The 144,179-nt window shown below is 32.8% G+C and overlaps 7 protein-coding genes and 1 pseudogene across 8 annotated transcripts; 7 read left to right on the top strand and 1 right to left on the bottom strand.

Moving 5' to 3' along the window:
• Positions 1-333: 333 nt before the first annotated feature.
• On the top strand, positions 334-2,074 carry LOC120150945 (GDSL esterase/lipase CPRD49-like). Its single transcript, XM_039163523.1, has 3 exons — positions 334-414; positions 1,608-1,807; positions 1,888-2,074. The coding sequence occupies exons 1-3, from the start codon at positions 334-336 to the stop codon at positions 2,069-2,071; spliced, it is 465 nt and encodes a 154-aa protein (XP_039019454.1). The 3' UTR covers positions 2,072-2,074.
• Positions 2,075-3,081: 1,007 nt separating this feature from the next.
• LOC120150855 (probable envelope ADP,ATP carrier protein, chloroplastic) lies at positions 3,082-6,412 on the top strand. Its single transcript, XM_039163467.1, has 10 exons — positions 3,082-3,597; positions 3,872-3,928; positions 4,030-4,092; positions 4,359-4,415; positions 4,523-4,606; positions 4,811-4,879; positions 4,961-5,073; positions 5,159-5,328; positions 5,593-5,671; positions 6,133-6,412. The coding sequence occupies exons 1-10, from the start codon at positions 3,241-3,243 to the stop codon at positions 6,263-6,265; spliced, it is 1,182 nt and encodes a 393-aa protein (XP_039019398.1). The 5' UTR covers positions 3,082-3,240; the 3' UTR covers positions 6,266-6,412.
• A 29,608-nt stretch (positions 6,413-36,020) lies between these two features.
• On the top strand, positions 36,021-60,389 carry LOC120151001 (E3 ubiquitin-protein ligase AIRP2-like). Of its 2 annotated transcripts, XM_039163562.1 has the most exons (7): positions 36,021-36,355; positions 37,395-37,545; positions 37,648-37,714; positions 37,829-38,063; positions 38,297-38,531; positions 49,682-49,688; positions 60,379-60,389. In XM_039163562.1, the coding sequence occupies exons 1-5, from the start codon at positions 36,291-36,293 to the stop codon at positions 38,511-38,513; spliced, it is 735 nt and encodes a 244-aa protein (XP_039019493.1). In that variant the 5' UTR covers positions 36,021-36,290; the 3' UTR covers positions 38,514-38,531; positions 49,682-49,688; positions 60,379-60,389. The 2 variants fall into 2 exon arrangements, with proteins under 2 accessions (XP_039019493.1, XP_039019492.1); XM_039163561.1 differs by lacking the exons at positions 49,682-49,688; positions 60,379-60,389 and having other exon boundaries at positions 38,297-38,538.
• A 3,706-nt stretch (positions 60,390-64,095) lies between these two features.
• On the top strand, positions 64,096-67,457 carry LOC120151140 (mucin-5AC-like). The gene is made up of 5 exons (XM_039163687.1): positions 64,096-64,501; positions 64,637-64,772; positions 65,489-65,603; positions 65,830-66,882; positions 67,009-67,457. Exons 1-5 carry the CDS (start codon positions 64,375-64,377, stop codon positions 67,267-67,269), a joined length of 1,692 nt encoding a protein of 563 aa, XP_039019618.1. The 5' UTR covers positions 64,096-64,374; the 3' UTR covers positions 67,270-67,457.
• An 8,770-nt stretch (positions 67,458-76,227) lies between these two features.
• On the top strand, positions 76,228-77,529 carry LOC120151050 (lactosylceramide 4-alpha-galactosyltransferase-like). The gene has a single exon (XM_039163602.1). The coding sequence runs from the start codon at positions 76,240-76,242 to the stop codon at positions 77,512-77,514; it is 1,275 nt and encodes a 424-aa protein (XP_039019533.1). The 5' UTR covers positions 76,228-76,239; the 3' UTR covers positions 77,515-77,529.
• A 430-nt stretch (positions 77,530-77,959) lies between these two features.
• On the top strand, positions 77,960-78,841 carry LOC120150946. The gene is made up of 2 exons (XM_039163524.1): positions 77,960-78,446; positions 78,546-78,841. Exons 1-2 carry the CDS (start codon positions 77,960-77,962, stop codon positions 78,839-78,841), a joined length of 783 nt encoding a protein of 260 aa, XP_039019455.1.
• A 21,967-nt stretch (positions 78,842-100,808) lies between these two features.
• Positions 100,809-104,022, bottom strand: LOC120151129 (auxin transporter-like protein 4). Its single transcript, XM_039163677.1, has 9 exons — positions 103,832-104,022; positions 103,546-103,746; positions 103,280-103,465; positions 103,079-103,191; positions 102,795-102,978; positions 102,511-102,608; positions 102,091-102,298; positions 101,744-102,001; positions 100,809-101,239 (listed from the first exon to the last, which is right to left on the bottom strand). The coding sequence occupies exons 2-9, from the start codon at positions 103,726-103,728 to the stop codon at positions 101,015-101,017; spliced, it is 1,455 nt and encodes a 484-aa protein (XP_039019608.1). The 5' UTR covers positions 103,729-103,746; positions 103,832-104,022; the 3' UTR covers positions 100,809-101,014.
• Positions 104,023-137,211: 33,189 nt separating this feature from the next.
• Positions 137,212-144,179, top strand: part of LOC120151004 — a 7,823-nt pseudogene continuing 855 nt past the window's right edge.

Genomic DNA, 144,179 nt, shown 5'->3' on the forward strand with positions numbered 1-144,179 from the left:
TGTCTCAGCCAAAAAGACCTATGAAAAAGAATAGAGATAATCGGATGTCTTATTCGATCATCAAGGTATTTTAAATTAAAAGTTTATTATCACATAAATAAATCATTAATTATTAGTATTTAAAATTATTGACATTTGATGGAGAACTATTGCCATTACTTTTTTATTTTAATCTTTATATAAAGAAGTGACTGCTGCCTATGAACCATCCAAATAAAATACACTCGATTCCTACCTCCACCACAATCCATTAAACTCTCAAGAATCAAACCAAAAAAACACGAGACAAATACAAGTGACTTAAACTTTTGTCTGAAACAAAAACACAGCAACATGTTGGGTCCAGGAAGACCTGTCTTCGTTGTCTTTGGATCTTCCATCGTTCAGTTCAGCTTCAGAAACCACGAGGACTTTGTAACTTATGAGTTGATCTTCAGAGCCTATCGGAGAAGACTAGAGCGATGTTTCTTATGTGACGTTTGGTTGGCATGAATCCACCAATTCTACTACTTTTCCATGTTTGGTTCAAGTTTTCCAAGGGAATTGGAATCTCTCATGGTTTCAACTTTCCATCAAATGAGGGAAAGTGAATTCCATCCATTCTATGATGGAATTCAATTCCCTTATTGGAGAGAATTGAAATTTGATCATACTACCCTCATCAATTTTTTGACAACTTATTTATATTGAATAAAATTACAATAATACCCCCTCTATATATAATTTTTTTCAATTAAGTCACTGTTTTTATTGAATAAAAATATTTTTTTTATTATTTCAGGTCGGGTTCGGGTTTAGGGTGAAAAATACCTGATCCGACCCGACCCAAAAAATATATAATTTTACCTTATATATTTAGGAATAATTACAATAATACCCCTCTACATATATATTTTTTCCAATTAAGTCACTATTTTTATTGAATAAAAATAATTTTTTTATTATTTCGGGTCGGGTTTCTAATTCATATATTCGGTTCAGTTTGGGTCGGGTGAAACTTTATTTTGGTCGGGTCGGGTCTCGGATGAAGGTTCCCTTATCTCGGGTCGGGTCGAGTGAATAAAAATAATTTTTTATTTTTTTTCGGTCATATATTCGTTTCTTCAATTCATATATTCGGTTCAGTTTGGGTCGGGTGAAACTTTATTTTGGTCGGGTCGGGTCTCGGATGAAGGTTCCCTTATTCTCGGGTCGGGTCGAGTGGACCAAAAACCCGACCCAACCCGACCCATAGCCATCCCTAATTGGGATGATTTTAACTTATGATGTTTATTAGCATTATTTTTATAATTTATTGAAATGAATAATCAATCAATAAAATTAATTTTTTTTTAAAAAAAATTTATAGTATATTGCTACATGTAATTTATAAAACAAACTAAAATTAAGCAAAACAACAAGAAGGACAATCCTGTCATTTTACATTAATGAAATCAAATTCATCTGACATGTCTGCGAACCAAACAGAATATGGAATTGAATTCCAATTCAATTTCCTACCAACCAAACAGAATATGGAATCCATTAGATTCTAATTCCTGACAGATTCCAATTCCTGACATATTCCAATTCCTTCACAGATTCCAATTCTCTCAGAAACATTCCAGCGAACCAAACGTCACCTTAGTACTCCACCGGTGAACGTGGAACAAATACATAAAATTCTCGGTATTACGAGTCGAACCAACGAAGGCAGCCAGGTTTATTCCGAAGCTTGTATAAAGCTATGCCAAGAACTAGGTATACAATGTGTTTATCTATGGACTGCATTCCGGCAAAGAGATGACTGGATGACTACTTGCTTCACGTAAGTTTCTTTTCTTATTGTTTCGCGATCGATTACTCGTCATTATTAGTAACAATAAAAATCGGTTCATGTGACACTAGAGACGGCATCCATTTCTCCTCCGAGGGGAGCAAGTTGGTGGCTAAAGAGATCTTGAAAGCCATGGAAGAGGCTGATTGGGAACCGAGTTTGTGCTGCAACTCATTGCCAACTGAGTTCGACCAAGACTCGGTCTATGATCTCGTAGGTCGAGATGGCAAGTCCATAAACGTTTCAGACCCTTAATTCCACCAACTGGCAAATTATTGAACAACGACATATGTAATTTGTAGAGGATGAGACAAGATTTTTGAAAAAATATTTTGTTTCACCTTTTAATTTTTTTTAAAGTTAAACTAAAATATATCATTATTACACAAATCATAATTATTTATATTATATTAGTATTGATTGAATTCATTGATAAGTATTATTTCGACCTTTGAATCAATATCAACCAGTAAAAGTTTTGTTTTAGTTAAAAAATTTATAAGTTTCGTTTAAGGTATAATTTTCGATGTCGTGAAATGTTTTAATATTTCTCATATGTAATCAACTATAAAATTTAATTTTATTAAAGGTTTAAATGTGAACCTTTAAAATTATTTTTTTCTCAAGAAACATTTTCAAAATCTTTTTAAAAGTAACAATTTTATAAATATTTAATCATATTTAATGTCTAACTTGAAATGATCGATGACGGTTCTTCTTCAAACATGTACATATTCTTAAGAAAATAATTATCATCAACCTAAAACTGGTCTTGACAATAAATTTTTTGGTAATAAAGAATTCTTTTCTTACAATTAGGTATCTAATTTTTTATGGTATCTAACTTTATATTTATATATAATGTAATTTTTTTACAATTAGGTATCTAATTTTTTTATGGTACATCGAACTTGTTTTTGGTACAACTAGGTATCTAATTTTTATTTTTATTTTTGGGAAAATTATATACATAATATTTTTTTTAAAATTATAATGCCATACATAGAAATTTTATACTAATTTTTGAATATGCAATGCATATTATTTTTTTAATTAAATAATATTAAAATTATAACTATGACTCAATCAGAATTAAAAAGTTAAAACTAAGATAAATACTAAATGCCTAATTGCACAAAAGAATTAAGTACCTAATTGCATCATTAAAAAATTAAAAAAACAAAGAAAAATTAAATATCATAATGCATATAAATTCCAAAATTAAATAATTAAAATTTTCAATTCAAGCAACCTTTTTAGTTGAAAAAAGGCAAACTTTTTCTTGGAGGCGTTTGCTCACTAATTGCTTTGCTGTCTCTGCTTCCCACTTTCAAATGTTACGCAGTGAGCTCTACACGGTTGATAGTTCATTTTGCCTTAATCTCTTCTCTGCCCTTTAATTCTTAAAGAGCTTGCGATCTGCCATGGGAGAAACCAAAATCAAAAGCAAAGCCATTTTACGTTTCCAAAGCATTCAGGGTCTCGCTCCCTCGGAAACTACGACGCTCGATGAGCCTCTCTACCGTGCTGTCCGCCTCCGTTACGATTCCAACGGCGGTCTTGGCGGTGGTTCTCCTAATTTCGCCTGTCTTTCGATTTCGGAGAAGAGAGAACAGCGGCAACGAGGTTTCAAGCCCGCCCCGGGTCAACTCCTCAACCACCCTTTGGCTGCTTTATCTTACGTCCCCAGAGACGCTGCCATTTTCGCTGCTGGCGCCGTCGCCGGAGCCGTTGCTAAAACCGTCACGGCTCCCCTCGATCGCATTAAGCTTCTTATGCAGGTTCTTTAATTGGCCTTTCGTTCTCTCCGCCAGCTATGGCGGACACAGTACAGGATACACACTTATGACTTACCTACTACATTTCCCCCCTTTTTGACCACGTTTTTCTCTTGCGTTTTTTATTTGGTTAGTTAGTAATAACGAAACAATAATGCAGCAATAGATTACAATAATTATAAACATTTTAGCAATTCAATTTCGGTTGAAGATTCGATTGTTTTATCGAATTCAGAACTGTATTCATTCCCCAGAATTCAATCTTTCTTTTTTACAGACTCATGGGGTGAGAGCTGGGCAAGAGAGTGCAAAAAAGGCTATTGGTTTCGTTGAGGTTGTTTCCTGCAATTGATAAGTATTAATTTCAGCTGATTAATGTAGTTGGATTAGATTAAAATTTAAAACTTGGTTACCCTTTTTGGGGATAAATTGCAGGCAATTGTAGTGATTGGGAAGGAGGAAGGAATTAAAGGGTACTGGAAGGGCAACCTTCCTCAGGTTTGTCACAATTCTTACTTATTGAGTTGCATTTGTTATTGTCCAAAAAATATTAAAACTTTAAGGTCTCCTCGACTAATTTGGGTTTCCTTTTTAGAAGTCGCCACCAATTTTTTTTAAAATGATTAAAACATAAAATTCAAATTCAAATTTAATCGACGAAAATGAGTGTCTATGGCTATCTCATAATTTATTTGGAGCGTGTAATTGGTATGAATCATTGAGCTGGGGTTATTCTGATATGGATTTAGTATTAATTGTTTCAGGTGATAAGAATCATACCTTACAGTGCTGTCCAACTCTTTGCTTATGAAACTTACAAGGTAATAAAATAACATGCATAAGCTAGTGTTAGCTAGTACTTGCTCTGAATCCCTTGAGGAAAATCGGAAATAGACCATTTGATTTTTCATTTCCTATTGAATTCTAGAAACTTTTCAAGAGAAACGACGGTGAGTTATCAGTTGTCGGAAGACTTGCTGCTGGAGCTTGTGCTGGCATGACATCTACTTTTGTAAGTGATACAATCATTGAGCCTTCTTATATTTTACTTTTGTTGGGTTCTGCCTGTTATGCTTCATATGAGACATGCGATTCTCTATATGACAACTAAACTTTGGTTGTTGGATTTCTTCATTTTTGTCGCTTGAATCTCGATTTTTTTTCTCGTTTTGATTACTCTCTATATCGTTATTTTCAGTTGTTTATTTTCATATAGATAACATATCCGTTAGATGTCCTCAGACTACGTTTAGCAGTGGAACCAGGGTACCGGAAAATGTCTGAGGTATGCTTAACTCTTTCATTGTTTACTAACATGAAGATGACTATTGTACTGGAAGATGGAACTTTAATTTGATGCTTCCAGATTGCCTTGACCATGTTGCGAGAGGAAGGTTTTGCATCCTTTTATTATGGTCTAGGACCTTCTCTCATTGGCATAGCTCCTTATATTGCTGTGAACTTTTGCATATTTGACCTGTGAGTCCAAAAGACACAGCTGTTTGTGATATCATATGAGATCTCAATCTTAAATCCAGCTTACAAATTCTTATTCCGATAACAGCTTCAAGAGGGCCTTGCCAGAAAAATATCGCCAGAAGACTCAAGCATCTCTACTAACAGCTATAGTGTCAGCCACTGCTGCTACCATCACTTGCTATCCTTTAGACACTGTGAGAAGACAAATGCAGATGAGAGGTTCACCGTACAAATCGGTTTTGGAAGCCATTCCAGGTATGTCAAAATAAAAATTACAATAATCATATCAGTATTTGGCATTTTTGACCAGTCTTGCATGCTTTTTCTCCCTGAGCACAAAGTTGGAACTGCATTCACTTCTGGTTATGTTCCAACAATCAGTATTTTTTATGGTCCAAAATTCCGTATTTCACTATCGAATTATTCGTTGTTTCATTTGTTTTGTTACCATTTCTTCATGGAAAATTCAAACTTGAGACTTAATGGTTTCACTGACCACGGTTTATTCCTACTGTATAGGTATCATCGAACGCAATGGAATTATTGGCTTGTACAGAGGTTTTCTCCCCAATGCATTGAAAAACCTACCAAATAGCAGGTTCACTTCCATTCCTTTCCATCCATTTTTCACTTCTTCCTTGAAAGTATTGTTTGGTTTGGAGCTAGATTATCCTGACGCCTTGGTCATATTATTAGTTCTAATTCTGATACTGCCATGACTGAAATCCGAAAAAACTTTTCACGTCGACGTAGTTTTCTAAGATCGATGTAAAGTAAGGAATAGAACCAAAGTACAGGATAACACACATTTGGATACCCCCATGGTGTTTCAACCATCCTATGATAATTCTGCAACTATTCTTTTACACCATTTTTAAAATATAGCTCTTGCGTACAATTGTTTCAGTGACTTCATAGTCAATGTCATCATCATTTCTTATAGATCAACGTCCATTTTGACCATCCAATTATCTCTGGAGTGGATGCTAAATATTCTTGCTGCACAACTGAAACAGTTTGTGATTTCAGTGACATTTAACACTCTCATTTAATCTGCAGCATTAGGCTTACCACCTTCGACATCGTCAAACGTCTACTTTCGGCTAGTGAGAAAGAGTTTCAGAAAATCGTGGATGAAAATCGCCGGAAAGATAAGGATGAAACCGGTGTTGGTGAATCCCGATCCTTGTGATTTTCCAAGTCAGTTTTTACAGTGCAGTTGCTGTCGAGCTTTTCTTTTGGAACTCATGAATTTCTCGCTTATATTTGTGCTTGGATGGTTCTCTAGATTGCCAAAGGTTGTGCAATAGTCGGGTGTTTTGGCATATCTTTATTTTATTAGGAAACCTTAATAAAATTCGAAAAATATGGTGTAATTGTGGTTTTAGTACCTTTATTATGCTGGAATTTAAGATTTAATCATTTTACTTATTTTGACATAATTTATCTCTCTATTTTATAATGATAACCTCGTTCTTGATTGTTATTCAATTATATAGTTAGAGCCATACGAAAATAGAACCATAAATTTACATGGTAATCGAATGTTTAAAATTGTGTTTTAATGCAACAACAAAAGTTATTATTAATTTGCATTTACTAAAGAAATTATAAAAAATAAAAGAGATCGAATTATAAATTAAAGTAGATGGAATAAACTTTGAATTTTAGCATAATAAAGGGACTAAAACCAAATTAGATCTTAAAAATTAATCTAGTAAACAAATACTGAGTTAATTCCATCAGATATACCTAAACTATTACTCTTATTCTGAATTGATCCCTAAACTTTAAAATATTCTATTTACATCCCTAAACTATTGGTAATCAATTAGATCCTTCCGTTAAAAAGTCTTAATAAAATTGTTAAATGCAAGGGTATCGTTATTAATGTAGAAAGCAGAGTTTTGTGCGGTAAGTTTTCTGTTGACGAGTTATTTGTCTTTATTCGAAGAGATGGTTTCCTTAAACAGCAACATGAAACTGAAGGAGATAAATAGCAGATTCTACTTCTTCATCTTCGCATAAGAGAAAAGCTTAGCAAAGATTAACATTTTTTTCTGACAATACTTATTAATTTTTAGTGTTAATTACCCCATTCATACATGAAGTATATCCAATCCTTAGTTTCATACATAATATTTAAAAATTCTCAATTTCATACAATATGATTTCTACTGTTAACGGGTTCACCCATTTCCGTCATGGAATGCGATGTGACACTTAAAAAATATTTTTAATTAAAAACTAAAAAAATTAAAGTGTTGCATGCCATTTTATCAGGATTCTATGTCACCTTCCGTGACGTAGATGGATGAACCCGTTAACGGTAGAAAACACCCTGTATGAAATTGAAAATTTTTAAACATTATATATGAAATTGAGAATTGGGTATACTTCATGTATGAATGAGGTAATTAACCCTAATTTTTATTACAATTCTTTATCTACCGAGGAGCTCGCCGTTACAGTATTTGGAAAGAAAAAAAATAACTTTTTCCAGTATAAGAAATTTTTACTATTGTGATTCAAAATTAATTTTGTCACTATTAATAGTTTTTTGGTGACAAAATAAATAATCGTTAGATTGAAAAATATATATATATATATATAATTATGACAAAAGTTAAAATCGTCATAATAATTTGTCACAATTAACAAATATGTGTAATATATAGTGACAAAATAAATTTTATTACGAATTTTTGTCACAAATGTTTCCTTCCAATTTTTTGGCGTCAAATTAAAGACATATAGTGACAAATTTTGTTACTAAAAGTTTTAGTAAATATGATAGAAAAAAGTGTCACAACAAATAATGAGATTTAGATTTGTTGTGACAAAATTTATGTGATTATATATTTTAATTATAGTGACAAAATGTATAGTCACAAATGATTATCTCCAATTTTTTATATAAAAAACAAAATCATATAGTGACATGATTTGTAACTATAAGCTATAATTATTGTTATAAAAAAAGTTGTCACAACAAATAATGATATGCAAGTTTTTAGCAAAAAAACAATGTTTGTCATTATATGTATTAATTACAGTGACAAAATATATTGTCACAAAGATTTCCTTCCATATTTTTTTGCGTCAAGAAGTCATACATTAACAAATTTTGCAACTATAAGTGTTAATAATTATTACAAAAAACATTGCCACAAAAAATAATGATATTCACGTTTTTGTGATAAATTATATTTGTAGTTATAAATTTTAGCTATAGTGATAGCATATATTGTCATAACTATTTTTATCCATTTTTTTTTCAAAAGTTATATTGACAAATTTTATAATTATAATTTATAATTATTATTTTAGAAAAAATTATCACATCAAATAATAAAATTTAAGTTTTTTTGTAATTAATTATTTTTATACTTATATATTTTAATCATTATAAAAAATTATACTATCAGAACCATTTCTCTCTATTTTTATTGTCAAAAATATTATATACTAACAAAATATATTGTCATAAAGATTTTCCTCCATATTTGTTTTTTGTCAAAAAAATCATATATTAACAATTTTTGTAACTATAAGTGTTTATAATTATTACAAAAAATATTGTCACAAAAAATAATGATATTTATATTTCTGTGACAAATTATACTTGTAATTATAAATTTTAATTATAGTGATAACATATATTGTGATAAATATTTTTCTCCAATTTTTTTTGTTTCAAAAAGTTATATTGATAGGTTTTGTAATTATAATTTATAGTTACTGTTATAAAAAATTTATCACATCATATAATAAAATTCAAATTTTTTGTAATCAATTATTTTTGTAGTTACATATTTTAATCATTATAAAAAATTATACTATCAGAAATATTTTTGCCTATTTTTTTTGTGCCAAAAATGTTATATAATAAACGTTTTATATTTATTGTTATAGAAAAATTATAACAACAAAAAAGTTATTTTTAATTGATAAATGATTTTAGTTTTTATGAAAAAATATTTTTGTAGTTATACATTTTGATTATAATGATAAAATATAATTATTACTGTTAAGTCAATTGAAAAGATGAAATAAAGGTACTAAACATAGTAAATTTAGTCAAAATAAAAATTTATGCTAAATTTATCTATTAGTAAACTAGTAATTTTTTAATGAAATAATTTTTTAAAATAACTATTAAAAAATTATTAAAAAAAATTAATGAGCTGCTCGTAAACTTATGAATCGAGTTAGAGTTTGTTCAACTCAGCTCATTAAGATCTCGAGTATAGTTAACCCGAGTCAAACTTTTACCGAATTTTGATCAAATCGAATTCAAACTGCTCAGACTCATTAAACACCCCTACTCTCTTCCATTAGATTTTTCATCTTCTGAAGTTTCGTTTTAAGGATTTCTCTTGTTTCTATTATCTTTTGCAAAGCTGGACTTGTCATGTTCAACCATTTAACCATAAAACCCAAACAAAACGGAGGAGAATATCAACCCAATTGACCCATTAAAATACTGAAAAATAGGGTTACATTTATAAAGTCTTTCACTTTCGCTGAACTCTTTTTCATTCCTCCGTCAACGGCTGCTGCAGACTCTCTCTCCAGGATTTGCCGCTTTTCATGTTATTTTTTTTTTACTTTTGCTTTGCTTTCAGTGTTAATTCAGCTCAAAAAAATGTCAGGGTAAGTGAAAATCTATTCCTTTCTAAAGTATCAAGGCGCTTTGTGCCGATCACAATATTAAATTGCTACATGTCCCGAGTTCTAAAACTCTCGAAGCTTGTGTCGATGTAAGTGACATTTTATTGCTTATTCACGTTCGAATTATTTTGAGCGTTTTGAGCGGCAAATCGAAAGTGACCCTATTTGTTGATGTCGATGATAATGTCATTTTATTATTTAAAAAATAAAAATATAATATCAATAATTATATTAATTTATTAATGATAAATAATTAAAAGATAACATGACATATAATTTTAAAAAAGAATTGAGTGATTAAAGTAAAATTACATTAATAATAAAGTACAACGCATACTATATACTACAGCCCCATTGTAATTATCAAATAATATTGTTTTCCTTTTCCCTTATTTTTTTATCTCTCAAATTTCTAATACCCCTACGCACAGCAGATACCCGCATGGAGCGTCCACCTCTCCATCGTAGAAATATGATCTCAAACGCCTCTCTCTAAATATTATTGGATCTAGGGTTCTGGGTTTTCTTTTTCCACTCTAGTCAATTTGTCATCAAATCTAGTGGTTGTGGCTGCTCCACCGTTTCCTTCAATCCGATCTCTTTTAACGCCAATGCCTCCTCGCGCATCTAAGCGAAAATCTGCCCCACCTAATTCCTCATCCGTCACATCATCCGACTGTCGTTCTGGTAAGTCTCCCTTCGCCGTTTCTTTCTATGGGAGAATAAAAATTGATGGTGCTATTCTAATGTTTGCTACACGAGAAAGCGCGGGAACCAAAAAGATTAAATGATTTTTTTTTTGGAAAAAAAGACTTTGAATTGTACAGGCCCAACAAGCCCCGATAATTATTTACAACAATTGCCGTTTTTTTCTTTTGGGTTGTTGCTGTGTGAATGAAGGTTATTATATTCTGATTGGTTTCTCAGAAACTGCGGGAAAAAGTGAATATATTAAATTGAAGCATCGTGCGCTTACTAATAAAAATATCCCTATAACTAACATCGGTTAAATCATTTCTATTATAGGTTTTCTGGTTGAATGATTATTTTGCAACTTATGTCTACATCCCGCTCAAATTTTGTAATATCCCCTTGATTGAATTAATGTTATAATATTACAGGGTCATTTTTTCCCCACAGCAAATTAGAGAAAATAGCAAGTAGGGGAGACTTGCATAAAAAATAGGGTCTTTTCTAGCATTATACCTTAAGATAATGCCATGAGTAAGGAGATCAACCTTTTGAAAGGAATTTGCTTAACATCTTTGCCGCTCAAAAATAGGGTTGTGAATGTTGATTATGCTTCATCTTTGCATACAATTATGTAAGATAGACTCTCAAGGGAAGGCATGGAAGGTTGTTGGTTGGTCCTGCGTAGTTATGAATGTATGCATATATACATCGAAGTACAATATAGTTTACTTAAAAATGTATTTGTGTAACCCCCAGACCCAGTCTGTAAGTTAGACCCAAACCTAAGTAGTCACATATTCCATTCAGATTTTTTTTTAAATAACTTATAATACATTAGATATAATATAGAACAAAATATTAATAATACAGATATATCCAAAACAATAGCAAATACATGTCACCAAACATAACCGAAAAACATATAGAGATATACGTTCGTACAAAATAAGTAGTTGATCTCCCCTGATGCCAAATATATTAGCTTACGGTCTGTTGTTATCTGAAAAAGGGTAAAAACTACTGAATAAGCTAAAAAGTCCAGTGTGCTCTAAACAGTGTATAAAAACATACAAATAAAATATTCCAGTAAAATCAGTTATCAAACATGTTTTAAAAATATAAACACTACCCCCATCTGTCAAGTCCAAAATGTGTAAGTTCCCCAGAACCATACACCCACCGTCAAGTCCAGTAAGACCCTGAGCACACAGCCGAGGAGCCTCCAGGTATACTTCCTCCAACATTATTCCCCCCAAATAAAAACATGTTCCGCTCGTAACGGATACATATATAAAAAATTAAAACATATTTAAGGTCAAATAGCATATCAGAATCCATGTCAAGTATCATATAAAAATCCAGGTCAAGTATCATATCAAAATCCAGGTCAAGTATTATATTATAATTCAGGTCAAATATCATACCAAAATCCAGGTTAAAAATCAAATAAACTATTTATGCGATAGTTTAAAACAGTAAGATAACACCGTCAGGAAACACATCTGTAACAGTATGAGAATTCAGATATGGAAGCCTATTATTGGGTTTGTCGATCACGCTCTGCTGCAGCGCAAGATCCTACGAATTGAAAAATCCATATTGGAATCCTAATATAAATAATCTTAATCTTTATTTAAATAATATACGGAAACATACGGGTAATTCTTGTAGTACGCAGTTCGGGCTGATCTGTCGAACGGATAACTCCGAGCCTAACTGATCCTCTCTCAGGTGAAACACGAGTACCTTCAAAAATATTTTATTGAATCAATTCCTTAACCAAAACTCAAATAAATAATAAAAAATGCTAAATTACTAAGCCTTTTGGGTTCACAAGCTCGATTCGGGAATTTCGGGTCAGAATTTGGCAAAACGGACTTCAGAATAAGATTCAGGACGTCGAAAAACATAAAGTATGACCTTCCAGAAATTTGAATTTTTGGTCAAAATCAAAGTCAACGGGTTTGACTGACGATTTGGAGACTTTTGGGTTTCGAGTTTGGTGAAACGGACCCCAAAAACGGATTCAGAACATCGAAAAATGTCAGGATATGTATATTCGGAAAAGACCGGTCAAAGTTATGGTCAAGATATGATCAACCATTTTACACATTTATCACCCTTTTTAAAAAATTTTACAAAATATCACCCTTTTCAAAATAATTACTAAAATATCACTTTTTAAAAAAATTATGAAATTATCATTTTTTTAAAAAATTACAAAAATAGCACATTTTCAAAAATAATTACCAAAATATCATCATTTTCAAAATAATTACTAAAATATCACCCGGTCAACGATCAACGGTCAACCGATCGGTTTGGGTCAACAGGTCGGGTCGGATCGGAACTGGTCAAACCGGTTATTTTCACTTTCCCCACGTGCAGTGGCGGCTTGTGGGGGTGCGTGGGACCCATTCCGGCAAAGTATAATTCACAGAAAAATTCCTAAACATTATTTTGAGCGATTTCAAGGTACTTACAAAGCTCGATTCAAATTTTTGAACGGTGGAGAGCTCGATTTCAACAAATCGGAAACTTTGACCGTCTCACCTCCTCACGCACCGCCGTCTACAGAGACCAAGGATGACACCGGCAAACTCGGAACGACACAAGGAACACGATGGTGCGGGAGGTGTCGAAAACCGAGCGATGATCGGTGATGAATTTAATATTTTCTCGGCGATGATGCTAAAAAAACGTCGAGACTTTGACTTGAAAATCACGGTGTTTTTCATTGTTTCACTTCAATTAATTTAAGGGATTTGTTCCTTGTTCGATGATGAACACGATGGTGATGATCGAAGGTCGGATGGTGTCGGAATAGTGGTTGAAAGTTGGGGTGCGGGAGGAGGAAAACTAAGCAAATTGATTCTGGTATGAAACCAGAATCATACGCATTTAAACAAATATCTGTCGACACTCCTTGGGTAAATTCAGGGATTGATCCCTAAATTTCCTTTAACTCTAAAATAGGCTACAAGTTTTAAAAACTTTTAATTTAATCCTCAAATTTTGCCAAATTACTTAATTAAATCCTCAAATTTCAATTATATATATATATATATTTCAAAAATCCAGGTTGTTACAATTCTCCCCCTGTAACACCCTTAACCCGTACCCAACCCAGATACGAGTCCGAGGTGTCACATTGACTTTTCAAACTTTGACTCTTGACAAAATTCAAAGAAAATGTAAAGCTTTCATTAAAGTAAAAGCAGTTTAGTTACATAATTTGACCACAATAACCAAAATCGATCAGAGCATATTTAACTCAATCAATTAGTACATGGCAACTATATTCAAAACAACAAAAATCATTTAACTCATCAATTTTCTGATCTAAAATCTTGTAAGGGAGATGCTGACCTGTATTGCTCCTCACAGCTTCTATATTCACTTTCTGTAACCTGTGTGTGAAACACTCACACGCTAAGTCGATGACTTAGTGAGGCATAAAGAAAAACACATCTAATGGAATTCATACCAACTAATCATGCATGACTGTTTTATGCTATCAAATTATACAACTCATTTACATATACATCAACATATATTCATTTATATTATGTAACAGATACCATAACCCCTATCACACATATATCATATCATGCAATTCATATCACACATCATATACATATATCACAAACATTGTTCTCATATCACCAACCTGTTTATCCTTACTAATTCCCTTGTCATTACTTCAATTCTGTCATATGAGCATATAATGAATATAAACATATTATATATATTTTAATATGCCACAATACATTACTAATTTCTATAATCATATAATACATAAACACATAGCATCTCATATCACCATGACATATATGCACTTCTACCATGTCATGAGAAATACACATATCATTATATCAAATTATGTTCTCTTTTCAAAGTCCATGTACACATGTGAGAACTATAGATATGTGAGCCTATAGAGGTTGTGCACTCTGCTGTCACCACAGCTCGTATAATTGCACCGAAGTGCCACGTAGAATTGCACCGGAGTGCCACGTAGAATTGCACCGTAGTTCCATATAATAATGTCCATAAGGACCACATATCATTCCTTAAGAATCATATACATATACTAGGGATCAAGTATGTGTCTCACCAGACTTCACACATGTTCCAAAGAATACATATATGTCCCGAAGGACCACATATCATTCCTTAAGAATCATATACATATGCCAAGGATCAAGTATGTGTCTCACCAGACTTCACACATATTCCAAAGAATACATATATGTCCCGAAGGACTACATAGACCCTCGACTCTTGGCATGCCAACTATACCCCTAGCTCTCATGACACATAACATGGGCCTTAATATTTATGTTAACATACATTCACATATACACATAGTCATATAGTTCTTTCACATAGCTCATCGTCATATAAATCACATATCCCATATACATATAAACACATGGTTCACTTACGCGTAGAACATTTCCATATAATCGCATAGTCATATAATATTTCATATATCATATATTTTCTCTTTCATATATATCATATCATGTATCATATCTTGTGATCATATAATCATGTTACTTATAATCACATAACTTCTACTCATAGGGTTCAACATCATTAAACTTAGTTCTCTTTTTCATATCATTATACATTTATATATTCTTATATGTCCTATCAATAACCTATAAACTTACTCATATTCTCATATATCATATTTTAATATAATTTGTATAGTAATACTCTATAATTGTATCATATAATGATTTTACCCAAGTACTCCTTTATAAAGTTTATATTACAGGTTCAATTAGTCTCATTCTATCTTATAAATAATTTCCACTTATTTTATATCATTTTCCTTTTCCACTCACATAAACCATCTATTTATTTAGTTCAATTTCTCATGACTTCCACAATACTCTTTAATAAAACTTTGTAGCTCTTCACTTTAATACATAAACCATAGTTTCCTTTAATTTATTAATCTTCCCTATATAACTTATGTATCCTTATTTATGCCCTCGAATTTATACTATTCTCTTAGAGTCTCCTAACATTTCTCGTATAACCACTTATACCATATCATATGACTTATACTTGATTATCTTATTATCTCATGTTCATTTCATTTCTTATGACTCTATCATATAACTTATTCCATGTTTTTCCATTATTACATAATAAAGTTTTACATAAATCATATAGCATATACAAAGCATATCATTATCTTTAGTCATGCATACATACAATCAATGTAATACAGATAATCACATATAATTATAACAACACATAATCATGTCCATGACTTCATGCATATTACTCTAGGAAATAGACTCATCGCAAGTCTTATTTCCATTAAACACTACATATCACTAGTATGCACTCATCTTGGCCTCACTAGTCAATTCCAATCTCTTATCTTTCCCTTGATCGATCTTACTTGCCAAATGTTCCGGAATTGCTTTACGTGCAGAATCTACATAAATGTACATTTTGAGGCAATCATTAGATACCTACACCTTGCAATTGGATACTAGCAACTTAAACAAACTTATTAAACCAATATTCACATTTTTCCTTTAGGGGGAATCGATTCCCTCCTGTGGGGGAATCGGTTCCCCTATGAGATTCTGGAATTTCTGGTTTGCTTGAGGGGTATCGATTCCCCATTGAATGGGTACCGATTCCCCTTGCCCAGAAATCATATTTTCAGCACGAAATTTACTTCATTTCATCTTAAACACTTCATATTTCAACCTCTTCTATATACTAAACTCAAACACACATACTTAAGCCCATTTGTACTCATTTAATCCATATTAATTCTCAAAATCCTCTCCTCTTAATGAAATTCAAGAATTATACTCAATTTTCAACATGTTCTAAATTCCTTTCTATAACTTTAAATCTCTTAATTCAACTATTGACAAGTCAAATTCAACTTATCAACTTTATTTCAAGATTTCATTCAAAAACTCAAAATCTTTAATCTCTCCTATACCTTTCATCTTGTTGTTTTAAAACCAATTAAGCTTTCCTTAAGCTTAATTACCATCCAATGATCAAAATCCAACCTTTAGTTGAACAAATAATCAACTAATGAAGAAACTTACCTTTGCCCTTGAGCTCTTACGGGAGGAGAAAGAAGAAAGGAAGAAGAGTTGAAATGTTTTCATCTTCCACGTTTCAATCTCCTATTAAAGGGGATAAAAATATCTTTATTGTCAAATGACCATTTTGCCCTTTACTACTTTGGATAATTACTAAAACTTCCAGGGATTATCTCCACATAAATCATTGAACTTTTCAACTTTAATCACCAAATTCTAAAATTTTACAATTTAGTCACTAACCCATAATTTGGGATGTTACAAATCTCCCCTCCTTTAAAGAAAATTCGTCCTCGAATTTTCACTGTACACATTGATAAGAACATGTCTGTTAATGTTCTCATGTTGTTTCCTTTACTTAATCTTTCTTTCCCTTAGTTCTTCAACTACCCTTTTTTTTCTTTATACATCCTTATCATGTCACTTATCATATAACCAATAGCATCAGTTCTTATCACTCAAAATCATTAATCAATGAAATTCCTTATCAATCTTTAATTACCTTACAATAATAACCAACCTTTATTCCATCATCGCTTAATTACTTCTTAAACTTCCTTAATACATATAAATTATTCTTTATTCCTCTGACTAAATCTACTTGACCAAGAAACATAACCTTTATTTATTCAAAATCAAAATCTCCTTATACATAAATCATATATTTTCTTTCATGCTCACATACTCTCTTCCTCTCACTTGTGCTCATCTCGGATTACTAATCTTTATCATCTCTTCATCATATTGATAATCAACACTCCTTGCACATACCTTATTCTTCGTAAAGTCCTTATTCAAATCATAATACACATATACTTGACTTTCTTCAAACATATTAATCCTTTACTCTTTCAAGTCGAAACTAACTCAACATTAATTTATTTTACTCATTCAAATCACATTCTTACTCATTCACAATGCAATTTTCCTGGGTTCATCCTCAGGCATTACAATTTCCTTTATCTTATAAATCAATCATCAATGCACCTATTCTTAAACCCTAGCAAAATAGTACCTATATCACTTGATCCTTTTAAAATAATTTTGCTTTACCTATTTTCTAGCAGAACTTTTAAGCAAATCTATTACTTTCCCTTCTAACTTAACTTCATATTCATTCTTAACTCCTTATTTAATCTTCCAGTACCAGACTCTACTATTCAAGCGTATCTGTCTTTCATCAAGTTTTGATCATTTGCTATGGAATACAACTAATTCAAATCGAGTCTGTAATTGACAATCATAATCTATGTCTCTCTTCGATAATGTCGATTTTTATGAAATACGAATTCTCTTAATTCTTCTGAGATCTCTCTAGATCTTTAATACAATTCATCACTTCTTGAAAAGAACAATTTTTAACATCAATAATATTCTTTTCGTCTAGGTACAAACCCTCCATACCTCACTTACATACATCATTTTTCCTTCAAATAACTTAACAACAATTTCTTCGACTTATCAAACTATATTCATATCCCTACACGTTATGATTCCTCTGTTTTCAAAATCAAGCATTCTAACTTTCTCTGTCTTATAAACTGATTGTTGATATATTGATTCTTAAACTTTTCTATTACTTTATAACTTTCCTTAACCATATGAATCCTTATCTCCTTCACTACATCACATTTACATGGTCGAGATATACAACTATATCCATATTCGTTTCATATTCGGTTAACTTATCCTAATAATATCTTCAAATCCTTTAATCTCAATACACTTTTCGTCACATAAACTGGCTAGCCAACGCTAACTCTTTTCATCTAGAATGCAAACCCTTATAATAACCACATTTTGCTTATACACAGTACTATCTCTTTGTTTCAAATTCATCACACTGATTGCATTTATCTTATAAACTGGTCACTGATTCACTTATTCTTGAACTCTTCTACAATTCTAGCCACATCCTCAGATCTTTTAACTTTCTTATGGTGACACTTGTTCACCATATTCAATCATATCCATGAAATAATAAGAATACTTCATATCACTTTTTCGATTCAGACATGTGAAAACTTTCTATCACTATTCTAATATGATTTTAACTTTCTGAAATCAGTCTTTGATCTTATGAGGCATTTCCTGAGGTGTCCGCTCTTCATCCTGCCTGGCCAGGGCAGGTGAATAGCTATCACAGTCAGGAATATCACCTTCACTTACTTCGAAATTATCACGATCGAATTTCTACTATATTAAACTATTCTTATTCTATTAGCAAGACAACATACTTCTTACACTATCAGATCAGAAAATTTTCACCTTAGTTGACATGTACATATTTTATGACACTTTGAACTTCGGTTTATGCCGAGAATCGGCTAAACCTTATCTCTGATACCATTAAATGTAACACCCCTAACCCGTACCCGACCCGGATACGAGTCCGAGGTGTCACATTGACTTTTCAAACTTTGACACTTGACAAAATTCAAAGAAAATTTAAAGCTTTCATTAAAGTAAAAGCAGTTTAGTTACATAATTTGACCACAATAACCAAAATCGATCAGAGCATATTTAACTCAATCAATTAGTACATGCCAACTATATTCAAAACAACAAAAATCATTTAACTCATCTATTTTCTGATCTGAAATCTTGTAAGGGAGATGTTGACCTGTATTGCTCCTCGCAGCTTCTATATTCACTTTCTGTAACCTGCGTGTGAAACACTCACACGCTAAGTCGATGACTTAGTGAGGCATAAAGAAAAACACATCTAATGGAATTCATACCCACTAATCATGCATGACTATTTTATGCTATCAAATTATACAACTCATTTACATATACATCAACATATATTCATGTATATTATGTAATAGATACCATAACCCCTATCACACATATATCATATCATGCAATTCATATCACACATCGTATACATATATCACATACATTGTTCTCATATCACCAACCTGTTTATCCTTACTAATTCCCTTGTCATTACTTCAATTCCGTCATATGAGCATATAGTGAATATAAACATATTATATATATTTTAATATGCCACAATACATTACTAATTTCTATAATCATATAATACATAAACGCATAGCATCTCATATCACCATGACATATATGCACTTCTACCATGTCATGAGAAATACACATATCATTATATCAAATTATGTTCTCTTTTCAAAGCCCATGTACACATGTGAGAACTATATATATGTGAGTCTATAGAGGTTGTGCACTATGTTGTCACCACAGCTCGTATAATTGCACCGAAGTGCCACGTAGAATTGCACCGGAGTACCGCGTAGAATTACACCGTAGTGCCATATAATAATGTCCATAAGGACCATATATCATTCCTTAAGAATCATATACATATACTAGGGATCAAGTATGTGTCTCACCAGACTTCACACATGTTCCAAAGAATACATATATGTCCCGAAGGACCACATATCATTCCTTAAGAATCATATACATATGCCAAGGATCAAGTATGTGTCTCACCAGACTTCACACATGTTCCAAAGAATACATATATGTCCCGAAGGACCACATAGACCCTCGACTCTTGGCATACCAACTATACCCCTAGCTCTCATGACACATAACATGGGCCTTAATATTTATGTTAACATACATTCACATATACACATAGTCATGTAGTTCTTTCTCATAGCTCATCGTCATATAAATCACATATCCCATATACATATAAACACATGGTTCACTTACGCGTAGAACATTTCCATATAATCGCATAGTCATATAATATTTCATATATCGTATATTTTCTCTTTCATATATCTCATATCATGTATCATATCTTGTGATCATATAATCATGTTACTTATAATCACATAACTTCTACTCATAGGGTTCAACATCATTAAACTTAGTTTTTTTTCATATCATCATACATTTATATATTCTTATATGTCCTATCAATAACCTATAAACTTACTCATATTCTCATATATCATATTTTAATATAATTTGTATAGTAATACTCTATAATTGTATCATATAATGATTTTACCCAATTACTCCTTTATAAAGTTTATATTATAGGTTCAATTAGTCTCATTCTATCTTATAAATAATTTCCACTTATTTTATATCATTTTCCTTTTCCACTCACATAAACCATCTATTTATTTAGTTCAATTTCTCATGACTTCCACAATACTCTTTAATAAAACTTTGTAGCTCTTCACTTTAATACATAAATCATAGTTTCCTTTAATTTATCAATCTTCCCTATATAACTTATGTATCCTTATTTATGCCCTCGAATTTATACTATTCTCTTAGAGTCTCCTAACATTTCTCGTATAACCACTTATACCATATCATATGACTTATACTTGATTATCTTATTCTCTCATGTTCATTTCATTTCTTATGACTCTATCATATAACTTATTTCATGTTTTTCCATTATTACATAATAAAGTTTTACATAAATCATATAGCATATACAAAGCATATCATTATCTTTAGTCATGCATACATAAAATCAATGTAATACAGATAATCACATATAATTATAACAACACATAATCATGTCCATGACTTCATGCATATTACTCTAGGAAATAGACTCATCGCAAGTCTTATTTCCATTAAACACTACATATCACTAGTATGCACTCACCTTGGCCTCACTAGTCAATTACAATCTCTTATCTTTCCCTTGATCGATCTTACTTACCAAATGTTCCGGAATTGCTTTACGCGCAGAATCTACATAAATGTACATTTTGAGGCAATAATTAGATACCTACACCTTGCAATTGGATACTAGCAACTTAAACGAACTTATTAAACCAATATTCACATTTTTCCTTTAGGGGGAATCGATTCCCTCATGTGGGGGAATCGGTTCCCCTATGAGATTCTGGAATTTCTGGTTCGCTTGAGGGGTATCGATTCCCCATTGAATGGGTACCGATTCCCTTGAATGGGTATCGATTCCCCTTGACCAGAAATCATATTTTCAGCACGAAATTTACTTCATTTCATCTTAAACACTTCATATTTCAACCTCTTCTATATACTAAACTCAAACACACATACTTAAGCCCATTTGTACTCATTTAATCCATCTTAATTCTCAAAATCCTCTCATCTTAATGAAATTCAAGAATTATACTCAATTTTCAACATGTTCTAAATTCCTTTCTATAACTTTAAATCTCTTAATTCAACTATTGACAAGTCAAATTCAACTTATCAACTTTATTTCAAGATTTCATTCAAAAACTCAAAATCTTTAATCTCTCCTATATCTTTCATCTTGTTGTTTTAGAACCAATTAAGCTTTCCTTAAGCTTAATTACCATCCAATGATCAAAACTCAATCTTTAGTTGAACAAATAATTAACTAATGAAGAAACTTACCTTTACCCTTGAGCTCTTACGGGAGGAGAAAGAAGAAAGGAAGAAGAGATGAAATGTTTTCATCTTCCACGTTTCAATCTCCTATTAAAGGGGATAAAAAATATCTTTATTGTCAAATGACCATTTTACCCTTTACTACTTTGGATAATTACTAAAAACTTCCAGGGATTATCTCCACATAAATCATTGAACTTTTCAAGTTTTCCACTTTAATCACCAAATTCTAAAATTTTACAATTTAGTCACTAACCAATAATTTGGGATGTTACACCCCTCTACAAGAAATTTCGTCCTCGAAATTTACCTTATGAAAATAGATGAGGAAATTGAGTCTCCATTGACTCCAATGTCTCCCAAGTAGCTTCTGAGGGGCTATGATTACTCCACTGAACTTTGATAATTGGAATACACCTATTCCGAAGAACTCGCTCATCTCTCTCTAAAACCTGAACATACTCCTCCTCATATGAAAAATCAGGTCTCAGCCCTACCTCATCAACCTGGATGATGTGATCCGGATCTGGACGGTATTGCCTCAACATAGACACACGAAAAACATCATGAATACGACTGAGCTGGGGAGGCAACTCAAGTTGATAAGCAACAGGTCCAACTTTCTTCAAAATACGATACGACCCAATAAATCGTGGACTCAGTTTACCCTTACGTCCAAATTTTAATACCTTCTTCCATGGAGATACCTTGAGAAAAACCTAATCTCTAACCTCAAACTCGATATCCTTACGTCGATTATCTGCGTATGATTTATGCCTATCAAATGCATCTTTTAAGCGATCACGGATCAATCTGACAGTATCTTCAGTCTCTCGAACCAAGTCTGGACCCAAAGTTTTTCTATCATGCAACTCTGTCCAACATATAGGAGTACGACATCTACGTCCATACAGAGCCTCGTACGATGCCATGCGAATACTTGCATGGTAACTATTATTGTAAGCAAACTCAGCTAATGATAAGAAATCTTCCCAAATACCACAGAAATCAATCACCCAACCCCTTAACATATCCTCCAACACCTGAATAACTCGCTCAGGCTATCCATCAGTTTGAGGATGAAAAATTGTACTGAAATTCAAACGAGTACCCAGAGCCTCGTGCAAAGCCTTCCAGAACCTGGAAGTAAACCTCGGATCTCGGTCAGATATGATAGAAAACGGTACACCATTAAGTCTAACGATCTCAGAAATATACAACTTAGCCAGTTTGTCCAGAGAATAATTAATCCAGATAGAAATAAAGTGTGCTGACTTGGTGAGTCGATCAACAATCACCCAAATAGAATCCTTTTTGGAATGAGTCAGAGGAAGACCAGTAACGAAGTCCATCGTAATGCGCTCCCATTTCCACTCAGAAATCTTAATTGACTGTAACAATTCAGATGGATGCTGGTGTTCTGCCTTAACCTGCTGACAAATCAAACACCTCGTCACAAAATCTGAAATATTCTTTTTCATACCAGTCCAAAAGTAGCGCTCCTTGAGATTATTGTACATTTTTGTCCCCGCCAGGATGCATAGCATAAGGACTACTATGAGCCTCCTGAAGAATAACCCGTCTTAACTCATCATCTTTAGGGACACAGTAACGACCGTGAAAACACAGAATACCATCCTCATCCACAATATACTCTGAACTCAATCCCTGCTTAACTTGTTCAATAATGGGAAGCAATGAGCTATCCAGAAGTTGTTTGGCTTTCATCTCCTCGGCCAAAGTGGGTTTAACCTGTAACTCTGCTAACAAACTGTTATTATCAAATAAACTCAAGTTGGCGAATAAAGCTCTAAAATCTGATATCACCTTACGGCTCAAGGCGTCTGCCACTACATTAGCCTTCCCTGGATGATATTCTATCTCTAAATCATAGTCCTTTAGAAGCTCCAACCAGCGACGCTGTCTCAAATTCAATTCTTTCTGAGTAAGCAGATACTTCAGACTCTTATGATCAATATAAATATAACATTTTTCTCCATATAGGTAGTGTCTCCAGATCTTTAAAGCAAAAACCATGGCAGCTAACTCCAGATCATGAATAGGATAGTTACGCTCATACGGCTTTAACTGACACGAAGCATAAGCGACAACCTTCCCATTTTGCATCAAAACACATCCTAATCCATAGTAAGAAGCATCATTGTAGACAGAAAAATCCTTCCCAGATTCAGGCCGAATCAGTACTAGGGCTTGAGTTAGAACAGTCTTCAATTTCTCAAAGCTAGCTTGTTGATTCTCAGACAAATGAAACATCTTTCCTCAATAGTTTCATCAGAGGAGTTGCAATAAGGGAGAACCCCTCAACGAAATAACGGTAGTAACCAGCTAAGCCCAAGAAACTACGGATTTCAGAAACGTTCCTGGGTTGCTTTCAGTTCAAAATAACCTCAACTTTGCTTGGATCCACCCGAATACCGTCAGCAGAAACGATATGTCCAAGAAAGGTCACTTTGCCGAGTCAGAACTCACACTTGCTCAACTTAGCGTATAACTTATTCTCCCTTAAAGTCTGTAGAACAATCCTTAAATGTTCCTAATGTTCTGCTTCACTTCTAGAATACACCAGTATGTCATCAATGAACACAACTACAAACTGGTCCAAATAAGGTCGAAACACCCTATGCATCAGATCCATAAAAGCAGCAGGGTCATTTGTTAACCCGAATGACATCACTAAAAACTCATAATGCCCATACCGAGTACAGAAAGCAGTCTTCGGAATATCTGAATCTTTCACTTTGAGTTGATAATAACCAGATCTCAAGTCTATCTTAGAAAAGATAGAAGCCCCTCGAAATTGGTCAAATAGATCATCGATCCTGGGCAGAGGATATTTGTTTTTAACCTTGAGCTTATTCAGTTTCCTATAATCAATACAGAGTCTCAATGTCCCATCTTTCTTCTTGACAAAGGGAACTGGGGCTCCCCACGGTGATACACTGGGTCGGATAAATCCCCTGTTCAACAACTACTGGAGTTAGACTTTCAGTTCCTTAAGCTCCTTTGGGGCCATACGATAAGGAGCCATTGAAACCGGATTGGGACCAGAATAGACTTCAATTTCAAACTCAACCTCTCTATCCGACGGTAATCCAGGCAACTCCTCAGGAAAAACATCGGGAAATTCCTTGACAATCTGGATGCCTTCAATATCAGATTGAGAACTCCTAGTATCCAATATATAAGCAAGAAATGCCTCAGAACCTTTTCTAATCATCTTCTCAGCCACCAAAGCAGATACAATATTCGTCAGAAATCCACGGCGTTCCCCGATCATTACAATCTTTCGATTATCTCGGGTCTTCAGAACAGCTCTCTTGGTCTCAAAATCAATATTTACTCGATTTTTGTCCAACCAATCTACACCGAGAATCAAATCAAACTCTTCCAAAGGTAACTCCATCAGGTCGGCCATAAAAATCTCCCCATTGATCTCTATAGGACACTTTCTAAAAATACGATCCAACACAATGTACTTGCCTAAGGGACTTTGAACTATCACCGAATGCTCAGTATTCTCAACAGGAATATTTAGACCCTCAGAAACGGAATGCGATACATAGGAATTGGTGGAACCACTAGCAAACAATGCAAAGTAGGGAACTGAATGAATAGTAACAGTAGCTGAAATCACATTAGGCCCATCACGATCCTGTCGAAGTCTAGCAGTGTAAACCAATGCAGGCTGTCTGGCCTCAGATCTGTCTGGACCCCTACTCTAAGATGCTCGGCCTCTACTAGCCGATCCTGGTACCCTACCCTGATTACGACTCACTGCTGGAGTCTGAATAATACTCTGAGTATGTACGGGAATACGAGCTGGCGTCTGAAATGAACGATTTCGCTCTGGACAGTCCTTCAAAAAATGATCACCAGAACCACATTTATAACATGTGCCCAATTTCATCATGCATTCTCCAAGATGTTGTTTTCCACAGAAATCACATGTCTTCAAATGTTGTAACCCAGAAGATCCACCATGTCTAGAAGAATGTACAGCTGAAGAACCGGATACCACAAGCCTGACACTCGCACCACCTCTATGAAACGATTCACCCCTACCTCTCTTACTGGGGTGTGTAGAAGAATCAACAAAACCAGAAGGCCTCCTGAATCGGGTTTGAGCTCGATCACTATCTCTCTTATGCTCTATACATAGTCGCTCTATTTCCTCAGCAGTCTTGGCTATCTCAACCAAGGCATCAAAATTCCTCTCCCAGTGAGTAGCAACTCGGCTCCTGATTTCATACCGGAGTTCATTCTCGAACCTCAAGTATTTATCTATATCTGTCTCAACAAGTCCAGGAGCATAACGGCTCAATCGGATAAACTCAACCTCGTAATCCATTACAGACATACTAACCTACTCCAGATTCTGAAACTCCTGACGTCGCTCCTGCATGTATCTCTCTCCGATGTAGCGACTCCGGAAACGCGTCTTAAAAAGATCCCATGTTAACTGGTTTCTCAGAATACTACCAGAAATTAATTGCCACCATCTGAAGCTCTCTTTATTCAACATAGTTAGGGACCCCTTCAAATTTTGCTCAAGTCTGAGGTCAATCTCATCCATAATCCTCTCAATGTCTTTCAGCCAATACTCAGCGTCTGTCAGATGTCCACCAGTAATACCCTCGAATGGAACTACACCAGCAACGACCAAAGAATTTGAAATCTCAACCGCAGTCATATTACTAGGGGCTCTGGCAGCTCTCTGAAACATGCGGAATATAGCTCTATTAATGACATCTTCGTTCATGTCAGTATCCTCATCTCCAGTTATGGGAGGGTCTCTCACAGGAGTAAACTGGTCATCATGAGAAAGGGTCGGATCTACTTGAAGAACAGGAGGATCACGTGGAGACATCAGATCATCGATCGTAACATAAGGTCGAACGACTCACCCTCGACTACGGCCACGTCCTGTCCTACGACCTCTAGCAGCACTCATCGTTGGATCTATAAGGCTCTACAGCAAGAATTTGAAATATATTTCAGATTAGCATCAGAGATCTCGAGAGAACTTTAAATCATAAAATAAGGCGACACGTTTTTTTTCTTCAAAATTTCTTAAAAATCCAAGTTTAGGACCCATATACAGTCCGAGTGTTTAAAACCGAAAGCTCTGATACCACCAAATGTAACCCCCAGACCCGGTCTGTAAGTTAGACCCAAACTTAAGTGGTCACATATCTCATTCAGAGGTTTTTTTTAAATAACTTATAATACAATAGATATAATATAGAACAAAATATTAATAATACAGATATATCCAAAACGATAGCAAATACATGTCACCAAACATAACCGAAAAACATATAGATATATACATTCGTACAAAATAAGTAGTTGATCTCCCCTGATGCCAAATATGTTAGCTTACGGTCTGTTGTTATCTGAAAAAGGGTAAAAACTACATAATGAGCTAAAAAGCCCAGTGTGCTCCAAACAGTGTATAAAAACATATAAATAAAATATTCCAGTAAAATCAGTTATCAAACATGTTTTAAAAATATAAACACTACTCCCATCCGTCAAGTCCAAAATGTGTAGGTTCCCCAGAACTATACACCCACCGTCAAGTCCAGTAAGGCCCTGAGCACACAGCCGAGGAGTCTCCAAGTATACTTCCTCCAACATTATTCCCCCCAAATAAAACATGTTCCGTTTGTAACGGATATATATATATATAATTTAAACATATTTTAGGTCAACTAGTAGATCAAAATTCATGTCAAGTATTATATAAAAATCCAGGTCAAGTATCATATCAAAATTCAGGTCAAGTATCATATTAAAATCCAGGTCAAATATCATATCAAAATTCAGGTTAAAAATCAGATAAACTATTTATGTGATAGTTTAAAACAGTAAGATAACACCGTCAGGAAACACATCTGTAACAGTCTGAGAATTCAGATAGGGAAGCATATTACTGGGTTTGTCGATCACGCTCTACTGCAGCGCTAGATCCTACGAATTGGAAAATCCATATTGGAATCCTAATATAAATAATCTTAATCTTTATTTAAATAATATACAGAAACCTACGAGTAATTCTTGTAGTATGCAGTTCGGGCTGATCTTTAGAACGAACAACTCCGGGCCTAACTGATCCTCTCTCAGGTGAAACACGAGTACATTCATAAAATATTTTATTGAATCAAATTTTTAACCAAAACTCAAATAAATAATCAAAAGTGCTAAAATACTAAGCCTTTTGGGTTCACAAGCTCGATTCGGGAATTTCGGGTCAGAATTTGGCAAAACGGACTTCGGAATAAGATTCAGGAAGTCGAAAAACATAAAGTATGACCTTCCGGAAATTTGAATTCTTGGTCAAAATCAAAGTCAACGGGTTTGACTGACAATTTGGAGATTTTTGGGTTCGAGTTTGGTGAAACGGACCCCAAAAACGAATTCGATACGTCAAAAAATGTTAGGATTGGTATACTCAAAAAAGATTAACGGCCGATCAAAGTTCTAGTCAAGATATGATCAACCATTTTACACATTTATCACCCTCTTTTAAAAAAAAATTACAAAAATATAACCCTTTTCAAAATAATTACTAAAATATCATTTTTTAAAAAATTACGAAATTATCATTTTTTTTAAATTACGAAAATAGCACCATTTTCAAAATAATTACCAAAATATCACCATTTTCAAAATAATTACTAAAATATCACCCGATCAACGGTCAACCGGTCGGGTCGGGTCAACGGGTCGGGTCAGGTTGGAACCGATTAATCTGGTCATTTTCACCTTCCCCACGCGCAGTGGCGGGGTGTGGGGGCGCGTAGGACCCCTTCCGGCAGCGTATAATTCACGGAAAAATTCTTAAAAATTATTTTGAGCGATTTCGAGGTACTTACAAAGCTCGGTTCAAATTTTTGAACAGCGGAGAGCTCGATTTCAACAAATCAAAAACTTTGACCGTCTCAACTCCTCACGCGCCGTCGTCTACGGAGACCAAAGATGACACCGACGAACTCGGAACGACACAAGAAACACGATGGTGCGGGAGGTGTCGAAAACCGAGCGACAATCGGTGATGAATTTATGATTTTCTCGGCGATGGTGCTAAAAAAAGTCGAGACTTTGACTTGAAATTCACGGTGTTTGGCAGCGTTTCACTTCAATTAATTTAAGGGATTTGTTCCTCGCTCGATGATGAACACGATGATGTTTTCAAAACGATGATTGGAGGTCGGACGGTATCGGAATCGTGGTTGAAAGTTGGGGTACGGGAGGTGGAAAACTAAGCAAATTGATTCTGGAATGAAACCAGAATCATACGCATTTAAACAAATATCTGTACACACTCTTTGGGTAAATTTAGGGTTTAGTCCCTAAATTTCTTTTAACTCTAAAACATATTACAAGTTTTAAAAAATTTCAATTTAATCCTCAAATTTTACCAAATTACTTAATTAAATCCTCAAATTTCAATTAAATATATATACATATATATATTTTTTCAAAAATCCGGGTTGTTACAATTTGTTTCTTCGATTTAGATCAATTTAGATAATGTACAATGTATGCTCTTCGCTTAAGAGTTTGGGGATTTTATTGTTCTTTTTTCCTGTAGGATTACGGTGAACACCATGAGGCAGTTGAAGTTGTTCAACATCACAAGGATTAAGTGATCATAGGACAGTTTCTTTGGTAAAATCGTAGTATTTTTCTGGATCATCTATGATTTTAGGTAGTAAACAATAAATTAATATGCCTGAGAATTTTCTATTTTTGAAGTCATTGTAATGTTGAACTGCTTGGTGTTTCATATGCATGCAACTATAATGCTACTACCTTTATTTATTTATCTTTCTCGATATAGTAAAACATTCGTTTGAGTTTGCCATTATAAAAAATTTGGGAATGAAATTCAATCTCGTTTTTAAAACTTGAGTTTGATTTTATTCGATTTCAAGTAAGGTTGATAAATATTTATTGGATTTGCGAATTATTTTAGTAAACATGATTATGAAATGGTTTTTGTGTTTGATTATAAATTAGGCTAACCTCATTCACACCTACATACAAAGATACTCGTCTGTAGATACTTGAACTCAGATAACCTAAGAAGAATTGCATATCATTTACCTATTTTCATTAGTTAGATCAGAATTATGTCTTTTAAAATGTTATGGATATATCATAGGCCCATGCTCATACACGGGGCAATGTAACTGTTCGAGCTTTTTGGTGTGAATTTACACTGTAGAAAGATTTAGGGGAAACTATTTTGTTGTTACTCACCTATTATTTAGTTTTTATTTTGGGCACTAAATTATTATTTTCAATAATAAATTACGTGTTTAGTACCTAAACTAAATATTTTTTATTGTAACTAAATAGAGGTTCTTTTTGTCACAATAACATAGTAAATTTAGTCAAAATAAAAATTTATGCCAAATTTATTTTGTCACAATATTTTGTCAAAATAAAAATTTTTGATAAATTTATTTAATCAAAATAATATTTTATAACAAATATTAATTTCTCATCATAAAAATTGTGATAAGTAATATTCTTTTCACAATAATAAATCGTAAAAAAATGATTAGTTACAATTACACATTAAATTTAGTCAAAGTAAAAAGTTATGTAAAATTTATTTCGTCCTAGTATTTTTTCAAAATAAAAAATTGTGACAAATTTATTTAATCAAAATAACAATTTATAACAAATATTAATTTCTCATTATAAAAAATTGGGACAAATGATATTCTTTCACAATAAAAAATTGTAAAAAAATTATTTAGTCACAATAAAAAGTTATAAAAAATATTTAGTAACGAAATAAAAGTAATGAGAAAATAAATTTTGTTGTAATATGTAATTTTGCCACGAAAACCCTTTGTTTGATGTTATAATTTAATTTAATTGTGACGAAATTTACTTTTTGTGATAAAATAATTATTTTATTTTAACAAATATTTTATCTCTGTATATTATATTTAGTGACGAAATAGCAACTGCGACAAAATAATTTTTGTTGCCTTATGTATTTTTGACGCAAAAATCCTCTATATTTGATGTTTAAATATAAGTTATTTATGACAAAATGTACTTCTTGTAATAAAACAGTTAATTGATTGTGACATATATTTTATTGTAATAAGTTAATTATATTAACAAAATTTCATTGTTACAATAAATACTATATAATGATAACGAATATAATTTTATCATAATATACTTTACATGACAAAGTTATTCTAACAAACATGACAATAAATAAAATTAATCAGAATAAATATATCGTGATAAATTTAGTAATTTTAGTGATAAAAAAATTTATTGTTGAAATAATCAAAATTTTGTTTACTTTTAGCTATTTTAAGTTTGGGGTATGGTAATTAATGGTGAAAAAGGTGACACCTTTATACGTATTAGGTTTCTAGCCAAAGTTATTTGTAGCCATAGGTTTCAGAACCGATTAACGAATCGGCTGTACTATCGGTTCACTGGTTTAATCAGTTGAATTGGTCAGATCGATCGGAAGAACCGAACGATGTTATAATTAATTATTTATTTAAAAAATTAAATAAAAATATAAAAAATCATTTAATAAAAAATAATTTTTTATATCACAAGTCATATTCAAAACAAGTTATAATATGTATAAGTTAAAAACCATAAAATCAAGTGAAACAAAATGATTCAAATCAACTACAACATAATATTTAAGGTAAAACATATTAAATAATAAATATAATTATATAATTATAATAAAAAAATAAAATTTGGGCTAAAAAAATCATAACAAACGATGTCGTTTGGTTTAATTTAAAAAAAAAATCCCACATGACTAAGAAACATAGAAGAGCATCACAAAAGTCTAAAGAGTAAAAATATGAAAACAAAACAATCCCACATGACTAAGAAACATAGAAGAGCATCCCAACTGACTTCTATAAATAATAGAGATAATTTGACATTCAAAATCATGGAGCCTTTTGGTGAGCACAGAGCGAACTATTCTTTCGCTTCAATCGAGTTCGAATTTCAGGCTTCAATCGAGCTTCTAATTTTTTTTTTTGAGTTTGAGCCTTTTTGAGTTCAAGTTTCAATATTATATTTCAAGTTCGAGTTGAACTTGATAATTTTTAGCTCGTGAGTTTTTGAGTCGAGTTGAGCTTACTTTTAAAGATTTCGAGTTCGACTCGGCTCGTTTAACAAACGACGCCGTTTGATTTAATTTTTTTTTTAAAAACAAAACCTGTTTTCAACCGGTTCACGGTCCGGTCCGATTCAACGGTTCACAACCGATTCAACAATTCCTTCCGGTTCATTAGTAGTGGTTTAACCGGTGTAGAATGAATTGGACCAAGCAGTGGTTCCCGGTTGAACTGACCGATCCGATCCGATTTTCAAAACAGTGTTTGTAGCTGACCGATAAGATTTCATCAAATTCCCTGGAAAATTTCCACACTTTCCTTTTTTGATGCTACTATGTTCTAAGCCATCTTTCTAACACTGTTGTTTCTTGTTAATGCTAAGAATTAAAGTAATTTTAATGTTATTTAGTTTTGTTTTAAATAATATTTTAATATTGTTAGATTGAATGACGTTTTATCCTCACTAATTAGCTTATAGATAGTGGCACAATTCTTCTCAGGTTATTTAAGTAAAATCATTTGCTTTAAAACACCGTTATTCCTTATATTGTTTTTCATATTCTTTCCGAGTTTTGATTTTGAGGGGAGAATAGTACCATCAAATTCTACTTCATTTTTTGGTTATACAAAATTCAGAAAATCGTATTAATCTTAAAGAGTCATTTATTTATTGTGACGATTACACGCATGAAGATGAATTCATTTTTAAAACAGTAGATTATGACGATACGATTATTATACCGTTTAATCAATGCTAACATCTGATTTTGTAATAATTTTATCAACATTGTTGAACAATATGGTAAATGTTAGTAACAATGAGTTGTGATGTACATACTTGTCGATATGATATGACTTAAAGTTGGGTTTTAATTAGAGTTAATCCAAATAGTAGTAGCAACCCCAGTTGATACATGCATGCAAATGCTCTTGCGTGTTCAACTTTGATAAGAAACTGCGGATTTAGCAGTCAGCCAAGATGTCTCTTTCCAGTTGAAGATCCAATCTATTATACTTCTGGGTACATGAATTATCATGATTCGCCCCTGCATGCGGACACTTCCATTTTGCGGCTCAAACCAATAATAACGTCACACATTCTTGCAGCCGCTCAAATTTGATATGTTTAAAGATAAATCTCTCTTTTGTTATCGAGACCGATCAATATATTCATTTATATTTTCTAATAAATTTTATATTTAAGTATTATTTTTGAACTTTTACACAAATAATAAAATAATTTACATTAATAAAAAAAATAAGCAACATTAATTTAATAAATTTATTATTATTTTTTCAGTTGATTCGTATTGATAAAAGTTTAAAGTTAAAATAGATAAAAAATATTTTGTTGAAAAATCAAAAGTTAGAATTATCCTCTACCCTATAAGACTATATATATATATTATATAATCTGAAATGATTATAAAATATTATATGTTTATAATATTTTTTAATTATTGATAATTTATACCATACAGATACAATTACTTAAATTTAAATTTTTAAAAAAAATAATATTCTTTTTAATAATTAAGATTACATGATCGGTTTACAAGATTACAATTATGACAATGCACCAAACATAGTTTAGAACCGGTTTTTATTTTTTGTCTACTCTCCTTACAAATTGGTCATACCATTTAACTTCTTTTTTGTCTTTCTTTTCCTTTTCATTTGAACCCATAAATATTTTATATTATCTTCATGTCAATTTCGTCACGGAGTGTTAACTTACCTTTTTAACATATTATTTTCGGTATTTATTTAACTATTACTTTCTACGTACACAAATAGAGTTTAAAATAAATATAATACTAAAATTAACTCACAATGTTTATTGAATGATTATTTTAGTCCTTACTTTTTTAGAGTATTTAATTTTTTAGTGTTTCCATTTTGTTAGAATATTATGTTAAATGAAATTCATTAATTGATTAAAGATTAATATACATTATTGATATGATATTTTTACATAAGTTAAATTATCACGTCATCTAAAATTATAAAATAATATATATTACGACACTCAAAATATTGGTATGATATGCAAGGGCGAAAGGCCCCACCAATTATTTTTGTAATTATTATTTAATATTAAAAATATATATATTTAAAGAAAAATTTATTAGATCCCTTCATTGAGTTTATGGAAAATAAAAAATACTTTAACTCCTGCTATAATAAATTCTTAATTCTACCTCTAAAGATATATGACACGTTAACAATTAAACACATATCATGTCATCAATATCTTTTGACGGTCAATAAATAGTTTTCAATCAACAAAGATTATTTTGATGAAAAAATTAAAATGTTATAAACTCAAATAATCTAAAAAATAAAGAATAAAATAACTATTATAGGTAAATATCGACAACTAATTTTAATATTATGTCTTTAAATATGTTGATATTTATTTAAGGTTATAAAATATAAAGAAATTAGATATTTATTATTATTTTAATACTGTTTGGGGAAACTTTTCTTTGCCGTGTGAGATTTGTATTAGCACCTAATTAATTAACTTTGTAGCGACAAACTGTAGCTTTTGCTTGCTTTTTGTTCTAAACTTTTCCTTTATGTTTTTTCTTCTTGAGCTGAAATTATTGTGGCAAATACCTAATAAAGGGACAAACTGTGCCGGCGAAATCATGGTCACTCTCTTCTTTTCTAGGTACCTGTACCTATTAATATTCCAATTCTTATGTTTAAAGCATCGTTGTAGTTGGTTTAGATAGACAAGTACAATTTCGATTTTCAATTAATATTAAATAATTTAAATCTTATTTTCAAATTTTAATTTTTAAAATATTGTATTATTTTACCCTCTATTAAATTAAACATATAATTTAATAGATTGTACGAAAGCAATGATATTAAGTTTATTATGTTTTGATCGAATAATATTAATCAATTTTAATTGATGCAATTATGTACTTAATCAAATTAAATATTTAATTAACCATATAAACATTAATAGCAAAAATTATGTTATATACTTTTTAGGCTTAAAGTAAAAATAAGTGTACAAATTATACCTAAAGAATTTTTCATTAAAAATAAGTGTTTAATGTTTTCAACGTTATATTTTTAGGTGTCTATACTATTAACACCGTTAAATTTAACCGTTAAATGACACATGTCATACATATAAAATTTCAAATTTTTTAAATAAAATTTGTATAAACCTGACATACGTCAATTAATGATCAATTTTAACCGTATGCATATAAAAGTGTAATCTTTAAAAATATTAAACAATTAATTTTAACGAAAAAAAAATTAGATATCTAAAATTACTTTTAGATATAACTTAAACGTTTATTTTTATATTAAACCCCAATTTTATAATTTTTATGTTTTCATTAACTACATTGAAAAAGCTGTATGAAAAGTGAACAGGTTTGTTTGCGGTGGGGATCCATGCTTTCACCAATCAAAGACACGTGGCACCCGATCATCATACCACACATCATGAGAACCGTTTATCACATCATGCATGTTTCCACGTGTCGTTCTTTTGCTTTCCTCCTCCCTTTAGTTTTATCTAGTACATAAACTACAACTACAACTTTATTTTCACTCGTAAGTGCACACAATCCTCCGTACACCCAAAACTAAGTAGCGTAGTTTGGCAGTGACAAGAAACTGGAAAATATAAATATTTATAAAATGAGTAAAATGCATAAATACGTCACTAAATTATATTAAAATAATAATTGTAGCTACTAAACTTTTAAAAATTACAAAATAATTATTAAATTTATCAAATAATTATAAACCTATAATTTTATCAAATCAGTATCAAATATTCATTAAAATATATTATATTAAAAAAAGTATCACTATTTTACAACAATTTAATAAATGTAATAAGAATTTAATAGCTACAAAATCATTTCAACATAATTTAGTCGGCCATTCATGAATTTCACCCCAAAAAATTATAGCTGCCTGCTGAGAGATTTACGTGTGCTCGAAGCGAAAGCTCAGCAGATTATTTTTTTTTCTTCCATTTCTCACGCTCTTCAGCTTCTTCTAAATTTTAAATTTGGTTTCGTTATACAGAGAGTAAAGAGTAATCTAAGCTAATTACTGGGTCTGCCTTCTTTTTTAAATGGTGATGTGCGGAATAGTTGTTTGAGGTAAATGGGTTGTTGGGGTTTTGGATTTTGAGCTGTGAATCAGTTATAGGTTTTTTAGCAAAAAGAGAACAGAATACAGAGGCTGGGAAATGAGGAAATCGTTCAAGGATTCTCTCAAGGCTCTTGAAGCTGATATCCAGTTCGCCAATACCCTGTAATTTATTCTTCCTTCTTTGATATTCTGTAGATGAGCAGTGATTCACCATAATTTTCTCTCTTTTCTTACACTAAAGCTTGTTTGAGTCTTTAATTATGTAGAGGTTTTTTTTTAAAAAAAAAATCTTTCAAGTATCCAGTGTGTGATATTGTTCGTTGTATTATCTTATAGCGTAGTATTTGAACTCTTGTAATTTGATTAGTTAACATATTTGTTACTTTGGGAGGACTTCAAATTTTCAGATTGATGACTTTTATCATGGCCATGGTTCTATATTGATTGCTTTTGCTTAATTGGAATTGTTCTTGGTAATTCTTTTGCTGTTTTATTGAATATTCATTGCTTAATTAGATAACTCCTACAGTAATGAAAAAGTAAGTAGTTGTTCGTTTTCATCGTCAAGCTTTAAGATATTTGGGATATGGTTTTAGAATTTCAAGTTTGAAAATAGAATTTTTACTACAAAAGTCGTGCTGAATCAGTTGGGGATTTAAATAGCGGTTGCCTTGCGATTATCGCTATTGCGAACATAGCTGGTGCTATTGTAGTCATTGCATGTATCATGGTCATGTAATAATGGTTTCAGACAGTACCGTTACCGCTATATAACAACTGCTATTTAAATCCCTGGAATCAGTGGCATCCCTTGCCAGAAAAGAGTAAAACAGAGTAGGAACATGTAAAACTGGAACCGTTGCTAGTGTCGAATATGTGTATGGTTTGGTTTTTCTTAAAAGTTTTTCGTGTATCTGAGGATTCTTGGAGGTCTATCGTCATACATCCGAGTCATTAATGTTCAAGACGAGTGTCCAACACGGGTACTTCATGAAAAATGAAGAGTCTGTTCGTCATAGTCTCATGTCCGTTCTACATGTACATCTACGTTGATTAGTATAATAGGGGACCACATTATACTATCATGTTCTTGTTGAATCTTGAATGCAACCACTGCTGAGATATCCAAGTAATGTGACCCATTCTAATTTTTGTTCGCCTTTTGTTTTCTCTGATGCGTGTAATTTCTTTGAATGATCAGGGCTTCTGATTATCCAAGAGAATATGATGGTTCTTGCCTTCAGATGCGATTATCTTACAGTCCAGCTGCTCATTTCTTCCTTTTCCTCGTCCAGTGGACTGATTGTCATCTTGCCGGTGCCTTGGGATTTCTCAGAATCCTTATATACAAGGTAATTTGCAAGTGCTTGTGTAACAAATCCGTTAATGTTTCCGGTCAAGTTTTAAACGATATCATTTCAGGGACATTAATTTGTAATGTTCTTTCTCTGAAGGCATACACTGATGGTAAAACCACCATGTCTATCCATGAAAGGAAAGCTAGCATAAGAGAATTCTATGGTGTGTAAGAGAGTATCCTTTGTTGTTGCGCATGAGTCCAATTCATAACTATCTTAACTTCTGATAAAATCTTAACACTATTTGTGTTGTTTGGTCTTTGGATCATCGTGACAGGGGTGATCTTTCCATCATTGTTGCAACTATCTCGAGGAATTACGGATGTGGATGAGAGGAAACAGAAAGAAATTTGTGCTGCAAAGTTCAAGAAAAGGGATGAAATGAATAAAGGAAAGATATCAGAAATCGATTTAGAGAGAGAAGAAGAATGCGGGATTTGCATGGAGATGCACAGCAAGATCGTGTTGCCTCATTGCAACCATTCCATGTGTATGAAATGCTATCAAACTTGGTAAGCTGTCCTACTGTGCACTCTTTATCAAACCTGCTCATTTTCTACTTTTGCTTCTTGATTATCAAGTAATTAGCCTGAAGTTATGCATGATCAATATTAGCTAGACATCAAGAGCTTAGGAGCTCAATTTTCAAGCTCTTCTCTTGGCAAATAATCCTAGCACTAGCCTTTTTCGACGGACTATCTCGACTACCAAAGATAATATACACATGCTCTCATGGTGTTTTTAGGCGAATAAAATCTCAGTCGTGCCCCTTCTGTCGGGACAGCCTGAAAAGAGTAGATTCTGGTGATCTTTGGATATACACAAGCAATAATGACATTGTCGATTTATCCTTGATCTCGAGGGAGAACATGAAGCGTCTTTTCATATATATCGAGAAGCTGCCACTCGTCGTCCCGGATCCGAAGATTGTTTCTTATGATCTGCGGCACCAAAGTTGGTGACTTGTATCATTTGCATTGGTTTTTACAAAATGTAAAGAACAGAAGCTTCTTTGTAGATAAACTTGTTATGTTCTTTTTCTTCATTAGTTCACTCGTAGGAAGTGTAGAAGCTCTAGGGGAAAAGGAAAAAGGAAACATTCTTTGGTATTAAGGTATGCATGTTTTATGTGGTACTCATTGTGTATGTAGAACACGAAAGCATTCTTTGGTATTAAGATATTCTTTTAATGTGATCCATGTTAGTACGTGGACAACGATCCATCAATCTAGCCCATATACTTAACTAGAAACCAAGTTGAAGACTTTTTGAAGCATCTAAACTGTACAAGAAAAGCTTCATCCAGGGTATAATGTTGGAAATTAGAGACAATTTTGATCATAAGATTCTAGCAGAACTGATTTTCTTTAGAGCTTAAATTTTTGATTAGTTTGAACACTCCTGGAGTTGATCTTTGATTAGTTTGAACAACATAAAAATAGAAATTATCTTTTTTTTTAAAAGTAAAAATATAAAAAGCATATTTAACTATAAAATATTAAAAGGATGATTTTTCAAAATAAAAAATAAATAAAAAATCGAAAAAAAACTTTTAGCATTTTTATTGCAATTATTTCAGAAATATAAAAAGATATAAGATTTTAGTTTTTAACTCAATATACACGATTTCAATTTTTTTCTAACAACAATTCAAGCATAAGGCAGAAGTAGGACAAGCAAATTGCATACTCAGTACTGTTGATGTTGATTTCAATTTTATTTTTAAATTTAATTGTAAATATTACAATATTATGAAATCATTTTATTCTTATTTAAATGATATTTTATAATCATACACAATATATATATATTCATATGTGATTTACATATATCATACAAAGTCGATGGACTTGACTCAAACTTGAAAATTAATATACTAATTACTAAAAATTTTGAGTTATTTGAGTTGTATTTTACAATTCGTTTTGAACTTGAAAATTTTTCGAGTCGAGTTTATGAAATAACAACTTGAAGTCAATTCGAGTAGAGTTTTTTCAAGTCGAGTTGAGTCGAAAAAATCGATTTTTCAAGTTTTACCCGTATTTTGTTCCGTAAATGTTTCATACGTATTTTGTTCTGTAAATGTTATATTTTGGTGACATGTGTTTTGCTACTGTCTTGATATATTTGTATTACCAATATTTTGTTCTATAAATGTTTCATACAGTTTTTTGATATATATATATATATATATGTTTATCGTATGAATCCTTATTATGGATATATTTCATATTATATTGTTATATGAATTTTAAGGTTGTTTTAAATACGAAAAGAGTTTCTGAATACGATATGTGACCACCTAAGTTTGGGCATAACATCTAGGCCGAGTCTAGTAGTTACAATAAATATAACTGATAAATAAATAATAAGTTGCATAAAATTCAAATTTTAAGGTAGATATTTATTTACCTTAAACTCAATGTTCATCCGCCACTTATTTAACCAAATGTTCTCATAATACATTATTAGCATGTGCTTGTTGGCCTCTTGAATGTGGAAAAAATCTGTCATAGAACTTTCTTTGTAGACAGTCCTAGAATGAGACCATTTCTCTAAGTCCATGGTGTTTGTTATGTTAGTTGATAAAATCTTCATGCAATCTTTTGCACATTTTCACATGGGGATGACGTATATGTTTGAGGGAATATAAAATATAATTTGTTCAGATTTTTTATATGTCATTATATAATTATTTGAATCTAAAATATTTAAAAAATAATATTTTCTTTTATTATTGATTGGTTGTTGAGTTCACGTCAACCAGAACTTCTATTACTTGATTTATGCTTCCCGCTGGTCCAATAATAGTCTTGAGCTACGGAACCTAAAGCATCCAAATTCCAAATAAATAGAAATAGCAACCTGTAGGAAAATAGAATGCAGGCAGTAAAAGATCAAATTCAATGAGTTAAATGAATTAAGTGTTGGGTTCATAATCAATGTCTCTTTAATCGCAATCAAGAAGATCTTAATATATATAATGATATGGTAAGATTCGAGACATCTCTTCGGCTAGAATATCATCAGTAACTTTTTGAAAAGAAAATTGATTTAACTATTAGTATATTATCTATTAATCGATTATTTTAAATCAGATTTTGTAGAAAAACATTATGAGTTAGGATTTGAAGTAAGAACATGATTGTGATAAAATATTCGAAGGTTTTATGAATGTTGTCACGTGGTTTGGATTTGTAAACATCCTTCTCCCATGGGTATAACCTTCTGACACCGGCCATTCAACATGGAAAACTCTAGATTCGAATATAATTAGAAAAAGACTGAATGGCCGTCACATGAACCATGTGCAGGTGAGCCCCAATCTTTTGAATAAATTTCTAGGTGTCATTGCAATTTTTACCCTAACTGTGTATCTATTTTTCAATATTGTTCTCAAGTTTTTTCCCCTCCAAATGCACCTTACGACTCGCCAAAGAGAATTTAAAACCTTGAATCGATATCATGAATAGTCATATCTTGCCAGAATGCATACAATTGTTCTTTTGTTATCTCATTTTTTGTTATTTCTATAACCACATGTATCTGATCTATTGATTAATTAACCCGGATCGAACATTACAGAGGTAAGAGCGACTCTCTCAATCCAATTTGCCCCATTTACAAACATCAAGATTCAAACGTTGCTTAAGGAATTTAATGCCCCATCCACTGGAATAATTGATTGTTGGTGGGTTCAAACCTTTATGAATAACTAAGCTAATGCATCAAATAACATATATGTCGGCCTTTACGCTTATAAAGCGATCAAGGAGTTGAATTATGAAGCTGTGTAGCTGGTGTCTAAAATGGCAAGGGGAAACACATGCGTGGGACTCAAAGGATTGGATCCAAAGATTTTGCGTCAACTCAAATCCAAAATAATTTAAATCCGAATCATCCAAAGACTTTTCATGCACCACGAAATTTGTATACATATTACTTGATTGTGACATGAACAACGTTTTACATTTGCAAATTGCAACCACAAAAGAGTATGCTTTGCCTTGATAGAAAAAAATTATAAATAAAATAGAGTTGAGATTTTTTATACTTTATCATAGATGATAACTTGACCTGAATTTAATATTTTTAAATTTGATTCGATAAGATTGATTTTTAATATAAACAATAAGTTCAGATTGAATCAATTTTTTTGAAAGAGGGTACTTTGTATATTAAGAAATAAATAAAGTACACCACCTCAAGGACCTCATTAAAACCCCTCTAATTTTAAATGGAGGAAAAAAAGTTAACCAAGAGGTGGAAAGGATCGAATACAAGTATAGCACAAACTACAAACAAGGCATACCCCAAACCACAACCCAACACAAACTGGCGCCAATACACATCAAGCAGCAGTAGGAACTTATAACAAAAATGGAACGCGAAAGCTTATTAAAACGAACACGCATCAAAGAGAAGCATCCAAACAGAAGCCGAACCCAATTTCACCAAACCACGAATCGCTACCTTGAAATGCTACAAAGAAACTGGAACTACCAACCTTGTTGCTCCTCCACTTTGGATGTATCAAAACAGAAACTAAGGATATGCTTGTTTCACTGAAAACATTTTACGGAAAATGAAACCTGGATGTAAAACATTTTCCAGAAAACATTTTCCAGTACTTGGATGGTTTATTGTAAAATGTTTTACACTGTTTGGGTAATTTTCCTAAAAACTATTTTCAGAATCTTTTTTTAATGAAGAAGTTGTACATATTGAATATGTTTTATTATTTATTATTTTTAAAGGTTATTTTTTTATATATAATTATATTTTATAAAAATATGTATTTTAGATAATATTAATAGTTGATTAAAAATATATTATAAAAGTTTATAAATCCTAAGAATGTTTAATTAATAGTACACCAAATTAAAACAACAATAGTACATAACATTGTACTAATAATAATATTGTCAAATTAAAACAACAATAATATACAACCGTAATAATACATAATCTAATTCATAATTAGTGCTACAACACTTCAATCCAACAATACAAATATTGAAGTCTATACTACAACACATTATAGTTAAAATGTTGTCCAAGTCATAAATTATTATACACCACATTTAAAGTTCACATCTTAACCTTGGGTAAACTTCTGAAGCCAAATTTTCCTATGCTTTGTTTTTTTAGCCAAGAAAGCTTTAGCCTCAAGCTCATTCTTGGCTAGAAAATCGAAGACCTCACAAAGAAAGTCGTCATCAAATCCTTCTTTCTCCATTGACATAACTTCTTTGTAAAGATCCTCGGTAAATATTTTGAGTGCTTCAGCAATCTCACCAAGTTTTTCACGTACAAACTGAATATGATCACCAGAGATGTTTTCTTGGACATTCTTCCTTTTACGTTTTGATGTACCAGATGAAGATACGTTTGTTACTTCCTCATCGACCTGTTGAGTGTCAAAATTTAATGGCATTGATCCTTCATTAATATCATCCAAGTCTATATCAGCAAAAGTTCTAGCAAAACTCCCTGTTGACATATCTTGACCGACAACAAGAGTCATCTCATCATAAGAATCAATTTTTTTTGTTCAAAAATTGACCATATTTCGGGTGTGCCTGTTAAATATTATACACAATTAGAATAACAAGTAAAAGTTAACTTTCAAGTAAAAATAGTATATAGAAATTACCGTCACTATAGCGTCATGTGTCACTCCGTCACATGTTATCATTTTCATATTGTCGTCCCATCCTAATCCACTATTTTCACTAATCGTACATATAGTTTTCCATGTGTTTTTTACAGTCCTCAAATGATTTTCCACGTGTTTAGCGTCACATTGGACTCCAATTTTTTCGGAAATAGCTGTTGCAACTCGCTTTATAGAAATTGATTTGAAGGTATTAGATGACTTATTACCTTTTTGCGCCTCTTCTGCAAGTATTTCCAGGAAATGATGTTCCATTGGTTTTGTCCACCTAAAATTTTTTTATGTGCTCATTGCTAATAATCATATAAATAGAAAGCAATTAGACGATGGAACACAAAATTTTAAAACTTACAATAATAATGATTAAATTTCAAACATAACTAGAAACATAACATTATCTATTTCATAGTATAACAAACTCAAACATAACTTCAATGTTATACGAACTAAAAATAATTAGCACATTCTAATATAAGAAAAAAATGATATCAAAAGGTAAATAAGTATTGTTCAACTCCCTCCTCCACACTGCCTTTGCCCAAAAGTGTTATATACAAGTACAAAATCTAACCCAATAAATACAGTTATATATGCTATGTCTTTGGATATTTATGATTGATACAACATGAGTGACACAGTTAATTTACAACACTCCAGTATGTAATCCTTGCACAAATTTTAGGCTCTTTTATGATAAATTATTATTTTAAGAGCACAAGGCAAAAGCAACAACACTGCTTCTAATACAAAACAACATGTCAACTTAAACAACATGAGTAGTTCAATAGTTTGTTCTAAAAGCCAAGATATCACATAGCTTGATCTAATTTTGGGAATGCTCAAAAGCATGTTTTATATAGAAATCGAATGCATAAAAAACCAGAGCATCAACAATGGCGACCGAGCATAGCCTTTTAATTATAGGCCATTAAAAATGTTAAATGTATCTCTCATATCACCAAATGTTAACCAGAAGTCGCATACATGCATATACAAATACTTGGAATAATTATCAACTAATTACATATTTCTATTTATATAATCAATCCACATAGCTTCTGCAATTTCATCCCTTTTACTAGCCCATTCTCTAGCTTTTTCTCGTTCTTCTCGTTGTGTAAGCATTGATGTTATCGAATAAGGCTCATGTTCCTCATACATTCCTTCATTAATTATATCATTAGGATCAACTCCCATTATATGGTTATGAATGATAGTACAAGCCAAGACTACATCTATCACACGAAAACGTTTCTTTAAAATTTCAAACACTCGCTCAACAGTTGTTCGCAATGATGAATGACGAAGATTAAAAAGTTCCTTTGCATTTTCTAGACGATGATTACTGAACTCTTTTAAATGATATCGAACACCACGATATGGTGAGATAATTTCATTTCGGATGCCATATCCAGCATCAGCAAGATAATATTTACCTATAATTTAACAAACTATTATTATTACTTAATATATTATGCGTTGAAATTAATTAATTTATATTATTAAAGCTAATTATTACCTTCTGGAATACTAAATCCTCTTGGGCGTGTAAGTGCATCAGTTAAAATACAAGAATCATGCGCACTGCCTTCCCAACCAGCTAGAACATACGAAAATTTCAGGTCAAACTTAATGGCAGCTAATACATTCTATGTTGTTCCCCCTTTACGACTATGAAACCTTCATTGAATGTTAGGTGGAACAGATGTACGAATATGAGTTCCATCTAATACTCCCACACAATCTTTAAAATATAGGTAAAACCTTGAATTGTTTATTATTTCAGGAGGAGTTGACTCATCGGGTAACCTAATAGCTAATTTATATAACTTCAGAATAGCCCTCAGCACAATCCTAAAGTAATGGTGAATTGTCTCAATTGATCTATAATATCTTGATCCAATCACTCGAAATATTATATTATGACCAATAATATGTAAAAATATGATAACTTGCTCCTTAACATTCACCGATCTTGTCGACTGTAAAAAATTGTTCATACTAAGGATGCCACACAATTAAAGAACGCAAGCGGTCACATTCGTATTATGTCGATACAATTCTAATCACCTGTATATAAAATACTATTGATGTAATTTTCTCTTTCGTCATCTCGATTCAGCTGACATTGATGACTTATTTGCTTTCTAGATTTAATTATGTGAATCCAAAGAGCCCCAAAAGCCAATGCTGAAGCAGCAACTCCAACTATTGTTTTATGAATAGAATTATGTTCCATCTACAAAGAAATTATCGTAATAATTTATGAATACTTGAACTGTAAAATAAATACTTAAGGTAGTTATGGAAAGATTATTTCACATTATTCTTGAGGTAATTGATAATGGTGATTAGAAAGTTTTAAATTTATCTAGAAGAGGCACTAATGTTAGTCATCTATTTTTTTTTGGAGATAGCCTTCTTTTATTCATGGAGGATAATGCAATGCAAGTTAGCAAAGCCAAGGAATGCGTAATTGTTGAAAACATTTTGATGTTTTGATATAACAAATTAAGTTTAAATGAATTTTAAGATTTTACAAATGATTTTCTAAGTGTATTCGATTTAATTAATCGAATATCAAATTATTACTCCAAGTCTTTTAAGATCAATTTCAAACCTTACTAAATGTGTAAAATTGTGTTTTATACTTAATATATTTTTTGAAACAATTTTCACAAAGTATTTTGAACCAAAATCAAGCCTAAAATCAATTTTTCAAAGGGATGCACCGATGCACCAATCCATGCATCGATGCACCATTGAATATATTGAACATCGAATGCATTTTATGCATCGATGCACTCTTAGTGCACCGATGCACTAAGGGTCCAACGATCAAAATATTTGAATTTTACACTTGATGCACCGATGCACCTTGTGTATGCATCGATGCATTGACGCTACCAACTGATTTAATTAATTTTTTTTCACACTTAAATGTCTCTATTGGCTCCACTAATCATCCCCAACATTCAGAATCAATTGAAGGAGTATTTAAACAAGTTCTGAAGCCATTGATCAACAAGAGACAACAAGAAATCATTGAGAAACAACAGAGAAATAATCAAACACCAAGTTTGTGCAAATCAAGCCAATTTTCCTTTCAATATTCATTTTGCTTTCAAGAACACAATTTGTGCTCATTTGTAATCGTCTTTAAGTGTTCTTATCTTGTTCTAGAATTGTGCAAACATATTGCCTTGTGAGGTTTTCCTTGTAAGTTTGCAAATTTGTGCATTTCTCTTTGAAAAAGAGTGTGCTCAAGAATTGGGGTATAATTCTTGAGGGAGTTGTAAGGTTACTCTTTGACCTAAAAAAAAAGAACAAATTAGTGAATTTATTGGAAAATCCTTAGTGTGGATAGCTAAGGTAGTGGACGTAACCTTTGGTTGAGAAAGTCAAACCACTCTAAATTGTTGTGCAATTACTTTCAATTTTCTACAAAAGCTTCCACCAAATTTTTAATTGCCAATTCACCCCCTCTTGGCCGATTTCGTCGATCGATTAACTCAACAATTGGTATCAGAGCCTCACTCATTTGAAGGTTTAATCGCCTCTTGAGTCGATTTGGGAATAGTTACATCGATTTTCAAAGTCATCAATGGTCGGCACTTTAAACTCCGACTTCGGTCTCGATTCATTGCCCGTCAACAAGCCTAATTTCTTCAATGGAGCTAATTATGCTTATTGGAAGAATATGATGATGTATTTCATTCAAGCAAGTGACATGGAGCATGAAATATCATAGAAGATGGATACATCAAACCTTCTACTCATCCAAGATTGTGGAGTGAATGAGAGACAAGAATGTTCCAGCTCAACTCCAAAGCTATCCATATTATCTATTGTGCTCTTGGACCGGATGAATACGGGAGAGTTTCATCTTGCACAACAGCCAAGGAGATATGTGAAAAACTACAAGTCACTCATGAAGGCACAAACGAGGTAAAAGAATCTAAAATTAGTCTTCTAACTCATAGCTATGAAAATTTCAGGATGAAACCGGATGAAGATGTCAAAGCTATGACGGATAGATTCTCCACAATTGTTAATAGTCTCAAATCATATGGAGAAATCATTCCAAATGACAAGCTTGTAAGGAAGTTAGTTTACTCTCTTTTAAAAGCTTGGCAATCAAAGAAGACGGCGATCATCGAGGCTAAGAACTTAAAATCTTTGACCATCAATGAACTTATTGACTCTCTCCTCATGCATGAAATGATACTTAAAGAAGAGGAAGACCTTGAGAAAAGAGACGAGCCAAAGAAGGAGACGGAGAAGAAGAAGAACGTGGGAGTTGCTCTCAAGTGACTCAGATGAAGATGACGATGACGAGGAAATGTCATTGTTTCTCAAACGGTTCAGAAAAATGATGAGGCCTAACCGAGGAAGAAAATTCAAACGAAATGAGGTTTCAAAAATGAACCAAAAGAGAAGGACCCGATCATTTGCTATGAATGCAAAAAATTGGGGCATGTCAAATATGATTACCATAATTAAAGAAAAAGGGTCAATCAAATAATAAGCACAAGGCTCATGTGGCTACATGGAGCGATGAAGAAGGTTCCGATGAAGAGGAACAAGAAGTAGCAAACTTATGCTTGATGGCATTCGGGGAAGATTCTAAGTTAACCTCTAACTCATTTGATTTAGATGATTTATCTTATGATGAGTTATTAGAGGAATATAATGGGTTGGCTTCGGATTATGAGAAATTGATTTTTAAAATATAAAAATGATATTTCAAAATTGAAAAATGAAAATAAACTCATATCCAAAACCAACAACGATCTTGAAAGTAAAATCAAAGATTTGCGAATCAAACTTGAAAAGTTTGAAAAGAAAAATTTGGATTTACAAAATTTACTTTCAAAGGTCAATGATGATCATCAAAACAAAATTGATGATCTTAAAACTTCTTTTGATAAAGTTGGAACAAAACATTTTGAAAATGGAGAAAATTCAAAATCCAACTTTGTTAGAAAAAGTTTAAAAAACTACAATCATAGAGGTCCCCAAAGAACCTCTAATGGAAAAATCATTAGAAGTATATGGGTTCCTAAATGACTCATTGCTACTAAATATAAGGATATCTTAAACAAATGAATATCTAAGGGGACTAGGATTTTGGAAACTAATGAATATAGACCCAAAAGAATTTGGGTACCAAAAATTAGAAATTAATCTATGTTTGTAGGAAAAGGAGCATTGCTACAAGGCACGGGAAACAAATTCAAACTCATGGTACCTTGATAGTGGATGCCCAAGACACATGACCGGAGACAAAAGTCGGTTAATAGAGCTTAATGCCTAAAATAGAGGAGAAGTGACTTTTGGTGATAATTCAAAAGGTCATATTGAAGGTATAGGTACAATAGGTAATACATCTTCCATACAAATTAAAAATGTTTTATATGTGAATGGATTAAAGCATAATCTTTTGAGTATTAGTCAATTATGTGATAAGGGATTCAATGTCATGTTTGAAACTAATGGTTGTAAAGTTATTGACATTGCATCTAATCGGATTATGCTTGTTGGTCATAGAATAGGAAATATTTATATGGTGCATTTAGATTCCATAGATATGACTAATTTATGCCTAGTTGCTAAGGATGATCATGATAGTTGGTTATGGCATAGGAGACTAGGACATGCTAGTATGATAGTTTTGCAATAGCTAATTCAAGGAGACTTAGTAAGAGGGTTGCCTAAACTAAAATTTGATAATGATAAAATCTGTGATGCTTGTGCTAAAAGAAAAAAAACGAGTTTCTTTTAAATCCATTAATGATATATCAACTAGTAGAGTATTACAATTAATCCATTTAGATCTTTTTGGGCCATCTAGAACTACTAGCTTGGGAGGAAAACAATATTCATTTGTTTTGGTAGATGACCATTCTAGATATACTTGGGTTCTATTCTTAAGTACTAAAGATGAAGCATTAGAAAAATTCATCACATTTTCAAAAGTAATCCAAAACGAAAAAGGTTACTCTATAACTAGTGTTAGGAGTGATCATGGAACTGGATTTGAAAATCTTGGATTTACTGAATTTTGTAATTCTAATGGTATTAGCCATAATTTTTCAGCACCTAGAACCCCTCAACAAAATGGAGTTGTTGAGAGGAAAATTGAACTTTAGAAGAAATGGCTATAACCATGCTTTGTGAAAACAATTTGCCAAAATATTTTTGGGCGGAAGCCACAAATACCACTTGTTATGTTATTAATTGAGTAATGATTAGGCCTATTTTGAAGAAAACTCCATATGAACTTTTTAAAAATAAAAAGCCTAACATTAGCTATTTTCATCCTTTTGGATGTAAATGTTTTGTTTTAAACAACGATAAAGACAATCTTGGCAAATTTGATGCTAAAAGTGAGGAAGGAATTTTTATGGGTTATTCCTTAAATTCTAAAGCTTATCGAGTATTTAATAAAAGAACTTTAGTTGTAGAAGAGTCTATACATGTTGTTTTCGATGATAATCTCCTTCCGAGGAAGGATTCTTGTGTGAATGATGATGTATGTGTTATAAATACAAATGACGTTAGACATGACGTTGGAGAACCATCATCAAATGAAGAAACGAAAGATGAGGAAACTCATGATCCTCTCGAGAATCCAACCATTGAAGAAAGAGAAGTATCGTACCCAAGAGAGTACAACTATGTCAAGGATGGTGAGATTATAGGTGATCTATCCAAAGGGGTAACAACTCGATCTTCTCTTAGAAATATTTGTAATTATGTTACATTTATCTCATGCATGAGCATAAGAATATTAAAGAAGCATTAAATGATGAACATTGGATTATGGCTATGCAAGAAGAGTTAAATCAATTTGAGAGGAGTAAAGTATGGACATTAGTTGAAAGGCCTAGTAATAAATCTACTGTAGGTACTAGATGAGTATTTAGGAATAAGCTTGATGAAAGTGATAATATAGTGAGAAACAAGGCTAGACTTGTTGCTCAAGGGTACACTCAAGAAGAGGGCATAGACTATGATGAAACATACACTCCCGTAGCTAGGATGGAAGCAATTAGAATGTTATTAGCATTTGCATGTTTTCATGAATTTAAATTATATCAAATGGATGTTAAAAGTGCATTTTTAAATGGGTTTATAAAAGAAGAAGTGTATGTGGAACAACCTCTTGGTTTTGAAGATTTAAAATTTCCAAATCATGTTCTTAAATTGACAAAAGCGCTTTATGGTTTAAAACAATATCCTAGAGCTTGGTATGAAAGATTGTCAAACTTTTTAATTGAAAAAGGTTTTTCCAAAGGGAAGGTTGACACTACATTGTTTTTAAAGCATAAAGGTAAAGATTTATTAGTAGTTCAAATTTATGTTGATGATATAATATTTGGTTCTACTAATGATGTTCTTTGCCAAGAATTTTCTAAGTTAATGCAAAGTGAATTTGAGATGAGCATGATGGGGGAACTTTCATTTTTCTTAGAACTCCAAATCAAGCAAAGAAAAGATGGCATCTTCATCAATCAAGCTAAGTACGTCAAAGATATGCTCAAAAAGTTTGAACTGGAAAATAGGAAACCTTATGACACTCCAATGAGTTCATCAACAAAGCTTGACATAGATGAAGGAGGTAAATGTGTGGATGTTAAATTATATAGATCAATGATTGGTTCTTTGCTTTATCTAACTGCAAGTAGACCAGACATTATGTTTAGTGTTTGCTTATATGCTAGATTTTAATCATGCCCTAAGGAATCGCATTTACTAGCTGTTAAGAGAATCTTTAGATACCTTAAGGACACTCTTAGTTTAGGACTTTGGTATCCTAGAGACTCTAGTTTTAGCTTGCATGCCTTCTCTGATGCGGATTATGGAGGTTGCAAATTAGATAGGAAAAGAACCTCCGGTACTTACCAATTCCTTGGAAATATGCTGATTTCTTGGTTTTCAAAGAAACAAAATTGTGTTGCATTATCTACCACTGAAGCGGAATACATTTCAGCCGGCAGTTGTTGTGCACAAGTTTTATGGATGAAACAACAACTTTTTGATTATGGAATTGAAGTAGGTACCATTTCTATCAAGTGTGACAATACTAGTGCTATTTGTCTTACTAAAAATCTCATCCAACACTCTAGAACTAAGCATATTGAAATAAGACATCACTTCATTAGAGACCATGTCGCTAAGGAAGATGTAGTTCTAGAATTTGTTGATACTTTGCACCAATTAGCAGATATCTTTACAAAACCTTTAGACAAAGAAATATTTTGGACACTTAGGAGAGAATTAGGTTTAACTAACCTATCTTCACTTAGTGTTTAAAATATTTTTAGCACTTTTAAGAATAAATGAAAAATGTTTATAATAATAATTTTTGGTTGCATTCTTTGCTATTAGTTAGGGGGAGTTTATGTTCTTTAGTGAAAATTAACTTTATGTTCAAATGTAGTTTAAGGATTAATTTGATTGATTGAACATGATTAATTTTCAATATATGAGTTTCCAATACCACTAGAGCTAAATAATTTAGAATTTTTGAGTGTTTAAAACGGAATTTTGACATTTTTGTGCTTAATGCATCGATGCATCCCTTTGAATGTGCATCGATACACCATGAAGGTGCAGCGATGCACGCCTTGAATGTGCATCGATGCACAAGGCCATGCATCGATGCATTTGTCAGGTTTTGAGGTTTAAAAGACTTATTTTCTTATTTGTTTCAAACCCTAAAACTAAACTCTCATCCACCGTACACCTCTCTCCCTCTCTAAATTCTCTTCTTGCTCAAAATCAACGAAATTTTGTCGAAATCATCAAGCTTTTCATCTCTTTATCCTGCTACTATCATTAAATCATGAAAAACAACATCACATTCCTCTCAAATCCGAAATTTTCAAGGTTTCATTCCTTATTTTGATTCCTTAACCATGTTCAACCCTAAACATCATAGGACTTCATCGAGTCATTCAAACCGTCCTCCTAATCTCGTTCCTCCTCTACCTAATAGTCTTATAGGACTCTATTTTAATATGCCTGAACATCGTAGAGACGACTTGTACCATAGATATATAAATTCTTTCTAATCTTATAGAATCCGGGAAGAGCGTATTCCTTCTCTTCAAGCTATGATTGATATTGACTTCGAATACCTTCTGATTCTCAAAACATGGAAGTTTGATAAAATGTTTCACCTCAAACCTATCGTCTATCATCAGTTAGTCCAAATTTTTTACTCTAATGTGGTATGTATTCAAAACCAAACTCAATGTGGGACTATAGAAATTAGATCCTATCTTTTAGGCCAATATATTAATATTGACCCCGAGACTATAGCTTTCCGTTTTGGGCTAGATGATGATGGGTTATATAATGAGAATGAAACTGTGGAATATTCCTATGTTCGAAATGCTAGTGTTAGTACTCTACGATCTCATCACGATCGTTTTCTTCATTTGATGATCTCTTGGTGGTTTAGACCATCCGGAGGTAGGTACTCCACTCTTCGTACTAGGGATTTATGTTGGATGCACTGTATCAAGAATAAGAACAAAATAAATCTGCCCCACATTATATATAGTCAACTAGTGGATATCATAAATATTGTTCCTTCAAAACATGTCGAAACATTAGTTTATGGATGTCTTATTAGTAACCTTTTTATCAAACTCGGTCTAAATGTCTTTCTTGACAATCCAATTCCTCTTCAAATCCAATCAATCTCATCTCGTTGAAGAAAGCCGATTGGAAATAGGACGAGGTAACTGGTCAATGGGTCTTTCGACCCTCTAAGCAAACTCTGGGAGCTAGTTCTTCACGAGCTGCTCCTAGCTCTTCTCGTGCTCCTCCGGCACCAGCTGTTGACGATGATCCCTCGACGATCACGTACCAGACGATGACCTGCACCAGAACCAGCTCGACAAGAAGATCAAACGCCACTATATTTTTGATCTTTCTTAGAGTCATTTGATATGAGGTTTACTTCCATAGAGTCTCAGATTATTGAGTTTCAGTGGGAGATGCGTGAACGTATAGACGCTCTCACTCTTGAAGTACGAGCTCATTATCCTCCTCCTCTCGATCCTCTGATGGAGTAGATTTGTTTCCTTGTTATGCTTTCTTGGTTTTTAAAACTTGTATTGATTTTGATGTTTCTGGATTGTTTGTTTTGGATGTTTGAATTTATTGGTTGTTGGATATTTGAACATATTTCATCTTTATAGATTTTAAGCTTAATGTTTATTAATTTTTGCATCATTTACATATTAGTTGCATTATGACCAATTATACCATTTCACATTTGATATGAATATTGATTATGAAACTAATGGCTAACATCTCTCTTGATCTTCGATCTTAGTAGCTTAAGTTATATTTACTTATAATCAATTGGCTTTGTTTTTCAAAACCTTGTTTAAATCATTTTTAGAGTCTTTTTGATTTAACAAAAAGGGGAAGAAGTGTAAAAGTGTTAAAGGGGAGAAGTGTTAGAGTAAGGGGGAGTAATTTCAAACTTAATTTTTCAAACTTGATTTCAAAATTTATTTTCAAAGAAAATCTTAAAATTACAAAAATATTTTGTTATATCAAAAAGGGGGAGATTGTTGAAAACATTTTGATGTTTCGATATAACAAATTAAGTTTAAATGAATTTTAAGATTTTACAAATTATTTTCTAAGTGTATTCAATTTAATTAATCGAATATCAAATTATTACTCCAAGTCTTTTAAGATCAATTTCAAACCTTACTAAAATTGTAAAATTGTGTTTTATACTTAATATATTTTTGAAACAATTTTCACAAAGTATTTTGAACCAAAATCAAGCCTAAAATCAATTTTTTAAAGGGATGCACCGATGCACCAATCCATGCATCGATGCACCATTGAATATATTGAACATCAAATGCATTTTATGCATTGATGCACTCAGTGCATTTGATGCATCGATGCACAAGCCATGCATCTATGCACTTTGGCTATTTTGAAACATCGAATGCATTTTATGCATCGATGCACTCTTAGTGCACCGATGCACTAAGGGTCCAACGGTCAAAATATTTGAATTTTACACTTGATGCACCGATGCACCTTGTGTATGCATCGATGCACTGACGCTCCCAATTGATTTAATTAATTATTTTCACACTTAAACAGCTCTATTGACTCCACTAATCATCCCCAACGTTCAAAATTAATTGAAGGAGTATTTAAACAAGTTCTGAAGCCATTGATCAACAAGAGACAACAAGAAATCATTGAGAAACAAGAGAGAAAGCATCAAACAACAAGTTTGTGCAAATCAAGCCAATTTTCCTTTCAATATTCATTTTTCTTTCAAGAACACAATTTGTGCTCATTTGTAACCATCTTTAAGTGTTCTTATCTTGTTCTAGAATTGTGCAAACATATTGCCTTGTGAGGCTTTCCTTGTAAGTTTGCAAATTTGTGTATTTCTCTTTGAAAAAGAGTGTGCTCAAGAATTGGGGTATAATTCTTGAGGGAATTATAAGGTTACTCTTTGACCTCAAAAGAAAGAACAAATTAGTGAATTTGTTGGAAAATCCTTAGTGTGGATAGCTAAGGTAGTGGACGTAGACTTTGGTTGAGAAAGTCGAACCACTCTAAATCGCTGTGCAATTACTTTCAATTTTCTGCAAAAGCTTCCACCAACTTTTTAATTACCAATTCACCCCCCTCTTGGCCGATTTCGTCGATCGATTAACTCAACACTAAACATATTCAGCAAAGATTCAGGTCTTTCGATTAACCTACAAAAGTTAAGATATTTATCTCCCCTAATATAAATCAAGACACAACAGATTACTTGAGCTTTTTGAGTGGAATTCCTCTAACTACCGACCTTGGAACGTACTTAAGAGTGCCAATTATTCATAACAATCACAGCTCAAATGCCTATATTCATTTATTGGAAAAATTTTGTGTTAAAACTGTTGTTAAACATGCTTTCAAGAACATCGTGAACAAAAGTGAGGAAAAATGAAGCGACCTTCAAAGATAAAATCAAGAACCCAAACCATATTTTTCAATATGGCCGCAATCAAATGCTTCTGACTGAATGCAATTTTCTTCATTGTTCAAGTTTTGGCATGCTACGCAACACAATTAATTAAATTATACTGAGGAATAAATGATCAACAGAATGCATAAACTAGTTTATCACACTTACAAAATATTCTAATCTGGTTAAGCACAAGAGAAAGAACGAATAACATGAACGGGTAAAAAACCAGACCTTCTTATAGTTAAAACAGAACATACCCAAAGCTTAAAGAACAATGATAACAGAAAAGGTAACCAAAAACTATTTTGCTTCTTCTCCTAAACCCCCCACCACCTAACTTATTAGGAATCAAAGGCAATAACCATTTGCAAGGAAAAACATAAACTTTGAAGAACCGAAAAAACCCGAGAAGAAATGTAAATCTAGGTTACAGATCTATCTCAAAGAAGAATAACCGAGAAGATGAAAATAGAGATTTACCTGAGGAGATGACGATCCGCCTGAGTTAGTTTCGTCGGTGAGAAAGAGGCCATGTGATTGCGAGCGTGGAGAGAGGGACGAGAAAATATGAATGAGCGTTTGGAAAATGACTTACCCTTTTTTCAAAGGGTAAGTTGTTTTACGGGATTTGGGGCTATTTTTTCCTTTGATCGTAAAATAATTTCCGTTGACTCCCTCTTTTCCTTGAACCAAACATAGGAAAACGGGGAAAACATTTTCTATAAAATGTTTTCTCCCAAACAAACAGAGCCTAAAATGACATCTAAACATGCCCTTAAAACAAACATCGTTTTGTACTTAAACAAACACTGCTATAAAAAGCAAAACAATGCTCGGATCCCCTTTGATAAGCCAATAAGACCGAACATATGCCTCCAGAAGCCTCCTGCAATAGTATAATTTTCTTCTACATGTTCAGAGATAATTGCTATAATATATATCTCTATATATTTTTAAGATAAATTCATATTTTATCGAATAAAAATAAGAAAAATACTATATTTTTTTGGTTGTTTAAGACCTTCCGAACCTTGAGTCAGATCAATTTCGAAAGGAGGAAATATACTTCTCGAATCTGATCTGATTAGTTAAAATTCTCAAACCAGTCGGCATCCCTATTTATTAGTGAAATACTTTAATTATAAAACCAATGTTTAAATATTATCACATCTTAAACCCTATTTTTGGAACAATTCCTATTTAGGAGAGGAGGAATGAAAATTTTGCTCATAGTAGATATTGAACTCACAACTTAAAAAAATCAACTAAAAACTTTTAATCACATACTTTAAATATTATTAACTTTAGTCTCTATACTTTAAATTCTAAATCATATAACTCTAAACTCAAATTGCATAAATTTTAAATTCTAAAACCTAAATTATAACCGTGTAATATCATATATCATCCATTTAACGTTGTTTATAGAATTTGCCTGTTACTGATATAATATTCTTTTTCGTAAAACAATTATTAAAATAAAAATCTTGTCAATCATTTAAAGTTTAGGGACCGGCAACCAATTAAATGCAAAAGCTGAACAAGATCTTTCAATTTTGAAAACATTAGGAATTGGAATTGGTCCAAATATCCAGAAAACGGGGCATCAAATACAAATTTGACTGGGTTTTGCTCGCTTCACGAGGCTCATTGTCCTGCGTTTTCCCCTAGTTTAAATCGTCGCCGTCCAATCGGCCATCTTTTGTTTTTCTCGAGATTGCCCCGAGTTTTAATTAATCTCACATCATCTTTTGAATGCCCTTCCGATATTTTGAATTTCAACTTCGTAGGAAGCATCCGCTGCCTCGCGGCGGTTTTTTTTTAAATAAATTTTTTTCAGTCAATCTTTCGCCACGTGTTTTGCTGCTTCAAGAATGTTTTCAAATTATTTATAAACAGGCATGTTTTCATAACATTATTACTCAATTGCCACTCATTGGAATTACGTGATAATAGTAAATCTAAATCCAATCTCAGAAAATATCCCTTAGTAGTTATTTAAAGGAAGTATTGATTTACCTTATTTCAAATTCGAGCAATTACATGTCACATGTGTAAGATATATATGCATGTATAAGATATGTACATTGTCCATAACCATGTGTAAGGTGTATGAACTATTATAAAAATATAAAGATGAAAATGATAATTTTTATTAAAATAAATTTAGATAAACTTCACATATAATTGAATTTAAATGAACATAAATTTTATTTGAGTTCGTCATCAGAAACTTAAAATTACATAATTAATTCTATTATAAGCGAGTTATTTTTTAATAAAAGTTGTAATTTAATCTCTCGATTAAAATATTATTACTAACAATTTATTCTATTGTTAAATTTGAAGCATATGCTCAACATAACATTGTAATTTACTTTCTAAAATTTATATATTCATCAATAGTGTCATATTTCAAAATAACTTAAATTTAATTATGTGTTTCCGAGATTTTGCTAAGATTAGTGCTTAATGATTATAATTTGGTGAAGTCCATATTGATGGATACTTTGAATTAAGTATTGAATGTGTTAAAATTTCATGTTAAGTGATAAGCTATATGCTCAAGTTTGTTTATTTTCTCATGACTATTGGTTGAATGAATTTCATGTGTAGAAGAGTATGATGATCTATTTGTGACCATCGAGTTTGATTTTACCTTAGGCTTGTTTCAATTGTCCTTATAATAAATGATTTTAAAATAATTATCTCTTAAACTGAAGTAAATTTTGGTACGAAATATACTAGGGTAATTTACACATTTAGTACCTATACTATTACTTTTGTCCCATTTTAGTACATAAATTTTATTTTTATCAAAATTATACTTAACGTTTAGTTTATGTTTTAATTTGGTACCCCACCATTAAAAAATTAACAGACTGACATTTTTTTCAATGATGACATGAAATTATCTTAAGGTGACACGTCAACATCATTGTTAAGTTTTTAATGGTATGATACCAAAATTAAACCTAAAATAAATGTTAGGTATTGTAACATCCCAAACTACGAGTTAGTGACTAAATTGAAAAAAAATCAGAATTTAGTGATTACAGTAGAATTTATTGAAAAGTTCATGCATTATTATATGGAAATTCTGGTGTAGGATTAAATTACAAAGAAAGAAGAATGGAAGGGCAAAATGGTCATTTAACCTAGAAATGAATTAAAATGTAATAGGGAGAAGATATATACACGTTGGGATAAGCTTAAGGAGAGATTTCTCCAGAAAACTCTCCCTTCTCATTCTTCCTCCTCTCAACGTAGACTCCATAGCAAAGATATCGAGCATAAGTAAGTTCCGGAACAATCGAAGAAATAGATTCGATTCGAATCAAGTGAGAATAAGGTGAGTGCATCTTAGTTAGTGTATGATGTTTAATGGAAGTAAGACTTGCAATAAGTTTATTTCCTATATTAAAATGCATAAACTCATGAACATAAGCATGTGTTTAATATGAATATATGTGATATATGTTATCATGCATGTTATGTGACTATGTTAAGCTATGTGAAAGTGATTTATGAGATCATATGCCTATGTGATATGGAAATGTCCCAAGTGTAAGTGAAATACATGCTTATATGAATATGTAAAATGACATAAATGATAATGCCCATGTTATGTGATATGAGAGCTATGGGTATAGTTGGCATGCCAAGAGTCGAGGGTTCTATGTGGTCCTTCTAGATATATATGTAATCCTTTGGAACATATATGTGGTTCTTCATGACACATATTTGGTCCTTTGGAATATATATGTGATCCTTAAGGAGTGGTCTTTCGGGAAATAGTGGTCCTTCGGAACATAGTGTTCAGTGCCCCTAGTGGGAATTTATACGAGTTGTAGTGACAACATATGTGCACAACCTCAATGTACTCACATACCTCGAGTTCTCAATAATGTACATGGGCTTATAAAGATATCAAAAGTGTTTACATGGTTATATGCTATCAGGTAATTATTATTTACACTGCGTAATATGATTGTATTTGGAATAATTAGGTTGCATAGTCATATTTATATGAAATGCATTATCATATTATTATGCCTCACTAAGTCTATGACTTAGCATGTAAGTGATTTACACATAGGTACAAAGAAGCAAGAAGACCAGAATTAGAAGTTGCTCGGACAACATACCTTATTAGAAGATCAGATCAGAAGTAATTAACAAAGTATGTATTTTGTTGCATATAGTGGGTTGGCATGCAATAAGTTGTTAAGTACGAATGCTCTGATAGATTTTGTATTATTTTGGTAAACTTATGTAAGTTAACAAATTTTATTTTAATGAAAGTTTAAAATTTCCTTGATTTTCTTTAAGAGTCAAAGTTTGAAAAATCAATGTGACACCTCGAACTTGTATCCAGGTCGGGTACGGGTTGGGGGTGTTACATGTATGATTTTTTTAAAAAAAGTTTAGGTACCAGAACGGAATAAAAGTAATAGTTTAGGTATTAAACGTGTGATTTACCCTATATAATAAGGTGTACGAGCATTAAAGGTGTTATTTTTTTTATGATATGCCTAAAGTGTAAATTTCAAGTGTAAGAAAATGACTAGTGATTTCTATATTAATTGAAGTGTAATGACATGAGATAATGCTATGATGATTGTGTCATTTATATATTGTACATATGTTTATCTTATTGTTATTCTCTCTTTTATTGCAAATGTATATTTTGACCCCTTTATGAAATTTCTACTAAGTGACACACACAAGTGTCTTATTTTGTTTAATTGCAGTTCTTAGTGATGATGTGTCATCGTTGGCTTTGATTTATTTGATTATGATCTATAACTATTTAGATATGTTGTATGGTTCGTAATTAAGTTTTAACTTATCATGGTTTATGATCTCTTAGTGAAGTATGCATAGTTGATTGATAAAGTGATTACATAATATCTATTATTATGTTAGTAAGGAGTTAATCAAGCGTGATCTTAGGTAGGGATTGGCAGTAGGGTTTAAGTGAGATAATGGTTCATCTTAAAAATTTAAATTATCATATAGATATTTTCGATTTTTTGTTTTTGTTGTAAAATGAGTACTTTGAATTAAACGTTCCAAAGTATACCACCCCAAGGGCCTCGTTAAAAAATCTTCATAAACTTAAGTAGAGGAAAAAGAGGTGGAAAGAAAGACAAATGAAACAGACCCGAAAATTACGCCACTAGTACAACACATAACCAGCTACAAGAGTATAGCAACGAACTACACCTAAGAGGGAAACTACACACGATACCAGAGGGAAAACTGACAAAGGAGACTAAACATATCCGCACAGACCACACAACCCATACAAAGCGTAGCCCCAGCTTGAACAGAAGCACTACAATCGACAACAAAAATCTGTGCAAAGTGGAGCCAACATCAAATAAGAGAGCACCCGAACCGAGCAGTCGTCATAAGGACCAACGAGAAACAGCTGAATCACTGGTACAATAAAACAGTGCAAAAAACCTTCAAAGGCAGGAGTAGTACAGAAAGCCTGATAAGGATTCAAGACCTAGCAGCAAAGAACGAGGATCCCGAAACAGAAACGCAAACCGGACTGGCTGAAGCTAATAACTCCATTAACATACACCACGAATGATAGCATCTGGATTACGGATAAAGTCAGACACCACCGGTAATAACATCGGCCACAAGTAATTCGCCCATATCCCAATCTGTAGTAAAGCTTTGAGGAAAATCTGTTATGCCGTAAAAACAACAAAGTTAAATCTGGAATTATTACGACAATTCCAGATTACCCAGATCAACCCAAAGAAGCCGATACGCCAAAGCAGCTTGACTCTCCTCCTAACACGTTGCGAAAACCAAATCACAATCAATTGATAAACATTCTTAGGAAACACTAAGTTTACATTCCATATGAAACACCATCTTTGCCAAGCTTCCCAAACAACAGAGCAATGACATAAAGCATGATTAATCGCTTCCGGTTCAATATTGCAAAATAAACAACGAACCTGATCGGAGCAAATAACACCCCTTTTAACCAGCTCAACCATTACCGGCAGTCTAAGATGAACTGCTTTCCACACAAAAGCAGACACTTTAGGAGGGGCAAGATTGGACCAAACGAGTCTCCACACAGGATCTTCTAATTTACCTTCACAAGCCACCTTGGAACAGAATACTTTAGGATTGTAATTGCCATCCCGCGATCCCGTCCAAAAGACCCTGTCAATACCTTCATTAACACTAACCGCTCTGTTTAAAACCTGCAAAAATTCTGTCCAAATAGGCTTTTCCCATTCAAAGAAAGCCCTTCTCAAATCCATCCTCCATTCCCAACTACCGAACACCCAATATCCGAAATCTTTGATCTTGCCACGCTTTTTAGTAGCTAGACTAAAAATCCTTGGAAAAGAGGATTGTAAAGAGTTTTTTTCTGTCCAAAAATCAGTCCAGAAGTCAATGTTATTACCATTACCCATGACACACCTCAAATCAGCAAGAAATTCAGGGGCAGTGTTATTACCATTACCCATAACACACCTCAAATCTATTTTTATCCATTCTAAAATTTTATAAGTTTTTCACTCTTAAAATTTAGAATTTTACCCTATAACATAAAATTCTATGGTTGTCCTTGAAATTAGGATGTACATTTTGGTGTATGTCATGCGAGGATGAAGCTATGCTTCATCCAGGGGACACTGCCCCCTAAAATTTTTTTATAATTAAAAATTATATAGGGTAAATACCTACTTAAATCTTATATTTTAATTTATTTTGATTTTGTCCTCTATTTTTATTATTAATTACACTTTATCATCTTAAGTTGATATATCGACTCGATGTCATGTGATGTCTATGTTTATCAGGGGCAAATGATGAACTTTGAAGTGTTGGTATGCTTAAACTAGTAATTATCTGCTTTTGAATAAATGAACATGCTAAATTTAGATTCAATGATGGTGTAAAATGCATTTCTTGATTTTTTTTTCTTCATGATTTAAATATACTCAAGTTGGATCTATGGTGTAGTTCCAGCGACCTGGGTTCGACTCCCGGTAGGACCTATTTTAATACTATTTATCCAAAAAATAGCATGCTTATATTAACATCTTAAGAATATTCTTAAATTTATCGACACTTTTAACAAAAGAAACAATATTTTTTATAATTGAATTAATGCTGGTTTTATTTTATGAATTTTGAAAACATCAAATCTAAAAATTGTATCAATATTTGAATTTAACGTCAATACATATGATCAGAGTATTGATACTCTAGACATAATATAAATGCTTGGTTGTATATTACTTAAAATTTGTATATAAAACATTAAGAAATGGTTCAACTGGTTCTATATCTCATAACTCCTATGATTCTTTTAATACGGTCCTTAAACGTGTCAATATGATTTAAGTTTTGGTCAATTATCTTGATTTCACCTATGATGCCTATAGTTATTATACGTATACGTATACATGTATATGTATGTTATAAGTAGTTTTTTCTGGTATGCATTGATAATTAAAGTTTAATTATATTACAAATTAGTCCTTATTTGTTTGGTTGGTTTGATATAGTCGTAAAAAAATTCAATTTGATCTAGATTTCACTGTCTATTGCGTATTATGTATTTTGTCTGAGTTAATTGTGGATCAAGTAGAGGAAGTTGGGGGAAGTCTCACATGCGACAGCTTAATATACGGTTAAGGAAAGTCGTTACCGGTTTTGTTATTATTTTTTTAATAAAACCGGTAAAAAATTTCTGGAAACATTATTATTTATACCGGTTTTGTTATTATTGGGAGCTTTACTAGGTTTGGTAATATATCCGGTAGAAAAAACTAATATTTTAGGTAGCGCTTTACCGGATATATTACCAAGCTCGGTAAAGCGCCCAATAATAAAAAAACCGGTAGAAATATTAATGTCTTAGGTAATTTTTACCGATTTTATTAAAAAAAATAATAACAAAACCGATAGCACATTTCTTTAACTGTATATTAAGGTTGTCATACGGTAGAACTTCCCACGAAGTTTCACCTTTGAGCTTGACAAGTATTGTCAAATTAGTAAACTTTTTATAACAACTTATCAAGTTTAAGGGATAATTTGACTAAACAAATTTAAGGGCTAATATGACCAAACTTATCAAGATCAAGTGCCAATTTGAGCCTCAAAAAATTTACGTGCCAATTTGATTAAACTTATCAAATTTAAGGAATAATTTGACGAAAAGCGTTTACTAGGGGCCATTTTGTGTTTTAAGCCAAATTTAAATTTAAAGCTTAGGAGGTAGGTGTGAAAACTTGATTCAACTCGAAAAGTCGATTTTTTTTACTTGAAAAAACTTGACTCAAATTGACTTCTAGTTGTAATTTCATAAACTCAACTCGGTTCGAAAAAATTTCAAATTTAAATCGAGTTATAAAATAGAACTCGAATTTTTTAATAATTAGTAGATTGATTTTCAAGTTAGAGTCAATGAACTCGACTCTGTATGATATATGTATATCATATATGAAAAAAATATGAAGACATATATATGTATTATAAATAGTTATAAAAATCATTTATATTAGAATAAAATAATATAATAATATTATAAATATTTACAATTAAATTTAAAGAGAAACTCAAAAATTTGACTTGAAAAAATTTGAAGTTAAATTCAAATTATAAAATATGACTCGTTAACTCTAATAACTCAATTTTTTTAATCGACTCATTCTAACGCTTACCCCTATTCAATGTTAAAAAAGAAAAAAAAACTAATTACAAGGAAAATGACATTTTAGTGATTTTCTTAATAATGATGAGTTATTTATATATACATCTGCAATATCAATCACCCTCCTTCAAATTTTCAAATTTCCTCAGAGCTGAAAACTTAGACAATCACCTGTTCGTTGTCAGATCAATTCCAAAAATAAGAATAAAGAATCATTTTTTCTTTTAAAATTAAACATTTCCCTCTTTCACACGGAAATGACGTTGTAATACTAATAAGTTATTTGCTTCGTTGAACCAACTTTTCTTTTTTTTTTTTTTCTATTTTTTTAGTTTCATTTTTTTGAATTTAAAGTTCAGGTTTGGATCTAAATGCAGAGGATTTGCTGGCTTTGATAAGTTTTTATAGATCCAAAAAACTATGGTGATGAAAGAGAGAGACGAAGAGCTAGCTTTGTTCCTGGAAATGAGGAGACGAGAGAAGGAGAAAGAGAAGAACAATCTTCTCTCGCTCAATAACTCTGAAGAACAGCTCAATCTTCCTTTAGGTACAAGAAAAAAAGAACAAAATGATCGCGATGCCATTTTGAGGATCTTCCTTGTGGAAGATGAAAAGTTATTTTTGAACTGATTTTTTGTTTGTTGACTGTTGACTAAAGTGATGTTTGGTTGGATTTGTATAGGATCTAACGTCAACGGAAACAACGGCGGCGGCGGCGGAGGTTCTCCGGTAGCAAAGATTGTCTCGGCGCTGCCTGTACGAAAGACTGCGGCGGAGAATTTTTTGAATTCGGAGAATGAAAAGTCTGATTATGATTGGTAAATGCTAAAGATATATGATATCTCTCTAGCTGATTTGGTTGATCTTTTACTGTATTCAGCGATCCTGCTTGTTTTGAACTGAAAATTTACGATCTATCTTTGTTTGGAGCAGTATGTTGCTTATCAAGGAGCTCTAGGTTTTTGGATAATTGAATCTACGTGCCCAGTAAATCTCCTTTTCTCGCTTTTTCTAAACCAAAAGAAGGATAATGAAGTTTGTGTGAGCAATAATTTGATTTTATCTTAAAGCTTCCTTTTAAGGGGGAAAGGTGTGGGTACCAATTAAGCCATAAAGAGGAGTACTTCACATCATTCTATATCTTTACAAGATAACCTCCATTTGCCTTTTGTAAAATTTGGATTTTGACATTAAATGTTTTTCTTTTCTCTTTTCTATTGCAGAATTAAAATTTTAAATCTGTTGCTTCTGCAATGTTGACAATTCTAATGGCATCCATGATCCATTCTCTCTTTCAGATTTGCTGTTACCTTAAGCGATATAATTTGCTAAAGATACTATTGTCAAAAATAGAAATTTGTATTTCAAAATTTAGTAATTATGTTTCAATGTTTCTATAGTGAAGCAAAGTTTATGGACATTTCCTTATGGTTGCACCTTAAATTCATATAAATGATGATGATGTGATTCAATATTGAATTGTTTCTTTTTCTGTGTAGTCTGTACTAATATGGGAGATATGTTCTGTCTTCAGGCTTCTTACTCCGCCTGGTACACCACTATTTCCCTCTTTGGAAATGGAATCACAGAAGACTCTAATGAGCCAGCTTGGGATGTCTAATGCTCGTCCGGTCGCATTGAAAACGAGGGTAAGAACACTTATGTGATTTGAGTTCCAGATTGACAGAATTAATAGGGGTTTGAGTTTGAATCATGTCATACTGGGAGCATTAAATCTTGTTGGCTTGTGTTATTTCATCGTTATCGGGTTAAGTTATGATAGTTTGCTGGCCTTAGTTGCTTTGTGGTTGTTAGAGATTTTGTTACTTCCCTATTGTCGTTATCCAGCAAATTTATCTTGCCTTGGGGTTTCAGCTGGCAAATCTCCCAGAGGAACCTGCTTCGAAGAGCACTCTTGCGTTAAAGCAACAAAATCCATCAGCTGGAGTAAACTCTTCCAACACAACTAAAAGGCCATCCTCTTCAGGGGGTCCGAAATCTGCTATTAGACCTGCAACACCTACTGGCCGGTCAACACTTCCCACAGCAACCAAGCCTTCAAGGTCTTCTACACCTACATCACGAGCCAACCTGCCTTCCGTAAATCCTGCTGCGTCTACAGTGAGGTCCTCAACTCCGACAAGATCCACTGCACGTTCTTTGACACCAACTGCTAGACCCTCATTGCCTGCTTCCATGTCAACATCAAGATCATCTACGCCAACACGTCGACCAGCTTCCTCGTCTGGCGCACTTACTGCAACTGCACCTTCCGGTCGATCGTCTTCTGTAACGAGATCTGCTCATACCACATCTTCAGTACCAAAATCAGCTTCACTCACTTCACTTATGAAATCAGCTCCTGCTTCAACTGTTACAAAATCAGTGCCTACCGCATCATCCATAACAAAACCAGCTTCCACTACAACAAAAAGTTCAGTACCATCACGGGGCACATCGCCAACCGTAAAGTCTAGGCCTTGGAAACCATCTGAGATGCCTGGATTTTCACTTGAAACACCGCCAAATTTAAGGACTTCGTTGCCAGAAAGACCATCATCTACCTCACGGGGGAGGCCAGGAGCTCCCGGTGCTAGATCATCTTCTGTTGAGGCCAATTCTAATGGAAGACCAAGACGCCAGTCCTGCTCACCTGCTAGAAGTAGGGCATCAAGCGGCAGTATCGGTAATGTGAGCTCCATTCGTTCTTTGCGTAGAGCAGATCCTAATGGTAGTGACAGTGAGAGTCCAGTAGTGATCGGAACAAAGATGGTTGAGAGAGTGGTAAATATGAGGAAGCTGGCACCCCCTAAACAAGACGACTATCATCGTAATAACCCTACTGCAAAATTATCTACATCCCTCGACAGCTCAGGATTTGGAAGAACACTCTCCAAAAAGTCTCTAGATATGGCTATGAGGCACATGGTATATCTTCTGCTTTACATCAACACATTCTGTTAACTTGACGAATCATAATTTGATGCGTGTTGATAGTAAGGTCTTCCTTCGGGATTTGATTCTCATTAACATATCTCATCATTTCTTGTACAGGATATCAGGCGAACTATTTCAGGTAATCAGCGTCCGCTTATGACAAATGTTCCAGCTTCCTCTATATATAGTGTGAGATCAGGATCCACAAGGAGCAGGACTGTAAGTGTTTCTGATTCTCCACTTGCCACGAGCAGCACTGCCAGCTCCGAGCCAAGTGTAAACAACAATTCCTTCTTTATCGACGGGAGTGAAATAGACGACAATGATATCAGTAGCGAGAGAGGAATCTCGTCCCCAACCAGCCAGCGTGCCGGCTGACAGAGGGAAACAATTTCGTCCGAATGTATATCGATTTTACGGGAAAGCTCAGTCAGAATGACGATGAAGAAACAACCTGTTTCTTAAAGAAGCTGATATTTAAGGGAGCATTTCAAATGGCTGTAATCTGTAGTACCTGTAGGTAAGTACTTCAGTGCATTAATGTAAGAATGAGATTAGATTTTGAGAAGAAGAAAAAAGGATAACTATTATATTGTTGAACTTTGATATCTGGTCCTGGAAATGTTCCTGCCTTTCTCAAACTATAAAAAAAAATGGTTGATTATGTGCACTCACGATTCATTGCTTTTTTTAACTGGGTATTTTGGTTAAAATTAGTAGTTATATTTTTTTGGGTAAAGTACACAAATGGTCCATTAACTATAGGATAATATTTTGTTGAGTCTCTCGACTATTAAAATTTATAAAATGATCCCCCGATTGTAGGATATTATTTTGTTGAGTCTCTTGACTATTAAAAGTTATAAAATTGTTATCTGACTATTTATGTAACAAACTAGTCATTTCAGTTGGACGTTACTTTACTTATTGAGATATTATATTTTAATCTTGTTAAATGACATTATTGTTACTTTTAGGCATTTGTTCGACAACATAATGTAAACGGAGACTAAATTTATAAAATAAATCTCAAATGATTTTGAGATCGTATTTTATCATATTTCAGTTAATAGATTAATATCTAGATCAAAAGACCGTTGATTTTTCTAATAGAAAAGAACGAATTTGGAATATATTAATAGTTAAATGATCATTTTATAATTTTTAATAATTAAAAGACTTAACAAAGTAATATTCTATAATCAAAGAATCATTTATGTACTTTATCCTATTTCTTCTAGTTCAAATTGACCAACTTGACTTTGTTGTACATTTTGATGATTAGTTCGGGATAAAAAATATGACAAAAAGCACAAATTTAGAAAAGAATATTAGTTTAAATCATAGAATTAAATTATTTTTTAAACGGATAGTTTGGGTCTGATTCTTAAGCAGTGACAACAGCCTTTAGAATAGGATTCTAAACAAATGAGTCGAATTTGAGTATTATTGAGTTTGATTCTATTTAAAAACTTTAAAATGAAGCTCGATTCTTTTTGAAAATTCGCGAGTCTAAAATTTTCAAGTTCGAATTGAACTCGAAACAATGAATTGAAATTCGAAAAAACTTGAAAAGGCTCGAAATAAAAATAATCTTAAACTTAACTCAGTTGAAGCTCAAACTCAAATTCAAACCTAAACCTTATACTATATATATATATATATTAAAATTCAACACATAAATATTAATATTATTAATAATTTATTTTTTAAAAAAATAAAAGTTTAATATATTATTTTTTCGAGTTATTCACGAATTTTTTGAGTTAAATATCAAATAATTCATTTTAACTTGTTAAAAATCAAATTAAATCTATTCGAGTTAAATATTTACTAAGTTTTAATCAAATCAATTTCGAGTAATTCATAATCGATGTTGTCTTTTATAAATTTACTCATAAGTAGGTATGGTTGTCGACTTGTCGTCTTAGTCTTAGGGGGAGGAGCACTTGTACCAGCACCCGAGGGACTAGAGAGTAGAGGCAGGAGGAGTAGCGATTTTAGCATCTTTCTTGGCATCCGCTGGTGGGGGCCATTTGAGAAAATTAAAATTTTTATAAACTTAAATAAACTTGTTATATACTTGGACAAATTAAAATTATCATAAATTTAAATAAACTTATTATAAACCTAAATAATCTTGTTACGATTTAAGAAAATTAAAATTATTATAAATTTCAATATAATTTAAATATGACATTACAGAAAAATAAATAAATAATAAAACTAAAAAAATATTGTATCAATGTTGATTTTTCATGAATGAGTTTTAGAGTGTGGCGTTCTTTGGTTTCGTGTGAGATTATTTTGTATTAATTGTTCTTCAATAGGATTGTTATTGCCATTGTTTCCGTCATATTGATTGACATTATCTCTAACATTATTAGCATCAACGTGTGTTGGTCGAGCGAGTTTATTCAACGACGCATCCCAATCATACAATTCCACCAGTGAATGCGGATTGCGAAAATCTAAAAAATCTTATCAGTGAAAATGGCGTAATTGATTGGACTGATTGGATTAATTATGGTGGTATCGGTGGAGGAACATCACTCGTCAAATACATATTGAATCAAATAGTAAGTGATAATTACATAAAAATACTTTATTTCTATTTTTTTTACTTGAGTTATTATTCGTCTAAACAAAATGTTCACAACATATTAGTTACATTTAGTTGTATTTAGGTTATAATTACGTGTGGTAGATAAGTTTTGTTTAGATAAAATTTATTTGGTTTGACTGATGTTACCGAGGAGAAAAAGCTTGGGTAGATTGTGTATGTGCAGAAAATTAACTAAGGAGGAACATTTTAGTCGCGACAATGTATTTCGCAAGGGCCAGTGGAACATAGAAGATAAAGACAGTGAGGAACATATTTACCTCGCCAAGGCAAGGTTTATCTTGCAAGTCTGAAGCGGATCTGACGAATTGCCTATGTCACATGTCAACTATACGACTACCTTCACGTGCAAGCAAGCCCTCAAGATTCTGACAACAGTCAGTCGCCTATCCTTTTTTAGCATGGACAAGAAAGCAACGGGTATTTAGGGAATCTTCACTTGTTTGAAACCCTAGGAGATTTCCCTTTATAAATACCAGTCACATTCGCCAAAAAGGGAGGTAAGGAAGCAAGAAGAGCTTTAACTAAAGCGTGGAGTGAGCAACTGTAGTGCTTTCCCACTGTTTTCCAACCCGACCGTCCTTGGTGTCCTCCATAGCCAGGCTATAGCAGAGCGACGGTCAGGCCTCAAGAGAGGATGGTCGCCAGGGCAGGCACGTTGTTGATCAGAGATGTCACGACAGAGCCCTCGGTTTTGGGAGTCATTCCTCCCTTGTTCCTAATTTCTTTACTTTGCTTGGGGTTGTATTAAAACGATGACACTTTGGTTGATTTTTTGACAACACCATGAACTGTTTTACTAGGTGTTAGTCTTTGTTTTGCCGAGACAATGATTTTATGTTTTATGAACGATGCATTATGACTTTGCTCATGACACTTTTGTTCATTATTTAAATATTTTTCCTTGACACTGTAAGAGCTTCGAGAGATTGTCTGGGGTCTAGGTAAAACACGTCTTGACACTGTAAGAGCTTCGAGAGATTGTCATTTGTCTAGACATCGATTCTTAGATTCGAGAGAATTAAGATAGATCTACGTGAGCAATGGAATGGATCTGGGATGGTGATGTTCTAACCTGTCTACCTTAGAGATAAGGAGAGGGTTTCAATCGACTAAAAGTGATAGACGTTGGAGTAGGATAGACAACGATTATAGTTCACGCTGAGAGGTATTGCTACAATAGTTTGACAAACCTAGGGTTATAGTTAACGCTGAGTAGTATTGCCATAACAACCGTCAAAGAATACTCAGTAATCCTGTCGGGCAGCTTAAGCATATCATAACAAATCATTCTAGACTTAGAATAATTGCTTGTCATAAACGCTTGTCTTTGCCTTGCTTATTTTAATTTGATAACTTTGCATATTTATTTTGCCTCGACCAAACTCTTCTACAACCATACTTTATAATACTTTCTTGCTTTATTTCGTTACTAATAGTTTTCTAGTTTGACAAGACTTCAGGAATTAGCTCGTGACAATTAGTTCTGGTTGTGGTGAAACTTAAAAGAGCCGACCAATCCCTGAGGAGACGATAACTCACTTATCATTTATTACTTAATTCGATTGTGTATACTTGCATAGATTTGCTTGCCTTAGCATATACATTTCTAAGCGATCAATGAGTATGATAGTAATGATGTATAATAATCTTATTTTAGAGTCAACATATGTAAAACAAAATATGGTGTATGTTGTGGTATTTTGAGTGATGCTACTGATGACGAGCTAGAAGGGTTCGTTCTTCCTTAATTAGTCAGATGACGAAGATGTTGCATCAATGTACATTTTTTTTCATGTGCATAAATAGATATGGTTCATTCCTCGTCAGATAATAGATATGACTTTCCCTATTACATGAACCATACCTTATGATTGATGAGGCGAAATGTAATTCTTGATGCTTTTGGTATTTAAATGAAATCATACCATTAAAAAAATCATGTGATTTATGGGACGAAATCAATGTAACAATTTTTTTAAATATAATTCATTGAAAGATGCGCTTCTCCATAGACCAAAATATTTTCTAAAACATGTTAGCTCGACTGTGAGATATAACAAAAACGTATCTTATCAAATGTGTCTTTTAAAAGACTCACTTGACGAGGTACACTTTTTGTTTTATGTTAACTAGGCTGTTAGATATAACAAAAACATGTCTTATCAAATGTTCCTTCTAAAATACCATCTAATAAAGTACACTTTTATTCGATATGAAGAAAGAGTATCATTCTAAAAATTAATTAAAAATTGTGTTAATTTTTTAGAGGATGATAGTAAGGGTAAATGAACCATAATTAAAACGAAGAATAAAAAATTACAAGGAGTGAAAAGAAAAACAAAGAATAAATATTATTTTTATTAACACATGTTACATGTTATGATTAAAGGGTAAATTTGACAAAATTGTTGAAAGAGAATGATAGAATTGTTATAAAACTAGTATTATGGACAAATGCAATAGCCAATAGATGAAATATTAGTTGAAGAATAAATTAAAAAAATCAAAAATTTGATTCATTGGTTATTGTTCTTTTATATTTTAATTTAAATAAAATGAATCAATTATTAAATAGGATTGTAACAAAAAATCATTAAATATGATAAAATTGTCAAAGGTCTTACATTATCTTAGATTACAGAAGAAGTTGTAATGAGACCTATTCGTATCTTGTCAAATCTGGACGCTATTAATAATACGAGTATTATATTATCATATTAAAATAGGATAAAGTACACAAATGGTTCCCCGAATATAGGGCGATATTTTATTGAGTCCTATAACTATTAAAGTTATAACTATAGGGTGTTGCTTTATCGAGTTCTCCGACTATTAAAAGTACAAAATGATCACCTGACTATTCATATCTACCAAACTCATCATTTTTTTATTTAAAAATTTGGCAACCATTTGAGTTGAACTTTAACTTTTTGGCTGAGATATGATAAAATCTGATCCTAGCACCGTTTGAGCTGTATTTTACGTATCGACTCTTCATTTACATTATGTCGTCGAGATAGTGCTTTAAAGCAATGACGATACCAATAAACATAATTAAAATATGATTTTATTGTATCTCAAATAGCTGGTTAATATCGAGCTCAAACGACTGTCAAATTGTTAACGAAAAATGACGAGTTTGGAATATATGAATAGTTGAGTGATCATTTTGTAACTTTTAATAGTTGGAAGACTCAATAAAGTAACTCGCTATAGTTGGAGAACCATTTATGTACTTTACCCATTTAAAATAACGTATTTCCATGGACCCCATTTTCAGGTTAATTTCCATTGTTAAAAGAATTTTTGGGATAATTAAATCATAAAGCCTATTGAACAAAATAAAAAATAAAAAAGAGAGCACAAGACCAAGTTTTCTAATAAAACAATCCAACCAACGTACCATATTATTCTTTTCATTCTTATTCTATAAGGAAATAGAAGACAAATTGTAAAAGAAAATAAACTTATTCTCTCTTAAAGAAATTATATTGGTTCATCATGCCTAACACAAACAAGTTTGAAGATGCCCTAGACTTCAAATTTTGATATCTTTTTAGAAGAATTCATCGAATGATTTCAACGATAAAAGAGAATATTATTTTCTGAAGATTTGAGTTTAAACAATTAATATGTGTGTATTACCAATATCGTCATTTAATTCTTTCATCTCTTTGTTATACTATTTTATTATTATGAATTATTTCTATTGACCAACGATTTAGAATCTATGAAAAGAATTATATTCAACCATCAACTTTAATCTTAGGTTACAATACAATTACTCAACTTTATATACATATAAGATAAATTATTTTTTTTAATTTCAATAATCCAAAGTAGGATAACATCTTTACAATACTTAAATGCTATATACTAAGTGACGCCTCATCCACCAAGAATACGATTAGGGACCAACATTAATTATATATCTAATAAATTATATTAAAGGCCCAAAATTCAAAGGAAGCAAGCATCATCATAGGGGATTTACTTGTACTCAAATTAAAATTATTAAAAAAAAAACTTTGAAATGTGGGATTTGCTGAGATGATGAAATAAGACATGCTAATATAAATTTTATGGCTTTGCTTCTTACATATACCAATTGCAATAACCAAGTCATTGACCTAAATGTGCCACTTGGATTATACCATATATGATTTAAACATATTAAGTTAGGTAAGAATTAAATTATAATTGTATGACAGATGCATGGCGGTGCCATAATTCTTAATTTATACCATCGTTTGTTTTTTTAATAATTCTTACAAAGGGGTGGAAGAGGAAAAAAATAATTTTACTCTTAATCTGTATTAAATTTACAATTTAACAGAGAGGGGATATGTTAAATGATAACTTTTTTTTTGTTGACTTCCCGGTTTTGCAATTCCTAGAGTTTTGACTTGATTAATTTGGATTGATTTGCGTAACACACTTGATTATAGTGGGTGAGTCTCACAACAGAGATTTTCTACATACATAAGACCTCAAACTTGAAATATATTTAAGTGATATCAAGTTGCTTACAATTTGAACCAATCTCGTTGGTATCAACTAAAGAATTTTAATCTCTTAATTTTAAAGATTGTTTGAAAAAAATAATCATAGTTATATCTACACGTTATTCCAACATATAATCTATTAATAAAATATACATTTGAACAATATTAATAATCTTTGTGATTTGAATGTGAAATAGAAAGGTTTACCACCTGGGAATAAATATTAACTAGTTTTGTCGGTGGGAAATCATACAAATAATTCTGGATTTGATTATGATTTTAGTCCTCGTGCTGTGTTAAATAATTGTATTAATTTTTGGGTTTAAACTACAAGTTTAGTTCCCAAACTATCACTTCTGTTCTATTTTGGTCACCCTATTAATTTTTTAAAATCACACGTAATATTTAGTTTTGGTTTCATTTTGGTCACTTACCGCTAAAATATCAACAGTGATGATGTTGTATCATCGTTGAAAAAAATATCATATCAACATATGATAATTTTTTAACAATGGTGGGTCTAGAAATTTGTGGGTGGCCAAAATGAAACCAAAACATAATGCTATGTATGATTTTGAAAAAAATAGTTGGTTGACCAAAACGAAACAAAAGTGATAGTTAGGGTGATAAATATGTAATTTACCTTTTTTTAGTATTCTAAAGTATTGGTGGGTCCATAAATATTTTAAGGGTAGACACGTATATATTAACAACATACAATTTTTGTACAAATAAAATTTTAGGATGGAAACGATTAATAAAATAGGTAATAACCCAAAGAAAATTCAAATTTCAGAGTGGATACTTTACGCCTTAGGGGATCAACTATTGCTTTGAGGTGATTACAAGTTAATATTTGTTCATAATATTTTTTAACTATTAGCAAAACACACACAACCTACAAGCGTAGCTACTCGATCGAACCTAAAATCTCTAAGAAAAATAAAACTCATTTTTTACCATTAAACTCGCTTAATGGGTTATTGTTTTAAAAAAATGAAAAAATAAACCAAGATTCTCAATTTCGCATATAAAAATAATATAGAGATTCGATACTATAAAATAAAAGGATTGAATTTTAAAATTTAAATAATTCAAGAACCTTTTAACATATTTAAACCAAATTATCTCATTGGTAGCATGCAATCTTCTAAATCCTTGATTGGTTGGTATTTGTGTTGGCCTCATGAAAGCGAGTTTTCGAAAACCAATATACACAAAAATTTCAAGATAAGACATAATTTTGTAAAGGTTTCAATCAAGTACCTCTTTATTTCAATTTAAGAACATGGGGGCAAGTTGTCAATAATTTAACCTCAAGGGCTTACGTCGATAATCTGTAGCCACAACCCCCACGTCCCTAATAGATAGATATATAAAGTGTGTTTCCAATTTAGACTTTTTCTCGCAAGCAGCCATTATAAACTGATGTTCCCAACACCCATCCTTCTCACTCAAATGATGCCCTCTCCTTACGAATCTATAAACAAAAATAATTAAAATAAGATCAACGTCAAATAGAATATATAAAAGATAAGATTCTATGCGATTTAATCTTGTTTATTTCTACAAATAAAATAATAATAATAGCAATCTTCTAAAAACTTGGAGATAACGAAGAAAACAAAATACATGTTATCATTTGTAATAAAATATGGAGTATCTCAAATCACTTCACTAATATATATATATATATATACACACACAAAATTATTTATGTAATATAAACTCTAAAGATTGTAAAGATTAAAAAAATTATATCTCTTCGAAATAATTTTCTCACAATTCTAAAGGTTAAGGCATTTCATATTTTATAAAATCAAAATACTTAGTTATCAAGGAACCTAATCCCATAAGATTTATTGCTTAAAATAAATATTTATTCATTAAATAAATTTAATTATTAAATAATCTTTAACTACTAAAATTACAATAAAATCTAATTTAATTACTAATTATAATTTGACTTAATATCTAACACTTTCTATGAAGACCAATGGAACCGATAAAGATATTAATACTTTGAGGACTAAAAATTATATTATAACGTTTTGAAATTTTAGACCAATTTGAAGTATATATTATAGTTTGAGGGTTTGTGATAGAATTATATTAATGGGGTTGCTAATCAATAGGAACGTGTCTGGTTTGTAGACTTATAAAAAGGTCTCTTTCCATTGACCGCCATGAAAGGTTTATCTAAGGTAAATCGCCACTATGCTGGCAGCGAAAATTCTCGGCTGCCGGCTTGTTAATCAAGCCAAATCGCCGATTGCTTCAATAATCTTCTTTGCTGTTCTAATGTTTTTCATGTTGGCAGATACTATGATTTGTAACATATCCTTGGAACCGGCTGCTTTCACTGATAAAGAAGATTCACAAGAGTTGCAGATTCTGAAAGTTGTAAGAAAAACCAGTTCGGATGTCGTTGTTCCTCTACCATGGACCGTTTCTACACAAAACAAGATCATTGAAGTCGATGAAGAACATCGAAATTCTGTACCTTCTTCCTTGAGTGTTCGAAAAGAACATGGGGTCGGGAAGTTCAGGAGAAAACTACCGGATTACGGGATTTTCAAGTCAGATGAGTTGACCAAGAGGTTCCATGGCCGAGTTCTGGAATTCTTCAACAATGGATGTGAAGTTCACTTCTTCATGGCATGGATTTCAACGGTTGAGTCCTTCGGTAGAAGGGAAACCATGGCTGTGGAAAGCGTTTTCAAATCCCACCCTGATGGTTGCTTGATGATTCTATCGAGAACCATGGACTCGATCCGAGGTTATCGGAACCTGAAACCGTTGTTCGATCGTGGGTTCAAAGTTATGGCAGTGGCACCGGACTTACCATTTCTGGTCAAGAACACACCGGCCGAAGCTTGGTTTAACGACATGAAGAGTGGTAAAAAAGATCCCGGTGGGATCCCATTGGCACAGAATCTCTCAAATTTGATCAGACTCTTAGCGTTACACAAGTACGGAGGTATTTACTTGGACACTGATTTCATCGTGTTAAAAAGCTTTAAAGGGCTGAAGAACACGATCGGAGCACAAAACGTCGATGGGACGTCGAAGAATTGGACGAGATTGAACAATGCAGTGTTGGTATTCGACATGAACCATCCACTTGTATTCAAGTTCATCGAGGAATTTGCTTTGACATTTGATGGGAACAAATGGGGACACAATGGACCATACATGGTTTCCAGGGTGGTCGGAAGAGTTGAAGGACTTGCTGGTTATAACTTCACAATCTTACCACCTATGGCATTTTATCCGGTCGATTGGATCAAAATAGGGAGCCTTTTTAAGGAGCCGAAAGACCGAGCAGGCTCGAGATGGGTTGAAGCTAAGGTGCAGCAGCTAAAAGAGAAAGCATATGGAGTTCATCTATGGAATAAACGAAGTAGCAAATTCAGGGTTGAAGAAGGAAGTGTAATGGGAAGATTAATGGCGGTTCACTGTGTTTTGTGTAAAAATAAACATACTTCTTAAAATGTATATACTTCTGTGAATTAATGTATATCAGTGACAAGTGATACTCCAATTTTGGTAATGTGAAAAGCACGAGCATGTCAACATAATGGGATTAACTCCTTTATAAATATCATATAGTTTTCATCAGCCACTTTTCACGGTGAACAAAAATGTGCGACAATCAATCTATCATAATGATTGAATGCATCAGAAATGGCCATTAAAGCTTTAACATAAAAAGATATAAAATGCAACTATTGCCATAATTGTGTTTATCTACAACTCCACAACCGTTGAGAAACTCCGTTTCGCAGCAGAGATGAGCAATTTGTTTCGGAAGACGACGGTGAGAAATCTGTTTCGTGTGCTATTTTTCTGAGCTCTGAAACCTCTGACCGTCTCGAACAAATCAGTTTTGTTCATCATCTCTGTGGCAACCGTCTTCTTTATAATCTATGAAAACATGGTGATTACTCATCGTTACATGCATCTTGAGGATATCACAGCAGAGGGAAAGATGGAAGGGGTAGATAGTGTATACAAGGATCCTCTAATTCCCCTATTCAATGCCACCAGAGAAGAAAGGATAGCTTGGTTCGAGATGGAGCTGCAAAAATTGGAGTATTTCAAATCGAGAAACTCGAACTCGAAATTCCACAACCAAGTTTCGGGTTTTGATGACAGTATCTGTTCGGTGCAGTACTTCATGGTATGGCTTTCACCAGCTCAATCATTCGGGGTAAGGGAATTTTCAGCTGTACACAGCCTCTTCAAGGCAAGTCCTAAGGGACGCTTGATGATTTTATCACCATCTCTTGATTCAAGACAAGGGGACCAGATTCTGAAACCACTAATCGATGGTGGGTTTAAAGTCCTTGCGGCGACACCGGATTTTACCTTTTTATTGAAGAACACCCCGTCTGAGAGTTGGTTCAATGAGTTGAAGAGTGGTAGATAAGATCCAGGAAGCATTCCACTGTCTTACAATCTTTCCAACTTGATCAGGCTTGCAATAATATACAAGTATGGGGTAGTTTACTTGGATGTAGATTTCATAGTTCTCAAAGACTTCATCCGATTGCGGAATGCAATAGGAGCACAAAGCATAAGTACAATCAACAAGAAATGGACAAGAATAAATGGTGCAGCCATGATCTTCGATGAGGGGCATCCAATTCTATACGACTTCTTGGAGGAATTTGCAGTAACCTTCGATGGAAGTAAATGGGGACACAATGGGCCATGCCTGATTTCCAGAGTGATTCAAAGAGTTGAAAAAAACCTGGTTATAACTTCACAATCTTGCCACCTAAAACCTTTTATCCAATGGGTTGGATCAAAATAGCCAGATATTTTAAGAAGCCCCACACAGAATCAGAACAGAAATGGGTGGAACACATGTTAATTGAACTCGAAAGGAGCACTTACGCGATTCATATATGGAACCACCGAACCAAAGAGTTGGCGATTGAAGACGGAAGCGTCGTGCAAAGACTAATCTCGGCTCACTGTGTTATTTGCCATCAGAGGAACCCATTAAGCATCCAACCTAAAACCAATTGGAATTAGGTGAAAATGGTACACCTGGATACAAAAACCACAGGCAATTCAGAATTTATTTGGGATGATACAATTTTGTTTCTAAGTAGGCAATACTCAATAGCTAGCTATCCTCCTGTAAAACTACATCGAAATATTAATTTTTCATTTCTTAACTTCATGTGCAGTCATAGAAATTTCCCACTTTTGTTCATGCAAGACAACAGTAAAGAACCCGGAATTGGGAAAACAGAGAAGAACTCGTATAAAAGAGTGTTGAAAACTGCAATTACAAGATACCCAAATTCTGGAAATTAAGAATTAAACAAGAAATAAACAAATAACCATAATGGTGAGCTAGTGGTTAACTAGAAAAAACGTACTCATCAATTTCAATCTTGATTTTCTCATCATCATCAAACTTATCTTTTCTCGGAGGAGGTACCGGCACTCTTGTTGCCCCCCCCCCCTTTTCTTCTTGTTCCTAGGCCTCGCCTTTTCCATGAAAAATCAAAATTAATTCCCATTACAGACCTTTCATGTTTCACCAAAATTGGGTCTTACATTGCCAAAGGAGCGATTAAAGCGCTTCCCTCTGTTTTTTTTATCCACTCTTCAACAATAAACTGAAAATTTATAAATTTATAGTTTCACCAAAAATGGGTTTAGAACTTATAGTTTTCAACTTAAATTTTTGAAATTTGCAAATTAACCCCTCAACTTCTACAACTTTTAGAAGACACTCCCCAAACTTCCAACTTATGATGTACACAAACATGGTTTACATATTACCTATGTTGAACTATGAGAAAATAGCATAACAAATGAGATTTGTATTTAGAAAACAATTTTCTATATTTGATAATCTAAATATTTTCGTAGTTTATATAGTTACGAGGATTAAATAACTCGTATAAAAATATTATGTTCTTTAAAATCTTTAGTAGGAATTAATTTGTCTTAATTATTATAACGAGAGTGACTCTTAAATAAAAACATGGGTATATTAGTTTGGACTGAAAATACATTATATTAGATCTAAATACCTAATATAAATGATCTTAATTTTTTTTTCATGAATTAATTCACTTGTGACTTTTTTTATGTGTCTCATTTTAATCCTAAATAAGTACGTGTATGTACATTTATTACTTGTGGCGATTCCATAAGTGGAGCACGTTTTCACTAATGGTTATGCCAATGACAATGACTAGATGGTGCACGTCATTGCCAAAATTGAGGATGTTAACCTAGTTGAATAAGATGTGTAAACACTAATTTTTTTTCCATTTTTTGTTTTTATTATTATTATTAAAATTATTATTATTATTAAATATTATTATTATATTATAATTTACAAACAGTTACAAACAAAACTGGACCGGCCCAGTTACAAACAAAACAGAACCGGCCCAGACCAACTAGAAACCCTAAACATTTGGGGTTTCAGCTAGGGTTTTCAAACCCTAGCTCCCAGCCGCTACTTCCAGTGATCCCCAGCCGCATCCAAGATTCCAGAACAACCACGTGGCAGCCGCCGTTGCTTCCAGACGTTCCAGCTGCCGCTGCCCTCGCCAGAAGTCTCCAGAAGGCCAGCTGCAAAACAAAAAAAAGAGAGAGAGCAAAAAAAAGGAGAGAGCACGAACAACAAGAAACGGAGACCAGAAACCAAATAGAGAGGAAGAAACCGAGGAAGACAGAAAGCTACCAACGATCCCAATCAACAACAACAAACTAGTAAAAAATAAAAGAGAAGAGAAGAGAGGAACTTACTCTATCATCGGAGAGCCCTAAACGTCGCCGGAAAATCAAAACGCCGAAGGTGAAAATCGTAGATTTACGATATATTATGGGGTTTTAGGTTAAAATAACCTTAGATCGGGCATTAGGACGTTTAGATCTACGCTTTGAGGGTATTTTGTAAATTCCAGCCACCGTTCACGGTGGCCGGCGGCGGTGATCGGCATCGGAGTACGGTGGCCTATGGTTGCCGGTTTCCCTCCGGCGAGGGAAACTAGAGAGAAGCCAGAGAGAACTCTGGTTCTCTCATTTTAGAGAGAGAAAGGAAATAGGCAAATGAGAAACTTCGGCCCTTAGGGGCTGGTTATAGGGTTTATATACCCTCATCAAAACGACACCGTTTTGATGAGGGTATGTGCGTAATTTCCTTCACGGGAAAACCTCGTCCGCGGTCACTTCGAGTTTGTATTATTTACAAATTAGTCACTACAATCAACTTCTAATTATTTAAAATTTAGTCTTTACATTTTATTTTATTTTAGTCCTTATCTGCATATATATTTTATTTAGGGTAAATACCTAATTTAGTCCTTTACAGTTTAGTAAATATCATTTTAACCTGAATTAATTAAATAAGGCTAAATTATATTATTAGTACTTAGATCTTTTTATCATTCGATTTAGAACCTTTAATTTTAATGATCATTATTTTAATCACCTATTAATAATTAGGGTTAATTACATCATTAGTAATTATATTTTTATAATACTATAAATAAGGGCTGTAAATTTTAATTTTTAATATTTTTATTTATTTTAATATGTTTTAGTCCCTATTTAATTACAATTTAATTTGTATTATTATCATTTCAAATCCAATATGTTTAAATGATTACTTTAATTATTATTTTATTATTATCTTAGTCATATAAATATATATAATAAATAATATTTATTTATTTATTTTCTTTGTTTTCTATAAAATAAAAATCCTATTTATGAACTATATATGTTTAATTTTATTTTATTAAGAAAATGATTTAGGTATTTATTTATTTTTTAATATTGAAGAAAAGAGCTGTCTTAAAGCACCTAGAAGCTCTTTTCTGATATTTCTAAATAAATAAATATCTTATTTATACATATTAATATATATTTTCTTAAAATTATTTGAAATAACATAATTATGAATTAAATATATTTGAATTCTTAAATTTCTAATAATAGAGACAATGTATAATTAAAAAGTACCAATTTTGGGCGTTGTAGGGGTGCTAATCCTTCCCTAAACGTAACCGACCACGAATCCCTTTTTATTATTAAAAAGAAAGAATTTTTGGTTATAAACGCAGATCAGTTCATCTTTTAACTGATGTTTTCTTAAAAACTCTTTTAAAAGATAATTTTTAGGTATTCGACCTACCTGACCCAAAAGGCCGATGGCGACTCGCAAATTATTTTAAAAACCATTTATTCACATCACTTTTCCCACCAAGTAAAAAGAATTCGTGCCCGTACGAAAAACGGTTACGACAGCTTGGCGACTCCGCTGGGGACTGTCAAACTTTAAAATCAATTATAAATCGTTTATATTAATTAGAAATTAAAAATTCATTTATTTAATTTTTAATTCTTTTCTTTCAAATTTTTATTATTTATTATTTTTATATTAATATTGTTTTTTTATTCAGGTATTAATTATTTTATTTATCTGTTAGAGGTTTGAACATTTCTCCTCACACACAACACTTGCATTGCATAACATAAAGCTCTATAATTGAGTTTGTCCCTTTTAAGTGGAAGTGAAAGCGACGTCTTCGTGAGAATTTATTCTCTGTGTCAGACCTAGCAAGTAATTTTCGGGGTTCATATGCTCTATGTCTTCGTGAGAATTTATTCTCCGTGTCAGGTATAGAGAAATGTATCCCCTCGAATTGAACTCGATCCACTTAAGTCTGTAATGGACTAGGATTGAGGGTTGACAGCCCAAGGGGGCATCAACAAGGACAGTTCGAGTACCTTTACTCCTAGAACTGAAAACCTGCATATAATAAACCCTAGAAACTCTCCTGATCTGAAACCATGCTGAAATTTTGTCAGTAGGTATACACAAAGGAGAAATAAGCTCTAGCTTTTAATTTATTTTATTTCCTTTTATTTTTCCGGAATAAATGTATGCGAACTAGAAATCATGCGGTTAGGTTAAATTTTCCAAACAAAGCATGGAACTAGAAAGCATGAGGTTAAGATTTATACCTTGATAAATAGATTTTTTTTCCATTAGTTGGTACTAACTATTCTATTTTTTTTATTTTTTCATGCATGTTACATTGCTCTAATCTGTTCATATTGATTTCTTTTGTTTGCATTGCATGATCATGGCATAATCAAAAGGCGTTGACTTGAAAGATTGTTCATCATATTGGAAAGAAATCGTAAATGGACAAAAAGTTCTATGAACAAACAAAATATAATGCGGCCAAGAAAAGACATCCTGAGGGAACTCTGAAGATAGAGAAGAGCTATGCACCCAAAGATCGTATGCCCATTGAAGAGCAAAAGGAGATACGAGAAATAAGAGAGCAGATGTCCAAGATGATGGATAGAATATCTATTTTGGCCAAAAGAGAAGAGATTCATGCACAGAAAGAGAGAAAGCTTAATGAAGATAATCCTGCAATTTCATATATGCAAGGGCCTTTTGATCCTAACCAATTTGAGAAGTTGCAGACAATCATCATTTGTATTCACAAATCGTCTGGAGATACCAAAGAAATGTTGACCACTGTAAAAGCTCCCAGAGATGAGAAGAAATCATGTAATCAGAAATCATCAAAGTTTGGTCTGCTTCCGACGTCTAAAACTCAGGATCAATCCAAAACAAAAGGTGGTTCTCATTTTGATGCTATCCCTATATCATATAAAGAGTTGTATGAGAAGTTACTTGAAGCACGAGAAGTGGCTCCATATTACATAAAACCATTCCAACCTCCTTATCCAAATTGGTATGACATCAACGTTCATTGTGAATATCATGCCAGAGCTCAAGGACATACCATCGAGAATTGTCTTGCCTTCAAACGTCGAGTCCAAAGTCTTTTGGATCATGGAACCTTGCAATTTATGGTAAATGATAGACCTAGTTTGGTAACCGAGGGTCCTGCTAGTTTAATACCAAAAGTCTTCAAAGGTAAGAATATCAGTAGGGGCGCCCATAGAGAAAAAAGATTTGCTGAGGTTTGAAACTCAAATATGTCATTTGAAGATTGAAAACGATAAATTGAGCACCAAAATGGAAACCATACATGAAGATTTCCAGAAGGTCAGTCAAGCCTTTCAAAATGCTGGTATAGGAAACACCCCAGAAGAGTGGATAGCAGGGGTCACCAAACTGAAAAAGAGTTGCAACATACATGAAGATCTTGTCCAAAAACTTTTTGAACAAAAATGTTCTCTCACAAGGGAAAATGAGCAACTCCGAGAATTGACATAGGAGATGAAAGAACACCAGAATGTCATGGAAGAAGCTGCAGTCCAGACAAGCAATATGGCCCATAAGCTGATAAACTAACTTGGTTTTAGAGAAGAAAAATGGGAAAGTTATTCCCTATATGTAAAGTTTTGTTGAAGTTAGGACTGAAAGTTGTCCCCTACATGTAAAAGTTTTGTTTGATGTACTGAAGCTTTTGTGTTCAATGAAATCTATTCTAAGATGATCACTCTTGAGTAACACCTTTTCATACATGCATTTTCATTTTGTATTTTTACTTTTTATATCTTTGAATTGCATATTTTGCATTCTTATTTTTCCATTTATGCATTTTTCACATTTTTATTTAAGTACTGTTATGTACTTTAATTATAAAAACATGTTAATAATTAATGAAAGGTTTTGTAACAGTAAAACCAAGGTCATTCATTCATATTACTTTACTATCATCATGAAAACAATGGAGCAATCTTATAAGGGACTACAAGACCAGTGGCCAGAATAATTGACAGGGTTACCTCCGGATATAAGGAAAGAAACATCAGATTCAGTACCAGATGGATCAAATCAAATTATTCAGTATGTGACATCTGATAAAGAAGAGATAATTGATAAAGAGCAACCATGCTGTCAGATTGAAGAGTCGAAAATGGTAAAACCCTCTGGGGCATCCCAATTGAACCCAAAGAATAGCCTTGTTCATTATTCGCAATATGAGGAAAGATTCAAGAAGATGGATGAAGCAATCAAAAATATGAAATATGTTGATACTTCTCACAAAGAATTAGAAGCAAGAAAGCTTAGCTTGGTTCCAGATTTGATTATTCCCCATGAATTCAAAATGCCTGATTTTGAGAAATATGATGGCACAAGTTGTCCCCTAATCCACCTGAGAATATTTTGCAGAAAAATGGGAGGATATTTAAATTCTGATGACCTGTTAATTCACTCTTTCCATGATAGCCTTGTTAACCCAGCAATAGTCTGGTACAATCAGTTGACCCAAGAACAGATCAAGAAATGGGTAGATTTAGCTGATGCATTTTTGGGACAATATCGGTATGTTAAAGGCTTAGCTTCAACACGTATGGATCTTCGAAGAGTAAAGAAGAAAATCAATGAAAGATTTCAAGAATATGCCTTAAGATGGAGAGGAGTGGCAGCACAAGTTCAACCTCCCATGTTAGAAGAAGAGATATCACATATGTTTCGGGATTCCATTCCTGCTCCTTTCTGCGAGTTAATGCATGCAAATCCAACGAAGGAATTCAAGAATCTTATGACAAGTGGAGATTTAATTGAGAATGTAATCAGTGAAGGAAACTCAAAAGTCACATCCAATAACCCGATTGATCAGAGAGCTAAAGTTGGTAATGTGAATGAGTATCACATCCAAAGCCCCTGCAATTGCAAAAGAAAAGGAGCAAATAGTTGTTCGGATCGACCAAAGAAAGTCATGCGATCAAGAAAAACTTTGGAAGTGTTCCAAACTTCCATTTCAGAATTGTATCCTCATTTGGTTAAAAGTCAATACATCACACCAAGACCAACTAAAGTGATATCAAACCCTTCTGCTCATAGCTATGATCAAGATAGTGTTTGTAATTTCCACTTGGGGGTAAAGGGGCATTCTACAGGCAATTGTAGGCCACCGTTAAAAAAATTGAGATGCTTGTTGACAAAGGGGTTTTGACACAAGAAATGATCAAGAAATGGGGAGGCGAATGAAGAAAAGAACCTTGATCCTATTACATACCCAACATTATAGGAATAATGAGGCATGATGCATAAACAAGTGGAAGTGTTATCTACCACTATATTACTTTTCTATTTTCAGCATCCTGTTTAAACTTGTTTTTTGTTCCTTTCTCTGCCTTTTGTGCAATAAATAAATTTGTGTTGCTTATTAAGGTTATGAGCATTCAGTCAATGTTGCAATCTTGCAGTTCTTCGAATATCAACTGGATTAAAAATTCTACATGATTAGAGTTATAATCTTTGACAGAATATCAGGATTGAAAACCAGAAAAACAAGGACCATTGACCTTACCTCAGAAGAAATACACCCAAACACTATCCTATTACAAATATGAGATAGCCTACTCCTATTGAAAGGAATTACAAAAAGACTTGGTATTTATATATAGGAGCGTACAACATGGGGCATCATTGGTGTATTACATTACAAAACCGACTAGAGTATTTTTTCTATTGATAACATTAAATGATGAACGTAATCTTCACAAATAGGTAAATCTAGTTTAAGTCAGTTGCTTGATAATTGAATTCTAACAAAGAGATTTTCTGAATTCCACCAAAACACTAGACTATAACAGGTTCTTCTTAACAAGCTTAAGAAATCGGTTTTGAACACCCATGTTATATTATTATACAATAAAGCTTGAGTTGTCCCTCTAGAGTAATTGGTTAATCGCCCTGGCTTTATGGATAATATTCAGCTAGTCTATTATACTATTATATGGAATAAAACTATCCCTCTAGAGCAATTGGTTAATAGCCCCGACTTTATGGATAAGTTTCAATTAACCTGATAAAGGTGATTATATTATTATATACAATAAAGCTGAATTCAGCTAGCCAAAGTGGCAAATGAATGTGTTAATAAATGGACTAAGGGAGTTACGAAACACCTGTTATAGTCAACTTCACACAAGCACTCAGAAATTTCATTTTAGACCGATATTTTCGCACTACTTTGATTAGATGAGTCTAAATGAAAGATTCCAGAGAATTGAAATGGAAAGACTCTAGAAGGTCTAGTGATTGGCAATCCTAGTTGCGTCATTTTGTACACATCCGGTTAAAATACCAAATCCTCAAAGTGAGACATGTGACAAAGTTCACAAAGAGTGAGAGATGAGTGACATCTTAAATAGATGTAATCATAGAAAATATGAAGGCCATCCTGAAACCAAACCAAATCTTGATACTTGTAAAAGAATTATAATACTCAAACATTACAGAGTTGTTGATTCTTTTGATATTCTTTGAATTCATGCTTATGATTTGATTTTATTGTGAACCTATGATAGGCATCATTCTACAAAATTCTTTCATTCTTCGATAAAGAAATGAGGAAAAACATTTTCAAACAGGACAGTCTCAAATGGAGAAGGTCCTTGAAGTAAGTTGTTGCCTAATCTACCTCTATTGTAGAAAAAGTGATGCCAGAATGATGAAACACTTCACATTTTTTAAGGCAAATGGTCCAAAAAGCCAGAAAGTTTGGAGAATTGAAATTCTGACACTCCCCTATGACATTATTTGAGGTCATCAAGAAAGATTATCGTTTATCTCATGCTGAGAGCGATAAGCATCACCAGACAAATTATTTTCCCCAACTATCAATTCATGTTCTCTAGAAGATTACATCATAGAGCCATGGACAAGTCACTACCTGCACTCTGGTTATATCGTGATGTTGGCTCAAGTCTTGATACATTATTGCTACTTCTTCTATGCCGATCATTTTCTTTGTCAAGATGATATCTATTATGTCCTTCAGAAAATTGCTGAATTTGAATTTGAGGACTTATGGCACAGAATAAGACATTGGAACAGAATCTACCCTTATAGGCCTTTTATATAGGGTAACATTGGTTACAGGATTCCAAAAGTTGAAGATGACCAGTTTTACTGTCAACTAAATCGTTCCATGATTCGAAAAGAGTGTGATATATTAGAGTAACAGAAGAGACAGTGGTCATAGCAGTCATTGCAAAAAAAAATGCACCAACAAAAATCTTTTAGTTCATCCTGATGATGTTTATTTCTTCCAGTAAGGTTGTTACGCTGGATGCCACTGACAACAAGGTCGAATTCGACAAATCTACTCATCAATTGCTCTAACTGATCATCATTCAGTTCTTGCACATCTGTTTTCAAAGATATGCCAAGACAATAGAAGGCGACCTCTGCATCACTGATTCCCGAAAAAGAGACAGGACATTGATATCACTGTGAACATATCTCTAGCAGATCCTCCTCCTCGTGTATAGTTTTTAGGGAAACCTAAAAGCATTTCCACCTCATCAAGTTCAAATGGAGTAACTTTATTCCTTCCAACCCATACCAGATTCCATTTTCAGCACTCATCAAGAACATACTTCTGGACACTCGAAGGTGGCTCATTGTCACAAGCTTTAAGAACTTTGCGGATCCTTTCTGTCAATTTGGCACTTCTTGTACATGTTTGTAAACAGTTCAACTTTGTTCTTGGATCCTAGGAAGGCCATCATTTCTTTGTCAATGGAAAAATATCATGTATAGTGCGTGGAGAAAACAAGATAAGAGGAAATCTGTTCTCAATTGGCAGATTATGAATATAGCCTATTTTCAGTGTAACAGCATGAAAATGCTTCGAATCTACAAATTCTGGCTCTACATCGAATAAGTACTGTGATATCCCAGTCCAAACATTAACTGGAGCAAGTGCCACGTTCTCATAGTAGAAATAAGGAGACCCAATAGCATCTTCTGGAAGTGTTCTTTAAGATATCTGATCTGATTTGGTATAAACCCCAAAACCAATCATTGGATTTGAAAGATGAATTTGCTCATAGTAGAAATAAGAAGACCCAATAGCATCTTCTGGAAGTGTTCTTTGAGTTATCTGATCTGGTTCGGTAGGAACCCCAGAACCAATCATTGGAATTGAAAGATGAACTGCATGATCGTCTTCATTAAGAAGCTTCTTTTCAAGCTTCCTCTGCTTCTTCCTTTTCAAAAATCATAACCCAAGTTTTCCCTTTGCTTGTAATTGGGGTCATTGTATAATGAATTCCTACCTTCTACTGGAAGAAGTACGTCAACAGCCTTAGCCATTTGATCAGCACATATAAAATCTGTCAACTCTGCAATTGATGAATCTGGACCACATCTCTCCATGGCTATTGAAGCCTCAGCCTCTGAGAATCCCATTTTTGTCAAGTATAACAGTTTACTCTCCTCATTAGAATCAGAATTCAGGATTTCCTCAATATCAGAAGAACTATCAATATCTGTGAAATCATCCTGAAATATTGGTTCATAATCAGATGAGTTGTTATCAGAATCAACATGTTGTATGGGTGTAGATTTTTCAAAAGCCTGTACCACTGTATATGTAGTCTTGCTATTGTATCAGATTACTGTTCGCATAAATTGGTTTCTCTCCCACAAAAAAGTATATTTCAGAAATGGCTTTCACTGAAAGATGATAAGCCACTGTGTCAGCCTGGAACGGATTACCAAGCTATTTTTACTGCTCTGTCTGACTAGACCCCTCCAGATACAGAAAATGGTCACCTCATTCAAAAGACACATATCTCAGACGTTTTTATCAGAATGATTGAGTACTTCTTAAGTTTGTGACAACGTGAAGAGAATTCCTCCAGTTACTTAACAACAGTGATGTTTAGTGACACCATAATGAGAGCATTCAAGATAAACAGATTTGGGGCACAAATAAATCCACACAATGCATTATCAAAATTGGACCTCATAGGGATCATGAGATTCAAGTCAAACAGACATTGAAAATAAACCAGAATTAAAATGTTGGTGGCATTTTGAAAGTCCAAGTCAGACAGATCCATGTGGGGCATTTTGAAGGTCAAATTAACAAGAAACAAATGTTGGGGCATGCTGAAAACCCTTGTCAATCAGAATCAGGAATGTTGATGAATCCTGAATGTTTATATCAGCAAAATGCTAGGGCATGCTGAAAGCCCCTTTCAATCAGAATGAATAATGTTGATGTATTTTGAACGCTCATATCAGCAAATATTGGGGCATGCTGAAGGCCCATAACATCCTATGTCAAGATCATTGATTTGAACAAATATTTCCAATGAGACAAAAAGGTATGAAGAATGAAAATGGTGAAACAGTGATAGTCGAGCTGACTATACATAATTGCTTCGTTCATCAGGCAGTTACATTATGATCATATTGTTGAACAAAAATTTTTACTCAGCAATTATGTTTTTAAATACCCAATCTTCTTAACCATGTGTCACATGATAGCGCGACCTTTGTTAAGCTACATCACAGTTGCATGAATAAAAATGATCCCCAAGAGACTACTCGATCCAGGGTTCAGTTCCTCAAGATCTCAGCTTTGAATTTTGCATTCTCTGTATCAGTGATAATTGAAAATATTTCTTTGAGGTTCCTGGCAGTTAGTTTCAACCATACTATTGAGGTTATGAAGCTGTTTTTCACATCAGTTTTTGTTTACTTGATGACATTGAAGAGAGAAGCTCGACTTACACATATTACCCATTCCCGCTGTTACTAGGGTTATCATTTTCAAGCCAGGCTGAACTGAATTTTTATCTATTTTGGGGTTTTATCATGTGCGTTTCATCACCAGCAACAAGAATTCTACGGATATAGTTCTGTACATGGATCCTATAGCTGAAGTGTTTCTACTTTCTATAACACTCAGTTATACAAGAAAACATAATAAGTATTACATTTGCCTTTGCCAGAGATGATATCAAGATCAGTTGGTATTTCCTATTCAATTCAACACCAGCACATTTTGTGAATTTGACCAACTTTTTGGTCATACCAACATATCACTTGTATCCCCATTGAGTTTTGTTCTCAAATGGTCTTGTGACATCATACAAAAGCTTTGAACACTAGGCAAAGAGCTTCAATGATTGAGAAATCTTGGCAGAAGCCACATAAAAGGATGAATGTGTTGTCAAATGCTTCCTTGACCAATAATCCGAGCAGAAACCACATGAAAAGATGAATGTATTGTCAAATGTTTTACGAACCAGTGATTATGGTGCTGAACCAATGTTGCAATCATATGGTTTCCATTTATTGATCCAAGATGAAGTTTGTCTTCTTCAACCCCAAGATTAGAAGTGAGATATAATGAAGATTTCTTTCCAAGGAGAGTTGAAATTTTAAACAAGAAACTAATGGGGTCAACTAAGGTTGAACTACAAGTTGTTGTTAAGCATCTCGACATGATATTGGTCCAAGTTGCCTTATTCGAGATCTGATTATATGTGGAGACATGAAAGGAATTGGAATAAATCTTCCTTGTGATGTTTCAAGAGTTAAATTAGAACAAACTCTACTCTCCTAATTAATCCATGCTGAGTCAGGCATATCTACATCTACACTCTTCAAAGATGATAGATTCTCTTTTTAAAGATGATAGATTCTCTTTTCAAAGATGAAAGCTTTATGGGATTTACACACAAGTCCAAGCAAATAAAGTTGGTTTTATCCAAGACAAAATGGGGCATCAGAGTCATAATTTTGACTACAGCAAGAGTTCCACAAATGAAACATTTCTTCTGAGACTTTCATGAAACAAAGAAGACGCCAAGATACAAGTTGATCAGATGATTCTGCAGAAATGAAAGCTTGATAGCATAAGTTTCTACACTGATATCCAAAGATAACCCTGGCAATAAATGAGGAAGTGAAGGAAGACCAAGTTCACCACTTTGAAATCAAATGAAGATTGCATCAACATTCATGTATTCATAAGAATATCATTTACACAATAGACAATGCATTACATTGATACAATTGAGTGCATTCAAACATGAAGTTTTACAGATCTTCGAAAGAACAAGAAAATTCATGGTAAGAAATACCTTACAAGAAGAAGGTATTCAAAACCGTAAATACAGGAATCATGCAAACATCTGAAGAAAAGATGGATGCAATCCAAAAAAATGAGCATTATCTTGAGATTGGAGCATTTTACCCAATCAACATGTTATTTTGAAAAATAATGAGAAAACGATTTCCATAGTTTCTCATTCAATCTTTTCTAAAATTGAAATTGTTGAAAAGTAAGAAAACGATTTCCTTAGTTTTTTACTTAGTAAACTATTTCCCACATCTGTAAGTCCTACAGTGCATGATGTTTCCAAAAAGCCTTCGGGAGTTTTTTGATGTTTTCAAAGCCTTAGGGTCATCTGTAAGTCCTGCAGTGCAGGATGTTTCCAAAAAGCCTTCGGGAGCTTTTTGATGTTTTCAAACCTTCGGGTCATCTGTAAGTCCTACAGTGCATGATGTTTCCAAAAAGCCTTCGGGAGGTTTTTGATGTTTTCAAAGCCTTAGGCTCATCTGTAAGTCCTACAGTGCATGATGTTTCCAAAAAGCCTTCGGGAGCTTTTTGATGTTTTCAAAACCTTAGGGTCATCTGTAAGCCCTTCAGTGCATGATGTTTTCAAAAAGCATTCGGGAGCTTTTTGATGTTTTCAAAGCCTTCGGGTCATCCGTAAGCCCTGCAGTGCAGGATGTTTCCAAAAAGCCTTTGGGAGCTTTTTGATGTTTTCAAACCTTCGGGTCATCTGTAAGTCCTACAGTGCATGATGTTTCCAAAAAGCCTTCGGGAGCTTTTTTATGTTTTCAAAACCTTAGGGTCATCTGTAAGTCCTGCAGTGCATGATGTTTTTAAGACCTCTGGAATGATGTTTTCAACATTTTAGTCTTACTCAAAAGAAGAAAAATGAAAAAAATTATTGTTTTTCCGTCTTTGCTCTATTCTTGTTAACACAAGAATAAGCAAAGAGGGGCAGCTGTAAACACTAATTTTTTTTTCCATTTTTTGTTTTTATTATTATTATTAAAATTATTATTATTATTATTAAATATTATTATTATATTATAATTTACAAACAGTTACAAACAAAATTGGACTGGCCCAGTTACAAACAAAACAGAACCGGCCCAGACCAACCAGAAACCCTAAACATTTAGGGTTTCAGCTAGGGTTTTCAAACCCTAGCTCCCAGCCGCTACTTCCAGTGATCCCCAGCCGCCTCCAAGATTCCATAACAACCACGTGGCAGCCGCCGTTGCTTCCAGACGTTCCAGCTGCCGCTGCCCTCGCCAGAAGTCTCTAGAAAGCCAGCTGCTCCCCACATGTCACGGCTATGGGGTGAGTCACCACATAGCTCGGTGACTCACCGAACTTCCCCCTCTAGACCGGTCCGAGCATGGCTCGGTGGTGGCTATAAAAGCCACCGGATCCTGCAAAATAAAAAAGAGAGAGAGAGAGAGCAACAAAAAAAGAAGAGAGCACGAACAGCAAGCAACGGAGACCAGAAACCAAATAGAGAGGAAGAAATCGAGGAAGACAGAAAGCTACCAACGATCCCAATCAACAACAAAAAACCAGTAAAAAATAAAAGAGAAGAGAAGAGAGGAACTTACTCTATCATCGGAGAGCCCTAAACGTCGCCGGAAAATCAAAACGCCGAAGGTGAAAATCGTAGATTTACGATATATTATGGGGTTTTAGGTTAAAATAACCTTAGATCGGGCATTAGGACGTTTAGATCTACGCTTTGGGGGTATTTTGTAAATTCCGGCCACCGTTCACGATGGCCGGCGGCGGTGATCGGCACCGGAGTACGGTGGCCTATGGCTGCCGGTTTCCCTCCGGCGAGGGAAACTAGAGAGAAGCCAGAGAGAACTCTGGTTCTCTCATTTTAGAGAGAGAAAGGAAAGAGGCAAATGAGAAACTTCGGCCCTTAGGGGCCGGTTATAGGGTTTATATACCCTCATCAAAACGACACCGTTTTGATAAGGGTATGTGCGTAATTTCCTTCACGGGAAAACCTCGTCCACGGTCACTTCGAGTTTGTATTATTTACAAATTAGTCACTACAATCAACTTCTAATTATTTAAAATTTAGTCTTTACATTTTATTTTATTTTATTTTAGTCCTTATCTGCATATATATTTATTTAGGGTAAATACCTAATTTAGTCCTTTACAGTTTAGTAAATATCATTTTAACCTGAATTAATTAAATAAGGCTAAATTATATTATTAGTACTTAGATCTTTTTATCATTCGATTTAGAACCTTTAATTTTAATGATCATTATTTTAATCACCTATTAATAATTAGGGTTAATTACATCATTAGTAATTATATTTTTATAATACTATGTAAATTTTAATTTTTAATATTTTTATTTATTTTAATATGTTTTAGTCCCTATTTAATTACAATTTAATTTGTATTATTATCATTTCAAACCCAATATGTTTAAATGATTACTTTAATTATTATTTTATTATTATCTTAGTCATATAAATATATATAATAAATAATATTTATTTATTTATTTTCTTTGTTTTCTATAAAATAAAAATCCTATTTATGAACTATATATGTTTAATTTTATTTTATTAAGAAAATGATTTAGGTATTTATTTATTTTTTTAATATTGAAGAAAAGAGCTGTCTTAAAGCACCTAGAAGCTCTTTTCTGATATTTCTATATAAATAAATATTTTATTTATACATATTAATATATTTTCTTAAAATTATTTGAAATAACATAATTATGAATTAAATATATTTGAATTCTTAAATTTCTAATAATAGAGACAATGTATAATTAAAAAGTACCAATTTTGGGCGTTGTAGGGGTGCTAATCCTTCCCTAAACGTAACCGACCACGAATCCCTTTTTATTATTAAAAAGAAAGAATTTTTGGTTATAAACGCAGATTAGTTCATCTTTTAACTGATGTTTTCTTAAAAACTCTTTTAAAAGATAATTTTTAGGTATTCGACCTACCTGACCCAAAAGGCCGATGGCGACTCCCAAATTATTTTAAAAACCATTTATTCACATCACTTTTCCCACCAAGTAAAAAAAATTCGTGCCCGGACGAAAAATGGTTGCGACAAGATGCAAAACATCGTAGATCCTATACCAGTGTAGTGTGCTTATGATGGTACAAAATTATCATTTTGGATCCACGCCCAATGATATAATATCTCAGTAGTTGATCCTATTAAGTGGTCTTACAAGTTAAAAAATAGTATTATTTTCTTAAAAATCTTGAATTTAAACACTTATGTCTACAAATGTGTTACTAATGATTAAGAAAGAATATAAACAAATAGTATTGTATTGTAATCACTCTAAAGTATTCAAAAGAAAATTATCTTAATAGTTGACCGCTCTTTGGTAAATATCACTTGTTCCTCCCAGGCTCCCACACAAAAAAATCTTGAACTCGGTGAGTGTCTTCAGTGATTAAAGGGAGTGTTGTTCTTCTTTAAAATCCTTAGTTCGAGTTGTTGTGTTTTCAGGGTGTGTGCATATTGTCAATGGTTAGAAAAAAATTATGAACATATACTACATTGTAATCACCTTGAATTATTAAAAAGTTAATCTTATGAAACTCATGGATTGTCTTGGACCAGTCTGAACTATCATAGAACCTTGACCAATCCCAACGTTTCTAGTCAGTCCAAACCATCTTCAAATCTTGGGTCAGTTTGAGAAAATAACTCATACAATCCATTTACATCCCTTTGGAACTTGTGGTCGCCATTCTTGCACAAGAGAGTCCATGTCTTGTAATTTTTTATTTTGCAGCTCATAATCTATCTGACAAATCTGAAATACCAAGTAGCCCAACACTTAGATCTAACTAAAATCTTCTAAAACTGCAGCTCACATGTAAAATAGTATACCAATCCAAGCTAGGCCTGTAAATGAACTGAACGTTCAGCGAACCGTTCATGAACCGTGCGGCGGGAAGTTCGTTTATGTGCGTTTTATTTATTAAATGAACGAACATGAACAAGATTTTTTGTTCGTTTAATTAAATGAACGAACATGAACATAGGTCTCGTTCGTTCATTTACGTTCGTGAATGTTCGGTTATGTTCGTTCGGTTATGTTCGTTTATGTTCGTTCGATTATGTTCGTTTATGTTCATTTGTTTATGTTTAACCCAACCTTCTTAAATCAATTTTGGTGACCAATTTGTAAGTATCTTAAAAATATTAATTAATCTGATATTCTGATGACCAACTCATTAATTAATCCAATTTTATTTGGAGATTAAATCCAATATGTTAACCTGTGAGGCACCTCGCACCTATATTAATTTCCCTTTTTTTTTTCCCAAACCCTAGTGTTCACTAGAGAGTGGAAACGATCGCTGAAAGCTTCAAAACAAATTATATTATAGTGCAATATGAAGTTTTACATATATGTTTTCATCTTTTTCTCTGTTTTATTTGGCTTAATAGTTGATATGTAAAGTTATTGGCAGGTATCTTCACATCTAAAACTCAAAAAACATCATACTTCTTTCTAGAAATAGATGGGAAGATAAAGGTAACAATCAGAAGTATATGAGCATAAGTAAAGAGAAAAATATATAGAATTTGTCATAAAACAAAACAAAGGTTTCTATGCAATTTCTGAAAAAGAGTGTAATAGCGGAAAATGATTGTTCATATGTAATCATGGACCACTAAGATAAATGTTATAGCGTTAAATTAAAGTTGTGTGAATCATTTAATATCTTTAAAAGATCGATCGAAATATTTGATATCTTCAAACATTTCATCACTGCTAATAAACTCTTACGCTATTTATCACTGTAGATTTGGTTGATTTGCATTATCGACTATTTTTCATGAAAGAAAAATGGAAGGTCTCCAATGTTTATGTTCGTTTATGTTCGTGTTCATTTATGTTCATGTCCGTTTATGTTCGTGTTCGTTTATGTTCGTTTATTTATTAAATGAACGAACATGAACAAATTATATTCCTTAATAAACAAACATGAACACACAAAAAATTGTTCGTTTATGTTCGTGTTCGTTTATGTTCGTCTATTTATTAAATGAACGAACATGAACATACCTCCGTTCTTGTGCGTTTGGTTCGTTTACAGGCTCAATCCAAGTAAACAAACAACTTGCTTTATTATGGTAATATATGCCTTTAAACTTAAGGTAACCCTAATCTCATCATGTTAAAGCTTGCTTATATCAGAATCATATTTCTGTTCTCTTTTTCTAACAGTTTCTTGCTGCAGCAGATTGATGGCTCTGAATCCTAAATATTACTTTCTTTTTACGGTAATGAAGGAATTATGGGCACCCTGATCTATGAGCAAAGGTACCTTGCCAAGCAAGGAATACAAATTCGTTTAAGAGGCTAAAGCAGTACAAAACAAGCTTAAATTATTGCATTTCCCATGCAAAGATGCTTTGAATATGGTCAACTAGAGATAGATTACAAGCTCTGTTTTGAAAATCGGATCGGACTGGTCGGTTCAACCGGTTCAACCAGGAACCGTTCTTAGTCCGGTTCAATCTAAATCAGTTGAATCGTTATTAGTGAACCGGCCAGAACCGTTGAACCGTTCGAACCGGACCGGCTGAAAACCGAAAAAATCGGGAAAAACCGGAGAAAACCGGGATTTTGTTTTTTTTTTTTAAAAATTAAACCAAACAACGTCGTTTGTCAAACGAGCCAAGTCGAACTCGAGTATTAAAACTTTAAAAGTAAGCTCAACTCAACTCAAACTTACAAGCTAAAAATTATCAAGTTCAACTCAAACTCGAAATATAATATTGAAACTTGAACTCAAAAAGGCTTGAACTCAAAAAAAAATTAGAAGCTCGATTGAAGCCAAAAATTCGAGCTTGATTGAAGTGAACGAATAGTTCACTCAATGCTCACCAAAAGGCTCCATGATTTTGAATGTCAAATTACCTCTATTATTTATAGAAGTTAGTTGTGATGCGCTTCTATGTTTCCTAGCAATGTGAGATTGTTTTGTTCTCATATTTTTACTCTTTAGACTTTTGGGATGCTCTTCTATGTTTCTTAGCCATGTGAGATTGTTTTTTAAAAAAAAAATTAAACCAAACAATATCATTTTGTTATGATTTTTTTAACCCCAAATTTATTTTTTAATTATAGTTATATAATTATATTTATTATTTAATATGTTTTACCTTAAATATTATGTTGTAGTTAATTTGAATCATTTTGTTTTACTTGATTTTATGGTTTTTAACTTATATATGTTATGAATTGCTTTGAATATGACTTGTGATATAAAAAATTATTTTTATTAAATATTTTTGATATTTTTATTTAATTTTTTAAATAATTATGACGTCATCCGGTTCTTCCGACCAATCGGACCGGTTCGACCGGTTGAACCAGTGAACCGATAGCATGACCGGTTCGCTAACCGGTCCGGTTCTGAAAACCATAATTACAAGTTAACTCATTCTAAGCAGTGAAATATTAGGGGTCTAAAGGCAAAATTTTGCTTACAAGTTTAGTCTGAAAGTTAAATATTAACCTATAGCTTAATGCTTTTAGACCCTTTTGTTAAGGAACTTGTACTTCTGTATGGGATTTCTTTTTGGTTAGTATTTAATTTTTATGATAATTTAAAACCCAAATCGTCACTAGTTTGGTATATATTTTTAGAGTAAATTCTACACTTTATTTACTTATTTATTTTCAGATTGTCATCATGTTCTCTAATGAATATGTAGAGCATAAGATTATGCGGTGTTTTGAAAATCGGACCGGTCGGTTCAACCGGAAACCGGTTGAACTGCTACTAGTGAGCCGGTCGGAACAGTTGAACCGTTCGAATTAGATCGGCTGAAAACCGGAAAAAACCGTTAATTTTGTTTTTTTTTTAAAAAAAATTAAACCAAACGACGTCGTTTGTTAAACAAGCCAAGTCGAACTCGAGTATTGCTGAGCTCGATTCAAACTTGAAAACTTTAAAAATAAGCTCAACTCGACTCAAACTCACGAGCTAAAAATTATCAAGTTCAACTCGAACTCGAAATATAATATTGAAACTTGAACTCGAAAAGACTTGACCTTTAAAAAAATGTAGAAGCTCGATTGAAGCCTAAAATTTGAGCTTGATTGAAGTGAAAGAATAGTTCACTCAATGCTCACCAAAAAGTTCCATGATTTTGAATGTCAAATTACCTCTATTATTTATATAAGTTAGTTGGGATGCTCTTCTATGTTTCTTAGCCATGTGAGATTGTTTTGTTCTCATATTTTCTCTTTAGACTTTTGGGATGCTCTTTTATGTTTCTTAGCCATGTGAGATTGTTTTTTTTTTAAAAATTAAACCAAACAATATCATTTTGTATTGATTTTTTAGCCCCAAATTTATTTTTTAATTATAGTTATATAATTATATTTATTATTTAATATGTTTTACCTTAAATATTATGTTGTAGTTAATTAGAATCATTTTGTTTCACTTGATTTTATGGCTTTTATCTTATATATGTCATGACTTGTGATATAAAAATTATTTTTTATTAAATATTTTTAGTATTTTTATTTAATTTTTTAAATAATTATGACGTCGTCCGGTTCTTCCAACCGATTGAACCAGTGAACAGGTAGCATGACCAGTTCGTTAACCGGTCCGATTGTGAAAACCATGAGATTATGAGACTTAATTTAGTTGCATCATCCCTTCATCTTGAAGAAGTTATAGACATAAAAAGGCGTGTAAAATTCATAAAATATGATTAATAATAATAATAACCTTAATTTAATTATAAATTATGTATTCGTAAATTTTGATCACCTTGTTTATTTATAAATTGATTTAGAATCTATACATAAATTGTTTAAAAGGATTTTATAATTTTTTAAAATGGTGTATTGAAAGAATTCTTCTATTAATTTATTCACAGGTTAATTCAACATTTATGCTCAACCCATTTGAGATTTTTTTTTGAATTATATATTAAAAACATTATTTTAAATAAAGTATTTAATTGATCTCGACTAATAATTAATTGAGTTTAACACTAGTTAATCGACTGAGTTTAACTTGGTTGTCGTGTGATACGATATACAAGAGGACATAGGATTAGAGATAACAATGGGTTGAGTTGGATCATGGTTTTTTCATCCAACACAACCTGAGAGGCATACCTTCCTGCCTGAACTCAATTTGACTCGAGAAGCGATATATCTTCTATCCGAATTCAACCTGATCTGAGAAGTATATCTTCTTCACCTGAATCAAACCCAACCTAAATTTTAAAGTAAAAATCTTACATCTAATTTGGAAAAAAATATTTAAAAAATATTTTTATTTGATAAAATATAGACCTAATTAAAAAAATAGAGAAATATATATTATAACAATTATCTCTAAATTTATAAAATAAAATTACATTATAATCTCAAATCGAATTATATACTTTTTATTCTAAATTTGAACCCAACTCGACTTACCCCGATTTTATTAAATCAAATTAAATTGAAACTTGTCAGATCCGAGTTAAATTATCATCTGCATAAGATTAAGAAAGTTTAAACAACTAATTTCCTCGGATTTATGGACGAAAAAAACATGTTTAATATAGGCATGAATTAGAGATTTAAGTTATTTAAGAATAGTATAAAAAATATAATTTAAGAGTAAAGAGTGGCACGTGATAAAGGGATAAGCCAACGTGCAAGCCATGTGAAAGTGGGATGTGTCCACGGCCCACTCTCCTCAATAGAATCTAATGTTAAAAGGGCCGTTAAAACATGTCCAAATGCAATCTTTGAAATCAAAACCATTTTCTCTCATTAAAAAAAGAAAAGAAAAAACACTACACACCCATACCCTTTGGTTTCTTTATTACAAGTGACTTTGGGAACATGATAATTGTAATAATTGGCATTGCCCACAAAAAAAAGTCTAAACATATGCTGTTTAGCTAATTTAATTAATGCTTTGATTGCAAAGGAATCCCACAAATTCAACACACTATTTCTTAATATACTAATTTAACAGTGGGAGAGAAAAAAATAGAAAAGAAAGGGCAAAATCCAGCACACATCACATGTATATGACAAGATATGGAGGGAAAACAAGGAATTCATTATATATATTTCTGGTTTTTGTTTGTTGTTTCTATGTTTCGGGTCAGTGGTGGTGCGCGGTAGCGGCTCCGCCGGCCGGTGTTGGAGGCTTGCATTGATAGCACTTGGCGAACAAGCCGAAAGTGTCGATTTGGTTGATGAAGTTGGTCATACTAGCCCATCCACCGAACCCGAATCCGACCACCAAAACCCACACCACAACGAAGGCATTGATTGCATACATGGCTGTCCAGCTTGGCATGAAGGGTGGAGGCTTTTCTGCTGCATTCTGCTCATCACAAAACATAAGCATAAAAGCTAATTAAACTCGAACTTGAACTCAAAATTAAATTAAAAATAAATTAGATGGAGGTGGAAGGAAAAGAGCTCATGCACATAGGAAGACAATGTACAACAATGAAACTGTACTGTTGCAAATAACTAAATGAAAACGACACCCCAACTATCCAAATTCTTCTCCTAATGTTTCCAAATCCAAGCCTTAAATGCTTTTGTACATTTGCTGCAGACTTAAAATATAAGTGGACTATATGGTTATTTCTTCCTAAAAAATTTGAATTCGAGTAATTGAGTCGTGTTATTAGTTACTAAATTGTAAAAGGAACTCCCATTTCGAAAAATACCAACTTACCCCTATTAAAGAAAGATAACTACAACTTGAACCATACATAAAGTTATCACAGGCTGATGTGGGACAAGAAGATAATGATCCTAGCCGAGTGGAACTTTTGTAAAGGAAGAGGAAGAGTAATGGGGGGTTTTATTTTTTTACCTGTCGAGCGGAGGCTTTTCTGTAAGTGAGCATATGGGCTAAAGCTGGGATGATGTAGACAGTGAAACTAACCAAAAGTGCACCGACAGCGGAGTTTATGGGGCCGAAGAATGGGAAGATTATGGCCAAGAACCAGATCGGAATCACCATCGGCAGCCTCGCCAATGCCCTCAAACATATGCTTTTCGTGTCGTGCATACCGATCACCTTCTCCCACACGAAGTACAATGGAGTGCAAGCGAACCCGAATGTTATGAACTGCAAACCATTTTCATGGAAACCACACTGTTAATATTGCACGTTCGATTAATTTACATGTTTTCACCATGGGTTTAAAGAAGATGGACCTGGTGAATAAGCATTAAGATAACGGCGGCGTCACGGAAACGGGTCTTGGGGAGGAGAGAGAAGGCATTGGAATGGTTGAGAAGCTGGTCCCCGAATGCCCAGTAGACGGCGGAAGCCGACGGAAGTGTTAGCGTGAAGACGTATAAGGTGGCCAATAAGTATATGTACTTGAACTTTTGAGGTTTCCACATTGCATGCATGATTTCCCTGTTTTTTTTTTTTTTTTTGCAGATAACGTTGCTTAAGCTTTACTGTATGATACAGAAATTATATGGTACATTTAAAGACGAAGGACACTGGATTAAGGAATAAACAATTAGCAGAAAAGTTCAATTTTTTATGGCGTCTCGAACGCCAGGATTGCCGGAAAAAGCTGCAAAGGGAAGAAGAAGAAGAAGAAAGGGAAGGTAAAAGCTTACACAGTCACAGCATGTCCACCAAAGGTGTAGAGAATGTTGGTTGCACCAGTGAAGTAAAGCACTAACTTTGTTGGACCACTGTGCGTTACACCTTCAACCTGAGCACGAAATAATCGTAATTCAAAATAAAAGCATCGAAACTACATGTAAACACACCTTCAACCTGAGCACGAAATAATCGTATGTTAAAATAAAAGCACCAAAACTACATGTAAACATAGCTGTTTGAACTCGAATTTCGTTATCGGCCATAGTTTTAACTTGTTTTTTTAATGTTATTTTACCTGACCGTGAGCCCAGGCAGCTACGGCCAAGTACCAGGCAGTATAGGTGGTCATCCCAAGACCTAGAAAAGACCAAATACGGTAGTTGTGAAAGGAGGGAATGAAAACGGTGGTTGCGCAGCAAGCTCCAAAAATATAGGTCCATGTCCTCTTGTCCAATTTGTCATTGATGTAATAAATATTACTGTTATCATCATAACAAGTAAACATCCATGGTTAAAAAAAAGAACGAAACCCAGTTTCAGAATCTGCTTGAATTTCATGGATATACGTATAATACTAACCTTGCACAAGCTATGAGTTGTATGACAGATCCGAATAAGAGGAAGGTACAGTTGAAGGCAAGTCCAGCTGCTTTCCAGTAAGGACCCAACAGCCCGTCAAGCACTTCAAACCACTGCAAATCCAAAAAGAAGTGATCATTTTGAGATGATTTTCAACTTTCAAGGGTTTTGTGTGTGTGATGAATAACAAGGAAGACGAACCTGGATGACATGGTTCTTGAAGCTGACGTTCTCTTTCTCTTTCCTGCTTCTATACTCTATGTAGAGCACACTGATGAGATAAGCAGTCCAGCTTCCCAGGAGTCCATAGAATATCTGGAGGAGAATACCAGATAACATGCCGAGTTGGGAGAAAGAATACGGCAGTGTCAACAGCACTTGTGCTACCTATATGGAAGAAGAGAAAACAAATTGTGAATCACTTGAACAGAAAATAGAAATGATTTGAGGATTAATTTTGGGTTTACTTGATTGGAGGCGCAGCTGAACCAGGCATCCCAAGCTGAGCCACCGTGCCAGAGGAAGTTTTTAACGCTGAACAATGCTTGTTTGTCTTCATTTTGTTGTTCTTTTTCTTCTCTGGTTTCATGCTCCATCTCGGCTATGTTGCTGGACACTATTGCTTCTTCTGCTTGCTTCTGAACCAACATTTTGTTTTAATGGTAGATCTGAAACACATAAACGACAGTTAATGAGACAAAAAAGAGAAGTATAATCAAACAACTAAAGCTTCCATTTTCCCCCTCAACGAACCTTGTTTCTGAGTTGTCTCTTTCCAAGGATTGAAGAAAATCAAGACCCTCAAAATGAGTGTACTTTGATTGAGTTGATCTATCACCTTTCTTCTCAAAAGGGTTTATGAAATCTCCATTTGCAGAGCTTTTTATATGCTTTCCTGAAATAATAACCTCTCCAATCTTCTTCTCCTTTGCTTCTGTCAATAAAAACCAAAACTTTAGCCACACTTTAATGCAGCCACCAATTTTCGCAGCCCAAAGACGGCGACTGACCTTAAAAGAAACACCCCAATTGAATGGTATGAACAAAAGACAGCCTTTTTTCAGCTTCTATACAACTAGATATGGTTGCATCGAGATTAAAGGGATAGGGGAAGAAGAAGAGTGAGAGTGACTGAACCCCAAATTCCCTGTGCAATCCACTTATGATTCGATTCTTGGTGGGTGAAGAATGAGAGAACTTAGAGATCTAAGCGACTGAGACGTTGTGCTAATCACAAAGGGAAGAAGACTCAACCCCCCCCCCCCATTTGCCTTTTTATAAACACCCCGTTGCGATCTTCAACGGCTAAGATTCGAATTGAGTTTTTTTACTTCTTCTTTTTTAACTCAGTCTGTCAAGTCTGGTTGCTTGCTTTTATGAAACGGTGGCTCGGTGCTTGCCGGGATTATTTATTTATGTATTTCTTCCTCTGAACTCCTTGTTTCCAATGCCCTTAAATTTCGTTATATATATGTCTTCGTGTTTTCTCTCTCAAAGAAATACCATTATTAGTTGAAGTACGTTCGAATTCTAGATAAAAAAAAAAAAAGGTTTAAAGAGTTATTTTTATAGTGGACCATTGCTATATTTGACTTCAATTAGTTAATTAATATATTAAAAAATAGTGGCTATATTAAATGGTAATTTTGAAAAATATAAATATATTATTTAATTAAAATATTGTTATAAACATGTCATTTCGTGGTTAAAATTAAAAAGGATATGTAATGTGACAAGATATAATAAGTTTTTTAGTCTTTTAAATATATACATTTTATCAAAGTTTATACAATTTAATAAATATAACTATTTATACTTAAAAAATTTATTAATTTATTTTTTTATAATATTATCAAACTAAATGAGTCCATATAATGATTGGAGAAGAATAAAGAATATAATGATGAAATTTTTAAATATGAAAGATTAAGCTTATAGATTATTTAGGATTAAAATTAAATTGATAGATGATATAATTTTTTAAGATTAAAATTGTTATTATATCAATCTATGCCACTATTTGATGTAATATTTAATGTTAATAATTTGTTTGTAACTTAAAAAAATATGACATATTTATTAGAAATACATAATTGAATGACCTGTAGTGTATTTTTAACCTATTTGTAATCCTTGTCCCCTCCACCCAATTAATGTAATGGAATCATGTTTCCCACTCAAACTCACAGGCGCGTGCACTCAGTGAATGATTGATTCAATAGCTTGACGAATTTAATAGGGGTTTGTTACACACGCTCGATAAGGGTGCGTGGTGGTTATAATTTAGCAAAGTTCCCCAATGTAAAGATACGATGAGAAATTTTCCAATAATGACCTGTCAAACCTAACCTACCGGTTAAACTAAAATGCCCATTTTTAACTTCATTGCTTTCTTTTTTGGGATAAAGTACTTTTTAGTCCCTAAATTTAATACTTATTCAATCTTAATCCTTATATTACTAAATAATAAACACTTATTTATATTTTAAGTTATAAATTAAAAAAAATTATGATAATAGTGTAGGATTCCCTACATATAAATTAACTTATGAAATAAATTCGCAATCAATTTAAATATATTACATAACATATTTTTTCTCGAACATATTGAAAATCGATATTAAAATAAAAAAAAATTAAATTTATTATTTAAAATTAAATGATGGACATTACTATTATTAATATAATATTTTTAAATATTTAGAATTAAATCTATAATAATTTAATAAAAATAATTATTTAACTCTCATCACAGCTAGGTGTACGATCTGAGTATGTCCGGATTAATCAAAACGAAACTTTGGGAACACAGAGGGTAAAAAGAAATTGAGTTGGGTAAACATATTTAATCTACTATATAGATCAACTCCCTTAAATGCAAAAGTAAATGTTATGATCAATAAATTAAGTAATTAAAAAATCTTTGGTTACTCATAGGAAAGAGGTTTCATAAATATCAATAAAGAGTATATAAAAAACCCCTAATAATATAATAAGCTGATAACAAATTTAATGTTAAAGGGACATAGTACTTAATTTATGACAAAAGTTATGCCATGATTATCCAAACTATTTAAAGAGGGTGGTGACGATGGGAATGACGGTGGCAACGGTGGTGGAGCCACCATGGAAAACACCCACGAAGACCCCTTCAAACGGAGATTAGTCGGCTTGGTGAGGGCTCTCACCCTTGCCCCCGTTACTCATCCAGCACATCTCCCACTACTATTGCTCACCCCAAAAAAAGAAAAATTTACCGATAATTAAACATGAATTTAGTGAGTGATCTTAACGATAAAAGAGTGTTATTCATTTTAAAGAATTTAAATTTAAATAATTATGTCTCTAGGATATACATTCTAAATAGGTTAAAAAAATTCTATACAGATACTATAATATATACTTTAGTGGAAGTAGATACTAAAGAGATTTTGTTTTAACAATGGGAGAGATATCATGCATGCTTTAGTGGAAGAAGTAATGATTTTGTAGGCATTTTCGAAGAGGATCAAAATTTGGAGTACGTTTCATCCATGCACCTCACATGGGTCCAGCAATTTCTTTCACATACATTCGTAATGGAATTTGTCGACAACATAGACTTCGGGTCATCGTTTGTATGTCAAAAACGTAATGCTTATTTGATCAACTTTTTCATCTTTGCTTGATATCATTCAGTTCCAGTTCGACACGACACGAAACAAAACAAAATTATGACATGTAAGATCATAGACCCTTTGTTAATCGATTGACCAAATAGTTCAAAAAGTAAAAAATTGCCACTGTAATAGCATGCATTGCTGGCCGGCAACTGAGTAAAAGTTGTGCTCTAAAGGTCAAGAAATGCACAATGGTGGGTTAGCCTTTTAGGTATTCCTAACCAGTGAATTAATGAACTTAAACTTTCGTGGCGTTTAATAATGTAATCATGAACGAATGGTTAGTGGATCTTTTGCCCCAATACTTTCTGCTAGAAGCATGCTTTCTTTTTTCCTTTTGATGTTAAACAATGGAATCTTAAATTATAGAGACAGGTGGAAGTATTTGGGGTTTAAGTGGAGGGGACAGAAATCTCAACCCAAAGACGGAAATTGCCTTTTTGGTTTAGGGTTAGTGCCCTTTAGGGTCACTCAGGTGCCCCAAAACTCACTTAGGCTTTCACTTTTATGGAACACCATGTAGTTACTCACCACAATATGGATGACCTATATATTTACACAAAAGAAGAAATATAAGGGGAAGATTTTGTTTCACATCTTCACCTTTCCCCACACCTTATATCGACCAAGCAAGCTTAACCCAAAGTTTTTATCAGCTGAGTTAGATTAATTGCAACTTTAATTTGATTAAGAGACTTTGATTAAGTATGTTTTTTTATACATAATGTTTAAATTAAAGTTTATATAATGTTATACCTCCGAATTATACTCATAGAAGAATATCACCTAAAGCAAGAACTAGAACCTTCCAATATCCACCATAAATGACAATCTACCTCAGGAATCACCCTAGCCAAATGGTTACCTAAAGCTCCCCTTTATTAGCTTCTGATCATATGATGTTGATTACTAAATTTAATGACTTACTGTTATGTCCGTACAAACTGATCAACCACCCTACGTTTGGGGTATTTATACACTTAACGAAAAAAGAAGAAGAAACTTTTCTTCTTTTTCTCTAGTATTATTCTTCAATCGAAGAAAATTATTTTCTCCCTTTCTTGATAAAAAACCATCACCCATAATATTTTTTTATAAATTGCGACTCTCTACACAAATCGAAGAGGGTGAATTGCTTACGATGGACGCGTTAAATTTATTCCTATCAACTTATAATTATATTTATTTGTATCTTAAGTTATAAATTTTGAACTCTAAACCTTAAATATTAAATAATCCTTAAAATATAAAAACGTAAAACCCTAGAATGATTATCTACATTAATTTTTACGGAAGTTTCCCCGCCCCCACACTCTCATCACTTTTCATATATTTAATCACCAGCATTAACTATGATTTGTCCTTGAATGATTGGAATTATAACAATGTCCCTTTCATGCAATAAAGAACTATCTGAAACCCCATCTGTTTGAAGAAAACCTCAGCTGTATGGCACTGCCTCATAAATTTCAAGTATATACATGAAATCGACATGATCGGTCAAGTTTCAAAGCCCATACCGGGAAATAAAAAAGAAATTTTCGTTTACTTGAACAAATCAAGGGTTACCCTTGCCAAAGAGAGACTATGTACACACACCGTCGAGTCATGTATGGTTTTAAGTTGTAACACGTTGGGCAATTTCATTATTCTTATTGTACCTCCTTCGGATCTCTTATGTAAGATACATTTTCATTATAATCATTCCTTCTATTAAATTTTAAAGCCTTTGAAGTTTCATATTCTGTATAGAGCTATATTTTTTTTTCATATGACCACTAGAAGACACACATGATTTATTGAAAGTCAAGTATATTCGTGTTGCCAACCTATAAATATTAGTTACGACTCTCTGACTACATCGAAAAAGTGAACCGTTAAAAATCTTCACTACCAACAATTACAGTTTCATCCTTGTATAGATGTGGAATTTAGATAGAGGGTAGTTGTAGTATGAAATGTCTAAATAACTTTTTCTTTAATGGTAGTATACAGTAATTATAAGATAAAAATACTTACATACTTTTTTTAAGTGAATGTAGATATTAAAAATAGAACAATTATTATTATTAGTAGGGCGTATTAATTATCAAACAAAGTTTTCAAGAAGAATAATGAGATGGGACATAAGTAGCATATGCCAAGACACAACTCAATTGTCTATCCCTTTCATATCCTCAATAATTCCCTTATCTCCGGCTTCTTGCAACCCATACACGTCTCAAACCTTGAATTATTGCAATTTGCAACCCATTTAAGGTGTAATATAAACTCCCACTTCCATAATTTAATTCAAACCAATTAGGCATAGTTAGGTCTTGTAAAGCTTTTTCTTTTAACCATCGATTTTCAATCTATTGATCAACTATTTTGGATCGAATTTTATAGAGGTTTATTATGGAGACGATTCTTTCAACCCAATTTACTCCATTCACAAACGTTATGATTCAAACTTCTGAGTTTACTTAGTGGATCTAGTGTTTATCCTACTAGACCAACTAGTTGTTAGTAGGAATGTAAAGCTTTAACTAAGAGTTTTTCAGATTAAAAAAAGAATATTGTAGTTATGGGGGGCTATCCTAGTTGGTGATAATTGACCTGACGATATAAAAAAAAGGCAAAAACTTCGGATACGAGACGAACCATAGCTGTAAAATGGGACCTTGCAAAAGAAAATTGATGTGTAAAGGAAGGTCCATCATATATATTATTTTTTGTACCAAACTGTCAACTCTTTGTGCTCCCCCACTGCTATCAGATATCAATGCTATCATAAATAGCTACTTATCAACATACTTTGCACTCGATTCCACAGTAAAAGCATAACCTCATTTCAGTTTTCATTGGAATATATTATTATGGGTTTGCTTTCAACATTTATTCTTCCTATTATATAGTTGTTTAAATTTTAAAATCAAATACAAATTCAAATATTAATATTTAAGATAAATTATATCAAATATCACTGAACTTTAGGTCTAGTATTCTCTCATTTCCCCCAATTTTGTTTTGTCATTCTTAGCAAACAAAGGACCAACGGGCTGTTTGAGATTGAATATTCGATCATCAAACTTGGAAAGAAAAAAGAAGCTTGGGGACTTGTGTCATTGCCAATGAATAGTCGACTTCAATAGAGAATCTATGGCCTACCAAAAGAAACTAAGAAGCATAATAATAATTGTAATACAATCACAATGATCTCGAGTAGATTTGAGCATCAAGACAAGATGGAGAAGGGTCGAACGTGTTTTATCTAGATGGACAAAGTTCAATCCATATCTAGGCATTGCTTTGGGGAGCTGAGGGTCTCGAAATTCTCTTAGAAATAGAGACCGATGAACGAACGAACGAACCCACACAATTTTTCGAGGAGTGAACTTATAAAATTTTAAGAGAAAAAATAAATTATTAATAAAAAATTATAAAAAGAATATTTAAAACAAATGAGTTTGAAATTTTTAGAGACTTCGTCCATCCCATTGGATCCTTTCCTGCATAGCAACTATGTGAATGCCCCCTCCATACACACAAAAGTTTCCACTTGGTTGCTGCAAAGAGAGGGAAATATCCATTCATGTATAGATTCTTCTTCTTATACAACCATCAGCTTGACGAGAAGGAAATGCTTTTCTATAAATCAAAAGTATGGAAAAATGTGAAAATCATGATGATTGAAACTAAAGAACCAAATTTATTAGGATAAATTATATGTTTAGTACCTAAATTATTACTTTTATTATATTTTGGTATTAAAAAATTATTTATTTTTTAAAAATCATACCAAATATTTAGTTTATGTTTCACTTTGGTACCCGATCATTAAAAAATAACATAATTATTGACGTGACATTTTTTTTGTTTTTTGAATGATAACATGCAATTATCTTATATTGACACGTAAACATCACCTTTTATTTTTAACAACGAGGTACTGAAATTCAACTTAAACTAAATATTAAGTACGGGTTTGAAAAAAATAAAGTTTAAGTATCAAAATAGGATAAAAGTAATAGTTTATGAACTAAATGTGTACTTTACCCAATTTATTAATGCAACAAGAAATGGAGATTAGAAAGATCACAAGATGATCGAGTGGAAAGAGAAAATAAAAAAGGTGAAACTTGTGGGTTTCCAAGTTCCCAAAAAAGTTTTTTCTATTGTGTGTGTTTCTTTATGCAATTTGTCATTATGATCATGGTGTGGTCAATTACTAAAGTGAAAGTGTTAAGCTTCTTTGATTCCCTCTTTATAATATCTATAAATATTCCTATAGCACCATTTTTATATTCTAGAGATTTAATTGATTTTTTTAAAATGAATTATTTAATACATTACGAAAGAAATTTATATCTCTTCACCTATCACAATCTTCGAAAAACTCTTTCATAAGACGAAGTTTTCACAGTCTCATATGTGTCACTTAACCATAAACATTTGACAAGATTGTTGGCAGACTTAAGAGATATACCAACATCAAATCTACTGACAAATAACAACATTTACATACTCTGTTAGTCTACGAATAGTCATGATAACTCAAGATCCGACAACAACATTAAGAGTTAGTGTATAATAAATCTCATACAAGACTAGAGGAGAGATCAGACTTTTTGAACAATTCATCTTCTTATTCACAGTTCCTCTTCCTCGACTGAACATCTTCCTAAATAAAGGAGCCAGATGTAACTCTCCACTCAAATCAAAATAATTGAATTATCAACTATTACTACAATCCTAATCTTCCTATTAACAATTAACTTATTTTACTGTAATTATTAATATATATGGATTGAATACTAAATATATAATTAAAACACAACCAGTTTTCATTTAAAAAGGAATAAAAGAAGTGATCAAGTGAAGCCTTCAATGGGTGGGGTAACAGAGGAAGATGCGTGGCCAACATAAATCATGGTATATTTCATGCTTGATAGAGTAAAAATGTTGAGTAATTATTATTGATCGATAAATATATATATATATATATAAATAAATTAATCAATCGTATACATATATATTTATACTAAAAAGTGTAATGCATACATCAAATAAAAAGATGCTACAATGGAGTAAAATCTTATCTTTGACTTTCTACATTTTATAGGTTCATATATCTTCTTTTTTCCACGAGTGCGTGCTTCAACTTTTTCCACTTTAATTTCCTATAAGATACTAAAACAAATATTGCCTCTACAAATTCTTCCTAATTTGCATATTCATCAAAATTTGGGATGAATATATAATTTTATGATAAAAGAACGAATTTATAAAATTCTAAGAAAAAGTATAATAACAAAATTTTAGAAGACGAAAACATATTTATAATATATTAAAATTTAAAATTTTTAGGGACGATTATCCCACCACTCTCTTCTCGGTCCATCAATGATATAAAGACGTCGAAGAACATTGCAAAATGGGAAGCAGGAAGTGGGATTAAGAGGGAAATTTGGTGCGGCTATTCAAAGCAATCAAGTATTTGGAGGGTGAAAATAAAATCAATGTGATTTCAAAACCATAGTGGACCACTGGACACATGGCGGAGACATTTCCCAAGCCTCAACCACTAGATTTTCGTACTAAAACCTTGTGTCCACAAAATTTGTTTCCTAATTAATTGGACTAATAATTGCTATTTGTTTCGAATATTGTACGTGACGGAAACTGAATATTTCATCCCATGGCCTGTCCTGATCTGCTTCCTGTGCCGTTCCATTTTAGTGCCGCTTCTCCCATTCAATTAATTACTCTCACTAATTATCACCGTTGTAAATGAAATGACTTGAACTTGAGTATTGTTGAGCTTAAAAAGTTTAAAGTTAAACTTGACTCAACTCGAGAGCTCAAGAGTTTAAAATTGACAAACTCGAAATCAAAAATTGAAACTCGATTTAACTAAAAAAACTTAAAATGTTTTCAGACTTAGTTTAGTTGAAGCTCGAACTCGAGCTCAAACCTTAATTACTTGAATTTTTTATATTGAATTTTTTAAATAACATATAAATATTAATATTATTAAGGGTAAAGTACACGAATGGTCCTTTGACTATAAGACATTGCTTTGTTGAGTCTCATACTATTAAATTTTACAAAATGATCCCTCGACTATAGGACATTGCTTTGTTGAGTCCCTCGACTGTTAAAATTTTTAAAATGGTCACCCGACTATTCATATGTTCCAAATTCATAATTTTCTATTAAAAAATTGATAGTCTTCTAAGTTGGACATTAATATACTACCTGGGATATGATAGTCATTTGAGATTCTATGATCATATTTATAATATCTCAGGAAGCAGGTTAACGTCCAGCTCAAACTGCTATCAAATTAATAACGAAAAAGACGAGTTTGGAACATATGAATATTATGTGACCATTTTATAACTTTTAATAGTCGAGAGACAAAACAAAACAATGTCTATATAATCAGAGGACCATTTTGTAGCTTTTAATAGTCAGAGACTCAACAAAACATCATCCTATAGTCGGGGAACCATTTGCGTACTTTACCCTATTATTAATAATTAATTTTAAAAATTAAAATTTTAATATATTATTTTTTCGAGTTGTTCGCGAACTTTTCAAGTCATGTATTAAGTAATTCTTTGCGGCTCGTTAAAACTTGAATTGAGTCCATCCAAATAGAATGTTGATCAAATCAAATTCAAATAACTTATAATATGTCTCACTTAGTTTACAACCCTACTAATAACATGTAACATCCCAAACTAGGGGTTAGTGACTAAATTATAAAGTTTCAGAATTTGGTGATTAAAGTAGAATAATGGATTAGTTCAATGATTTATCTGGAAATAAATCATAAAAGATATTAGTAATTATAAAAGGTATTAAAGGGCAAAAGGGTCATTTGACCAAGAGATGTATTAAATAATGATATATATATATATATATGGATAAGGATGAGAGATTTTCCAGAAATCTCTTCTCTCTCTTCTTCTTCATTTTCTTTTTCCTCCCGTGAAAGCTCCAAGGCAAAGGTAAGATTCCTTGTTAGCTGATGATTTGTTGATTTTAAGAGTGGGTTTTGATCCTTAGGTAATAATTAAGATTATGGAAAGATTAGGTTGTCCTAAAATCAAAAGATAAAGGAGATAGAGAAGATTAAAGATTAGTGGTTCTTGAATGAAATCTTGAAATAGAGTTTATAATAAGAATTGAAAGTTGGATTTGACTTGTCATCAATCTAAGTAAGAGATATGAAGTACTATAATTGGATTTGAAACATGTTGCAAAATTGATGTAATTATTGAATTACATATGGAAGATAGGATTTTGAGGTTTAAGGTGAAATAAATGAGTATAGATTGTTTTAAGTATGCGTACTAGAGTTAAGAATGAAAAAGGGGATGAATCATGAAGGATTTAATCCAAAATGAATGATTTTCGGGTTCAAAAAGAGGATTATGGGCAGAGTGCATCGATGCATATTCATTGTGCATCGATGCATCAAGGTTAAAACCCAGAATTTTGTTTGAAGGTGTATCGATGCATAGGTAGTGCATCGATGCACTCTTTTAAAATACAAACATCGAATGCAATTAGTGCATCGATGCATAAGTCATGCATCGATGCATCCCAGTGATAATACAACATCGAATGTAATTCGAGCATCGATGCATAAGTAGTGCATCGATGCATCCCGTTATTAATGAAACATCGAATGCATTTTATGCATCGATGCACAAGTAGTGCATCGATGCATACCTTCATTAAAAGAGGAAATTGGCTTTTCTCTTAGCCTAAGAAGTGACAGTTTAGAATATATCAATTGGAATATTGATATGAATCTATGTATTGTTATGTAGAGATAGAAAGTGATCCGTTTCGGGACAATTGAGGAATTAGAATCGAATCAAAGCAAAGATAAGGTGAGTGCAATTTATTTTGTACTTATTTTATTGAATTAACATTGGCTTGTGATGAGCCAGTGATGGAGTTACTATGGTAAGAAGTAACTTCTAAATTGTTATGTGATTACCATGTATGCATTAATACATAGAAATAGATGGATGCTATGTTATATGATTTATATGCTTAAGTGAAAATGCAACATATGATATATGTTATTTGACATGACATGCATGGTTACATGAAAGAAAGCTATGTGACTACATGTATATGTGAAAGAAGCTATAAGCTTATATGCACATGTAATATACGTGATATGAATTACATGAAATGATTTACGTGAATACATGTATATATAATACATGTGATATGATATGAGATATATGGTTACACATACATGTGGTATGTGACAGGAGAGAAAGAACAAGTGATACGAAATATAAGAATAATGCCCATAGTATACGATATGAGAATTATAGGTGTAATTGGCATGCCAAGAGTCGAGGGTATAATAGTCCTTCGGGATGTAGTCCTTCGGGACGTAGTCCTTCGGGACGTAGTCCTTCGGGACGTAGTCCTTCGGGACGTAGTCCTTCGGGACGTAGTCCTTCGGGATGTAGGAGTCCTACGGGACGAATACTGAACTAAGGTTCGGTGCCCCATGAGGGAATAGATATGAGCTGTGGTGACAGCATTAGTGCACAACCTCAATGCACTCACATACCTCTAATCTCAATAATATACATGGGCAATGAAATTGAAAGACAAATGAAAGTGAAAGTGATACAAGAAGGTAAGTTGCATGTGTGCATGACCTGATTGTATATTGTTATCATACAATAGATTCATGCATATTGATATGTCATGATTCAATGATATGAATGCACATACATGAATTATATGATGTTATGTGTGTTTCTGGGTATAGTGATATATGTGTTATATGATGAGTATATGGTAAGTGGAAAGGATTATTGATAGTGTTTGCATATGTATGTCTTTTATGTATATGAAATGATATATGGTTATAATATATGTTTTATATGCCTCACTAAGTCTATGACTTAGCGTGTAAGTGATTTACACGTAGGTACCAAGAACGAGAAGTGAAAGAATAGAAGTGGCAAAGACAGTATCACTACTAAAAGATCAGATCAGAAGTATTTGACAAAGTATGTATTTGGTTATGTATAAAGTGTTGGCATGTAATAAGTCATTAAGTACGAGCACTCTGATCAAGTTTGTATTTTGTTTTAAATAAAGTTTTAAATTTCCCGGGAATTTTTCTTAAGAGTCAAGATTTGAAAAGTCAATGTGACACGTCGGACTCGTATCCGGGTCGGGTACGGGTTGGGGGTGTTACATTTAATGGTATCAGAGCCAGGTTTAGCCGATTCTAGGCTAAAAACGAAGTCAAAAGTGTTTTAAAAAGGTGTACATGCCAACCTAGATTGAAAAAATTTCTGATCTGGTTGTGTAAGGAGTATGTTGTCTTGCTAATAGAATAAGAATAGTTTAATACAGTAGAAATCCGGTCGTGATAATTTCGAAGTAAGTGAAAGTTGATATTCCTGATTGTGATAGCTATTCACCTGCCCTGGCCAGGCAGGAGGAAGAGCGGACATCTCAGGAAATGCCTAGTAAGATCAAAAGTTGATTTCAGAAAGCTGAAATCATATCTGAACAATGATAGAAAGTTTTCATCGTTTGGAATCGGAAAAACGATATATAGTAGTTTTGTTATTATGTGGATAAGATAGAATATGGTGAACAGGTGTCACCATAAGAATGTTAAAAATATCTAATGACGTGATGAGTACGTATAGAAGAACTCAAGGATAAGTGCATCAGTGACAAGTGTATAAGATGTATAAAGTCAGAGCTTATGAGTTTGAAACGAAGTGATAGTATTGCGCATAAATAAGAGTATGTTTATGATAAGGGTTTGCAGTTAAAATGGAAAGAGTTAGCATTGGCTAACTAGAGTATGTGATAAAAATGTATTGAAATTATAAGATTATAAGATATTGTCAGGATATGATAACCAGATCTGCAATGGATCTGGATATAGTTGCATATTTGGATCATAGTAATGTGGTATAGTAAAGGAAAAGGAAGTAAGAGAATTTGTATATTTAAGTAAAGCTGAGGATGGATAAGAAGAGTTTGAGAATGTGTATATCGATGATCAGATTATAGGACACAGGAAGTCAAAATGTTGGGTTTGAGCAAAAGAAATTTCAGGATGTATGAGAATTGATGTGAAATTGATAAGTTGAGTAAGCGAATGTTGAGATAATTTAGATTGGAAAGGATGTATAGGATTGGTATAATAGGGCTTGTGCCCTAGATTGAATGAAAGTTATTATCTAGCTGTCAGAGTAAAGGTGCTAGAGTTATAAGATTGGAGGAAAAATAAAGTGGAATTAATTGATTATGATGTGAATTTGAATATAGTTGTATATTCTGAGCAGATAGCTATGATGTAGAAACTGAGATAAGTATTTGCATGGAACCTTCAGGAAGAAAAAATACAAGTATAAGAAATGATAAAGAATGAAGTTATGTATAAGAAATGGGTTATTAGAGTAATGGGGATGCAATGAAGATTGGTACATAAAGATGAGTATAAGTGATAAGACAAGAGTATGTGAATATGAAAGGAAATATATGATTTATGTATAAGAAAGAAGGAATAAAGAAATGAAAGGGATTGATTTAAAAGGATTAGGAGCTCCTGAATTCAAAGGTGAAGTTGAGGAGAGTCCTGTTGAAGCGGACTTTTGGCTCAATGACGTAAAGATTATGCTAGATGGACTTCATTGTTCTGATATGGAAAAGTTAGACGGAGTAGTCTCCTTTCTTCGTGGACAAGCGAGAATATGGTGGACGAACATTACTCTAAGAATGACAAGTGACCAAGTGACCTGGTTCTTGTTTTTAGAAGAGTTCAAACACAAGTATATAGGAGACCAGTTCATCAAGCAAATGAAACAAGAATTCTCGAATCTGAAGCAATTGGATCACACTATATATGAATATAAGTGTGAATTCAATAAGTTGAGTCGTTTTGCGGCTGAGTTAGTTCCAACAGAAAAAGATGCATGCGAATGGTTTGTGGAGGGCTTACGCCCGAGATTAAAGGAGATGTTGATTGTGTTAAATCTGTCCTCGTTTCAAGAGGTAGTGAATCGTGTAAAAGCTCTTGAAAGAGCTCAGAATGAATATTATGGGGATCAAAGAGTTCAATTTTTTAAAAGAACGGGGCCTTCATCGAGTTTAGTATCACCCAAAAGAAGTAGAGATTCTGATTTTCGATCTCAAGCACGGTCAGAGTCGATGACATCCTCTGCTAGAGGATCAAGTCAGATGAGAGATAGACAGACTCAATTTGTAGAGTCTGGTGATAGAAGAGCACAATTGAGACATTGTCAGAATTGTGGAAGAAATCATGGTGGGATATGTAGAATTAAATCTAGAGCTTGTTTCCGATGTGGGGAAATAGGACATTTCATGAGAGATTGTCCATTGAAGGACAGAGAGCTTGCATAATCAGAACGATCTGTTTTGATGTCTCAAAGAGGTAGAGGTAGAGATAGAGAAAGAAATAAGAATGATAGAGTTTAAAGAATCAAGTAAGATAAGTGTTATAAGTTGTGTTAGATTGTTTATAGCATGAGTGAAAGAGATATGTATTGAGTAATAAAAGAGGATTGTATATAAAGATTGCTTCATATTGTTATAAAGTGAAAATTCGAGGACGAATTTTATTAAGGAGGGGAGAATTGTAACATCCCAAACTAGGGGTTAGTGACTAAATTATAAAGTTTCAGAATTTGGTGATTAAAGTAGAAGAATGGATTAGTTCAATGATTTATCTGGAAATAAATCATAAAAGATATTAGTAATTATAAAAGGTACTAAAGGGCAAAAGGGCCATTTGACCAAGAGATGTATTAAATAATGATATATATATATGGATAAGGATGAGAGATTTTCCAGAAATCTCTTCTCTCTTTTCTTCTTCATTTTCTTTTTCCTCCCGTGAAAGCTCCAAGGCAAAGGTAAGATTCCTTGTTAGCTGATGATTTGTTGATTTTAAGAGTGGGTTTTGATCCTTAGGTAATAATTAAGATTATGGAAAGATTAGGTTGTCCTAAAATCAAAAGATAAAGGAGATAGAGGAGATTAAAGATTAGTGGTTCTTGAATGAAATCTTGAAATAGAGTTTATAATAAGAATTGAAAGTTGGATTTGACTTGTCATCAATCTAAGTAAGAGATATGAAGTACTATAATTGGATTTGAAACATGTTGCAAAATTGATGTAATTATTGAATTACATATGGAAGATAGGATTTTGAGGTTTAAGGTGAAATAAATGAGTATAGATTGTTTTAAGTATGTGTGCTAGAGTTAAGAATGAAAAAGGGGATGAATCATGAAGGATTTAATCCAAAATGAATGATTTTCGGGTTCAAAAAGAGGATTCTGGGCAGAGTGCATCGATGCATATTCATTGTGCATCGATGCATCAAGGTTAAAACCCAGAATTTTGTTTGAAGGTGTATCGATGCATAGGTAGTGCATCGATGCACTCTTTTAAAATACAAACATCGAATGCAATTAGTGCATCGATGCATAAGTCATGCATCGATGCATCCCAGTGATAATACAACATCGAATGTAATTCGTGCATCGATGCATAAGTAGTGCATCGATGCATCCCGTTATTAATGAAACATCGAATGCATTTTATGCATCGATGCACAAGTAGTGCATCGATGCATACCTTCATTAAAAGAGGAAATTGGCTTTTCTCTTAGCCTAAGAAGTGACAGTTTAGAATATATCAATTGGAATATTGATATGAATCTATGTATTGTTATGTAGAGATAGAAAGTGATCCGTTTCGGGACAATTGAGGAATTAGAATCGAATCAAAGCAAAGATAAGGTGAGTGCAATTTATTTTGTAATTATTTTATTGAATTAACATTGGCTTGTGATGAGCCAGTGATGAAGTTACTATGGTAAGAAGTAACTTCTAAATTGTTATGTGATTACCATGTATGCATTAATACATAGAAATAGATGGATGATATGTTATATGATTTATATGCTTAAGTGAAAATGCAACATATGATATATGTTATTTGACATGACATGCATGGTTACATGAAAGAAAGCTATGTGACTACATGTATATGTGAAAGAAGCTATAAGCTTATATGCACATGTAATATACGTGATATGAATTACATGAAATGATTTACGTGAATACATGTATATATAATACATGTGATATGATATGAGATATATGGTTACACATACATGTGGTATGTGACAGAAGAGAAAGAACAAGTGATACGAAATATAAGAATAATGCCCATAGTATACGATATGAGAATTATAGGTGTAATTGGCATGCCAAGAGTCGAGGGTATAATAGTCCTTCGGGATGTAGTCCTTCGGGACGTAGTCCTTCGGGATGTAGTCCTTCGGGACGTAGTCCTTCGGGATGTAGTCCTTCGGGATGTAGGAGTCCTACGGGACGAATACTGAACTAAGGTTCGGTGCCCCATGAGGGAATAGATATGAGCTGTGGTGACAGCATTAGTGCACAACCTCAATGCACTCACATACCTCTAATCTCAATAATATACATGGGCAATGAAATTGAAAGACAAATGAAAGTGAAAGTGATACAAGAAGGTAAGTTGCATGTGTGCATGACCTGATTGTATATTGTTATCATACAATAGATTCATGCATATTGATATGTCATGATTCAATGATATGAATGCACATACATGAATTATATGATGTTATGTGTGTTTCTGGGTATAGTGATATATGTGTTATATGATGAGTATATGGTAAGTGAAAAGGATTATTGATAGTGTTTGCATATGTATGTCTTTTATGTATATGAAATGATATATGGTTATAATATATGTTTTATATGCCTCACTAAGTCTATGACTTAGCGTGTAAGTGATTTACACGTAGGTACCAAGAACGAGAAGTGAAAGAATAGAAGTGGCAAAGACAGTATCACTACTAAAAGATCAGATCAGAAGTATTTGACAAAGTATGTATTTGGTTATGTATAAAGTGTTGGCATGTAATAAGTCATTAAGTATGAGCACTCTGATCAAGTTTGTATTTTGTTTTAAATAAAGTTTTAAATTTCCCGGGAATTTTTCTTAAGAGTCAAGATTTGAAAAGTCAATGTGACACGTCGGACTCATATCCTGGTCGGGTACGGGTTGGGGGTGTTACATAACACATGAGAGATAATAAGATAAAGGATATACCCTAAGTTAAACTAGCTATGTCAGCCGCAAAAATCTTCTATATGAAATTGATTATATGTTTGCTATGAGGGTTGAAATTAGACATTCTTTGTCCAAACATTTTATGATTTAACATAGATATATATTTTAAAAATATTTAAACTACATAGAGTTCTAAATTTTTTTGGAAATAGGTTGGTAATGGGAAAATAAGATGTGAAGGTGCATGATAAATTTTGTTTATATTTTCTTCTGTTTTGAGCTGATCAAACAGATCAGTGGTTAAGAGATTGGGATTTGACAAATCCACTTGGAAATTGAGCTGCTGCTTTTTAGTTAGAGGGTGACTGTAAGACGAGGCCAAAAACTAAATTACAAATGTAAAGATCTTTTTCTTTCTATATGTCCGTGGAAGATTGGTAATGAAAAAAAAAAGCCTTGGACTTGGAGACTTGTCAGATGTCTGGCTTTTTGCTTACATAGCCATGTTAGAGTTGTTCGAAAAGCCCGTTCTTGTTCTAAAGAGATGGCATGTATACCATGCTTTTCTTTTAACATCCTAAATTATCTTTATTTCCTCTTGCTTTCGATAAATATCGTTGTTTTTTTACTAGTTTAAGGTAACTATAATGTTATATATGTTCAAAATCTTTTTTAATCATTAACAACACATATACACCAACTAGCAGACTAACTACTTGAAATGAAATTTTTAAGAAAAACAACATTCTCTTTAATTACTGAGATCATTTAATGAATTTAAATTTAACTTATAGAAGAAAGAAATAAGTTAACACCATGTTTTAGAATGGAACTGCAAATTAATGAGCAGCCTTGGCCCTCGTTGCACGCCGAAAAAGGGGCTGCAAAATATATGAACTTGAGATTTATATACGGAAGATTCAACAATGTTGAATGATGCACAGTGACATATTCATAAATAACTTTTGGTGTGAGGACACATATATATTACGGTAAATTATACGTTTAGTACTTCAACTATTATTTTTGTTTTGTTTTAATTACACAGCTATTTTTTGTTTTAAATCATACATAATGTTACATTTTGGTTTCATTTAGTTACCTACCATTAAAAAAATAATGGTGATGTTGACGTGCCAATATAAGAATGTCACATCATCGTTGAATTTTTTAAAAGGATGTCACGTCAGCAATTCTATTAATTTCTTAATGACTAGTGACCAAAATGAAATCAAAATGTAACGTTAGTATGAATTTAAAAAAAATAATAGTTAGGTGACCAAAATGGAACAAAAGTGATAGTTGAGGTACTAAACATGTAATTTACTCTATATATTAATAACATAAAACTTTAGAACATACACAATCAATAAAATAGATAATTGTTTAAAAAAAAATCAAATTTTAAGGTTCACCTTCGCTCCTTAGTGGATCCACCACCTATGATGCACACAAGTTATTTCGACAGGATTTGTCTTCCTCCTTGCGAAGGGATTTTAGTCGTTCATGAGGTTCAATGTTTGTTGTTCAGACCCCATGTGAAACTATAGCCCACTTGCTTTCCCCCAACATGGAATGCTCCTTCTAAATTTCAATTTTTTTCCACTGAACTACGAGTAAAATGATAAAATATTTATTATCAAGTATTCAATTCACATAGTTTTTGAATAGTCCGGAATAATTATAAGATAATATATATGTTTAAAATTTTCTTGATTAGTTGACAATACACATTATATAGATGCAACTATTTAAATTATGAACTTCTAAAAAAACAATATTTTTTATCACTAAAACCATTTAATCATTACTATGATAAAATTCTTTTAAATAATTTTATTTCATTATTTATCTAATAACCACAAGCTGTTATCATTATGCACAACTCATTCCCGCAAAATGATAGCCTGTGATTCCAGGTATGATTGATTTTAATTAGTCCTTAAATAACCATTTTACAAGGAATCAAAGGAGAGTTGAGAGATGATAACATGGCACATGCAGATTCATCTGACAGGAAAACTGTAATCAACTATGCCAGATTAACAGAAAACCTCCCAACTGATTAACTTATAATTGAAAAATGCATCGAAAACATGGACATTGAACTGTTTTTTAAGTCGGTGTTGTAAGAAAATGTTGATTTTTTTTATATAAATTAATGGTGTAGAGGTAGGCCAATGATGAGCTAGTTTAGACTTGCTCGATGTCTTAAGAGAATATTGCCTTATTAGTTCATAATTAGTCATTTTAATAATAATGTCACTAACGTGCTTCATTGTATTTTAATTAAGAATTTAAATATTTTTTATTAAACCCTAATTGAAATCTTGATTTGAACATAATTTCTACTTTGCATTAGTTGGCATTCATATTTATACATGTTCATTGTGAAAATGTAGGCGTTTATGATTTGAAAAATATATAAATGTTGGAATTCTATTAAAAATAATTAGAGAAACTGAATAAATGTTTGTTACCATTAAAAAATATGTTAAAATATGCATCGTAATATGGTATTATGGATGGATTGAGGGGACCGTAGGGACAATTGTTCTCCTAAAGATTTTAAATTCTTATATGATTTATATATTTTCTTTGTGTTTTCTATTAATAGTCTCTTTTCGTTCATTACAATTTTGTAAGTTTATCTCTCTTAAAATTTTATAAGTTCGTTGGCAGCTGAACCGATCGAAAGATATGAAGTTGATCAATTTTTTTAAATTATTTAACAGTGGTAGTTTTCATTAGTCCCCACTTTCATTGTTGCAAATTGGAAAACTAATGGGGTCATGTGCTTGCTCAAGACTTGAGAGGTTTAAGTTGATTGTACATCATTTTTCATTTCAGTGAAACAACAATTGGTGGTGATTGAGATTTGAGAAGGAGAACATTTCTCCAGGTTCAATTTCCCATCAATTTTCTCAATTGATGATGGATCTTGGACATATATTTTGAACATTTCAATTTCATCATAAACTGTCTCTTGTTAATAAAACAATTAATAAATTATCAATTGTCTTGTAAATATTGATGTGTATTATATAATAATATGATGTGACATATAGAGAATTATAAACAAATTGGGAGAACAAAAATAAAAATCAAAGAGCATTTCAATTTCATTCTAAATAAAGATTTTCGAGAAGCGTAATATAATATTGACTATATGTTATTCAACATAATATTATTATATAATACACATCGGTGTTTATTGCGTAGTTAACATATTTTTAATAATGTTATTAACAAGGGACGTGATTAGCATATATCAATAGTTTGAGGATAAAATTGGAATGTTTAAGTGTTTAGAGACTAATTTACAATGAAAATCATAGTTTGAGATGAAATTGAAATAAGATGAGATTAATAATTTGAAGATGAATTTAAAATATTTAAAAGTTTAAAGATCAATTTAAAATAAGAATCAAAATTTAAAGACGTGTAATAGAATTAACTTTAAAATTGAATTCTTTTTAGTCCACTCTATATGTAACTAAGATTTGAATTGAGTTAAAAGGTCCATCATGCTCTAGATTGTTATTACACATAAAAGTAATTATTGAAAGAAAAAGCCCATTTATATCATCTATGGTCAAAACTATGGGCCATTGATGGATTGTAGGACCCCATGATCTTAACTAGTAGGAGCCACTTAGATATTGGAAGATAATGGTTTATTTTGGAGTTAATAATGTCCTCACCTTTCACCTCTAAACAACTTAAATTTCCACTTCTCTTATCTAGGGATGGGCATGGGTCGGTTTCAGTCAACCCGACCCAAAAAATATATACCCTCCACCCGATCTGAATTCGAGTTGATTTTTTTAGATAAAATCCGAACCCAATCTAATCTGATCCGAAATAATAAAAAATATTATTTTTATTTAATAAAAATAGTGATTTAATTGAAAAAAATAATATATAGAGGGGTATTATTGTAATTATTCATAAATATATAAGGTAAAATTATATTTTTTTCAGGTGAGGTCGGGTCGGGTATTTTTCACCCTAAACTCAAATTTGAACCGACCCAAACGTCACCGTTTAAAAACCCAACCCGAACCTGAATTTAAAAAAAAAACCAACCTGATCGGGTCGGAACCTATCGAGTTCAAGACCCATGCCCATCCCTACTTTTATCAAGGGGTATACCTTGTTATCAAGTGTACCATCACCTTACAAAGGGATCATTGGTATTCTTAGGGCAGGTTTTTGCTTCATTTAGAGGGGCATTATTGTAATATATTCAAGAATCAAGAACTCCTCTAAATCATGGATTTAAATTGCGGTTATAACCGTAGTTTTAATTGAATTGCGTTTATCACGTTTGCGTACATTGTGATTACTATTACTAATTAATAATATAACGATATAATCTTTTTCTGTCTGAATTCTATCTCCACTATCATTTGCCTCTTCTCTTTTTCCCCTCATTGCACGAATGGTTTGGATAGTTTTGTGGCAGACATCAGGGAACCCACAGGAAACTTCCTTTAAGATTCCCACCAAAGTCAACTGAGAAAAGAGCTTCCTAGTGGATTCTCCCACCACATCCATCTTTCATATTTTTTCATGACTTCCCTAATGCATTCCTTTTCAAGAACCAAATGTGATTTGAACGGTTGAATTTTGTTAATTTATTGCATCAAAATTAGATTGTTGGATTTTTCTAATTCGTTACATGTAAACAATTGAATTTTTATTTTTTAATAATTGACAACGTATATATATTCTACGTATCAGCTGCATAAGTATATAATTCACAGTTAGACCTATATTCTAAGTATGCTCGAGTATGGCTGTAAACCAACTGAATCGAACTCGATTCGATTCGAAAATTCATGAGTTTAAAATTGTCAAGTTCGACTAGAACTTTAAATAAAAAATTGAAGCTCGAATCGACTCGAAAGCTCGTGAGCTTAAAATTTTCAAGCTTTTGAACTCGATATATTCTCAGATTTAGCTCAAATGAAGCTCAAACTCGAACCTGATCCTTAAATACAAATATTCTATTGTATTTAAAAAGTAACATATAAATGTTAATATTATTAATAATTTAATTTAAAAATTTTGATGTTTAATATTAGATTTAGAAATGAAGGGGAGCTTATTGGCTCGATTAGAGAGGTTGTACAGGCGAAATTTCTTGGTACGTACCAATATAGGAAATTTAGACCCACAAATTTGTATAGAGTGGGGAATGTGGTTTGAATTATTTTTTGAACTCTTTGAGATTTTGTGGCAGCTTGTTTGTTGCTTCTTTTGGACATAATACGAACATTTTATCTAAAATAATTTAAAAACCTAAAAATTTAATATATTATTTTTTGAACTACTCGTAAATTTTTTAGTCGAGTATCAAATAGTTCGTTTCAGCTCATTAAGAATTTGAGTCGAGTCCATTCAATTTGAGAGACAACCGAAACGATCTTGAGTAGCTTGCGATTTGTCTCGTCTCATTTATAACTATATGCTTAAATACGAAAGGTCAAACGTTTCAATAGAGGTGGAAAACGGGATCTTGACGTTGTAAATATAGAACATTGAGTTAAGACTGTTTTTATAATAAATTTTTATAGTATTTGATTTAAACTATCTAATTAGTGAAACCAATATTAATACCTATAATAAAATAAAAGTTTAAATTGATTCTTTGTTTTTATTATATTATAATTTCAGCATATTATAAAAAATAATAGAAAGAAATAAAAATATTTTTTATGATAGTATCGTTAGACTATAAGATTAAGTCAATTGTAATTATTTAATTAGTTAGGTTTATTAATTGTTGGTTATGGGTTTGGGTTATATAAACCCAATACTTGTAAGTAGGTCTGTTAACTTCCCTTTCTATTCTATTTTAGCAAAACATAAATTCCTAATTACAAAGCAATCGTTCATCACCTTCACACCACACACCGGACACTATGTCTCCTTTCTCATATGATATCATTCGTCGATGATCAATCACTTTATATATTGTCACCATGATACGGGACAAAAAAAATAACAAGTTAAACTAAGATAAAGAGAAGTGAAATTTATTGAGTGACCTCAGTAATAAAAGAGATTATTTTCATCCCTATATGTCTCTGGTTCGAACAATTTTATTTGTAAAGTATATATACACTTTTAATGATTCAGAAAAAAAATTATGAACAAATAACACGTTTTAATCAACTTAAACTATTAAAAAAATTAAAAATTACTATTGGTTCAATGCAAGAGGTTCTAGGGTTAATTGGCAAAATAAATGTTGTCTTAAATCTGAAAACTTTAAGGATCAAATGCCTGACTCGGAAGTAGGCACATTGAGGAATGCTTGGCAAGTTCTAACTTAAACTGGTTTTTGGAATTAAATAATCCCAATATATCAAATAATCATTTATAAAATAAAATATTAATTAAAAAATGAAAATTAATATAAAGAATTATGTTTTTTGGAACTAAATAATCGGTGGTTAGGCATGATTAATGATGAAATTGTAGATTGAAAAGGCTATGGGAGACAAATGAAACAAAACCGATAAATTAGGTAAGATTAAGTAATTAGATGCCATGCTTCGATGCTAATAGTGTGTGAAATAACAACTAATAATAAGACGTTGATTGATGTTTTGTATGTGACATGAGATCCCACCTGTTTTAACTAAGATTAACATACTAAAATATATTTAAGGAAAATGTTTGTTTTACCTCTTATTTTGTAGCAATGATTTAAGGATATAGATAGTTTTAAGGGTATAGAGTACATACTAAAATTGTACGATTTGGTCTAATAAAATGAGATATTAGATCCTTTAAATAAGGTCAAAGGTTTATATCTTAATGTTTACGAATGGAGCTAATTGGGTTGAAAGGATCATCATTGCCTCTACAGAGATTCGAATTAGTCGATTAATAAAAATTAGATACCAATAATTATAAAAAAAAATAGTCGACTCGTTGGTTGATTGATTTTTGTTGTTGAAAGAGAGGTACTTTGTATTAATAAGGGAGCAAAGTACACCACTCCAATGACCTCATTTAAAAATCTCCCTAAACCTATTTGAAGAAAAAAGAGTGTGCATTGAAGTGAAAGATTACATAAAAACCAGAGACTTCAATTACATCAATCCAAATAGCTAAACACCTAAATCAAACCATCAAAATGTAATCCGACCAATACTGAAAAAAGTCGACCTGAATTACAGAACCCCAAACATTGAAACAAATAAACATAATAAACAACACTGAAGAACTAGCATGGAAAGACAACAAATCAGCGAACGACATATGAGAAACAAGATTAAGACAAAGGCAGAACTCAACAATGGTAGTAATATAATATGAAAGACCCCAGACTTCGAATAAAATCCTGGACACATGGAAACTTCGATGGCCACAAATAATTCAACCAAACTCCTATCTGCAACTAAACGATATTAAAGATATGTTCTGTAGTGAATACTTTCCGCTCGAACCGTGATTTATTTCTGCACAGCCAAATATTCCAAATCAAGCCAAAAAATCCAATTCGCCATAAAACCCGAACTTTCATTCTAATTTTCTGAGAAAACCAAATTTGTAATAACTCATTAACAGTCATGGGAAAAACAATAGAGACATCCCATACATTACACCAGCGTTACCAGACTTGCCAAGAAACATCACAGTGAAGCAACACATGATTTTGATCTTCCATAATGCAATTACAAAATGTGCATTGATGCTGATCGTTGCAACAAATACCTCGCTTAACCAACTCAAAAATCACTGGCAGTCTTTGATACAGAGCTTTCCACACGAAAGAAGAAACTTTAAGCGGTACATACTTAAACCAGACCATATTCCAACTTAGAGCTGCCACTTTTCTGTCTGAGTCCAATTTAGTGCAATAGTCCTTTGTATTATATTTCCCATCAGAAGAGCCTGTCCACTTTAAACTATCCGAACCTGGACTATAACAAACTGCTCTTTCATAACTAATTTGAACTCACTCCAAACATCCCTTTCCCAAACAAATAATTCTCTTCTCAGCTGAATCTTTCACTCCCAGACACCACGAACCCAATTCCCAAACTCAACAATAATACCATATTTTTTAATAGTAATCGCATATATTCTAGGAAAAGATTCTTTTAAAGAACGAAATTTAATCCAATAATCTGACCAGAAATCAATTTTGTCCCCGTTTCACATAACACATCTTACCTCTGATAAAAACTCATCATCATACAAAGCAGCCGGGTTAATAATGTCACGCCACACCCAAGAAGATTTCCGATTATTGATAGCTCTAGGAAAAATCAATTCTGGCTCGTAATTATTCCTCGCAACTATAATATTTTTCCACAAACAATCTCTGTCCTCACTAAAGCGCCAAATCCATTTATTTAATAAAGCTCTATTTTTAGACTTCACATCGAAAAAACCTAAGCCCCCATGAGATTTTGGACCGCATACATTAGTCCACTTTATCCAAAGAACCCCTCTATTTGACTTAATATTCCACAGAAACCAAGCTATAAGCTTATTAATCAACTCAACTATGTATTTCGGTATTGAAAATATGGACATGAAATATACCGACAAGTTAACCAAAACATCTTTAATCAATGTTATCCTACCCCCAAAAGAGAGCATTTTACCTTTCCAAGCTTGAAGTCGATTTCTGATTTTGTTAACGATCGGTTGCCACATTAATTTGGAATTTCTTTTGTACCCTAAAGGAAGACCCAAATATATTGTAGGCAAAATTGCCCAACCACAAGAGATCGATCCAACCCATCCAATAACCCTACTTTCTTCCACGTTAATCCCATAAAGTTTTGTCTTCTTCATATTAAGCTTAAGTCCAGCCGCCACCTCAAAGATTTTAAGCACACGTAAGAGGTTTTTAATTTTTTCAGCCTTTGCTTCTGAGAAGAAAATGAGATCGTCGACAAATTATATGTGAGATACTGCTACTCCATAACCAATGCATACCCCTCCATAGATATCATACATAACCGATTTCTTTAGCAGCCCTCTAAGAGCCTCACTAACTATATTAAAAGAAATGGTGACAGCGGACACCCTTGCCTGAGGCCCCTCTTAATAGAGAAACTCTTAGAAGAACATAAATTTACTAGGACAACAATCGATGGCGTTGAAATACAAAGATTAATCCATCCCCTCTATCTTCTGCCAAACCCCATTTTTGTTAATACTAGACTCAAACATTTCCAGTCGACTGTGTCATATGCTTTGCTGAAATCTACCTTAAACAAAACAACATATTTCTTACTTTTCCTCAGCTCATTAACAATTTCATTTGCAATCACGGCACAATCCGTAATTTGTTTTCCAGCCATAAACGAAAACTGGTTCTCCCCAATGACTTCTCCCATACAACTAGCCATCCTTTTCGCCAAAACACGAGCCACAATCTTATACAAACTGCCTACCAACAAAATAGGCCTGAAATCATTTGGAGCAACAACCTCGGATTTCTTTGGGTTGAGAGCAATAAACGATTCATTGAATGAGAAGCCTTCAACTTTCCCCAATAAAACTCATCCATAAAATTCATTACATCTACTTTTATAGAAGACCAGAATTTCTTGAAAAAAATATAGGTTAAAGCCATCCGAACCCGGTGTTCTTGATCCATCCGATGTTTTAATAGTGAGCCAAACCTCTTTTTCCGTGAAAGGAGCTTCAATAAACCTTCTAGTGGCTACATTAATTCTTTTAAACTGAATATCAAACCTCTTAACCAGGAGAGTTCTCACATCATTATAGCTCTCTTGGAAGTATTTAACGAAAGCGTTTTGAATCCCCTACTGATTTTTATACATAGAATTATGCACTTTCAGAGATGAAATGTGATTCAAACGTCCTCTTAGCACTGCAGTTAGATGAAAAAATTTGGTGTTTTTATCACCTTCCCTAAACCACTTGAGTATTGACTTTTGCAACCATTCTCTTTCTTCCTTCCTCAAAACTGCCCACAATCTAGCTTTCAATGATATGAGCTCGGATTGAGCTGAACTATTGTTCGGATTCATAATACTTAAGTTCTCTAGAGTATCAATTTTCTTCCCAATCTCTACGTCCGAATCATTTTTATTTGCACGGATTGCACTTTCCAAATCCTTAGTCATTGTCTTTGCTGCCATCAACACAAAATGCACACCTTTGCCTTTGTTGGCTTCACAAACTCCTTTAATTCTATCGAAAAAGAAGGATCATCCACCCAATGATTAAACCATTTGAATGGCCTGCAAACCTTTTTAGGCTTATTTCCTCTTAACATAACAGGTTTGTGATCAGATAGACTTCTCGGAAGGGTTCACTGCATCAAATTCGGAAATAGACATGCTATTTCAATTGAGATTAGAAACCTATCTAGTCTGGTCGCGACCATATTCAAACCTCCCCTAAACCAAGTGAAAACATTCCCAGAAATTGGTACATCAATCAATTCTAACTTAGAAATAAAATTTTCAAAAATTGACACTGAATTCGACATATCGTACCCGCATGTTCTTTCCAAATCTGATCTGACAGTGTTAAAATCACCATCCAAAATAATCGACAGCTTCCAATTATCAATAACCTCATTCAACTGATCGAAAAAGACCATTCTATCACCATACGAATTCAGGCCATATATGTTAGCTATACCTACTTCTATTTTATTCCGAACCAGCATACCTTTCAATGCTATAATTCTTCTAAGAATTATATGACATCAATGAATGCACTACTATCCCACAAAGTAACCAAACCTCCTGAAGCACCTACTGCATGCAAAAATATCATTTCCCTATTAAATCTACCTTTTAGCCTTCTCTCAACAGAAACATGAATCGAATTAGCTTTAGATTCTTATAATAATACTACATTCGGTTTTTGCGATTCAACAACCCGACTAATATCCCTAACATTTTCATTCCTTCCATACCTCTCATATTCCAAGCTAATACAGATAATCCATAATCCATGTAATAACAAAACCCACAAATTAAAATAAAGCATAGATGAAAAGCATTCTCAGGCCTTACCCGAAGTCCCCAAGGATTTCAATCTCTCAAGCACCATCTGTCTTGAGACTGAAAATTGCACTCCCAACGCCTCACCCACTGCTAATGCCGCTTATGCTTCGTTACCTAGATCAAAACAACCTCCTTTATTTCCCCCACCAGAATTTTCACTCTGATTATGGTAACTTCTTGATTTTACCATCAAACTGCAACCACTAGCATTCTTATTCTTTCTTTTCAAAGCTTTGCTGCACATTGAATGGTTTCCACTGTTCAAATTACCTCCAACTGTGGCACACGTAACTGTATTCCCCAAAGCTGAATTAGGATCAATTATTATACTAGTAGGAACTTTCCCAAAATTAACAACACGAGTTTCATCGCAAGAAGCCTCGACTAAAACTTACAACGAAGATACTTCTTCAATTGTCACATCCATTACTCTAGAGCTATTGGATAAAGATTGTGACATCCAAGATTGGGTTGTACCCCTATTCAATTCCATCAGCCCAATACTTTCGTCTACACACTGATACACAAGCCCCTCATTTGATAACATTGGTACTTCATATAACCCTCGCCCACATCAATATTTTGTACCACGTTGAAGGCTGTATGCTTCGATCTAACAACCATGAAACCATTATCTCTCCTCTGGCTTACCGAATCAACATTCATATCTGTATTCAAAGCTGCATCAGAACAGATACCATCAGCAGAATCCTCCTGTGCTACATTAGCTAATTACCACACTCCACCGCCGGTCATGGTACCATCAATGAAAACCCTGCTCTCCTCTTGGATCTTTGTATGAATTCTAATGGTATAAACTCTACCATTAACAATAATGTTACATTTCTCTGGTAAGGCCGATTCATACTGCACTTCTAACAATAATCTCGCTTCATCAAATCTATCTCTTCTCCTTGTTTCTTCATGGATCGATAGAACTGTGCCCCACGAGCTACTCAGTTCCTTGAAAAACTTGTTAGACCATACTAATAGAGGAACATCTTTGAGAATAACCCAGACTTTGATTTTTAACCTTTGCTTATAACCTTTCATAAGTTCCAGCTCATCAAACCAGAGATTCATCCATTCTGCTCTTCTATCCCAACAAACCTGACGATCATCTTTCCCACTAAATTGTAAAACCACCAAAAGATCATGCCAGAAACTTACCTTTACATCCAAGCCTTCGGCTCAAAAAGTTGTTTGTACAATATCCTCATTGAACATTCTTTTAATTTTCCCCACTAAACAACTTTCTCTCCACCATAACTCCTCTCTAGGAACAAGGATATTCCTACTTGCAGCTTGACTATTCGAAAACGTAACATTAATGATGATTTTGGAAAAAAAAGTTGAATGGTCAAAACAAAACCAAAGTGACAATTGGATGACTAAATACGTAATTTACTCATTAAAAATAAGAGTTTGACTCTTGAATGTTTTACCCTTTAAAAAAATGCGGTTCTAATTGCTCTTCAATAAACTCTTTCTAATCAGCCAAGAATGGGGAAGAGAATTAAATTTTGGTTGATGCATGTCAATAACCACCCCTTAAATTTCGTTTACTATTTTAAAATTTCAAAGTCTAAGAATTTCCATAGCAAGATTGACATAAATGTACCCCATTTTCAGTTAAACACTCACCATAGTCAAGTTTGTGACTCAAGTCGGTCCGGATTAATAAAGGCAAAGTTTAAGAATCGAAAGGGCAACAAACAATATTCTTTTATTCCAATTATAATTTGTCACAAATGTAAGTGAAAAAAAACTATATTTCATACATTAAAATGTTATATATTGAAAAATTATATAGTATATATATATTTTTTATTAATGATTGGAAATAGATCAATAACTTTGTTAAAAAAAAAGATGAATAGCTAATTTAATTAAGATTTTTAAGTGGATATGTTTTTGGATTAGTGGATAGTTTTCTTAGTAAATAAATGATTTTTTAATAAAAATATTAAATAACAATTTTAATGATATTATTATATTAATTCTAAATTTTATTTTGTTAAAGTTTAGAATTTTAAGATTTATAATTAAATTAAAAAAAAAGAAAGAGAGACAATGACACTAGATCGTCAATTAAGATGATATTTTGAAAGAAAAATTAAACAAACACTCTAAAAAGAAAAAAAAAACTAAGACAAAATTTATAAAAAGATTAAAAATTATGTAAAATAAATTTTACGTAATATATATCAAATAATAATCTTATACATAACTACTCATAGATTTAGCGAAGAGTATAAAATACATCTTGTTAATATAAGGTTGAAAACGACATAAATCAATTGCAATTGAAACTATTACAAAAAAAAACGTAACTTTTTAGATTGAAAAAGATAATAATTTCGGATTAATAATTTTTTCGATTATAACTATTTTTTTTATAAATAATATAACATTTTAAGCTAAATAAAATAATATCTTAAGTTGACAAGGAGTGTGTCCTTGGCCCTGCCGCTTTGCTTAGGTGTTGGGATTTAACCTAGTTGTCGGATTCGTATTGGTTGTTTTTTTTATTTTAAGTTAAAAATTAATTTAAATTAAACTGCATCACAATATAATTACCTTAGATTGATACGTGTTTTGGATCTAATATTTTCTTTTCCCTTGATAAGGGAATTCCATAAATTTTTGGGTCAGTGGCATAATTCCATTGATATATTCTCACGGCCGAAGGTTACATTTATTATTAGAGAAAATAATCTCAGTGACCAAAAATCTCAGATAATATACGATTTTGACCAACTTTTTTTGGATTTGCGAAAATGACCAACAAAATCGCAATGCGATCTCTAATTCACAAATTCGCGTTGCATTTCGCGTTGCGGTAGTTGAAAAAATAACATCCTCCCGGCGGTTAAAAAATGAATAGTTTCCTTTGACTGCTATACTAGTTTTAACTAGGGGTGTGCAAATCCGGGTACCCGGATTTTCGGGTACACGGAACTTTCGGGTCGACGATTTCTTGGCCCGTGTCTCGATCCGGATGTTACGGGTATCCGGATTTTGCAGGTATCCGGTAATCGGGTACCTGATACCCGATTTTTAATTTTTATTTTCAAATTATTAATTTAAAAAAAATATATACACAAATTTAAATGTTCGAAACTTCGAATTACATACTTTAATATCCGAACATAAAATTTAAAAGTTCAAAATACAAAATATAATAATTCATAATATAAATAATTCATTATATTTTATATAATTATATATAAAAAATAAAAAAAAAAAAAAAACTAACTGGGTACCCGAAAAAATTAGATTTTGTGACCCGGGCCCGACCCGGGAAATATCGGGCCGGGTACCCGACCCGGTCAGATAATCTTTTTTAAAGAATTACCCGATTTTTTTAAATTTAAGTCGACGAATCGAATCAACCAGGTCGAGTAATTTTACAAACCCCTAATTTTAACCGCTGGGAGGATGTTATTTTTTAAAAGGAAACTATTCATTTTTGGGCTCAAATTCCCATGTAAGTTAAATTGTCGTGTATTTTCTTTGCTTTAAATGGTAAAGTTTATCAATATTATAAGAGAGAAAAATAATAAAATCTTCATAAATAAGCATTTATCGAAATCCTCGTTGAAATGTTCACTCATCATAATTAGGTATGTAATCCGGGTTGATTTAAATTAATCATGGTAAAATCGTGAAAACCTAAAGTGCAACAAATAAAAAAACAAAGAAAAGAAAAGAAATCCTAAGAGAAGGTGTTAATGAGATTATCTTTTATAATATTGTTATTTTTTATTAAATCATTTATAATATTATTAAATCTGAGTATTACTGAGCAAGTACATTTGTTCTTTAAACTCACTATAAACATTTCTCATATTCCTTTAGCACATGATATCTTATGTCCCTAAACCAATATATATACCCAAATCACAAGACTCGTCTATAAAAGCTAAACATACATGTTATAGAGACTACAAATAAATTATATTCTTTTTAAAATAATTATATTTCTTACAATTTTAAAATTAAGACACTCTTTATTTATAAAATTGAATATTTGATAATCAATACTTTTTTAATTTATTAAAATAATTAAATAAATTTTCTCATAAAATAATTTTTTACTAGTAGAATTATAATAAAATCTAATTTTATTTAAAACTAAATTTGATGGGTGGGGGAGTGTGCTTTGATGGTGCTTCCAAATGGTGCGGAAAGTGAAGTAAATATTAATCCATTTTAGCTACCTCCAGCTGGTTGGCGTGCATAGCCGTGTCCACTTCTCTCTCCTTTCAGATCCATTGAATTAAATGTTTTTCACTAAAAATTAGCTGCTATACCTCATAATTTGAATTACTAATTTTTTTTTTTGTGTTAATTGAATTATTTGAGTTCTATTTTATAATTTGATTAGAATTTAATTTTTTAGTTAAATTTATTAAATTACGAGTCAAATCAAAATAAATTGAGTCAAAAAAATTAATTTTTTGAGTCGAGTTGAATTTTTCTCTCATTCTTACTTTCGTATAGTTTTTCCCATATTATCTATCAATCCACATGCTACCTTCTTTTTTTTAGGCTCAAAATCCACATGCCAATCAGTAAAAAGGAGCTTACAAATATTGTACCATTATCGTTAATGTTATATAACAAAAAATTCGACAAGACATAGCTAACTTTCCAACCTAATTTTGATACACTATGACTTAATAACATAGATTTTTATCCTTGGTTTATGCAAATTGAGTGCGTAAGTAAAACAAGTAATCAAGAAATTAGCTATAACACACGCGCGCGCGAAAGAAGAGCCTTCTTACTCCGACTAAGTCAATACGAGCATTTTTTTTTTGGTTAAAACTGATATATTATTTATTGATCAATCAATCTACATTAAGTACTGTAAAGATTTATTATGGGGTGATCATTCTAATTTAATATTTTTTCGTTCACATTGTGAAGATTCGAACTCCTGACATTATTTAAAAAAATTAATATCTCTTATTAGATCAATTGATTAATGGCTCAACATTTTAATAAGCGGCGTGGCCGGCGTCTGGAAACTATAAAGTAGGCTAATTGAATGAATTGGGTGTTGGTGTCGACCTCCAACTACTCGGACCCCCCCTCCCTCATCACAACTGCCCATATTTATACGTTAAATATAATATTTGTCTTTGTAAACGTTCATTATTCGTTTTTTCATTAAGTTTTTCTTTTTTTAATGAAAAACTATTGGCTTTCCTTGTTGTTTTCTTGGACCTCAACCACAGTTTTTTCATGCTACATAAAGCCAATCAACAGCTTCATCAATATCATTGCCAATTGCCATCTTTTTCTTTCTCTGCTAAATTTCTTCCTATGGTCATGGGGGCACACCGGTGTAATTTTCCGCCTATTTCGAAATGTAGCACCGAGGGGAGGTTGAATCAGACCGTTGCTGCAGATTTAGATGGAACCCTTCTCGTATCATCAAGTGCTTTCCCTTATTTCATGCTAATTGCTCTTGAAGCTGGCAGTCTTATATGAGCACTCGTTCTCTTAGCATCCATTCCGTTCGTGTATTTTACATACGTGTTTGTATCTGAATCTGTAGCCATTAGCACATTCATTTCATCTCCTGTGTCGGGTTAAAAATAAGAGATATCGAGCTCGTTTCGAGGTCTGTGTTGCCGAAGTTTTATGCCGACGATGTTCATCCCAAGACTTGGAGAGTTTCCAGCTCCTTTGGGAAAAGATACATTATTACTGCGACTCCTAGAATCATGGTGGAACCATTTGTGAAGACATATTTAGGTGCTGACAAGGTTATTGGAACCGAGCTGAAAGTGACGAAATCAGGCAGGGCGACCGGTTTCACCATTAAACCAGGAGTTCTCGTTGGTGAACACAAAAGTGATGCCATCTTGAAGGAATTTGGCACAGATTTGCCAGATTTAGGCATCGGAGACAGAGAAACCGACCATGGTTTCATGTCATTATGCAAGGTTCGGTCTCATTAACTAACCCTCACACCCTCTTTTACTGTCATAATTGAGACATAAGATTAACTTTGTCCTTGCAGTAGGGTTGGTGGGAGTATTTATGATCCATAAAATGTCCCGTTATGTCTTTCCCTTCCTTTAGAGAACTGCTGGCCTCTTTTTAGCTAACAAAATTTAAATTATAGTCCACAAGTTTCCCTAATTGTCAACCACAACATGGAATTTCTCAATTTTCAGGCCATTCTTTTACTAGAGTCAACTTTTACATGCCCTACTCGTTATCCTTGTGAGCAGGGATGGATTGAAGAGATACTGACAGGGGCGGTTACCCCTCTTGACTATTTTAAATTCTCATATAATTTAGTTATTTTCAATTGATAATTTGTTTCACATCTAAAATTTTATAAGTTCATCCCTCTTAACATAAAATCATGCTTCCATCCTTGCTTGTGATGTTCAAACATAATAATTTACCTTTTGTGTGTGCAGGAAGGATACATGGTGCCAAGAACCAAATGCGAGCCATTACCAAGAACCAATCTTCTGTTGTGAATTAGGATCGAATAGTAGAGAATTTTTTAGGGATTTAAGAAATTTAGAAGAATAGGATACAGAAAACTTGCAATTTCATTCATTAGATTCCCCTTGGTACAATTTATATATTAACAAGTACCAGCTGCCTAACAAAATAATTGCCTATATGCTGACTCACCATTTCCCACCTATTTCCTGATATTATCTAACAGACCAACCCAACATAAAAGCCCACATCCATAGCTTAAATTGGATTAAGTCTAGATAGGTCCACTATGCCATTCACCCACCTAAACCAACCCATATCTCCTTACCCTTTATCCATCTCCTGTCTCCATTTCAATTCCCAATTCCTTAGATATCGTATAAATCCCTAGCCCCCTTTCAATCCCTAATTTCACTCTATCTCCTCCCAAATTTGACTGATGCTTCCCTAATTCCTTTCTTTGAGATTTCCCCAAATCAATTTCTCTAAACCCTAAACCACCTTCCATCATGACAATACCCCCTCCATCAGACGATCCTTGTCCCTAAGGATCAAAATCAGTAAACTGATTTTTTAGTACTGTAGCATCTTCCCATGTAGCATTTGTGGGAGTCATGTTCGTCCACTGGATAAGGAACTGATGTACTGCTTGATTGTTTCGTTTTACCAATCTTCGATTCAGAACCATGGCTGGGTAAACTTTTAGTTGGCCGTCCGATGCAATTTCCAGAGGATTTATCGAGGTAAATCCATGTTTCCCTACTCTTTTCTTAAGTAATCTCACATGAAACACCGGATGTAACTTTGATTCTGGTGGTAAGTCAAGTTTATATGCAACTTGATCGATTCTCTTCTGTATTTTGTAAGGACCAAAAAACCTAGCAGCAAGTTTCAGATTTTTCCTCAATGCAGAGATGTATGTCGATACGGTTAAAGTTTGAGGTAAACCTCTTCACCTTCCTGAAATTCCCTGTGAGTGTGTTTCTTATCCACCATTTGTTTCATCCTATTGCTTGCCTTGAGTAGCAGTTCTCGTAGAAATATATTCAATTGATCCCTGTGTTGCATTATATTCTGCACTGTATCTACTCTCGATTCTCCTGACCAATTTAAATTAGGAGGCTTATACCCATATAATGCCTTAAATGGGGTCATCTGTAAAGCTGTATGGTAATTAGTGATATACCACAACTCAGCCCGTGGTAGTAACTTTGACCAAGAACTTAGCTTAAGAAAACACATACTTCTTAGATACTGCTCCAAACAATGGTTGAGTCTTTCACTCTGACCATCTGTTTCTGGATGATAGGCAGTACTAAAATAAGTAGTTGTCCCTACCTGTTTAAGTAACTCATGCCAAAACAAACTGGTAAAAGACTCATCTATATCAGAAATAGCAACTTTAGGAGAACCATGCAACTTATAAACCTGATCAAGATATATTTTAGCAACCTCCACCACTGTGTAGGGATGAGATAAAGGCAAAAAATGAGCATATTTGGTAAATTTATCAATCACCACCAGAATACACTTGTACTTTGTTGAAGGTGGTAACCCTTCAATAAAGTCCATTGTTATCACCTCCCAAGCATTATTTGGAACTGGAATAGGTTGTAATAACCCAGGCTTAGGAATATGCTCAATTTTAGTCCTTTAACAAATATCACACTGCTTAATGTGGTCTTGAGTCATAATCTTCATTCTTGGCCAGAAAAAATAAGATTTAATTATGTGATATGTAGCTTGAATACCTGAGTGTCCTCCTTGTGGAGAATCATGTAAAGCCTCAATTATCTTCTGTCTAAGGTCTCTTGTACCTCCAATATAGATTCTATTTTGAAAATATAATACTCCTTTAGTTAACTTCCAGTCTACCATATTGTCTGGTTGAAGAACCAGAATGCGAATTTTTTCTTAAGCTATGACATCAGCTTCATAACTTTTTTCAATATCATTTACCCAAGTAAGAGTTATAAATGTGACTCCCATCTGTAAAAATTCACCAGAATCAATCTGCTACCTAGAAAGTGCATCTGCCACTTTATTAGATTTACCTTTCCTATACTGAATGGTATAGTCCAGCCCAAGTAACTTTGTAAGACCTTTCTTCTGTATAACAGTTGTTAATTTATGTTGTAGGAGATGTTTTAAGGGTTCATGGTTTGTTTTGATCACAAAAGACACATTCTCTAAATAATGTCTCCAGTGAGATACTGCCATCAAAATAGCTAAATATTTCTTTTCATAGATAGAAAGATCTGCATGCTTAGGACCCAAAGCCTACTCAAATAAGCTATAGGTCTGCCTGCCTGAGATAAAACAACCCCAATTCCATTTGAGCTAGCATCAGTCTCCAAAAAAAATTCTGTTCAAAATTAGGTAAAGCCAAAACTGGAGTTTCACACATAACAACCTTTAATTTTTCAAAAGCTACTTTGGCTTCTGTAAACCAATGAAATCCATCTTTTTCAGTATATTTGTTAAGGGTTTACTCAACTCTCCATACCCTCTAATAAATTTTCTATAGTACCCTGTAAGACCCAAGAACCCTATCAAAGCCTTTAGGTTCTTAGGTAGAGGCCATTGTTGCATAGCTTTAATTTTATCCGGATCAGTTGCCACTCCTTTGGCTGAAATGAGATGCCCCAAATACTCTACTTGCTACTGCCCAAAAAAACATTTACTCTTTTTTGCATATAACTTATTCTTCAACAAAATTTCCAACACAATTCTCAAATGTTGTTTGTGTTCTGCCAGACTAAAACTGTAAATCAGAATATCATCAAAAAATACAAGAACAAACTTCCTTAAATAAGCTCCAAACAGATCATTCATCAAAGCTTGAAAAAGTAGCTGGGGCATTAGTAAGTCCAAAAGGCATAACCTTAAATTCATAATGCCCTTGGTGAGTCCTAAAAGCAGTTTTAGGAATATCTTCATCTTTAATCATGATTTGCCAATAACCAGATCTTAAATCAATCTTTGAAAAGAAAGTAGCACCATGTAGTTCATCTAATAGGTCTTCTACTATAGGGATAGGAAATTTATTCTTAACTGTAGCAGAGTTAAGTTGTCTATAATCTACACAGAATCTCCAAGTTCCATCCTTCTTTTTAATAAGCAAACAAAGAGAAGCAAAAGGGCTTTTACTCACTTGTATAATAGAAGAGGATAACATTTCAGCAACATGCTTTTCCACTTCAGTCTTATGATGATAAGGAAATCTATAGGGCCTTAAATTGACTGGTTGTGTTCCTTGTTTCAAAACAATAGCATGATCATGTTTTCTCCTAAGAGGCATCCCTTTTGGTTCCTCAAATACTTCCTTAAACTCTGCCAATAATTCTTGTAGATGTAGAGGAATGAAACTGTCATGTACTTCAGCATTTAATAAATACATTTCTCCAATCAATTCAGTATCTTTTTCTACCAACTTCTGAAATTTTTCACCTGTTATGGGTCTGATTATTGGTAATTTTTTAGTACCTCTAATCACAACAGTTTTCCCTTCCTTCTCAAATCTAATGTTTTTTCCTTAAAATCCATCAATATAGGGCTAAATTCCTCCATCCACTCTCTACCCCCAATACCATATCACTGCCTCCCAAGGATAATACTCGGAAATCATGCTGAAATTCATAGCCTTGCATTTTCCAACTCACCTTATTGCTTCTGGCAGTACTAAACAACTTCTCACCATTAGCTACTGTTATAACCAATGGCTTAGTATTAACTACCTCTACTCCTTTTTTAGCCCATTTAGGAGTCACAAAACTATGGGTGCCTCCACTATCAATCAGTACATTAATTGGTTTGCCCCTGATGGACCCTTGAATTCTCAAAGTAGTATGCCCCACATTTCCTGTAATAACATTAATAGAGATTTCCAAGGCTTCCTTTGCTATTTCCTCCACTTCATCAGATTCTCCTTCAATCAACTCCTGTTCAGTAGATTCTTCTGCTTCTTCCATGCAATTTAACTGTTTATCTTTGCACTGGTATCCATGAGCAAACTTTTCCCCACATTTGAAACACAAATTATGTGCCCTCCTATATTCTACCAAACTCTGCTTTGTATTGATACTAGGAGGAACTGTCTTGGGTAGGAAACCTTTAATTCCACTGCCTTGTGGACTATTTGAAGATGTGTAAGAAAATTTTTTGTTAGAAGCTTTATACTTCTTCCCTTCAATCTCATTAGCTAGTTCATACAATTTTGCTTGTCTGTAGGCTTCAGATAATTTCTTGGGCTCTAACACCTTCACTTTATGTTTTAATTCTTCCTTGAGACCACTGATGAAACTGGAAACAAAGTAATCTTCTCCCAAATGCATATTCTGTTGCAGCAAGTAAGGTCTTAGCTCCTCAAACCTTTCTTGATATTCCTCTACACTCCCTTTCTGCATCAATTTATTAAATTCTTCAATAATATCTGAATAGTTTCTATCACAAAACCTATGACACAAATCAGCCTCAAATTCATGCCAAGTTACTCTATGCTTCTGCATAATATAGCCATCAAACCAAGTCTCAGCTTTTCCCATTAAATACATTGCAGCCACATCCACTTTGTGTTCTTCCGGAACTCCCAAGAGATTAAAATACTTTTTGCATTTTCTAACCCATCCTATGGAATTACTGCCATCAAACATCTGTAACTCTAATTTAGGTCGAGGTAGAATAGGTCCTGAACTCCCAAATAAACCCTTACTGTCCCCTTTAACCTCACTCGAACTACCCATAATATTTTCTTCTTTCACTTTCTGATTAAAAGGTAAAGGATCAGTAAACCCCACAGGTTTAGAAGCTAATATCCCCGGTTCATTAGGTTGAAAAGTATACTTCTCATGCTCACTAAGAACCGTGACTAAGCATGGTTGCTTACATTCCCCTTTGTTTTGTTGTGCAGTTGTTGGTGGTTGGCTTTTGACTGGCTGAGGTAAGTCTTTTTCCTCAGCTGCTTGATTGACCAGCTGTAGGATTCTCTGCAAATAACCCATGTTTTCCGTCATTCCTGCTTCCAAGGTTTGTATCCTTCCTTCCAGCTCTGCCCTTTGCTCGACCCACCAAGATGGTAAGGTCTCTTCCTTCACTTCTACTGCTTGTTCTGGTACCTCAATGGTTCCAGTCTTCTGTATTTTTCTTGTCTTTCCCAGCGTGAAAAAATAATTTTGGATCTCAAACTCAGCTCTGATTACCAATTTGTTGTGAATTAGGATTGAATTGTAGAGAATTTTTTAGGGATTTAAGAAATTTAGAAGAATAGGATATAAAAAACCTGTAATTTCATTCATTAGATCCCCCAAAAGGGTTTGGTACAATTTATATATTAACAAGTACCAGCTGCCTAACAAAATAATTAACTATATGATGACTCACCATTTCCCACCTATTTCCTGACCAACCCAACATAAAAGCCCACATCCATAGCTTAAATTGGATTAAGTCTAGATAGGCCCACTATGCCATTCACCCACCTAAACCAACCCATATCTCCTTACCCTTTATCCATCTCTTGTCTCCATTTCAATTCCCAATTCCTCAGATATCGTATCAATCCCTAACCCCCTTTCAATCCCTAATTTCACTCTATCTCCTCCCAAATTCGACTGATGCTTCCCTAATTCCTCTCTTTGAGATTTTCCTAAATTAATTTCTCTAAACCCTAAACCACCTTCTATCGTGACATCTTCTAAGCCCTGTTATATTTCATGAAGGACGTCTGGTACAAAGACCAACCCCCTTGGCTGCCCTATTGACCTTTCTATGGTTACTTATTGGCTTCATCCTCTC

This window comes from Hibiscus syriacus, unplaced genomic scaffold, assembly GCF_006381635.1.
Source record: "Hibiscus syriacus cultivar Baekdansim isolate YM2019G1 unplaced genomic scaffold, ASM638163v2 tig00111027_pilon, whole genome shotgun sequence".
In the NCBI taxonomy this organism is placed as follows: Eukaryota; Viridiplantae; Streptophyta; class Magnoliopsida; order Malvales; family Malvaceae; genus Hibiscus; species Hibiscus syriacus.

Coding starts and splice junctions, on each gene's coding strand:
- LOC120150945 (XM_039163523.1), top strand. CDS start 334: ATGTTGGGTCCAGGAAGACCTGTCTTCGTTGTCTTTGGATCTTCCATC. Junction 415..1,607: donor TCAGAAACCACGAGGACTTT/GTAACTTATGAG, acceptor GAAACATTCCAG/CGAACCAAACGTCACCTTAG. Junction 1,808..1,887: donor TGGATGACTACTTGCTTCAC/GTAAGTTTCTTT, acceptor ATGTGACACTAG/AGACGGCATCCATTTCTCCT.
- LOC120150855 (XM_039163467.1), top strand. CDS start 3,241: ATGGGAGAAACCAAAATCAAAAGCAAAGCCATTTTACGTTTCCAAAGC. Junction 3,929..4,029: donor AGGCTATTGGTTTCGTTGAG/GTTGTTTCCTGC, acceptor GATAAATTGCAG/GCAATTGTAGTGATTGGGAA. Junction 5,074..5,158: donor AACTTTTGCATATTTGACCT/GTGAGTCCAAAA, acceptor TTCCGATAACAG/CTTCAAGAGGGCCTTGCCAG.
- LOC120151001 (XM_039163562.1), top strand. CDS start 36,291: ATGAGGAAATCGTTCAAGGATTCTCTCAAGGCTCTTGAAGCTGATATC. Junction 36,356..37,394: donor ATCCAGTTCGCCAATACCCT/GTAATTTATTCT, acceptor TTGAATGATCAG/GGCTTCTGATTATCCAAGAG. Junction 37,715..37,828: donor TAGCATAAGAGAATTCTATG/GTGTGTAAGAGA, acceptor TCATCGTGACAG/GGGTGATCTTTCCATCATTG.
- LOC120151140 (XM_039163687.1), top strand. CDS start 64,375: ATGGTGATGAAAGAGAGAGACGAAGAGCTAGCTTTGTTCCTGGAAATG. Junction 64,773..65,488: donor GAAAAGTCTGATTATGATTG/GTAAATGCTAAA, acceptor TTCTGTCTTCAG/GCTTCTTACTCCGCCTGGTA. Junction 65,604..65,829: donor CGGTCGCATTGAAAACGAGG/GTAAGAACACTT, acceptor TTGGGGTTTCAG/CTGGCAAATCTCCCAGAGGA.
- LOC120151050 (XM_039163602.1), top strand. CDS start 76,240: ATGCTGGCAGCGAAAATTCTCGGCTGCCGGCTTGTTAATCAAGCCAAA.
- LOC120150946 (XM_039163524.1), top strand. CDS start 77,960: ATGGTGATTACTCATCGTTACATGCATCTTGAGGATATCACAGCAGAG. Junction 78,447..78,545: donor GTTCAATGAGTTGAAGAGTG/GTAGATAAGATC, acceptor ACTTGGATGTAG/ATTTCATAGTTCTCAAAGAC.
- LOC120151129 (XM_039163677.1), bottom strand. CDS start 103,728: ATGTTGGTTCAGAAGCAAGCAGAAGAAGCAATAGTGTCCAGCAACATA. Junction 102,979..103,078: donor CAACTCATAGCTTGTGCAAG/GTTAGTATTATA, acceptor TGATGATAACAG/TAATATTTATTACATCAATG. Junction 102,609..102,794: donor CTGCCTGGGCTCACGGTCAG/GTAAAATAACAT, acceptor TTTCGTGCTCAG/GTTGAAGGTGTAACGCACAG.